The sequence below is a fragment of the Ostrinia nubilalis genome, chromosome 30 (assembly GCF_963855985.1).
Source record: "Ostrinia nubilalis chromosome 30, ilOstNubi1.1, whole genome shotgun sequence".
Classification (NCBI taxonomy): domain Eukaryota; kingdom Metazoa; phylum Arthropoda; class Insecta; order Lepidoptera; family Crambidae; genus Ostrinia; species Ostrinia nubilalis.
Window position 1 is genome coordinate 4,830,916 of NC_087117.1, and position 144,179 is coordinate 4,975,094.

The 144,179-nt window shown below is 39.7% G+C and overlaps 5 protein-coding genes, 2 long non-coding RNA genes and 1 other non-coding gene across 8 annotated transcripts in view; 5 read left to right on the plus strand and 3 right to left on the minus strand.

The window, feature by feature from the left end:
- Positions 1–3,139: 3,139 nt before the first annotated feature.
- On the plus strand, positions 3,140–9,646 carry LOC135086071 (uncharacterized). Its single transcript, XR_010260287.1, has 3 exons — positions 3,140–3,230; positions 8,777–8,893; positions 9,576–9,646. It is a non-coding gene; the product is annotated as an uncharacterized LOC135086071 (long non-coding RNA).
- Positions 9,647–10,240: 594 nt separating this feature from the next.
- Trnae-cuc (transfer RNA glutamic acid (anticodon CUC)) lies at positions 10,241–10,312 on the minus strand. Its single transcript has one exon. It is a non-coding gene; the product is annotated as a tRNA-Glu (tRNA).
- An 11,313-nt stretch (positions 10,313–21,625) lies between these two features.
- Positions 21,626–23,010, plus strand: LOC135085870 (uncharacterized). Its single transcript, XM_063980655.1, has 4 exons — positions 21,626–21,798; positions 22,380–22,483; positions 22,781–22,911; positions 22,996–23,010. Exons 1-4 carry the CDS (start codon positions 21,626–21,628, stop codon positions 23,008–23,010), a joined length of 423 nt encoding a protein of 140 aa, XP_063836725.1.
- Positions 23,011–40,123: 17,113 nt separating this feature from the next.
- On the minus strand, positions 40,124–43,848 carry LOC135086153 (tetratricopeptide repeat protein 1-like). Its single transcript, XM_063980958.1, has 4 exons — positions 43,539–43,848; positions 42,563–42,817; positions 41,256–41,412; positions 40,124–40,444 (listed from the first exon to the last, which is right to left on the minus strand). Exons 1-4 carry the CDS (start codon positions 43,714–43,716, stop codon positions 40,165–40,167), a joined length of 870 nt encoding a protein of 289 aa, XP_063837028.1. The 5' UTR covers positions 43,717–43,848; the 3' UTR covers positions 40,124–40,164.
- A 351-nt stretch (positions 43,849–44,199) lies between these two features.
- LOC135086050 (adrenodoxin) lies at positions 44,200–69,528 on the plus strand. The gene is made up of 3 exons (XM_063980817.1): positions 44,200–44,497; positions 61,192–61,371; positions 68,893–69,528. The coding sequence occupies exons 1-3, from the start codon at positions 44,358–44,360 to the stop codon at positions 69,047–69,049; spliced, it is 477 nt and encodes a 158-aa protein (XP_063836887.1). The 5' UTR covers positions 44,200–44,357; the 3' UTR covers positions 69,050–69,528.
- A 3,131-nt stretch (positions 69,529–72,659) lies between these two features.
- Positions 72,660–73,467, plus strand: LOC135086056 (uncharacterized). Its single transcript, XR_010260277.1, has 2 exons — positions 72,660–72,738; positions 72,917–73,467. It is a non-coding gene; the product is annotated as an uncharacterized LOC135086056 (long non-coding RNA).
- A 5,958-nt stretch (positions 73,468–79,425) lies between these two features.
- On the minus strand, positions 79,426–112,662 carry LOC135085931 (pantothenate kinase 3). Its single transcript, XM_063980714.1, has 11 exons — positions 112,386–112,662; positions 106,398–106,477; positions 103,874–103,995; positions 102,772–102,950; positions 98,515–98,688; positions 97,194–97,337; positions 92,932–93,083; positions 89,677–89,853; positions 80,830–80,965; positions 80,176–80,291; positions 79,426–79,537 (listed from the first exon to the last, which is right to left on the minus strand). Exons 1-11 carry the CDS (start codon positions 112,419–112,421, stop codon positions 79,426–79,428), a joined length of 1,428 nt encoding a protein of 475 aa, XP_063836784.1. The 5' UTR covers positions 112,422–112,662.
- Positions 112,663–137,006: 24,344 nt separating this feature from the next.
- LOC135085871 (charged multivesicular body protein 7) overlaps positions 137,007–144,179 on the plus strand; it is a 14,240-nt gene continuing 7,067 nt past the window's right edge. The window contains exons 1-5 of the mRNA XM_063980656.1: positions 137,007–137,363; positions 139,190–139,409; positions 140,521–140,695; positions 141,494–141,660; positions 142,379–142,515. Coding sequence (XP_063836726.1) covers positions 137,098–137,363; positions 139,190–139,409; positions 140,521–140,695; positions 141,494–141,660; positions 142,379–142,515 — 965 coding nt within the window. The 5' untranslated portion in view covers positions 137,007–137,097. The remainder of the gene's footprint in view (positions 137,364–139,189; positions 139,410–140,520; positions 140,696–141,493; positions 141,661–142,378; positions 142,516–144,179) is intronic.

A 144,179-nucleotide genomic window follows, 5' to 3' on the forward strand; every position in this document is an offset into this window, starting at 1 on the left:
CATCACAGAAGCTGGCGCCTGCTACGCCACCAACTCTATTGCAGTCAATGACGTGGCGACTATGTAAGACGATTGATACATCATCATCAGCTCCCCTAGACAAGTGGCTTAAAGTGACAGTTGTAACGTCCAAAGATGGCCGAAAGACTTTTTTTGTACGGAGTTCCAACGGATTCGATTTTCGATTCGTCATTCTACACTGCAGGAGCACCACCACCACCTTGTCTAGTTCCAGAGGCAAATAGAGGATTTGCCTACACGCCCCAAGCTGACTAGACGGGTAGGGGAGGCAAGTTACTTAATCTATATCTTAAAATCTTAATCGCCTTTACTTGAGAAGGGTGAGTGATCTTATCCTACTTTGCGGTAACCACACGGTGATTTGACACAAAGCTTTTATAATTCCTAGGTAATTTGGTAGTTAATTAAAACACATGCTCAGTTGTAGGCTAGGTACTAACTAGGTACCACTGGTACCACGAAATAAAAGATTTAATTAATGTAAACTTGTGTCGCTTAACTTCAAACTCGGATAAATCCACTCTACCCTGTTCGGAGATATTTAATAAAAAGTGTTTATAGTCTTATTTTCATGAATTAAAAGGCAGTTTTTTTTTATTATGGCACTGCTATTGAAGAAAATGGTCCTGTTTATTCATTTCAGTATTTAAATCACGCATTCTCCCAAAAATTTAATATTTAGTTTGGATTTACCTTCATTTGATATAATGGAATGCAATTTATCCAACTTTGAAAAAACGCAATGAGGATTTATCTAATTTTGATTTAATAGATTCGGATTTATCTAGTTCTGAAAAAACACGATTAGAGCTAGGGATGTGGTAGCACATGAGGTAGTGACGAAATCACGGTATACCATCGTCAGTCAAATTAATTAATTAGTAGCAGCAAACTGAATAGAATAATAAAACAAAATAAGAAAATCTAGTTTTTATTTTATAAAAATAGGAAGTACCCAATTTAATAATTTTAAACAAAATTCAATATTTCTTCAGTCATCTTCTTCAATTTCTTCTTCGTGAATTGGTCGCTGAATCACATTTTCAATATTAAGCATTTTTTATAATATTTCAATTCCACCAACAATGCCCATTATGCCCATAAGGCTAAAGTGCGTTTCCAGCCCCTAACTTAAAGGAAAAAAAAATTTTAGTTTATAATAAATCATTTAAATAGATCAATATTTTATTTCACATAATTAAACTTACAAATTTATTATATTTAGCAAAAAACTGCAAAACATATCCAGACGACCCAACTCCACAAAGCACGTCTTATATTCTAAAACTTACATGATCATACCTACACAAATTTGATCGGAGAAAGAAATGTACTCAATTTTAGGTATATCATAAACATACTTATGTCCAAAATATTCTGTAACAATAGAAGGACAAAATAATAATCGAAAACGGTTAACACAACACTAGTGCTAACTCTAAATTCCAAACGACGCACAGGGATAGGTATTTCAAATTTACCGAGTTTTCGCTCTTTCCTCTTTCTTATGGCGAACTTTTATATTAAGCCGCTTGCGGGCTTTAGTTGGTGACACAATTTTAATATAATTATCCATGGGAACTGACTGAATATCGCAAAGAAACGATAAATAGCGGGAGCGCATGGTGCTAACTGGTCGCTGAGTTTTCGTCAACTGGCGGCCATGTTGAAGAAACGCAATTACCTGATTGGCTCTCATGGACTTAGCTACGTTTGAAAAAAAATGTCTCATGGATCTATCTGTATTAGATAAAATATTACGACTTTAACGGCTTATTTCTCAAGAACCACGCTGATTTATACACGACTGATAAAAATGTTTAAAACATTTTTTTTTCTCTTTGATTTGACACCAAAATCTCAAAAAATCTTAGAATTGGATTTATCCGAGTTTGAAGTTAAGCGACTCACTTATTTTATCTACCTTTTAACTTTTGCTCAAGGAGGCTGGGTGACTTACTTCACCCGCGTGATTTTCTATACCTACTTTAGTTCAGTTCTTAAGCTATGTTTTCCCGTAGGCTATAAATCTCATCAAAATCTATTCAATAAAATTGAGAGTTACAAAAATCCATCCATCCAAACTTTCACATTTTTAGCTATAGTACGAGAGCCCACGACCAAAACCATGTGTCATAGCAATACGGCAAAAACCCTATAAAATCGTTAGATTGTATGATTCTGAACCCGACTAGGTGTGTAGTAACGGTCGAAAGTGTAGCAACTGAGTGGGAGGCCATTTCTGCTGTGTCAAAAAAAAAAGACAGTCGGTATTATAGCAATACGTCTGATAGTGAAAATGTACATAGATTTTATAATTGTATTACGAAAAAGTTTGTTTTCAGACATTTTGCGCGTAGCATATAGCCTGTGCGCATTTTTGAAAATGTCAACAAATTTAGCCGACCTGTATCATAGCAATACGGATAATTATTTTTTTTACCTTTTCGTATTGCTGCCATGATTACCAAAAACCTGTTTTCAGACACTTTAAGTGTATCAAAAAGTTGTATGATAGAGAAGGTGCTACACTTAATTTGTCTGATATAAATTTTTTGCACATGTGGACAACTTATTTTATCATGTCCAACAATTTTCAGACATATTGCTATGATACCGATTGGTAAAATTTGTTAACATTTTCAAAACGGTCTCAAAATTTAATGCGTTCACATTTCCGTCTGAAAATTGTTTTGTTCGCATCAAATAACCAAAATTTACTAATAAAAAAGATTTTAAGACGTATTGCTATGAGACATCTTTTTTGTCTCATTTTTAATTTTTTTAAGTGATTTTACGGGTTTGCGCTACACCACTAACGTCTGAAAATAATGTTTCCGGTATCTCAGAACTATCATTCAACTACAGTCTGCAAATCAGACATATTGCTATGATGCAGTTCGGTAAAATTCTTTGACAATTTTGAAAATTCGGTCAGATCAAACGCTACGCGGAAAATGTCTGATATTGGTATTTTCGAGTTCAGGATAATCGTATCTATCGATTTGATGCGGTTTTGGCCGTATTGCTATGAGACAAAAATTTTGGTCGTGGGCTCTCGTACTACTAGTGATAGGAAGAAGAATTTAAATAAATTACATTATTGTTTCAGAAAACTGAATGCAAACGATACGAGGAATTTCCCGATCACCTGCAAGTACTCTTCATTCAGCTGCTTCGTCATCATGGAGCTGGATAAGGAAGCTGATGTAAGTAATACCTCTATCTTTCAGTACCCCGAGCAGGAATAAATGTCGTTCTCGTTTGAGTAAGAAAACCTAAACAACGTATTAAGGTCGTACGAGAGTTATTAGTCTAGAACCCCCCGTGATACGAACGGCCGTCTAGCGTACAAGCATAGCTTTCCATCAGGTTAGCATCTGACCTGATGGAAAGTGATGATCAGGCCAAAAGTGGAAGGAGGCAAACCGGGGCACCTGCCCTGGGTGGCTGTCTAAGAGGGGCGTTAAAAAAAGCGCAGAAACGCGCGAGCGCTACTGTATACATTTTTTTTTGCCCCGGAAAAAATGTAAGTAGCGTAGTGGCACCAATGATCGACACTTTAAGGAGATATTGGGCTTCTTATTAAGATTAAAGGTCATTTAGTCATCTTTAAACCAAAAGTAACGATTGAGCATGATAAGATATATTCTTGAGATAAGAATAGGATGTATTATTTTTATTAACTATACACGGACTAGAAAAAAATCCCAAAAAATTAAAAAGCATATAAATCTCCAATCATCGACACCGAATCTCCAGTAGTAAACACCCAGTCATCGACAGCTGCCACTTACCGACACCCAGTTATCGACGATCTCCTTTTTTGGCAAGTACTCGACCAGGTTTAGGACGGAAGCTCTGCCAGTCCTGGCTGGTGTACTGCCGGTCGACTTAGAGGTACAGAAGCGTGCGGCTATGTACTTCGCATCAAGGGAAAATATATCTAACCTCCGATTTCTTAAATAGCCGCGATTGTTCTAAAATAAGCCGATTATTTGATTCCCGAGAAGTCGTTGAAGAGGAATTACTTAATGAATGGCAAAAAAGATGGAATACGTCAGTCAAAGGGCGTCACTTATATAATTTCTTCCCGAATGTACGCGAACGTCTAACTAGGCGATGGTTAGAAATCGACCATTGCTCGTCGCAGTTCTTCACGGGGCATGGCAACTTTAAACATAAACTTCACTAATTCAAACTACACTCGCGAGCAAAACTATGGAATCACTTACATGAAGTTGTTTCCACGCGAACTTGTGTACTAACGAATTTGTTAGTAACTAAAAAAGTGGCACCATTTTAAAGATTAAACTTTTATCTTTAAATTGATACCAAATTCATTTAAATCACACCAGCATTTAAAAAGATATCCCGGCTGATGTGAAGAAGTAACGAAAAAGACATGTATGAACTGTTTGATACGTTGCGAGTTGCGGCCTATTTACCCCCTATAAAAACACGCGTTTTTAGATTTTTGCTTTCACACGTTGATTCATACACATCTCCGCTTCTTTTGACACTTTACCTGGGATTCTACACCTTCAGAAGCAGCACAAATCGTTGCACTATTGCAAGAAAGGCTCAGCCAGCGGGCTGTTGCACGTCAGCGCCACATAAGCCAGTCCTGGGTTTCGAAAGTTTCAAGACGCTTTCGGGAGACTAGTGGCTTTATCCCGAGACCAAGTTCTGAACAGCGCCGGTGCACATCGCAGAGGGAAGACCGTTTTTTCATGTCAACCTCTCTATGAAATCGTCATTTGACTGGAATCGATGTCCATCAAGAGCTCAGAAATGTTCGTAAGATAGCTGTTAGCGAGTGGACAGTTCGTCTAAGATATAAGCAATAGAATTTGACTCCAAAAAGGCCTGCCACAGGCTCGAAACTGACGGCAGGTCACCGATAAGCACCCTTTCAATTTGCTCATACACATCTCGCTGGGAAGGCGAGTAATGGAGGCGAGTTCTGTTCTCCGATGAATGCAAACTGTGTTTGCAGGGCAGCAGTCGAAGAGGTCGGGTTTATAGGCAGCCTGAGGAGCGATTTGTGCAGTGCTGGTTCGCTGAAACAGTGGCTTATGGGGGTGGCTTGCTCGACTTAACATCGAGATGTGTACGAGCAAATTGAAAGCGTGCTTATCGGTGACCTGCTGTCAGTTTCGAGCCTGTGGCAGACCTTTTTGGAGTTAAATTCTATTGCTTATGTCTTAGACAAACTGTCTACTCGCTAACAGCTATCCTACGAACATTTCTGAGCTCTTACTGGACGTCGATTCCAGTCAAATGACGATTTCATAGAGAGGTTGACATGAAAAAACGGTCTTCCCTCTGCGATGTGCGCCGGCGCTGTTCAGAACTTGGTCTCGGGATAAAGCCACCAGTCTCCCGAAAGCGTCTTAAAACTTTCGAAACCCAGGACTGGCGTATGTGGCGCTGACGTGCGACAGCCCGCTGGCTGAGCCCTTCTTGCAATAGTGCAACGATTTGTGCTGCTTCTGAAGGTGTAGAATCCCAGGTAAAGTGTCAAAAGAAGCGGAGATGTGTATGAATCAACGTGTGAAAGCAAAAACCCGAAAACGCGTGCTTTTATAGGGGGTAAATAGGCCGCAACTTGCGACGTTTCAAACAGTTCATACATGTCTTTTTCGTTACTTCTTCACATCAGCCGGGATATCTTTTTAAATACTGGTGTGATTTAAATGAATTTGGTATCAATTTAAAGATAAAAGTTTAATCTTTAAAATGGTGCCACTTTTTTTGTTACTAACAAATTCGTTAGTACACAAGATCGCGTGGAAACAACTTTATGTAAGTGATTCCATACTTTTGCTCGCGAGTGTAGTTCCGTCTCCTTTTTGCGAGTGTTCCACTAATGATGTCAGTCATGAGCAGTCTGTCCATCATATTATCTTGTGGGAGTGTGATCTTTGGAAACATGAACGTAATTTAATGCTTAATTCAATACAACCTTAGATTAATAAAACCTAGATAGATAGTCAGTGCACGAAAGGTGAGGCAGATTTTAGTAAGCCAGAATGGCTTACTCGTAAACGTCACATGAACTGTCAAAGTGAAAAATTGGTAAACACGTCCGACGACTTTTAATTAATTAAGACGGTTTGTGCTGTGAAAGGGTGTCTAAATACATCAGAAAAACTAAAGAAAGTGACCAGTGTTACATTTCATAAGTAAGTACTACGATTCGACGCGTATTTTGCTTGAATTTGGCTTTCAAAAATTAAATACGGGAATGATACCAGTAACAAGAAAATTTATTTCCCAATTGTTCGCCGTACAAATACACTTCCTTTTTTATGAAATCGAGACTTTTCAGTCGATTTATCTTATTGTAATTAGGTAGGTACTTTGAATTCAATAAATAAGTAAGTACATGATGCGTTTTGTTTTTGTTAGTTATAAAATAATTAAAAACGTATTAAAAATTTCCCTACTTACGGGAAAATCGCCTTCACTGTCTACACTCCCCAACAAAATTGACACTAATGACATAAGATTTTTGCCTCACTCTTGACGAAGCGTTTGTATGAAGACTATCCATCTAGGTTTTATTAATCTAAGAATACAACATACCTACATCTGTTTCCGCAATTTATTACACCGATCTTGTCGCGACAAGGAAAAATTTCCGTGCTTTTAAGCGATTTTGTGAAAATTATTATTGGCAGGTAGTTGCTAATTGCTCATAAGATAAGCCCCCTTAATTGATATTTATTGTCCGTGGTGCATAATCTTTTCTTAAAGGGTTTAAACCTTTGTTTGTCACCTGTCATCCGCTTTGAAATGGAGGGAAAGTCGAACCTTAATTTCGAACTCCTATGTTCTTCTGAATAATTTCGTTGCGGGTCCAATGACAGTTTAACTTTCCCCCGGGACAAACTTGACCTTCATTGGTTGGGTTTTTGTGGCGGTCAAGCCGTAGATCCTGGCTACACAGGAGTTGCAGTGGTGGGAACGAGAGGTGGGAATAGTCCCGATTTTAGTTAAAACTGTGCTCGGCCCCATTATACAGGGTGGAAACGAAAAGTGATCTCACTCGATTATTTCTAAACTATCTATACAAGATATCGAAAAACTGGTTATTGATTGATCCTGAAAGTGCTTCACGAGCTCTTTCAAACGGTATCAGTAATAGGTTACAGAATTAACTGGATCTATCCGAAAATTCAATGTTTTCAGGCTTCATACTAAATGTATGCAAGCCACACAATATTAGAAGTGTTAATTTTTTTTTATTCAATAATAAACACTTAAATTGAACTCCAAATTGCATTCTTATTTAGAAAACATTGGTTTTAGGCTTTACTTACTATAATATTATCAAGACATGAGTGCCATGACTGTGGCAGTACTAAATGTATGGAAGCTGGTAACATTGAATTTTCGGATAGATCAAGTTTATTTTGTAACCTATTATTGGTACCGTTGGATAGAGCTCGTGAAGCACTTTCAGGATCAGTAACCAGTTTTTAGATATCTTGAATAGTTTTTAAGATTATGTGGTTTTACTAAATGTATGGAAGCCGGAAACATTGAATTTTCGGATAGATCCAGTTTATTTGGTAACCTATTATTGGTACCGTTGGATAGAGCTCGTAAAGCACTTTCAGGATCAGTAATCAGTTTTTGGATATCTTGTATAGTTAAGAAACAATGGAATGAGATCACTTATCGTTTCCACCCTGTATAATATAGTGTAACCCATTGTTGTTTTTCCCGAAATTTTATCATGGAGCGTAATCCTACCTAGGTACTCCGAAACGTTTAGCAGCAACTGCAATCTTTTCGCAATTTTAACAGCTTCTACAGCTTTTTCTAACTGCTCGGGAGAATAATTTTTTCTCGAACCAATCATCGACATATATTATTCCCCAATAATCGACACTTGTCGATTACTGGTAGCTCGACTATGAATAGTTTACTTCAAATATCTACTAAATGCGCAAAGTCATAAGAACTATATTCGGTTGTCAAATGAAAAATGTTCCAAAAAATTACTATCGACACGTGTCGATTATTGGCAAAAGTCAATTTGTGAAAACCAGTGATCGACACCAACATTTTACTAATATCAAAATAACATTTTAAATTCGTTATAACAAAAATGGATTCTATAGTTCTTAAAGTAACCCGTGAAAAAGATAAAATTCAATTAAGTTACAATACAGTAGTGTAATTAACAAAAAATGTACTCACTTCCTTAAGGATTTTACTAAGAAATGTTGTTATTTTCACCGGTACTCCAGCCGCAATCAGTTGTTATACTGCCATTTTCAAAATAAATTGGCGGATTTTGCTTAAATGTCAATGGGAGGCAGTCAAAAGTGTGCTTTCTATGGTACAGTGTTGACATATTAAGAAATCGATTTTATACTCTTATTTTATTGAATCAAAAAATAAAGTGTCGGTCATTGGTTCTTGTCGGTCATTGGTGCCACTACGTTAGATCGTTGAAACGAAAATAGGCTTAAGTTCATTAGATTTAAAAATGAGCACGTTCAAGCTATCTCAATGCAGAAACAGGGGGTAATTCAATTTCGACATCAACCTGACCAGACTTGGGTGGTTAAGTTATTAATATCAATCAATTTTTTTCTTTCTTTCTTTCATTCTGCACACAAGCCGCTACCAACCGACCGGGCAACATGGAAAGCATTGGGGGAGGAGGCCTATGTTCAGCAGTGGACGTCCTATGGCTGAAATGATGATGATGAATAATTTAATTCCTTATTTCCAGTTCTACGTGCACTCTCCGTACGACGTGTCCGACATCACCCAGATGAAGGCTACCATGTTCGCGTCCCTAAACCGGCAGAGTGAACTCAGTGTGATGGAGACGCACTGTGGACAAGGGGTAAAAGGATTTTTTTAATTTAAAAAACAATGCATGCTGATGCTGACATAACGGTAGCGGTAGGTAAAGCGGTCACTACCTCCTCGCCGCAGAAATAGCCGTTCAGTTTGTAGGTAGGTAAGACAGGACAAGCAAACACAAGAAACAATTAACGCATGCACACATTCACACAAACCCACACACACAATATCTCATACTCACACAACTTTTGGTACTAATTTTGGTGTTAAGTAAAAAATCATGTAGTTAAGTAGTTATTTATTTTTTAATTTTCTTATTATGTAAAACTGATCGAAAGAGCGGGCGTCTCTTAATACAGGTTTTTTAAACTTATAAAGGAGACTCCCAACCCCTGTAAATGTGTCTTATATGAAAATAAAGAAATTTTGATTTTTTTTTGACATAAATAGTCCAAAATCCACAAATGTTATTATACATGGCCCAGCTACATCTATCTGGTGTCAGTGAGGTGCTAATTTTGGAACAGCCCGTTTTTAAATCGAATATTATCGATTTAACCACAGAATACATAATATTTAACCCAATTACTGAAAAAATATTCGAATACTCACTCCCATTGCAATGGGCGTCGGTATTGCGACAAGATGGCACTGCTCAGTACACTTTTTTGTTCTTTCTTAATGTCTTTCTTTCAAAATGATCAAATATTTGTAATCCCTAGGTCCGCCCGTTGAAGCCGGCCCGGCGAGGTTGCAGATTCACTGACGAACCCCCTAACCAACGAGACCAGGTTTGGTTGGATAGTATTTCAATCTACATTCATCCATCATCTATCTGGACCAATTTCGTATTCCTATGTTCTTCTTCTTTTGGTTAATTTAGTTGCAGAGTCCAATGACTGTTTAACTTTCCCTCGAGACAAACTTGACCTTCACTGGTTGGGTTTTATTGGTAGGTAAGCTGTAGATCCTGGCTACACAGGAGTTGTAGCGGTGGGACTGATAGGTGGGAATAGTCCCGTAGAAAATTACGCTAAAGATTGGAGAATTTAAGAAAACGCGTAGAAGTCGCGGGCGCAGCTAATTAAAGTAAACAAAAAATAATTTTAAGTGCCTAGGTCAATATATTATGGAGAGTAGTTATAATAATTTAATAACATACTTGGAACTTATACTTAGGTAGATTTTATATTTTAAAATAAAATAAACGACAGTTAACCATAGAACCACCGAATAATAATAAGTACTATAGAATCTCCTTTTTTGAAGTCGGTAAAAAAAATGGTTGCAAAATTGTTGGCATTTTATAAATAAATAAAAAATATAATAATATCAAATTGACTGTAATTGTAAATGTTCTTCAAAAATAAAAAAAGCAAAAAGTTGCTTCCGATACCGGGAATCGAACCCGAGCCTCCTGGGTGAGAGCCAGGTATCCTAGCCACTAGACCATATCGGATGTTGAGATGACTGACGAAATTATGAGCCAGTTACAACAGAATTTAAGAAGACTGACGTGAAAGTTATTTTTAACAGACTTTTAAAATAACAGTAATTAGTGTGTACCGATGGTATTATTAGCTGATTCTCCGTAGACTTACATAATTTGATAACAATTAAAAATATGGTAAAAGAGATTCTGAGAGAAAAAATCCACAACAGTTTTCTGTAGTTAACTCGTATTACTGAATATTTGAATTTTATATTAATCACGCTATAAAATAATTTTAATTCGTTTAAAAATAGTTTTTATGTTTTGTGTTAATTTTAACTTCATTAGGTATCGCTTATTTTTATTTCATCGCGCAGTTTCATTCTTCTTTTATATTAAAACCGTGTAAAACATTAGGTACTCACACAACCTTCAGTTTTTTTAGATATACTAAAACATTCCCCTCATTTTTGGGTAGTCGGGTAAAAGGTAGCCTTTATGTTATTCAGCGGGGTGTCAAGGTCTATAAAATTTCGTCAAAATCTAACCCAGCCGTCCTTGAGTTTTTTAACATGTAACTAACCCGACTTTGTTTTATTTAAATAGGTATTTAGAGAGGTTCATTGTCTTTACTGCAGGAGCACGACTCTCTAATTCACCAGAGGCAAATGGAGGAGTTGGCCTACACTCCCCACGCTGGGCAGACGGTTAGAAATGATGATAAATGAAAAAAAAGTAAAAGTATTTTATTTGAAAAAAAAAAGAGTTTACAGTGTTTATCTAGCGCAGTCTTTCCCAAAGTGGGCGATAACGCCCCCTTGTGGGCGCTGCAGGCTTAAAGGGGGGCGGTAAGAGACCCAGAAAAAAAAATCGGGACGTTGTGTAGAGGCTTGGGAGGCGTCATTTACTAGGAGGACTCTTAGACACCGACTGAGCACTCGACACTCGACTACAAATGGGGGCGCTAAAAAGAATTTATTCTCAAAGTGGGCAGTAGACAAAATAAGTTAGGGAACCGCTGATCTAGCGGCTGCTGCACTAAGCTGTGCTTGAGTCGCGGCAGCCTTAAGTAACAAAAGTTAACAAGTGAGAATACACGGTAAATGGCAATTAACGGTTATTAAACTCTTATGATAACTAGAATATTTTACTAGACTAAACAAAACTAAACTAAACTAAATTAAGACAGGGTCGTGCTCCTGCAGTGGAGTGAACTGATGATGTTTCCAGGTGTACAGCACCAACACCTGCCGCCTGGCCTGCAGGAGCCGTCTGGCTATCAAGCTGTGTGGCTGCAAGCCTTTTTACTACATTCATCAAGGTAACCTCGATATCTAGGTACCTAGGTACTATTCCAAACCGACCTTTAGTTTTAGGAAACGTTAAACGTATCACAATATTTCCGTCACTAACTCCAAAAATATACAATTAGAGTGGGAGGTGCTCCTACAGTGATAATAATAACTCAAAATTCAATTCTATTTAAGCTAAGATTGAGGCTTCAATCGATGATTTTCAATGTCTACCAATCATCAACAGGAAATCTACGACTGATATTGAATCGAATTGTTATTGTTCTGATGATGATGATGATGATCACATCATCAAATATTTATTTACATAGAAGTCTAAATGTAAGAATACGTATTTCAACACGTCAATGATGCATCATCGCCTATTGTAATTTTCAGTTTTGTCCAAAGGTTGACTGGTAGAGAATGCCATATGGCATTAACTTCGCCTTTTGCAGCTTGTTATTGTGTGCAATAAGGTTTTAAACAAATAAATCAAATTAGTACTTAGCTGACTGTACAAAATACAGTCAGCGTAATGTAGTTCGTTACACCCAGTAGTCAAATAAATTCGCAGCACGTCTTTGTTATTGGAATAAGGTAATGATTTCAGCTTTTTGGCCACTTTGGGTATCACGAACTATTTGATGCTATACTACAGACCCACAATATCCCTGGTGGTAACGTGGGTCTCTTTAAGTGACTGTACGACTCCCCTAACAGAAGGCCCGACCTGCACCCCTGCTGGCATGCACTGCCTGTCGTCCCACGCCCAGCAGCTGAATGTGAATGGCGGTCAGAAGTGCAGCTGCAGTCCGCAGTGCCTCGACGCGACCTTCCGGGAGATCGCGAGCAACGAGGAGATATGGTTAGTAGTCATTTAGGTCCCGATCACACCCCCAAGCAGACTCTGAATTGGAATTGGAACCTCCAAGGAAAACGCAAACGCGGTTGCCCCAAGCAAACTGGCGAAGAAAATTGGCAAGACCTGGAGCGAGATTAAACGCGAAGCTCTGTTAAAAAAGAAGCACCAAGTACCTAACGTTATACGCGAATACATGGCTAAACCATTCGGGTTATCGCGATGTATATGTTACGGCTAAAGGTAGGTGTGAACATAAACTTAAGATTAGCCGGCTAAACTTAAGTTTATCTTCGACGAGGTGTTAATGTTAGTTTCTTCTATCTTTAGCCGGCTAAACTTAAGAGCCATTTCACAAAAATATTCCGCGCGAATTTAGCTACAAACTGTCAACGCAACGACAAAAGAGTAAAAAGAACGCCGAAATGGACAAAAAAATCTTGAGCCGTGACCGTATTAAGACTTGATATAAGTTATTAATTTTAAGGTAGAATAAGGTATAAACATGATAAATTAATTTAAAATTTTAATAGAGTTTATTTAGTCTTTTAAAGATTTTTATACTTAACTATTTCGATTAATAATGAAACACGAATAGGTATAATATGTAAAATATATTATATTAAGTACAAAATAAAGACAGTCACATAGTGAAAAAAAATCTGCCCCCTTGCAGCTCCATCATCGGACCCTGGATATCATTTACCTAGACGAAGTATTCGTCAAGGCGAATTGGGTGAATATCCCAAGCACGTTTTTTACGCGGCGGAGCTGAGAATCGATGGGAGAAATGTAACTAGAGCGATGATTTTTTTTTCTGTATATAGTTTAAACAGCGTTTTACACGATAGGAAAGTCTTCAGGACAATAGGTAGTTATTTTATGTACTAAAAAATTTTTCAAAGACCCAAAATCTAATAGCGGTGGCGTGTCCTAACTCTATTTCTACTCATAAATTGTGTTATTCCTTCTTTCTCGGGGATCCTAGTAATTTAAGAATAGTATAGCCATAAAATACATTAAATAAGACTTCCAAATGATATGAAAGACATGTGATATTTCATAATTTAAGTGTTTTAAATAGCCTTTCAAAACTGTCCCACGAAAAAAAGCAATTACAGTGGCTCAATTTCGACACTCTCTTACATCTCCAAAGAAGCTTTGAGAGACGTAGAGTTCTTCTTCCCTGCATCACACAGCTTTGTCCTCCTGATCGGGCTATAAAGACTTGCGACTTGTGGTATTGTTTTTCCAGCAGACTCGTAAATATTTGTATCAGCGGCACAGGAATACAAAATTTTTCAATTTCGCTGACAAGTGTATGAGTGAAAGCTACTTACTTAGATGCTAAACGATTCTTTAACATGATTAAAGTTTGGTGTTTTGTTGTATCTGCATACAGAAATTATTGATCAGAATTATGGTTTTCTTTATAATTTGAATTTTGTTACAGTTTTTTAATTTCGGTGGCGCAATTCCGGTGGCTCCGGTGGCGAATCTATTGCCAGGATTGGTCTTATTGGCTCTGGAGCATTGTACCTAGGTCTACTAAGGTCTCAGTCATAACTACAATATCGTCAGTTAATCGAAGTTGTGTGATGTACTCGCCGTATCTTGATACTGAGATCGGTCTAGCTCAGAAGCTTGAAAACCTCTAAGTGGGAGGTAGTGAAGACTTTAAGAGATTATGGTGTCTCCAACTCTGAACCCTCGCAGCAATCAGATAAGTTTCGAGTTGTGATCTTGGGGGAGGGCTGATATGATGAAGTTTTCATACAAATACTTCAGAAGTTGCATGTTCGTTCGTTCGTTTCAGCCAAATGACGTCCACTGCTGGACAAAGGCCTCCCCCAAGGTTTTCCATAATGAACGATCCTGCGCTGCCCGCATCCAGGCTCTTCCCGCGACCTTTACCAGATCGTCGGCCCACCTAGTAGGAGGCCTGCCCACGCTACGTCTTCCAGCCCGTGGACGCCACTCGAGAACTTTCCTGCCCTAACGGCCATCGTCTCTACGAGCTATGTATCCCGCCCACTGGCCCTTGATTTTAGCAATTCTGCGAGCTATGTCGGTTACTTTGGTTCTCCTGCGGATCTCCTCATTTCTGATTCGATCACGCAGGGAAACTCCGAGCATAACCCGCTCCATCGCCCTTTGGGTGACCGTGAGCCTTCTTATGAGGCCCATAGTAAGCGACCACTGATTTCATAAGCTCAGTTGTGATTTCATTATCTCCTGGTTCATACCTTGTTGTTTTTAATAGGGCATTCTAATCTCGCTCAAGCTTAAGTCTAGGATATCTTCGCTAAAGTGTCGGGATAATCTCGATCTTCGGCCTAATTACTAGTAGTGCTTCTTAATCTCTCCTAGCAGCTTAGGCATTTACCAAAATGGTTCTGCTATCCTCATTATTCATGTTGGTATATTCAATTTGGTCCTCGCAAATACATACTTTCGATTTATTACAAAAAATCGTCTCTATAATACACTTTGTATCAGCGTGAGGACTTGGATAGCTATTTATACATCGATACTAAGCAGAATCTTAAAAACAGATGAGAATAGTTCTGCAACAGCTAAAATTTTCCTAGTCTCGTAGGTAGCAATCTATCCTGCCACTCGAGCTGAAAATTCGTGGGATTTTGGAGCTGAATTGGCACTGGTCGTGGCTTAGACTTCATCAATCTTTTGAGCATCTTTTATTCGGCATTCTTCTATTTCGGTGATCACTTCTTCTTCTTCCTCGGTCCCTCACTGATGAGGATCGCGACCGCAGATAGTGTTCCTCCATAGACTGCGGTCATAAACTGTGTGGTGATCGGAGAATGCACATGTGATTAAATTGCCTGTTCGTCTAAAAATGATTACTACATTTTGATTTTCGCAGTACTATTAGGGTGCAGCTCAGTACGCTTTTACAGTTCTGGCATGTTTTGCTAGGCCTTCTCTCTCCATGAGACTGGCTGGATTTAGTCCTCCGTTTCTTAATTGTACTACTTTCATTTAACTCACAAATATGTAATGTGTTAGTTCAATAGCTGATATAGATCTAGAAATATCTTCATACTTAATCTCCAGTTCGCATGGTCTTTAGCGAATAATTAGTTGCGTAATTCTGAGTGTAGGATAGGTATGATACCATCATGAAAACTTGGCTAGCCTGGACCAACATTTTTACTTATGGAAGATAAACCTAACACTAACCTGGGGCAGTTGGTCGCCCTCCCGGGACTAGAGTTGGTTTCTGGGTTTGAGGGTCATGTATGATGTCTTTGTGATGAGTCTAGAATAACGGGGCTGTTGGCGGCTAGAGCCAGAAAGTTTTGGATTTGTTCTCTATGGAGGGATTTTGCCGTTATCACCATGCTTAGCAGGCTGGTTGGTAGTGCCAGTATGGTAGTATAATACCTGGAAAGATGCTGCAGCCCACCCTCCAGTATTTAGATTGCTTAGTCGGCTCTTACGACTCACATGGGAAGATCTGATGCTTTTTTAGGGTCACTACACAGGCCTGAATATTGTTTTTAATTATAAACATCTTTACTGGATAATAATACTTACTTGATTACAAATAAATAAGTAATTTGAAACAATCATCCATAACATTCCGAATTCCGCTGTATAAATAAATTTCGGTGGATTGGTTCTTAATTCCGGTGGCTCAAATACAATTTCGGTGGCTCTTGAGAATTTCAAATTAACATATCTCGAGAAGTATTAATAATATTTTGATCTCTACCATATCATTGAATAATACAAGTTATTTACTATTATTTCTGCCACAAAATAGTTTTGGAAAGTGGAAATTAAAATTCGCCACCGGAATTAGGCAAAAATCGAGTTTGTTGATATTCACCCAATTACACAAGCCCAAACTCCATAGGGTTCTATTGTTTTGTTATGGAGTTGCAATGGAGGTGGCCATTGCAACTCCTCCAGATCCATTATCAGACAGAGCTAAGAAATAAATAAATATTATTATTATTTAACAAATAACTAAAATAAATTCATCTTACTATCTTTCTTCTTACAAGTCTTACTAATATTATAAATACGAAAGTTTGTATGGATGTTTCGATGTTTGTTACTCTTTCACGCAAAAACTACTGAACAAATTTTGATGAAGCTTTACAGTACAGTACAGCAGTACTAGGCAGTTTGTGTTCAACTATCACTCGAGTCGGACGTTCCTATCGCAAGACCGTTGGTTCACTCAGTTCCGATACGACTCTAGTGCTGTGTGTAATTATTCTCGTGAATACACTAAGTTTATTAATTTCTATGAGTGGATTTCATTTTGCCTGAGAACTACGTCATGAACCCTTAACCAGAAGACCCTGTCGCCAGCGACAGCGATGCTCATCCATCCCTGGCGTCGACCAGAATAACAATATTTATGACGATCTGTAGCAAACTAAATTTCACGCGAGTAAAGCCGCGGGCAATACTACATATTCCATACTAGCTTTTTGCCCGCGACTTTTTCCGCGAAGAAGTGGAAACTGGTTCTAATAAAACTAAATTATTCTAAGAAATTATTAATTTTGTTATATGATAATATTTTTTAATATAAAACCTACAAATTATTAGGTATGTTTAAATATCTGAATACTTACAAAATTATGATATCTTTCTACAACAAAATTGAAACATTTCCTTCGGGTGCTAAAATCACCAGGCTATTGTGTGCACACTCTGGAGCATACAACTTACAACTGGCCGTCGGAGAAGCATAGATTTCCCTTAAGTCTACTCCCGCTACCACATGGAACTCCGCTAAAACTCGTGAGCCAACACTTGTTTTTGTATCGAAAATTAGTATGAGCAGCGCACGCGGTTGCCCGTTGCAGGCTCTATGCAACCACGCTATTTTAAACCGTGGCCCTAAGCATGAGATGGGAAACTGCACTCTCTAGAATTCTCTTGAATTTGATGGTGTTAGGGGAATCCTAGGAATGAATACAGACTTTCCAATGGAATCTCCTCATCAATATTGAAACATTGCAACTTGCAATGCAATGTTTCGTTTTCATTTGTTGTATTATTGACTATTTCTTGATTTTTCAAACACGTGTCAAAATAAAAAAAATAATTTAAATCAAAAGCACTAAGGAATATTTAATTGATATCAACTTCGAAGCAAGCACAGATCACAGAAACTAAAGGGAAATGTGATAAGGGGGCGGAGCCGGTGTCGCAACAATATGCCCAAAAACAGAACATATTGCTTGTGATAGCAATGATGACAGCAGCGACGTTATAATGTAAACAGTTTACATTGCTTGCATACTACTAAAGATTATTCGAACGTTGAATACTGATACCGCAGTGGATAATGAGCACATATTTTGATTTCTTTGACACTGAGTTTCGAACTCAGCGCATTACTTAGCATCTTTCTATATCTCTATGGAAGCAAGTTATCTTCAAAATAACATTCTACACCTTTTTAACCAAATACGAAGCACGTCATCTATCAATAGGGAATATATTTTAGAAGTTAATAAATTATGCATAAAATAACACTTTAGTTAAATCATAGAATTTCTAAAAACTAGTACTGAAATCGTACTGGAAACAACAAAAAAATATTAATATGTTATCTAATTTATTTATTAAACGACCAATTATCGAAGATTTTGGAGTAAAGTTTTTGAAAATATTTTATAGCCAACATAGGAAACATTTAGTGAAAGAATTTCTTTTCGGAGCCTATTGCCTTCAAACAAACAAATAATCAAATCTTTCCTCTTTTATTACTATTGATTTAACAACAAAACTTCCCTCTCGAAACAAAACGGTTCTTTTTCTTCTTCACGAAACAAAACTCAAAGCGGATAAATAAATAAACAAATCTTTGGACAATTTCACAATGTCATCTAGTCCCAAAATAAGCAACTAATATGCTTGTGTTAAGGGTGCTAGCTTAATAGATATGTTACGGTTAATGTGATAAATTGAAAATTATTAATAATAACCGGTTATTATGAATAATTACCGACAGTCGCGGTAAAAGTGATAAATTAATCACATTTAACAGTGATTATTTGATAATTCAACCTTAGTACTAACAAAATTCATGAAAGAGAACAACATCTTGTGTAGGTACGTGCTCGTGTACAGCCAAACTTTTGGCGTTTTGATATCATATATTAATATAATTTGGCATAATGAGTTTGGAATGTTTCTTGCATAATATTACTTTTCCATGATTCCTATAACATAATGTTTTGATTTAAAGTGAAAAATAGGTTAAGGTGCGGCGGGGGTGGCCCTTGGGCCACCCCTAAGACGCCTATTTAGTTTTATACACACATAAATGAACTCATATTAATCACATTTACCAAATCATGCGGTAATTATTCATAATAACCGGCGATTATTCATAATTTTCACATTTATCACTTTGACCGTAACAGATATACTATGTACTTACAAACTTTTATAATTTATTTATTAAATTAAATTCATACATAAATGCATAGTTACTCCCAGTCCCGTCAAAGAAATTAAATTTCATCATTTCAATTTCTGCTCGGCCGGGAATCGAACCCGGGACCTCTCGGCATATTAGTCCGTTTCGAACCACCAAACGGCCGACTCAAAACGGACCTCCCGGCATAGTATCAAAAGTATTTGGTCGCCGTATAAATCTCCGCTTCATGACACGAACACACGTAAACGTCATGGCGGGAAAAATGACACAGGTCCTGCCTTGACGGGCGCTCGCGCCGTACTAATCAATGTCGGCTTCCGCATTGTAATTTATACTGATATTCACATCAATATTTTGACAAAGTAGTTACTAATATTTAAACAATAACTGTGGAAATCAATTCTCCAATGAATATTCTTTATTTTGGGATACTTTTATTGCTGTTATTGCTGTGTATTAAAACCAAAAATCACGATCAAAATGTGACGTAAATCTTAAAAATTTGCCAAAATATTTTTAGATTTTACTCAATAATGGTAATGAAATTCAAGAATCCGTTTGATTATTGGACTACAAGAATATATGTCCGATGATTTCTATATATTTTTAAGCTTATTATACGAGCATAAATAATAGATACAGGACTTTGAAATTGAGTCTGCGGCAATTTTTCCGTAAAATGGTTGTGGGAGATGGGGCACTGAGAATTAATCAAAAGAGTTTTAGTAAATCCGTTACATTATTGGTCAACAACAAGGATTGAACTATCTTTCGCAGTAATTAAATAATCTCTGGGTGTTGCTTAAGATAGTAATTCATGCTTCCAAAATCTTAGAAATTTGCACGAAAATGTAAAATGGCTCTTAAGTGTAACCGCAGGCCCTTGGCTAAAAATGTAGAAGGAAATGGAAAAGGAAACAATGTAAGGTGGGTGGACCATGGAAGGCCACTCTAACGAGTAAACGCTTTTTATTCCTTTATTAACTGGATAAATGAAAAAAACAAATTATCAAATAATAGTTTGTTTTATTGTGTACCATATGAATAACTTTTTTTTAACCTAGCTTTAATCAGTGTTCATTAAACTTAAGTTTTGTTAAGCTCTTCCAAATGGCCTTGCAAGCAACACGGCTCCAAACAAGGCCAATATTATACATCAGTCGTTCAACTTAAAAATAGAGTTGTAACAATTAATATATTCGCTTTTACTAAAACTACATAATAAGCTCTTTCATTTAAGCAAAACATTAAATGCTCAATATATTTTTATCATTTATAAAAAACTCAAAGAACATTACTTGAACACCATCGTATAACTAAGAATATATTAATGGAAATTATTTAAAAACAGTAGTAATGAGTATTATATTGACATCAAATAACTTGCCAACGCGTATTATAATGAAATTAAAAACTTTTTTTTTTTACCTCAAATGGCCTTCTTATGGGTCCGTTCTTTGTAAGGCCAAAATGAGTTAATATGAGTTAAAAATTTTAATAACCCTTATAAATAAAAATATTATAAATATAAAACATTGTTTTAACTGTAACGGTACGTATTTATAACTAAAGAGTAACTGTTCATATGTTCATGGTTTGTACATGTTTTTTGTAAGGCCCATGTACCCTAGCAAGGCCAACTGTCAAATTTTTGATGGGCCTTATAAGGAACCATTGGCTTTCCTGGGAACACTGCCAATATTTTAACTTAAATCGAGGCAAAACTATTTTTTTTTCTTTAGTACCATAAACATATCCTTATACGACAATTCACAGTAAAAAAATATGAAATAATAATAGGTTATCTAACTAAAAACGTACGTTTTGCTGTGCGCGCGAATAACAATTGTAACGTCGATGACCCAAGTCTACGAATCGTGAGATCGCACTGCCACAATAGCGGCGCGAGCGACTCGCCGCCGCATCTGTGGCCTTGAGTTTGATGGATCTTAGTGTATAGCTGAAGGAATATGTGTTTACATGTCAATAACTACGACTTTTTGATAGTTGGCCTTCAAAGGAGCGTGGCCTTCCATGGTCCACCCACCTTAATAATGTTTACTATTTTGACACGAAAACTTTATTAAAAAATAATCACTTTCATTTCACATACATTTATGTACCTATAGGTATTCAAAATTACAATTATTAATAACAAAATATTAATTACTTAAAACAATATCTACCTAATCATTAAAATAATATAATAAGGAACCATTTGGTCATTACAGAATCTTTTGTAGGTATTTAAAATTACAAAATAAAACTTCTTCAGTGTTAATTACTTAAAACAATATCTAGTCACAATTGTTAAATAATATGGAGCTATTTGTTGGAACATGATGAACTAGAATGGTATTTCGAATTACAAAGAACATTATTTATTCGGCAGCGGCATTTGCGTGTACCACATTTTGTCTTGCAATGACATCTTTGAAAGCCTTGTCCACCTGATGTTGACTTTTCATTAGCATTAATTCGAATACATTTTTAGCCGTTTCGTTTTGGCTAATGTGCACATTAGCCGGCTAAAGATGGAATATCACGACGCAAACTAACATGTTATCGAACTTTAGCTGCTTCTCGAAGATAAACTTAAGTTTAGCCGGCTAATCTTCGCACCTATCTTTAGCCGTAACATATAGATGTCAGCCTTACGCCACTTACGCCCTTATTACGATGCTTGAGAGCTCTGTGATTGGTTCGTGTGTCACCCTGTGCGTCCACGTGCACTGTGAGACCTCATAGTAATGTGTGTGAATACGGGCGTTAGGGGTAAAGGCCCGACCTGCACCCCTGCTGGCATGCACTGCCTGTCGTCCCACGCCCAGCAGCTGAATGTGAATGGCGGTCAGAAGTGCAGCTGCAGTCCACAGTGCCTCGACGCGACCTTCCGGGAGATCGCGAGCAACGAGGAGATATGGTTGGTGCCAGGAATACAAGCATGGGAGTGCCTTAACTGCCTCTGTGGTCTACAGGAATATTCCCACCTCTCGTTCCCACCACTGCAACTCCTGTGTAGTCAGGATCTACAGCTTGACCGCCAATAAAAACCCAACCAGTGAAGATCAAGTTTATCCCGGGGGAAAGTTAAGCTGCTTCAGACCCAGAGGTCCCGGGTTCGATTCCCAGTGGAGGCAGATTTTTCTGTTCAGTTTGGTTGGTGGTAGGGCCTGTCTAGCTACACCACCTTATCTAAGTCGCCATATCAACAAGGGCACAGCGTTGTTGTGTACCGACAGTTGGAGGTAAGATAGCCAGTTCCTCTGTGGTTGAGGATTCCGGGTGAAGCTCGCTTCTACCTTTACCCTGATCATTATTTTCCATCAGAAGACGCAGGCCAAGAGCTTGCTCGTTGTGGAGATAAAAAAACTAACATTTTCGCGTAATTTAATGTCCATTCTTCCAATTGCCTCTGAGAGATTAGAAAGGATCATGCTCCTGCAGTGGAGACTAAAATAATACCCTGATGATGATATTGATGATGAAACCTCCCTTTTCCAGGGGTAAAGGCCCGTTCTCGACCCGGGGCACTGTCCGCTTCACCATCCAGCCACCGCGCACCCGGTACACCAGGGAGATCGTCTTCTACTTCCAGGATCTTGTGGGTAAGTCTTGAAGCTCATCTTCGTCATTTCAGCTAACATCATTGGCCTTCTTTTGAACTACAGGGGAGTCGAGTCTTTACTTCGAACAATTCGTTCTTCGTCTTCTGGTTTTTCGTAGCGAGTCCAATGACAGTTAAGCTTTCCCCGGAATACAGTTGACCTTCACTGGTTGGGTTATGGCGGTCAAGCTGTAGATCCTGGCTGCACAGGAATGGCAACTTGCTTGAGAACGAGAGGTCCCACCTCGACAGTCAGTCCCGTAACAGTAGAACTTAGTTCGTTTTTTTCGTTTTCCAGTGTCATTCGGAGGAGCAGCAGGCCTGTTCCTGGGGGCCAGTTTCATCAGCTTCGTGGAGATGTTCTACTTTGTGATGGAGAGGGTCTTCGGGCTGTTCGGAAGGAGACCACGGAAGCATGAGCATGTTAAGGCAAGTTTGCCTACTTTCAGACAGAAAACTTCACCTTTAAATGCATGCTGATGCACATCTGTCTACTTTTAAAATCCCCATCAGGGGGACGAGGACTAGCAGCTGTACCGATTTCGCTTTACTGTAGGCTTAGGATGTGTGCCCCAATAAGCATTATCGTGACATTTAATCGATTTAATTCGATAACGTATGATACGATACTTTTGTCGTCCAAAATCTTTGATGAGATTTTATCACGCGCAACTTAGCCCGGCTTTCTGCTGGTATCGATATAAAATTTCAAAATGACACAATCGATTAGTTTCAACAACACACTAAAGTGATAAATTGATGGTTTTCATTTCTTTCAGAATGTGGAAACCAAAACAAATCATGGAGTTGACCACCATTTTGGAGAACGAGAGGAAATATGAACAGCTGTTAGATGCCCAGAAAATATATGGAAAAAGCTACATGTAAATTTATTTAAAATGCCTGAAAAATAGGCGTAGGTTAACCAATACTTTGTGCGCCATTTTTAGAAGTGTTTTTTTTGCATTTTAAAATATGAATTAAAATAAATATTTTAAGTCTGGGTTGTCTGGAAGAGATCGCTTCCTAGCGATAAGACCGCCTAATTGTGTGGTGTGTAATAAAGAACATTCTATCTATAAATAATACCAGTCATATTTGTTTGTATGTTTACTGATTGATAATTTTACAAATAATTTATCACACATTTCGTCTGTCCGCACCTGAAATAAAAAATAATAATTGTAAGACCATTTTTTCTGTGATTTTATTCTCGGGAAGGAATTCGATTTTATCCGATTTATCTAATTTGAAATCGCCTGAAGATTTTCTACCAAAAAAGTAAGCAAAACTATTATTTATTTATATTTATGTGGCAGTGGGCGGGGCACATAGCTCGTAGAGCTAATGGCTGCTGGGGCAGAAAAGTTCTCGAATGGCGACCACGAGCCAGAAAACGTAGTATATGGAAGGTCAAGGGAAGTAGGATGCGGGTAGCGCAGGACCGCTCGTTGTGGGAACCCTTGGAGGAGGCCTTTGTCCAGCAGTGGACGTCATTTGGCTGAAACGTACACTCACCGGTCAAGACCGTGACCTGGACCGGCGGCGGCGTATCTTGTACCGGCGGTCGCAGCGGCGGCAGCGTTTGAACGAGCCCGATCTGGACCGGCAGCGCCACATGTAGCTGCGGGGAAAAGGAGCAACGTTAATTTACGAGACCGACTACGTGACCTACTCCAGAGCCCCGATTACGGTAACTTTTATAACGTCTACAATCCAGACGCGTTTCTGATTCTGCGATACGATTGGTCAAAACAGCTGACGTACGCTGTTGAACGACCAATCGTATCGCAGAATCGAGAAGCGTGTCTGGATTGTTGACGTTAAAAGTTACCGTAATCGGGGCTCTGCTTGCAGTAAACACTCTAGGAACATTCTAGTTTATAGGACACTCTTTTACCACCCACACTGCTTACGATAGTTATGGTGCTGTAATGGTTAGCGTTACCGCTGACCGTTATCTTAGATCTAAATTCTAATTTAATTACTACTATTTACCTAATTAAATATACTTAAATAATAAATATCTAAATCTACGTAAACTACCTAACTAAATAACTTAATTAAATAATTAATATTGTTCTACACTAATAAAATAAATAAAATAATAAATCTACAAGCAAACCCGCGCGAAACAAGTTGTTCAATATTTCTTTTGTTCTCTGTCGAGCGGGCGGACTGTTTTTTATGTATGCGCAAGCGACGCGCCTACGGCCGCGATGCTCCCGCCGCACAGTAGTTTGATTTTAAAAATAGGTGGACATACGATCGAAAGTCATAATTTCACCGAAACAAAAATTGTTTTGGATAGCATTTTGAATGCTGATCAACATTTGTCATTATACATTTTTCGATAAAACGAGCCTTTCATGCTTAAAAAAAATATGACAAGAAAATTTGTATGGAGAAAAATCATTTTAATTTTTTTTCTGGCTACTGTTGCAAACTGTAGCGGTCAAACCTTATGTAGTCGTAAGTACCTATGGTGCCAAATATTACTACATAAATACTTTTTGCGGGCACGCGCGGCGAAGCGAGTAATGGACATGCAAAATTTTAAATATTTTTATTTATGGATTATTGATTTTAATGCACTTAAAGTAATTATTAATAGAAAAATATACATAATCTAACTTACTACAACCCCCTATTACCTCATTTCACGCCAAAACCTTTCAAACTAGAACCTACGTTTGTAGGTACTAGGTAGCCTAAGTCGATCATTGACAATAAAATATTCACTAACTGGTCTACTGGGTATGGTGTAAGGTAGATTAGGTCGATATCTACCCTTTACCTAGCTATGTACCTACTTCTTGGCACTTATAATACCGACAGACATGATTAAATAAGTCTTCAAGCAAGAACCCTTGACTTCAATGGTTATGAAAGATTTTTTTACTCTCTAGAGTAGTCCTGAATAGATCCTTAAATCATTTTGACTGACATAATCGATTACAGTAGGTAGTGGGTTCAGTAAGAGTTTCAACCCATATAGTAAACAATACATTTTTATGGCTCTTTATTCAAGTTAGTCGAATAATTTTATCATAAATGGGAATATCCGTAACCCTCCTCCACACATTATTCATCATCCATCATCATTTCAACCTTAGGACGTCCACTGCTGAACATATGCCTCCCCCAATGATTTCCACAATGGCCGCTTGATGGTGGCCTGCATCTAGGGCCTTCCTGCTACTTTTATGAGGTCGTGGGTCCACCTTTTGGGTGGACGTCCTACGCTGCGCTTTCCGGTACGTGGCCTCCAGAACCTTGTTGCCCCATCGGCCATTACTTCTGCGTATTATGCCACTTTAGCTTGCTAATCCGTCGGGCTATGTCAGCGACTTTAGTTCGTTTATGGATCTCCTCCTCATTTCTGATTCGATCTCGTAAATAAACATTGAACAACCTCTCCATAGCACGTTGTGCAATTTTGAGATTATTTATAAGGCCTATATTGAGAGGTCACGTTTCCGAGCCGTATTGCAGATCCATTATGTTCACATCTACCTATAGTTTTATATGCCAACTAACGTACACAAAAACTGCTGATACATGATGCAGATAATGTGATAACATTTTGGTGTACTGCATAACTGCCTATTGAATTCTTTCGGAAAAAGTAAGTATGTGAGTGACTTTGATTATTTTGAACACTGTTCAAGATAAGTGAATTAGGCTAAAATATCTTTTTTGATTGTTTTTCGAACGAAGATAATAATTGAAGACATGAATGGAAGAAGGTGATTAATATCGGATTTCAGATTTTTCTCAGTTTGATGATTGGATAAAGGTGTTATATTTCAAACCTTATGTTTGAAAAGAAGGTGACCTACTTGATGAAGGTGTTATGTACGTTATCTTTTTAAAAAGATAAAGGGAAAGGAACTCACACCTCCTTAAAGAAGCCAAAAAAAGAATACTTTTTCGAAAGTACAAGACTATTCAACAGAAGAACTGGAAATTATTACAGTTCTATCAAAATTGAAACTATCTCGCTACCTACTGTAATCGATTAAGTATGACAGTCAAAATGATTTAAGGATCTATTCAGGACTACTCTAGAGAGTAAAAAAATCTTTCATAACCATTGAAGTCAAGGGTTCTTGCTTGAAGACTTATTTAATCATGTCTGTCGGTATTATAAGTGCCAAGAAGTAGGTACATAGCTAGGTAAAGGGTAGATATCGACCTAATCTACCTTACACCATAACCAGTAGACCAGTAGTGAATATTTTATTGTCAATGATCGACTTAGGCTACCTACCTAGTACCTACAAACGTAGGTTCTAGTTTGAAAGGTTTTGGCGTGAAATGAGGTAAAAGGGGGCTGTAGTAAGTTAGATTATGTATATTTTTCTATTAATAATTACTTTAAGTGCATTAAAATCAATAATCCATAAATAAAAATATTTCAAATTTTGCATGTCCATTACTCGCTTCGCCGCGCGTGCCCGCAAAAAGTATTTATGTAGTAATATTTGGCACCATAGGTACTTACGACTACATAAGGTTTGACCGCTACAGTTTGCAACAGTAGCCAGAAAAAAAATTAAAATGATTTTTCTCCATACAAATTTTCTTGTCATATTTTTTTTAAGCATGAAAGGCTCGTTTTATCGAAAAATGTATAATGACAAATGTTGATCAGCATTCAAAATGCTATCCAAAACAATTTTTGTTTCGGTGAAATTATGACTTTCGATCGTATGTCCACCTATTTTTAAAATCAAACTACTGTGCGCCGCGTCTCCTAGTCCGAGCCAGAGCGTTAGTGAGCACGGACGTATCGCTGTCCGTCACCGCCAGACCCGCGATTTACGTAATGTTCTAAAAACTAAATATGTAATCGCGTATTGGTGAACCCCGCTACCGGGTGAGTGTTGCAAAAGTATTTTTACTGCCTAGATTTTGTACTTGTCCTAAATGTAAGTACCTAGCCGCCATTTTGTTCTTGAAATGTGCAATCCATGTGCTCAGTGTATCTGGACGATGTCATTTCGTAATTTTAACTGTTGCTACAATTGTTACTCGTAATATTTTACATCTTATTACATAATAAAATATTAAATGAATCGATTTTACGAAATGACATCGACACGTCATGACCTTGGTCGTACTGTAACGACATTTTCTAAAATCTATTTAATTTACTAAATTGAACTATTCTAATCTTATTCTACTGTTCTAATTATTCTAAATTATTGCCTACCTATATTGTTCTATAAATTAATTGCCTATATAGATGATATTCTAAATAATTATCTACCTACATAATTTAATATTTTTGCCTACTTCACTGCAATCACTTTCACTGCACCTATTGTAATTCTGTTTGACTGCCACATCATTACATCACCATTTATTACCAAAAATCATTCCATCTGCTTCGCTAGTATTTTGATGTCGCAGTCAAACGGACAAAAGCTAGCAACTGCTTTAGTGTCCGCTTTGATTTGCAGGGTTCATCTTCACCTTCATCTTCTACGCCTACCTACTACACCATGCATGGTCACCACTGCCGAAACTACCACCTGGGTCTTCAACCCGGCAGAGCTGTCTGCCGTGTCGGACGGCCCGTGCGCACACTCTAAGTGGCCCTACACCACAGTGCGTACGGCCCTAACCGTCTGGCGCGTCGGCGACTCTGCGGGATTACCACCAGCGAAGAACCAACCCACATCACCATCAATGCTAGCGAGGACAGTGGTTTGAATATACTACCACCGGTGACGAATCTCGTGCGATACGATAGTTTGCTCGACAACCCACACCCTTAAGGTCTCTTTCTCTTAAATTGAAATAAATGACTTGTTAACTTAAATCTATCTTTTATTTCTCTAAACTAAATCTAAATTCTATTATGTCACTTGGCTCTAAAGCCAATAACCGTGACATTGGCGCCCATACCGGTCTATTCTATCGCACTTGAGACGTTACCAGTGAGTTTTACTTGTAATAAATGGTTATTTTTGGTGTTGGCATTCAAATAACTTAGTTCTAAGATTGTAACTAATTTGTAATCTCTGTGTGGTAGTACTAAGCTTGTAATGTTTGTGGAGAATAGCTACACTATTCTACCTACTATAATTTTCTAAAATATAAAATGTATCTACCTACATTTTATAATATTAACTAAATTCTACCTACCTTTGGTAATATTATTTAACTTTTAATCACTACCTACCACACATAGATTTTGTTAAACTAAATTGTAATGCTTACTGTTGTATTGTGTAAATTGCAACACACACCCGCGTGCCTACCTAGTATTTTTTTTTTATATTACGTACTCGGTAATTCTAATCTAAAATATAAATTAAAATTGTAACATAAAACGTTACTTCTAATTAATATATTAAATTAAAAAATAAATTGTAAATACTACTAAAAATAAACAATTTATTATACCTACTCGTATCTTACCTACTGATATCTCTTAAACCTATCTTTGGAAATCTACCTTAATTATAAAGTCTAAAACTATTTTTAACTGTCTTGTCTGACGCACCATCTAAAATGGATTGCAAGGTACACTCTACTAAGTACCTCTTTGCATTGCTTAGGACTTAAGATAGGAAGTTGTTGGGTGCAGCAGTTGCTAAACAACTGCGCATACTTGTAATTAGCTGTAGTCTACCCTACAGATAATATTCCGACCTCTTCATTTAATTAATAGTTATCTTATGACTTTCTCTAAATCTTAACTTAATAAATCTTGTGAGTATTATGAGATCTACTAAAAATCATATACTCTGTACGTCAGGTTGCAAGTAAACAGACCTAAAATGTTTATTTTGTTAGTCAGACTCAAGATTAGCTAGTACAGTTGAGATAGCGGATTTTCCTTAGGTAAAATCCTACCGTAAAAAGGGGGATATGTAACGGTTAGCGTTACCGCTGACCGTTATCTTAGATCTAAATTCTAATTTAATTACTACTATTTACCTAATTAAATATACTTAAATAATAAATATCTAAATCTACGTAAACTACCTAACTAAATAACTTAATTAAATAATTAATATTGTTCTACACTAATAAAATAAATAAAATAATAAATCTACAAGCAAACCCGCGCGAAACAAGTTGTTCAATATTTCTTTTGTTCTCTGTCGAGCGGGCGGACTGTTTTTTATGTATGCGCAAGCGACGCGCCTACGGCCGCGATGCTCCCGCCGCGTCTCCTAGTCCGAGCCAGAGCGTTAGTGAGCACGGACGTATCGCTGTCCGTCACCGCCAGACCCGCGATTTACGTAATGTTCTAAAAACTAAATAATATGTAATCGCGTATTGGTGAACCCCGCTACCGGGTGAGTGTTGCAAAAGTATTTTTACTGCCTAGATTTTGTACTTGTCCTAAATGTAAGTACCTAGCCGCCATTTTGTTCTTGAAATGTGCAATCCATGTGCTCAGTGTATCTGGACGATGTCATTTCGTAATTTTAACTGTTGCTACAATTGTTACTCGTAATATTTTACATCTTATTACATAATAAAATATTAAATGAATCGATTTTACGAAATGACATCGACACGTCATGACCTTGGTCGTACTGTAACGACATTTTCTAAAATCTATTTAATTTACTAAATTGAACTATTCTAATCTTATTCTACTGTTCTAATTATTCTAAATTATTGCCTACCTATATTGTTCTATAAATTAATTGCCTATATAGATGATATTCTAAATAATTATCTACCTACATAATTTAATATTTTTGCCTACTTCACTGCAATCACTTTCACTGCACCTATTGTAATTCTGTTTGACTGCCACATCATTACATCACCATTTATTACCAAAAATCATTCCATCTGCTTCGCTAGTATTTTGATGTCGCAGTCAAACGGACAAAAGCTAGCAACTGCTTTAGTGTCCGCTTTGATTTGCAGGGTTCATCTTCACCTTCATCTTCTACGCCTACCTACTACACCATGCATGGTCACCACTGCCGAAACTACCACCTGGGTCTTCAACCCGGCAGAGCTGTCTGCCGTGTCGGACGGCCCGTGCGCACACTCTAAGTGGCCCTACACCACAGTGCGTACGGCCCTAACCGTCTGGCGCGTCGGCGACTCTGCGGGATTACCACCAGCGAAGAACCAACCCACATCACCATCAATGCTAGCGAGGACAGTGGTTTGAATATACTACCACCGGTGACGAATCTCGTGCGATACGATAGTTTGCTCGACAACCCACACCCTTAAGGTCTCTTTCTCTTAAATTGAAATAAATGACTTGTTAACTTAAATCTATCTTTTATTTCTCTAAACTAAATCTAAATTCTATTATGTCACTTGGCTCTAAAGCCAATAACCGTGACAGTGCGTCCACAGTGGGCGAACGCGGGCTCGCGCGGCAAACTCGACATCCTGCTCACTCATGAACAGGGTGAGCAGGATGACTGTTCATTGTGGAAATCCTTCGGGAGTCTTATGAGGATTTGACTATGAGTTGTCGTATTCTGACTGAAAACTAAGGATCTTCTAGCACTGCAGCTGTGGACATCTTCTGAAGGAATAGGGCTCACTCACCGTCCGCGTCGCCTTCGGCAGCCGGAGCGGCGCCTCTTGCGGCGGCCGCAGCTGCGCCGCGCGCGACAGCAGCGCTGCCGCACCGGGTAGCGCCGGTTGCCCGAGCGGCAGCGCTTGAACCAACTCCAGCTGGCAGGAGACACTCTAGGAGCAGTCTAGAGGGACCCTCATACGCGTGACAGCATCACCAAACGACATGGTTGCGGGGGAAGCTCCTGGATGAATCAGTGTCAGACTGATCGTTGTGGAAAGGCTTTGGGGGGCCATTGTCCAGATCTGGACGTCATCTTTAAAGGAAACCTTTGTCCAGGAGTGAAAATCTTCTGAGGAGGAAGGATAGTCCAAAGAGCTCACTTACCGACCTCTTAGCCAGCGATATTGTGCAAATCCTTAAGGAATCGTTTGGGGCATCCAGGAGTGGGCGTTTAGGATATTCTGGTGCTGTGGACATCTTCTGAAGGAACTCACCGACCGCGTCGTCTTCGACAGCCGGAGCAGCTTTGCCTAGCTGAGGACATCATCCTTGTAGGAGACCTTGTCTAGCTGTGGACGTCTGGCTAAGAAGGTTACTCACCGTCCGCGTCGCCTGCGACAGCCGGAGCGGCGCCTCTCAAAGACTTAAGTTTTGTCTAGCTGTGGATGTCATTTGGCTATGAAAACTAGTCCAGATAGTTCCAGCTTAGAGTCTAGGGCTCACTCACCGTCCGCGTCGTCTTCGGCAGCCGGAGCGGCGCCTCTTGCGGCGGCCGCAGCTGCGCCGCGCGCGACAGCAGCGCTGCCGCACCGGGTAGCGCCGGTCGCCCGAGCGGCAGCGCTTGAACACTTACCAGGAACATTCTAGAAACAGTCTAGAGGGCGTTCTCTTAACACCCACGCCGCCTGTGACTGTCAGTCTCTTGTAGCTTCCTACACCACCATCAGCAGGAAAAGTCAAACCTACGTTTTCTCCTAACACCAAAAGCTGAGTACTTCGGTCGTTCTGAAGTTCGGTCGGTCGGCACTGCTTAAGCCAGATCTTGCTGCAGCAGCAATCACTATACTTACCAAGAAGTAATCGGAGTGAAATCAGACTTCTCACTAGGTGGAGCGATGTTTTGTTGAAGATCAAAGGAAGCGACTAGATTTGGGAAGCGTTGGACTGTTCATTGTGGAATTCCTTCGGGAGTCTTATGAGGATTTGACTATGAGTGGTCGTATTCTGACTGAAAACTAAGGATCTTCTAGCACTGCAGCTGTGGACATCTTCTGAAGGAATAGGGCTCACTTACCGTCCGCGTCGTCTTCGGCAGCCGGAGCGGCGCCTCTTGCGGCGGCCGCAGCTGCGCCGCGCGCGACAGCAGCGCTGCCGCACCGGGTAGCGCCGGTCGCCCGAGCGGCAGCGCTTGAACACTTACCAGGAACATTCTAGAAACAGTCTAGAGGGCGTTCTCTTAACACCCACGCCGCCTGTGACTGTCAGAGTCTCTTGTAGCTTCCTACACCACCATCAGCAGGAAAAGTCAAACCTACGTTTTCTCCTAACACCTAAAGCTGAATACTTCGGTCGTTCTGAGGTTCGATTGGTCGGCACTGCTTAAGCTAGATCTTGCTGCAGCAGCAATCACTATACTTACCAAGAAATAATCGGAGTGAAATCAGACTTCTCACTAGGTGGAGCAATGTTTTGTTGAAGATCAAAGGAAGCGACTAGATTTGGGAAGCGTTGGACTGTTCATTGTGGAAATCCTTCGGGAGTCTTATGAGGATTTGACTATGAGTGGTCGTATTCTGACTGAAAACTAAGGATCTTCTAGCACTGAAGCTGTGGACATCTTCTGAAGGAATAGGGCTCACTCACCGTCCGCGTCGTCTTCGGCAGCCGGAGCGGCGCCTCTTGCGGCGGCCGCAGCTGCGCCGCGCGCGACAGCAGCGCTGCCGCACCGGGTAGCGCCGGTCGCCCGAGCGGCAGCGCTTGAACTAACTCCTGCTAGCAGTAGACACTCTAGGAACAGTCTAGAGGGCACTGTCTTATTTCCCGGGCCGCCTGTGACTATCAGAATCTCTTGAACTTACTTCGGTCGTTGAGACAGCAGCACTGCTTGAGCTTGATCCTGCTGCGGCAGCAAATTCTACACTACCAGGTCATAATCCGAGTATAAACAGGTTTCTCACAAGGTGGAGCGATGTTTTGTTGAAGATCACGGGAAGCGTCTAGATTTGGGCAGCGTTGGACTGTTTATTGTGCAAATCCTTGAGGAATCTTATGGCGCTATGGAATGGACAGTGGACATTCTGACTGAGGACTAAGGATCTTCTGGCGCTGCATCTGTGGTGGACATCTGAAGGAATAGGGCTCACTCACCGTCCGCGTCGCCTCCGACAGCCGGAGCGGCGCCTCTTGCGGCGGCCGCAGCTGCGCCGCGCGCGACAGCAGCGCTGCCGCACCGGGTAGCGCCGGTCGCCCGAGCGGCAGCGCTTGAACCTACCGCTCCTGCTGCGGCAGCGGCTGCAGGAAAACAAATTAGTAAAGTTGCAAGTTCGTAGCCTACTGCACGCAGCAGCAGCAGACGACTTGTCGCCGCGTCACGTCACTTTCTATATATTTCTATGAAATACATCCAGGCGATGTGTCGCTTACTACGAATGGTATTTCATAGAAATACATAGAAACCAGTAGTGTCGCTGCGACACGTCGTCTGCTGCTGCCTCATGTCGTCCGCTAAAGGTACAAGTCCAAGATGGACTGCAAACCGCAAATTGCAAGTCACCACGTTTTCTTTTTCAGTGCTGTCAAGCAGCCTCTACTTAGGTACAGTGTCGCCTGCGGTTGCAGTTGCAGTCTGCAGCCCATCTACGCTCGCACCAGCGTTGGTCGGTTAATTTCGTGAGACTTTCATACGTTGACGTTTACATACATAGGCCGAACTTACACATTGGGCCCAACAATAATCCCAATCCCATTGGTCCGTGTGGATCTAGAAAATAGTACTAGCCCCAACCACAATGTTGGGGCAAGCGATGGCCCAAGAAATATAGTTACAATAGTGACGGTTGTTATTCCGAAATTGCTTCGTTTTCGGGTTTGAAAACTTAACTCTCAAACTTTGAATATTGTATTTTTAACTCACCTTTACATTATATTGATATTACTAATTTAATAACTTGGTCACGACTTACGTTTTGCACATTCTGGAAAGAAAAGATGATTATTAAACAGAGTAGGTAAGAAGTACTAGGGTAGGTATAACTTTTCTGTTGTGTTTACAAGTCAAAATTAGAGATAATTATTATTTACAATTCTCAAAAACTTACTTTCGTCTTCGACGACATTTTGCCATTTTCTGACTGAAAAAAGAATTTTAAGTTAGCATGCGATTAAAAATCAGCTTCAAGCAGGCCCAACAGTGGGGAACTTAGAACTTCATCTGAAAATAGCTGCGCTTCAGTGGCGCTACTACTATTATATTTCGGAGTCGCGCCACTATTGTATCCTTTCTTTGACAGAATCTATCGTAAGTCCTAAGAGGAATGCCACCAAAAACAGTTGCTCTACTACAGTGCTTGGTTTCTTCGTCAAAATCTATCGCGTTATGTAGTTCCAAGAGGAATGTCACAAAATAGATGCGCTACAGTCGCGCTACTACAGTGCTTCGTCACGCTACTACTGTGCTTCAGTCGCGCTACGCGCTACTAATGGCATCTGTATTGAGGGAACTTTTGTGTAGTCTCGTAAGATAGTATCTCAAATATCACTTACCTTTGAATAAAACACTATAATTTCATCGAGCTAATGCTGTAAATATTGAGTCTCATGATAATAAAAGTTACGAAAAAAATATTACAAAAAAATCTAGCGTCACATTAAAATTATTTCACCAAACGTCTATTGAAATTCTAATTTTGAAAGAAATTTCTTCTTCTGTGTCTGTCAGACGTGTGAAAGAAAGAGTTTTTAGTAAATAACGAAGTAGGTATTTTATTATTGTCTATAGTTTTATTTTTAGACTAGCTTCTGCCCGTGACATAGCCCGCGTATTTCGATTTATCGAAAAACTTTTTTTGGAGTCTGTTTCAATTTATAAATTTTTAAATAACGTTGTTTAGGACTTTTTTAAACTAAGGTCTACAGTCAACATTGTGTGTCTCTAAAAATCGAAACCTGTAGGTCCAGGATTCTTGACCTACAGGTTTCGATTGGAAAATGGCGCGATAAGCATATGGTGGCACCATATGCTTATCGCGCCATTTTATCGAGCGCATCCTACCTAGTTAGCCCTCTACTTCAGGGATGTTATGGATATTCGTAACCGTAACCGAAACTATCGGATATCCGAAATATAAAAAACATCCGTAACCGTAACCGATAAAAAAAATTCGGATAGTTTCGGATAAAGGCGGAGTCTAAATCTTAATATATTTTAATATTTGTTACTTGTATGGGCCTCATAAGAAGGCTCAAGGTCACCCAAAAGGCGATGGAGCGGGCTATGCTCGGAGTTTCCCTGCGTGATCGAATCAGAAATGAGGAGATCCGCAGGAGAACCAAAGTAACCGACATAGCTCGCAGAATTGCTAAAATCAAGTGGCAGTGGGCGGGGCACATAGCTCGTAGAGACGATGGCCGTTGGGGCAGGAAAGTTCTCGAGTGGCGACCACGGGCTGGAAGACGTAGCATGGGCAGGCCTCCTACTAGGTGGACCGACGATCTGGTAAAGGTCGCGGGAAGAGCCTGGATGCGGGCAGCGCAGGACCGTTCATTGTGGAAAACCTTGGGGGAGGCCTTTGTCCAGTAGTGGACGTCATTTGGCTGAAAAAAGAAAAAAAAAGTTACTTGTCTGGCATTCGCTGGCACCATCTAATATCCCCGCCTGTTTTACCTTTATCATACTGCCGCACAATTTATAAACGCAGTAAGTACCACTTACTGCATTTATGATTGTTTTGAATATTCTGAATCCTGACATCGCGATCTATAAGAATCAAAGACCCGTTTTTTTCTATCTATCTTAGAACGGAAGATACATGTTTTCATAAACGCAGTAAAGAGCAGATTGTAGGTTTCTTCACATACTATGTTAGCAGTAAGAGCACATAATAACTTAATATTACGTGAATACTCGCGCTTACTTAATTTGCTACACAGTAATAGTGCAGTATGTGCCAATTACATCATTCTTATTATGTTTCTACAATTGTTAAGTTCACCTTGCACATAGTATATGTGCAGTAATTCCACTTAAACACACACTGATATTATGTTTCCATAGGAAAAACAGATGACTTGTACTTAATATTAATGCAGTAATTACAATTATACTGCGTACATACTAAGGATTGTCAGAGTGCTGCCTAGGTGTTAACATGTTATGAACGCAGTGGCTGACTCTTAGGTTTTTGGAAAAAGTTGAAAACCTGTCCAAATGACAAATCTAGCCGAAGACCCAAGAGCTAGATTGACCCGACACTATACCGAAGATATCCCGGACGTGTCTGTACGAGATTAGAATGGCTCTTAAACAGCTGAAAAACAACAAGGCACCGGGCGATGATGGAATCACGGCTGAGCTTCTGAAATCAGGCGGAACGCCGGTACTAAAGGCTCTTTAAAAGCTATTCGATTCCGTCATCCTTGAGGAAAAACGCCTACGGCATGGCACTGAAGTGTGGTGATACTCTTCTTCAAAAAAGGCAACAAAACCTTGTTGAAGAATTTATTTTATACCCATCTCACTTCTGATTCTGTTTTTGAGAGTCATCATGAATGGTTTCAAGCGACATCTAGCCTCCCGAACAAATCGGTTTCCGATAAGGCTTTAGTACGATAGACCACATACTTATCTATGGCAGAAAACTGAGGAGAATAATCAGCAACTTTGTCTGGCATTTGTGGTCTATGAGAAAGACTTCTCTCTTCAAGCTACAGTCTCTCCAACGGTGCCAAATTTACTATAGATATAATCGTTGAAGGGCTTGTACGAATAGGCCACAATGTCAGTCCGTCTCCGGGATCAGGACTTCAGTTGCAGCGAGGGGTCAGACAGGGAGATGTCATATTTCTAAAACTGTTCACTACCACTCTGGAAGATGTTTTCAAGCTTCTGGACTGGAGCGGATTGGGCATAAATATCATCAGCGAGTACATCACCCATCTTTGATTCGAGGACGATATCGTAGTCATGGCTGAGAACGTGGAGGATCTAAGCTCAATCCTCGATTGCCTCAATAGAGCCTCTCAACAAATGGGTCTTTAATGGACAAGACAACAATCATGTCAATGCCGTGCTGTACCCACTCCTCTAAAGGTTGGAGACACTATAAGTTGTCTGATGGCCGCTGGGGCAGAAAAGTTCTTGAGTGGCGACCATGAGCTGGAAGACGCAGCTTGGGCAAGCCTCACACTAGGTGGACCGATGATCTGGTGAAGGTCGCGTCAGGTGCCTGTATGCGAGCGGCACAGGACCTGTCTTTGTGGAAATCCTTGGGGGAGGCCGTTGTCCAGCAGTGGACGTCTTTCGGCTGAAACGAACGACCGAGTCTTTATTTTATTAGATTGGTATATTTAAGATCTAAAAGTGGGTGCCATATCTTAATTTTTGATTGAATAACAAGCGATCTCAGCAATTATTTTGTAATACTTGTTTCATTTACCCCTTGGTCATTTGGGAAAGTTCAACATGAAAGCGTTATTGGCTTATGATAAGCGCAGTATAATTGTATTATTACTGCACATTTAAAGTTTTGATAAATTATTTTGATTCACACTCCCACTCATAAATGCAGTAAGTTGTAAAGATACGGCGCATATATTACGTTGTAAGAACTAAAATTTAAATCAATCATTTAACACATGTACCGTAAGTAACGAAAACTACTGATAAACGCAGTAAGGAACAATCATACTGCATTCATGGGTAGTAAGTATCGAACGAAAACTTAGTTAATCCATAACATAAACAGTTTTTTAATAATTTTAAATACAAAATATTAATTAAAATACAAAAACCTGATATCAAAATAAACTTCGAGTTTAGCTCTATAAGCCCATATATTTTTTTTTACAAATATTTGCGTAACTAATTGTACACACTCCAAAACAAAATTTCAACTTTGATCGCGTTTTTCTCGAAACTGTTCACGTGTTACTTACTGCGTTTATAAATTGTGCGGCAGCATAGGTGTCGTCATAGTACATAAAGTGGCTATGTGGGTCGCGCAGCATCTTGCTATTTGGAAAAGTCTAATATCCGTAACCGAAATTATCCGACTTTCGGATAATCCGAAATGATTTCATATCCGTAACCGTAACCGAAACCGGTATAAAATTATTCTAATATCTGTAATCGTATCCATAACCGAAACTTCATATCCATAACATCCCTGCTCTACTTTACCTTTGTTAATTACTACAATGAGGATCATTTCGATTTTTAGCTGTGAATGCAGATTTATAGGGCTAAGAAATCCTTAATACACAGTCCAAAAATTTTTGTTCTACGACAAAAATTGACGAAGTTATGGCCAAATTACTAAAAAAGTTCACTGACCGCCCGGCGCGGGGACCATGACGTCATTATATCCGATCCGAACGCTGCCGGCGTACTGCGTGGATAGAAAATATTTTTTTCTAGCCAAACTATCAGTTTTAGAGAAAAACTTGTAATGACATTTATTCATCAGAATAAAGTAAGCTATCGATAGGTAATTTTAAGAAATAGAAATTGTGAAAAATACCGCAAAAAATCCATACGCTCATACGATTCAATGGAACGCAGAGACGCGATTGGGGTCTCCGCGCGGTGGTATATTTGGCGATTTATTCAAATAAAGTGTTCATAAGTGTTGTTAGAGTCATAATATCTTCTTCCAAGTAAAATATAAAAATGTATAAGTATTAATTTATTTACTTCTAACAATAAGGTATAGCTGAGGCAGATACACTCTGCCTAGGCTACAAGACATTGCTATGAAGATCATTTCGATGTAGGTACACGCAATACCTACCTGTTATTTAGTTTTTCTGAGTTAAACCTACGTACCTACCTATCTATTCGCCGTTCCCATGGGCGGGCCAGCTGCTGCAGGAAAGGACAGCTGCTCCCTCCTGGAAATCTATTTAATCTTAGCCTAGAAGCTGGGTATGACTCCCTCGCCCCCCTCCTCTCCCCAGGTCATAAGCTGGGCATGACTTCCCCCTCGGCCAGAAGTTGGGTATGATTTACCCCTCTCCAGGCCCGAAACTGGGTATGACTTGACCCCTCCCCCTCCCCCCAGGCCAGAAGCTGGGTAAGGCTTGCACCTCCCCCCAGGCCATAAGCATAAGCTGGATATGACTCCCCTTCGGCCAGAAGCTGGGTATGACCCCCCCCCCCCATGCCAGAAACTGGGTATGACCCCCCCCCCCCATGCCAGAAATGCCAGAAACTGGGTATGACTTGACCCCCCCCCCCCCCCCCAGGCCAGAAACTGGGTATGACTTGACCCCCCCCCTCCCCCCTAGGCCAGAAACTGGGTATGACTTGCCTCTCCCCCCCTCCCACCAAGGCCAGAAGCTGGGTAAGGCTTGCCCCTCCCCCCAGGCTATAAGCTGGGTATGAGTTATCCCCCCCCCCAGGCCAGAAACTGGGTATTAGCATCATATTATGTATTATTATGTTCAATACAAACAATCATTAAGTTACACTCACCCCCAACCGCGTCTCCGCATTGCATCGAATCCTATGAAAATGTGGTTTTTGGACATAGCGATACTTATTTTTCACAATTTTTATTTTTAAAAATTACTGGTCGATAGGTTACTTTATTTTGATGAATAAATGTTATTAAAAGTTTTTTTCTAAAACTGATAGTTTAGCAGGAAAAACATATTTTCCATCCCAATAGTACGCCGGCTGCGCTCGATTCGGATATAATGACGTCACGCGGCCCTGCGTACGTTGACTTTTAGCGGCAAAAACGGCCTATGTTTATTACTTAATATCTTCGTAAGTAATGGTCCGATTTGGATAATTCAAAAAGATATATCTTTCTTGTGTCTTAAAGATTAACGTAGATACTAGTTTTATTGAATTTTCTACAACAGTACTGATCCTCATTACAAATCAAACACCCAAAATACATATCCATACACATTTAATATCACATAATATACACTATTTACTGCTTAAAATTAATTTTATATCCTTTAGACTCTGGGTCTTGCTCGAGTTGGAAGTTCTCAGTTGACAGACCGAACGGCTTTAGAATCATATTGCCTAAATCTTTCAGCTTTCCGAGCATTTCTGCTTTGAGTTTTTCATTTTTCTCCTCTATCAACGGTGGGAGACGAATGGTGGCTCGGTGTGCCTCGCTATGGGAAGGATCTAGTTCGAGGATCTTTTTGTAGTCTGCTAGACTTTCGTCCAGCTTTTCTGTGTGTTCATATGATTGTGCCCGTCTGGAAATAAATATGATAATATAGTAAGTGATTAAAGGCTTTCCTGTAACACTAAAGAACCCTCACCAAAAACTAACAGAACGTCATAAATCATTGCTGTTTTCGCGCCTCGCAACGAAGTAGGCGATCGAACTGCCTAATTCAAGTTGTTTATAATTTAGTTTGAGATTTGAGATGCAATTCTTAACGCTTTAAAATTATAATAACCGTTTCATCCACGAAGACGCGCCCCACCATTCTTCCGATAATTCCGTGTCATCGGTACACGCGCACACTACAATAATGCCGATCGGATTGCTCGGATCAAACTGCCCGCACCCCGCGCGACCGAGACCAAAAATTGGTGGGGCGCGTCTTCGTGGATAAACGATCTATAGGTTTACCAAAAAATAGGTCAAAATAGTAGTGCATTTTTTTTAAATTAAGGTGTTAATTTTAATCCTCCGTCAATAATTCTGCAGTGGAACATCAGTAAAAAAATTTATCATTTTTATTCAGTAGTTTTTAATCATTTTTGTAGGTAGCAAAATATGTGCACCTACAACAGACACACTAAATGGCCGTTTGTAGACATCGGTTTTTTCACTGGACGACGGACCATCAAAAAACGGATATTCTTTGTTGGCTGTCAATTTTCTCGCCGGACCTATGTCCGATGCATGTGCACACGTTCATTATAAATCGTACATCCGTTTGCGACACAATTGAGCGAAAAAATCGGGCCGTAATCCAGTTAAAAAAACGGATGTTTACAAGCGGCCTATCGTTGATCATAAATAAGAGCCAGCCTGTGTTAAATTAGTCGACTAACCTGATGTACGCCTTAACATATTTATCATCCAGCTCGATCGCCTTGCTGCAGTCTTTGATCGCCTGCCTGTACTTCTCAAGCTTCATTTTGGCAGCGCTCCGGTTGCAGTACAGGATGGCTCTTTGCTGTGGGTACTGCAGCGGACAGGTCTTTAGGCCTGGAATGGTTAAAAAAGCAATTTTTTTTTTATCCATAACGAGGAAGCTCTTGGCCATTATCTCACGATGGTAAGTGACGATCAGGCCGAAGGTGGAATCGAGCTTCACCCGGAATCCTCAACCACGGAGGAACTGGCTATCTTACCTCTAACTGCCGGAACACAACAATGTTCTTAACATTGTTGTTATGGCGACAGACTTAGGTAAGATGGTGGTAGCTAGCCAGGCGGACTTAGAACAAGCCCTACCACGAACCAAACCGAACAGAAAAATCCGCCCCCACTGGGAATCGAACCCGGGACCTTTGCGTCTGAAGCAGGTGGTCTTACCACTAGACCACAGAGGCGGTTGAAGCATTAAATATGAAGCATTATTATATGACGGATTAGCAAGCTGAAGTGGCAATGGGCAGGGCACATAGTACGCAGAACTGAAGGCCGATGGGGCAGCAAGGTTCTGGAATGGAGGCCGCGTACCGGAAAACGCAGCGTGGGACGTCCACCTACAAGGTGGACCGACGACCTGATAAAGGTAGCAGGAAGGCGCTGGATGCAGGCCGCTACCAACCGTGCGATGTGGAAGTCATTAGGGGAGGCCTATGTTCAGCAGTGGACGTCCTGTGGCTGAAATGATGATGAAGCATTTTATTGCAGTTTTATCGCCAGGGTGCAACTATAGGTAAACGCTTAACTGAGTGCCTGAAGTATGATATGGTAGGTGTTTTTGTGACGTCAAGACATCAACGAAACTTCAGATGTCGTTCTCATAACTCATTCACACTCAGTCATGTGCTAAAAATTTTTAGTCTTGGTTACCAAATAAACATCTTTCTTTCTTTCAGTGTACTGTACAGCATTAGCAGAGTTTTGGCCATTTTCATAAAATGTGAATAAAATTAATTAGGTACTAATAAAACTTACACACTCATTGAACAGTGTTTTAAAGTGACGTTTAGTAATTGGAAATGTCATTTTAAAACAGTGTTCAACAACTGTGTAACTTTTTATTAGTAAGGGGGTTAGTGTTTAATTAGGCAAGAGTTAATAATTTGGATTTATGTAGCAATACTTTGAACAATTAATTTAGTATTTTAAAGAAAATGATTTTTTGGAAAATATACATTTTCAAACCAAAAATCAACTATAATACCTTCTGTGTATTTCTCTATACTCCTCTCAAACTCGCCGTCTTTGAACGCATTATTGCCCGCAACCTTCAATTCTTCGGCAATAATCTTTCTTTCCTCCTTCTGGTCATCCGTTAAGTCTAGTTCTGTGTCTTTCAATTCTTCTTCGTCTATTGAGTCTGTGTCGCTCTCTTTGTCTCCGTCACCGTCTTTTTCAACGTCTATGTCTTCCATCTTGTCATCGTCTAGTGGAATGTGATCGCTGTATGGTGTGAAGTCTGAAAATATATTGAAACATTGTTCATTAAGGCCAGTTTGAAAATTTCAAACTGGTCGCGTCATGTGTGGTCTCTCAACAGACGCTATGGCAGAAACTTAGATGCAACTCAAAAGTAACTAGCAGTTTCGTTGCAGTTGCGTTTCACCGTCTGTTTTGGGCCTAAAACACCATCTATGCCATTGAGGTGACTTTGACAGTTTTCTTAAGCTGTACATTCTGATGAATCAAATAAACTATTTTTCTTTCTTTCTTTTGTATTTCAATGATTAGATCATGCTCCCAGCTATTGGGAACCATGCTTAGGTCTGCAGAATTGCTGATATATTTTTTATCATTCAATTCAGTTTTTGTAAATTGTAAAAACAAATTATACAATAATTATGTAGTAAATGATAATTATGCCTAGAAATTTTAGTTTTTTTTTATATTTCTAGGTAACAATATTAATTTTTCGAGACAGAATGGGCGTAGTCAGAGAAAAAATAATAACAATACCATTTACTACTAACATTTTTGATTCTTAATTTGTAGAACAAGTTTCTAATTGTTATCTTACAAGCAAGGGCCAGAATCGTTCTCAATATTTGAACATTGAACTTCCGAAGGTTGCTTAAACAATGGGTTCTTAAATTGGTGTTAATTGTCTGAAGAAAATGCAAGATTTTGGGAGAAGTTAACAAAAATGTTTAGACGTCTATTAATTTCAAATTATTAACTACCTGATTTGTGAGGCTCTCCCAAATGAACTGGTGAGTCATTTGAACTCGAATTAGTAGGGCTAATAACGAATTCATCAAGATTTTCACGAGTATTTAGCGACTCTTTTAGATCCTTCGTGAGGTCCTCAATTACATCCTCATTTGACACGTTTTCCGTACTTTTTAACCGCTCCGACATTATGGTCACTTGTAGAAGCAATAAGGCTACTTGATTAGAGGGATTAATAAATAAAATTAATTAATTAAGCCGATAAAACTAGCAAAATGTGAAATTCCATGAAACATCGCAGACAAAATTTTGAAATGTCATTCAAAGTATTCAAACGTCAGAACTTGACAAAGGAAACGTTCCGGCACACAAAGAATATTTTTACATACCTTGTCCTTGGCTGAATTGTAGTAACCACTTCTTTCTTTGTTTACACTAGACAGACACATTTGAAAATTTTTCGGCCATTTTAGAGAAAAAATTATTTAAAATGATAAAATCTTTGCAACAAAAACACGTTTTGGTTTATTTTTTGCATGATCCAAAAATATTTGTGTGGAATGAAACGTTTCATAGAGATGTGCTTTTCGCTCGGATTAGTCGAAAATTCGACTTACGTGTCCATTTGACACTTTCTCATTTCTCTCAATACCCACCCAACACTAGTGTTAACCTAAAAAAATTTACAATTCAGGGTCAAGTTTTAGAATAGATAAAATTGATATAATTATCATAAAAAATTGTGATTTAGCCATTGTTTCCGTGAAATAAACACATAAGCTCAGTCCTTGAGCGGTGTTGTCGCAGATAAGTTGTTATAAGCCACAAAAATGTTGTTCAGAAGTATATTCAGAACACTATCTAGTCCGCGTAGTTATTTAGTGAATTATAACCATTTAGGCACTAGTTTGAACAATTTTCGACACATCGCTCCGCTGTCGACCACCAGGCTGGCGTTAAAAGACGAGAAGTGAGTAGAACTTTGGCTATTTCATCATTTCGTAAGGTAGGTAGGTTATGTGGCAGAAGAACTCTCAAGGTATTTTGTACATAACATTTTATCAACTTTCTAAGTAATTTCTTCATAAAATTGCTATTTAAAAGGTGTCTCTGAAGCTGCAATATTTTTTATTTTAATTAATTAACAGTTCTTTCAAAAAGTTCATTAAACGGTCAGTGTATAGGAAACGGGGCGCTATGGGGCACGAGACTTAGAAAAATTTTTATGAAAAAAATTTTTTTTTTGAATTTTTGGCTTTTTTTGCCGGGAATGTTTAGAATAGATAAAAATAAGACTAATCTTCAGATAACTTTTTTTTCTAGGACCAACCGTTAACTTTCTAGAGCCAATTAAAAGTGCGCTATCAACACTTAGAATAATTTCGACGAGTTTTTTTTTTCTTCAATTATTTCTTGTTTTCTTGCAAGAATCGCATAGAAGACGTAAAAAAAAGCACAAAAGCTTATATGGTCTACCTCTCTAAAACAAACGCTTTCAGATTTAGAGCCAATTAAAGGTGGCTTCCGACACTTAGAATAATTTCAATCAAAATTTTTTTTCCCGAAAGTGGCGATTCTTTTGATGCCATCATGTAGGGGACCTCAAACCAAGAAAAAAAGGTCATGTACTTCATCCCCGTAGGACCAACCCCCGACCCTCTAGAAGCGATTCAAGTTTTACGGTTTTTCCAAAAAGTTCTAATTTTCGCAAATCTATGCTGTCATCGCTTAGAGGATGTCGAACCAAGGAGAAAAGGTCATGTAGCCCACCCCCGTAGGACCAACCCCCTCCCGTGTAGAGACGACTGAAGTTCTAAAGCGTGCTTGTATAGGAACCGGGGCGCGACACTTAGAATAATTTCGATCAAAAAATTTTTTCCCGAAAGTGGCAATTCTTTTGATGCCATCATATAGGGGACCTCAAACCAAGAAAAAAAGGTCATGTACTTCATCCCCGTAGGACCAACCCCCGACCCTCTAGAAGCGATTCAAGTTTTACGGTTTTTCCAAAAAGTTCTAATTTTCGCAAATCTATGCTGTCATCGCTTAGAGGATGTCGAACCAAGGAGAAAAGGTCATGTAGCCCACCCCCGTAGGACCAACCCCCTCCCGTGTAGAGACGACTGAAGTTCTAAAGCGTGCTTGTATAGGAACCGGGGCGCGACACTTAGAATAATTTCGATCAAAAAATTTTTTCCCGAAAGTGGCAATTCTTTTGATGCCATCATGTAGGGGACCTCAAACCAAGAAAAAAAGGTCATGTACTTCATCCCCGTAGGACCAACCCCCGACCCTCTAGAAGCGATTCAAGTTTTACGGTTTTTCCAAAAAGTTCTAATTTTCGCAAATCTATGCTGTCATCGCTTAGAGGATGTCGAACCAAGGAGAAAAGGTCATGTAGCCCACCCCCGTAGGACCAACCCCCTCCCGTGTAGAGACGACTGAAGTTCTAAAGCGTGCTTGTATAGGAACCGGGGCGCGACACTTAGAATAATTTCGATCAAAAAATTTTTTCCCGAAAGTGGCAATTCTTTTGATGCCATCATGTAGGGGACCTCAAACCAAGAAAAAAAGGTCATGTACTTCATCCCCGTAGGACCAACCCCCGACCCTCTAGAAGCGATTCAAGTTTTACGGTTTTTCCAAAAAGTTCTAATTTTCGCAAATCTATGCTGTCATCGCTTAGAGGATGTCGAACCAAGGAGAAAAGGTCATGTAGCCCACCCCCGTAGGACCAACCCCCTCCCGTGTAGAGACGACTGAAGTTCTAAAGCGTGCTTGTATAGGAACCGGGGCGCGACACTTAGAATAATTTCGATCAAAAAATTTTTTCCCGAAAGTGGCAATTCTTTTGATGCCATCATGTAGGGGACCTCAAACCAAGAAAAAAAGGTCATGTACTTCATCCCCGTAGGACCAACCCCCGACCCTCTAGAAGCGATTCAAGTTTTACGGTTTTTCCAAAAAGTTCTAATTTTCGCAAATCTATGCTGTCATCGCTTAGAGGATGTCGAACCAAGGAGAAAAGGTCATGTAGCCCACCCCCGTAGGACCAACCCCCTCCCGTGTAGAGACGACTGAAGTTCTAAAGCGTGCTTGTATAGGAACCGGGGCGCGACACTTAGAATAATTTCGATCAAAAAATTTTTTCCCGAAAGTGGCAATTCTTTTGATGCCATCATGTAGGGGACCTCAAACCAAGAAAAAAAGGTCATGTACTTCATCCCCGTAGGACCAACCCCCGACCCTCTAGAAGCGATTCAAGTTTTACGGTTTTTCCAAAAAGTTCTAATTTTCGCAAATCTATGCTGTCATCGCTTAGAGGATGTCGAACCAAGGAGAAAAGGTCATGTAGCCCACCCCCGTAGGACCAACCCCCTCCCGTGTAGAGACGACTGAAGTTCTAAAGCGTGCTTGTATAGGAACCGGGGCGCGACACTTAGAATAATTTCGATCAAAAAATTTTTTCCCGAAAGTGGCAATTCTTTTGATGCCATCATGTAGGGGACCTCAAACCAAGAAAAAAAGGTCATGTACTTCATCCCCGTAGGACCAACCCCCGACCCTCTAGAAGCGATTCAAGTTTTACGGTTTTTCCAAAAAGTTCTAATTTTCGCAAATCTATGCTGTCATCGTCTAGAGGATGTCGAACCAAGGAGAAAAGGTCATGTAGCCCACCCCCGTAGGACCAACCCCCTCCCGTGTAGAGACGACTGAAGTTCTAAAGCGTGCTTGTATAGGAACCGGGGCGCGACACTTAGAATAATTTCGATCAAAAAATTTTTTCCCGAAAGTGGCAATTCTTTTGATGCCATCATGTAGGGGACCTCAAACCAAGAAAAAAAGGTCATGTACTTCATCCCCGTAGGACCAACCCCCGACCCTCTAGAAGCGATTCAAGTTTTACGGTTTTTCCAAAAAGTTCTAATTTTCGCAAATCTATGCTGTCATCGCTTAGAGGATGTCGAACCAAGGAGAAAAGGTCATGTAGCCCACCCCCGTAGGACCAACCCCCTCCCGTGTAGAGACGACTGAAGTTCTAAAGCGTGCTTGTATAGGAACCGGGGCGCGACACTTAGAATAATTTCGATCAAAAAATTTTTTCCCGAAAGTGGCAATTCTTTTGATGCCATCATGTAGGGGACCTCAAACCAAGAAAAAAAGGTCATGTACTTCATCCCCGTAGGACCAACCCCCGACCCTCTAGAAGCGATTCAAGTTTTACGGTTTTTCCAAAAAGTTCTAATTTTCGCAAATCTATGCTGTCATCGCTTAGAGGATGTCGAACCAAGGAGAAAAGGTCATGTAGCCCACCCCCGTAGGACCAACCCCCTCCCGTGTAGAGACGACTGAAGTTCTAAAGCGTGCTTGTATAGGAACCGGGGCGCGACACTTAGAATAATTTCGATCAAAAAATTTTTTCCCGAAAGTGGCAATTCTTTTGATGCCATCATGTAGGGGACCTCAAACCAAGAAAAAAAGGTCATGTACTTCATCCCCGTAGGACCAACCCCCGACCCTCTAGAAGCGATTCAAGTTTTACGGTTTTTCCAAAAAGTTCTAATTTTCGCAAATCTATGCTGTCATCGCTTAGAGGATGTCGAACCAAGGAGAAAAGGTCATGTAGCCCACCCCCGTAGGACCAACCCCCTCCCGTGTAGAGACGACTGAAGTTCTAAAGCGTGCTTGTATAGGAACCGGGGCGCGACACTTAGAATAATTTCGATCAAAAAATTTTTTCCCGAAAGTGGCAATTCTTTTGATGCCATCATGTAGGGGACCTCAAACCAAGAAAAAAAGGTCATGTACTTCATCCCCGTAGGACCAACCCCCGACCCTCTAGAAGCGATTCAAGTTTTACGGTTTTTCCAAAAAGTTCTAATTTTCGCAAATCTATGCTGTCATCGTCTAGAGGATGTCGAACCAAGGAGAAAAGGTCATGTAGCCCACCCCCGTAGGACCAACCCCCTCCCGTGTAGAGACGACTGAAGTTCTAAAGCGTGCTTGTATAGGAACCGGGGCGCGACACTTAGAATAATTTCGATCAAAAAATTTTTTCCCGAAAGTGGCAATTCTTTTGATGCCATCATGTAGGGGACCTCAAACCAAGAAAAAAAGGTCATGTACTTCATCCCCGTAGGACCAACCCCCGACCCTCTAGAAGCGATTCAAGTTTTACGGTTTTTCCAAAAAGTTCTAATTTTCGCAAATCTATGCTGTCATCGCTTAGAGGATGTCGAACCAAGGAGAAAAGGTCATGTAGCCCACCCCCGTAGGACCAACCCCCTCCCGTGTAGAGACGACTGAAGTTCTAAAGCGTGCTTGTATAGGAACCGGGGCGCGACACTTAGAATAATTTCGATCAAAAAATTTTTTCCCGAAAGTGGCAATTCTTTTGATGCCATCATGTAGGGGACCTCAAACCAAGAAAAAAAGGTCATGTACTTCATCCCCGTAGGACCAACCCCCGACCCTCTAGAAGCGATTCAAGTTTTACGGTTTTTCCAAAAAGTTCTAATTTTCGCAAATCTATGCTGTCATCGCTTAGAGGATGTCGAACCAAGGAGAAAAGGTCATGTAGCCCACCCCCGTAGGACCAACCCCCTCCCGTGTAGAGACGACTGAAGTTCTAAAGCGTGCTTGTATAGGAACCGGGGCGCGACACTTAGAATAATTTCGATCAAAAAATTTTTTCCCGAAAGTGGCAATTCTTTTGATGCCATCATGTAGGGGACCTCAAACCAAGAAAAAAAGGTCATGTACTTCATCCCCGTAGGACCAACCCCCGACCCTCTAGAAGCGATTCAAGTTTTACGGTTTTTCCAAAAAGTTCTAATTTTCGCAAATCTATGCTGTCATCGTCTAGAGGATGTCGAACCAAGGAGAAAAGGTCATGTAGCCCACCCCCGTAGGACCAACCCCCTCCCGTGTAGAGACGACTGAAGTTCTAAAGCGTGCTTGTATAGGAACCGGGGCGCGACACTTAGAATAATTTCGATCAAAAAATTTTTTCCCGAAAGTGGCAATTCTTTTGATGCCATCATGTAGGGGACCTCAAACCAAGAAAAAAAGGTCATGTACTTCATCCCCGTAGGACCAACCCCCGACCCTCTAGAAGCGATTCAAGTTTTACGGTTTTTCCAAAAAGTTCTAATTTTCGCAAATCTATGCTGTCATCGCTTAGAGGATGTCGAACCAAGGAGAAAAGGTCATGTAGCCCACCCCCGTAGGACCAACCCCCTCCCGTGTAGAGACGACTGAAGTTCTAAAGCGTGCTTGTATAGGAACCGGGGCGCGACACTTAGAATAATTTCGATCAAAAAATTTTTTCCCGAAAGTGGCAATTCTTTTGATGCCATCATGTAGGGGACCTCAAACCAAGAAAAAAAGGTCATGTACTTCATCCCCGTAGGACCAACCCCCGACCCTCTAGAAGCGATTCAAGTTTTACGGTTTTTCCAAAAAGTTCTAATTTTCGCAAATCTATGCTGTCATCGTCTAGAGGATGTCGAACCAAGGAGAAAAGGTCATGTAGCCCACCCCCGTAGGACCAACCCCCTCCCGTTTAGAGACGATATTATTACCACCTAGCTAGGTAGGTAGGTAGGGTCATTGCGCTGGTTTTCCGTCCAGCTCCTGTTTTCGTCCATTTGACCGAGTTGCCACAAACAAGTACGTAAAATTTGAATACAAAGCTACCTTTCCGTGCAAGTTTGAACTTGTTGCAATCTATAATATCTAAGCAACAGTTCTACCTACATACAAATGTAATTTGACAAGTAGTGACTCCAAAAAACCCTACAAAAGTTGTTGCTGGATACAGGTACTGAAAACGTCATCGGGTTATAAAAAATGTGCCGGCGGTGAACTTTCACGGTGAGTAGGTATATTATAGTTTATTTACTGTTTTAGCTACTTTATGTAATGTTTTTGGCATATGTCTAATTAATAGCATAATAAACACTATTTTAAAGGTTTATTAAAGTTTTTGTACAAAAATCTTAGATAAATGAAGTTGACTAATAATAGGAAACCCTAACACCTAGTAATATTTTGTAAAGATATTTTTTTTTTCTTCCAATATGATCTTCATTGCTATTACTTTAAAAAGTTTAGTTTACGTCCACTTTTTCACAGTGTTATACGTTATACTTACCCACTATTAAAAGGATGTGGACGGAAACTAAAAACACTAAAAACCAGATTGTGACAGTGACGAGAACCGGCGCAATGACCCTACCTACCACGTGTTGCGATAAAATTATTAGGATTAGGTACCTAAGAAGCGAAGCCGCGGCCGCGGTCCGATAGAAGCTACACTTGGCGTCAAACTTAGATTAATTAAGCGCGTCAAATAAATCGCACCTCCCGCGACAAACACTTTCAAACGGCAAACTTATGTACCTATCCCCACATCCCACCAATATATTGGTATCATTCTAAAGCCTAGATCTAATTAAACTTCATTTCATTATAGGAAAGGTTTTTACCCCAAAAATGTGTCTTTAGAAGGATCCAGTGTCTCTTTTTAAAGCGACAGGTAGTTACGCTTGAGCCAACTTTTATGGTTATAAATATAAAACTGTTAAATTGGGATTTATCGCTATTCGCTATCCATCTGTTAAAGAAGACGTCGAGTGTAGTTGGCCAACAGCGAGCGGGTCAATATTCTATCTAACCTATCACAATAATAGAATGCTACATCACTGCCTACGTTCTACAAAAATCTTCCATTCCTATCTAGCTAGCTAGGTAATGCAGGCTAAGTAGCCTACCGTTTTCGTTAATTTTATTCAATCATCAAAAATGCATATAAAAATTATCTTCATACAAAATCATTAAACCACAAAACAACTTATTGTCCCTGTAGGATAAGCATCAGGGTCAGGTTTCTTTACTATTATAAAGTTTTTATTTATTTTTGGTAGGATAGACTAGGAGCTGACTAAATTTTTTAATCACCTATGTCATGTTAATATTTATTTGAAAAAATATGATTAAGTAAAATATGGGATTGAGTCATGTGCCTACCTATTTATTCAAATTAAATAATAATCGTGTGATTGTATTTTTTATACTAGTAAGTATTACTTTTTTATTTCTCTACTTATCAAAATTATAATCCTGGCGCAGACGGGTAAAAATGATGAAACAGACAAGGAAGGATATTTTTCTGTTTAATAGGTTACACCTCAAATATGGTTTATAGTTTTGTGTACAAACAAATACGTGCGGGCCGCGGTATTACGTTCAGCGCCGCGGCCATAGTAGAATCCGCGGCATAGCCACGTGAGTCCTTCTTAGCAACGATATTGTCGGTGTGTGCGTGGGACGACGCATACGTACGGGCGCGCTCACAAACAAAAACAGTGCTTAGATTGTCACCCTTAAATCTCGTTGGGTACCGCTACGCGTAAAAATGTACTCAATCATTTCGTCTATAGAGTCTAGACTTGGGTAGTTCCTGAATGAATGATACAACTGAAGTAAGAAGAGTAAAACGTAGGTACAAAGAGCGAGACAGATGCACGGCCCGGATCGCGTGACCCCGGTCAGAGTTCAAGCTAGTTTCGCGCCTAATCCAATCCAACTTTAATATTTGAGACAGTGCAAGCGGAAATATTCTTTATTGACTAGGAATTAAGACTTATTTTTTTATGGTTTCAGTATATCTCGGAGGTGATTTTTAAGTAAAGTTTGTTTATTTTTGTAATTTTTGCTAGTTGAATACAACTTGTTTTAATATTATTATTGTGACCGACCGAATTTATTGATTTTTAATTACGCCAACCTAAATTTTTGACTGCCGATAATCTCCAGCTCCAGCTCCTAAATGTTTGATTTGTAGTCATTACAACAATAGATAATACATAAGCAATGCAATTTAACTGAATATGAAGTAGTAGTGAATAGGTAGATACCTACTACATCTGCTGAACTTGTTTGTTGTCAAAACTAGGTAGGTACATGAAGTTTGTTCAATGCCGATAAATTTTGACATGGCCGATGATATTTTGAAGGTGTATCTACTTGACGTAGTAAAAGAGTTCGCAACTGCGCTAAATAGGTAGCTCTTAAACTCATAATAAGAGTAGATAGGTACCTAAAACTTTATTTAATCTTACTTAGTCTAAAATATATAACTCAAAGGTGACTCACTGACTAACATTGTGATCTATTAACGCACAGCCCAAACCACTGGACGGATCGGGGATCGGGCTGAAAATATTTGGCATGCAGGTAGATGTTATTATGACGTAGGCAAGTAGGCATCCGCTAAGAAATGATTTGACGAAACTAACCTTATGGGGTAAGGGGTACTATTACCACTAAGTATTACTTATTTTGTGTCCACGCTTACGAAGTCGCGGGCGGCCGCTAATCCTACTAATATTATAAATGCGAAAGTTTGGATGTCTGGATGGATGTATGTTTGTTACTCTTCCACGCAAAAACTACTGAAAGGATTTTGATAAAACTTTACAGCAGTCGTTTTTATAACCCAGAATAACATATCTGATGAATTTAAATAAAAATAGTTTAAATTTAGCAGACGCAGTTTTATTGCAGAGAGATTACCACAGACAACAAGATGGCGACATAGAGCGATTTGTCTATTAACTAGAGACGTAACTACATACTAGTGTAGACCTGCTGAATCGGTAAATAGGGTTCAATATTAATAAATACAACACTCTCACCTAATTTGAACCCTTGTTCTTAAAACATAACTACCTTAAAATCAATACAAATAACATTTTGCATCTAAAGTAAACTTAAAGACATATTAATAACTCTCACCAAAAATTAACAGTTTTAGTAACGTGCAAGTTTCTTAATACCAATTTTATTTCTAAGATACTGAAACTTGTCTCTAGGTAAAGCTTTAGTGAATACATCAGCAAATTGCTCCTTAGTACAAACATAATTGAGATCAATTTGTTTCTCTACATATTTCTCCTTTATAAAATTATATTTGACATCGATGTGTTTACAACGCTTATGGTAATCAATATTTTTGATTAAACAAATTGCACTTTGGTTATCTATATTCAAACAAATTGAATCCTGATTGAATTTACCAATATCTAATAACAGTCTCTTCAACCACAAAGCTTCTTTTGTCGCAGAACAGGCGGCCATAAATTCCGCTTCAGTGGTGGAAAGTGCAACGCTTTGCTGACGTTGTGTTGCCCATGTTATTGCTGCGCCGTTTTTGATAAACACATATCCCGTCAACGACTTTCTTGTAGACGTGTCTTTAGCAAAATCTGCATCACAGTATGCCTCTACTTGGTTCTGCTGTGATGTTTTATAACACAAACCATAGTCTTTGGTTTCTTTCAAGTATTTCATTATTTTCTTGACAACATTCCAATGTGTATGATCAAAACAATTGAGATATCTACTCACCAGACTGACTCCATACATAATATCTGGTCTGCTTACCACTGCCAGATGCATAAGTAAGATATTGCTTCATTGTATGTTTGTGGGACTTGTTCTGCTGATACCTTGTTATCTGTACATATATATGTATTACCTTGCATTTTGTTCATTCTCGCTTTAGATCTTGTAATTACTCCTGACATAATTTCTGTTTTATCTATATTTTCTTGAGAACATTCATCTGAACAGAAATCATTATTTGAATCATCTTTTGTAGTATCAAAACTTTCAGTTGTGTCATAATCAGAAATGACAGTGTCATTCATGACAGTTTCTTCACTTTTTCTTCTTGAAGCCGAATCCGATAAAGGTAATATTACATAGTCTTGTTTAACTGAGTTTTCTAAAAAGACCACATCTCTGCTTATTAATACCTTTTTCGTTTTGGGATCCAGAAGCCTGTATCCTTTAGTCTGTTCACTGTATCCAACAAATATCATTTTCTCTGTCTTTGTATCCCATTTCTTTGATTTTTCTTTTGGAACATGAACCAATGCTTCGCAACCAAATACTTTCATGTGAGTTAGAATTGGCTTTTTACTGCTCCACATTTCTTCCGGTGTTGCAAAAGACAAAACTCTTGTAGGACATCTATTTGTAATGTAGGATGCAGTAGATATTGCTTCTGCCCAATACTGTTTTTGAAGTTTTGCATTTAACAGCATACATCTAGCTCTTTCCAGCAATGTACGGTTCATTCTCTCTGCTAAGCCGTTTTGTTGAGGCGTGTACGGAGCTGAGGTTTGATGCAAAATTCCAGATTTCTTCAAAAAGTTTTGAAACTCATTGCTTAGATACTCTGTACCATTATCTGAGCGTAAGATCTTTATAGTCGAATCAAGTTGATTTTCAGCAAACGCTTTAAATTCTTGAAATTTTTGAAATACTTCTGATTTCTTCTTTATTAAGTATACAAAAACTTTCCTGGTATAATCATCAATGAAGGTTACGAAGTAGCGAGCACCTCCAAGAGATGGTACCTCCATTGGACCACAGACATCGGAGTGAATAAGTTCTAGCTTCCTTTTTGCTCTTGAACCTTCTGAAGGGAATGGAAATCTTGTCTGTTTCCCTTCCATGCATGATACACATGTCACTTTATCTGCGTTTTCTAATTTTATTCCAGTACTTTCTGACATTTTCTTCAAGTCTTCAAAGTTCAAATGTGCCATTCTCTGATGCCATAGATAACAATCATTTTCGATAGTAGCAGATATGTATGCCAAAGCTCTAGGTGTATTTAGCCTGTACATATTGTTTACTTTGGTAGCCGCCGCAACTTGTTTCTTTGTCTTGTTTAGTACTTTACAACCTTGCGTGTCAAACTCTACCTTACAGCCACTATTAATGATTTGACCAACTGAGAGTAGGTTGGTAGCCAGCTCTGGAATATACAGCACATTCTGTACTTGGATAGTTTCTATTTTACCTTGCGTATTGACCACATTCAGATTCACCTTACCACAGGCCTTTACGGAGAGCTTCATGTCATTGGCCACTCTTATTGTGGAAATCGGAGGTAGAATTTCATCATACAGTAGGTCACGGTGCTTGGTCATATGCATTGACGCTCCAGAATCAATGTACCAGTTACTGTCGTTGTTTGTGGATGCAGACAACACTGCGACATAACCAGAATCGGAGTTCTCACTTGATTTTGCGTCTTTCTTCTGCTTGTTTCTACAGTTTTTGCTTATGTGCCCGTATTTATTACACACAAAGCACCTTGGGCCTTTACCACTTTTATTCTTATCGAAAGTTTGACCTTGTTTGACATACTGCGCCTGATTCCCTTTGTTTTTCACAAACAGTGCGCTAGACTCAGAGTTTCTGACATCTTGCAGAAGCTTAGTCTTCACGGAATCGGCTGTTATTCTTACACCAGAGCTCTCGAGTGCCATAATCATCGGCTGATACACTTCGGGCAGGCCAGCGAGTAATAGAGTGCCAAGCCACTCGTCATTCACTTCAAACCCGATGTTTCTTAGCTTGTGTGCGGAGGTCATTATTTTGTTCACATAGTCTTCTATGTTCAGACAACTTTCAAGAGTGGTTGTGATCAGATCTCTTAGCAATCCAACACGGCGTGTCAAACCGTTATCATCGAACGCTTTGGCGAGGTTATTCCATACTTCTCTTGCAGTTTTGGCCTCTTGAATATGTACGTAGTTGATAGGATGTACAAGTAAAATTATTTTCGATTTGGCCTTCGTGTCAAGTTTGGAATCAACAGGCTCCTTCGCCGTTATACAGCACCAAAGTTCCTCATGTTCGAGATATGTTTGGACTGCGAATTTCCAAGTGGGATAATTATCTCGTCCTGTCAGCTTTTCGATTAACGCCATTGTATTATTTGACGACATTTTTGCTGATTTTTAAAGATGGAACCACGTGAAAATTTTTGCAATATTTTTGCGTATTTCTCAATTTACTAACTGTTAAACTATTTGTTTTATTCCACTGTTCACTTTTATGCAAAAATCAGGTGGCCTGGGCCCATAACCTGATGAATTTAAATAAAAATAGTTTAAATTTAGCAGACGCAGTTTTATTGCAGAGAGATTACCACAGACAACAAGATGGCGACATAGAGCGATTTGTCTATTAACTAGAGACGTAACTACATACTAGTGTAGACCTGCTGAATCGGTAAATAGGGTTCAATATTAATAAATACAACAATATCCTACGAATATTATAAATGAGAAAGTTTGGATGATTGGATGTATGGATGTCTGGATGTTTTTTACTCTTTCACGCAAAAACTACTGAACGGATTTTGATGAAACTTTACAGTATTATCCTACCTAATATTAAAAATGAGAAAGTTTGGATGTATGGATATCTGGATGTGTTTTACTCTTTTACGCAAAAACTACTGAACGGATTTTCATTGAAACTTTACAGTAATCCTACTGAATATTATAAATGCTAAATTGGATGTATGGATGTCAGGTCTGGATGTTTGTTACTCTTTCACGCAAAAACTACTGAACGGATTTTGATGAAACTTTACAGTAATTATCCTACCTAATATTATAAATGAGAAAGTTTGGTTGTATGGATGTCTGGATGTGTTTTACTCTTTTACGCAAAAACTACTGAACGGATTTTGATGAAACTTTACAGTAATCCTACTGAATATTATAAATGCTAAATTGGATGTATGGATGTCAGGTCTGGATGTTTGTTACTCTTTCACGCAAAAACTACTGAACGGATTTTGATGAAACTTTACAGTATTATCCTACCTAATATTATAAATGAGAAAGTTTGGATGTATGGATGTCTGGATGTTTCTTACTCTTTCACGCAAAAACTACTGAACGGATTTTGATGAAACTTTACAGTAATTATCCTACCTAATATTATAAATGAGAAAGTTTGGTTGTATGGATGTCTGGATGTGTTTTACTCTTTTACGCAAAAACTACTGAACGGATTTTGATGAAACTTTACAGTAATCCTACTGAATATTATAAATGCTAAATTGGATGTATGGATGTCAGGTCTGGATGTTTGTTACTCTTTCACGCAAAAACTACTGAACGGATTTTGATGAAACTTTACAGTATTATCCTACCTAATATTATAAATGAGAAAGTTTGGATGTATGGATGTCTGGATGTTTTTTACTCTTTCACGCAAAAACTACTGAACGGATTTTGATGAAACTTTACAGTAATATTATTGTTTATAATCCAGAATAACATAGGCTGTAATTTATGACGATCTGTGACAAATGAATTTTCACGCGGAAATTAGAACTTTTTGGAAAAATCGTAAAACTTGAATCGCTTCTAGAGGGTCGGGGGTTGGTCCTACGGGAATGAAGTACATGACCTTTTTTTCTTGGTTTGAGGTCCCCTACATGATGGCATCAAAAGCACCGCCACTTTCGGGAAAAAATTTTTTGATCGAAATTATTCTAAGTGTCGCGCCCCGGTTCCTATACAAGCACGCTTTAGAACTTCAGTCGTCTCTACACGGGAGGGGGTTGGTCCTACGGGGGTGGGCTACATGACCTTTTCTCCTTGGTTCGACATCCTCTAAGCGATGACAGCATAGATTTGCGAAAATTAGAACTTTTTGGAAAAACCGTAAAACTTGAATCGCTTCTAGAGGGTCGGGGGTTGGTCCTACGGGGATGAAGTACATGACCTTTTTTTCTTGGTTTGAGGTCCCCTACATGATGGCATCAAAAGAACCGCCACTTTCGGGAAAAAATTTTTTGATCGAAATTATTCTAAGTGTCGCGCCCCGGTTCCTATACAAGCACGCTTTAGAACTTCAGTCGTCTCTACACGGGAGGGGGTTGGTCCTACGGGGGTGGGCTACATGACCTTTTCTCCTTGGTTCGACATCCTCTAAGCGATGACAGCATAGATTTGCGAAAATTAGAACTTTTTGGAAAAACCGTAAAACTTGAATCGCTTCTAGAGGGTCGGGGGTTGGTCCTACGGGGATGAAGTACATGACCTTTTTTTCTTGGTTTGAGGTCCCCTATATGATGGCATCAAAAGAATTGCCACTTTCGGGAAAAAATTTTTTGATCGAAATTATTCTAAGTGTCGCGCCCCGGTTCCTATACAAGCACGCTTTAGAACTTCAGTCGTCTCTACACGGGAGGGGGTTGGTCCTACGGGGGTGGGCTACATGACCTTTTCTCCTTGGTTCGACATCCTCTAAGCGATGACAGCATAGATTTGCGAAAATTAGAACTTTTTGGAAAAACCGTAAAACTTGAATCGCTTCTAGAGGGTCGGGGGTTGGTCCTACGGGGATGAAGTACATGACCTTTTTTTCTTGGTTTGAGGTCCCCTATATGATGGCATCAAAAGAATTGCCACTTTCGGGAAAAAATTTTTTGATCGAAATTATTCTGTGTCGCGCCCCGGTTCCTATACAAGCACGCTTTAGAACTTCAGTCGTCTCTACACGGGAGGGGGTTGGTCCTACGGGGGTGGGCTACATGACCTTTTCTCCTTGGTTCGACATCCTCTAAGCGATGACAGCATAGATTTGCGAAAATTAGAACTTTTTGGAAAAACCGTAAAACTTGAATCGCTTCTAGAGGGTCGGGGGTTGGTCCTACGGGGATGAAGTACATGACCTTTTTTTCTTGGTTTGAGGTCCCCTACATGATGGCATCAAAAGAATTGCCACTTTCGGGAAAAAATTTTTTGATCGAAATTATTCTAAGTGTCGCGCCCCGGTTCCTATACAAGCACGCTTTAGAACTTCAGTCGTCTCTACACGGGAGGGGGTTGGTCCTACGGGGGTGGGCTACATGACCTTTTGTCCTTGGTTCGACATCCTCTAAGCGATGACAGCATAGATTTGCGAAAATTAGAACTTTTTGGAAAAACCGTAAAACTTGAATCGCTTCTAGAGGGTCGGGGGTTGGTCCTACGGGGATGAAGTACATGACCTTTTTTTCTTGGTTTGAGGTCCCCTACATGATGGCATCAAAAGAATTGCCACTTTCGGGAAAAAATTTTTTGATCGAAATTATTCTAAGTGTCGCGCCCCGGTTCCTATACAAGCACGCTTTAGAACTTCAGTCGTCTCTACACGGGAGGGGGTTGGTCCTACGGGGGTGGGCTACATGACCTTTTCTCCTTGGTTCGACATCCTCTAAGCGATGACAGCATAGATTTGCGAAAATTAGAACTTTTTGGAAAAACCGTAAAACTTGAATCGCTTCTAGAGGGTCGGGGGTTGGTCCTACGGGGATGAAGTACATGACCTTTTTTTCTTGGTTTGAGGTCCCCTACATGATGGCATCAAAAGAATTGCCACTTTCGGGAAAAAATTTTTTGATCGAAATTATTCTAAGTGTCGCGCCCCGGTTCCTATACAAGCACGCTTTAGAACTTCAGTCGTCTCTACACGGGAGGGGGTTGGTCCTACGGGGGTGGGCTACATGACCTTTTCTCCTTGGTTCGACATCCTCTAAGCGATGACAGCATAGATTTGCGAAAATTAGAACTTTTTGGAAAAACCGTAAAACTTGAATCGCTTCTAGAGGGTCGGGGGTTGGTCCTACGGGGATGAAGTACATGACCTTTTTTTCTTGGTTTGAGGTCCCCTACATGATGGCATCAAAAGAATCGCCACTTTCGGGAAAAAAAATTTTGATTGAAATTATTCTAAGTGTCGGAAGCCACCTTTAATTGGCTCTAAATCTGAAAGCGTTTGTTTTAGAGAGGTAGACCATATAAGCTTTTGTGCTTTTTTTTACGTCTTCTATGCGATTCTTGCAAGAAAACAAGAAATAATTGAAGAAAAAAAAAACTCGTCGAAATTATTCTAAGTGTTGATAGCGCACTTTTAATTGGCTCTAGAAAGTTAACGGTTGGTCCTAGAAAAAAAAGTTATCTGAAGATTAGTCTTATTTTTATCTATTCTAAACATTCCCGGCAAAAAAAGCCAAAAATTCAAAAAAAAAATTTTTTTCATAAAAATTTTTCTAAGTCTCGTGCCCCATAGCGCCCCGTTTCCTATACTCCAACCCATTAAACCTTATCAGCTCCTATCTAAAAGTTGTTGGTTTTGCACTTGATTGAATATAATTTAATTATTTTGGTACTTATTGCGGTGATCTTGTTGTAAGCAGTAATTGTATGATTTTAACCAACTTCAGTCTTAAATAAAACTTTAAAAGTAATTTATTCTCTCTTCAGTAACATTTTTCATTGACTGACTGAAATCGTTGGCATCCTTTTAAAATAGGATTGTACTCATGATACATACCCCAAATATGAGACAAATCAAATACAATGTGTATCATTCTATTTTTAGTACCAAATAAATATTTTTTCTTTCTTTCAAATCCAGTGATAGAACTTATTCATCATAATTATCAGGACATATTTAAATTTTCACTAAAGGAGGCCTCTAAACCAGACATAAAGCAAATCAAGGAAGATTTAGACTCCCTACTTCTTTCTAAGCTAACACAGCCACCCAAAGTTGGCATCTAACAATAACGTCCAAATTTACAAACATTACTATGAGATCTCACAGAACCCTATTCAACACTGTGTGTTCGATTTACTTCTTCATTTAAAGCATCTTTGTGAATATGGTTGTAAGTCCCATTTCGATCTGTGCTCTGTAATCTTTTACCATTTATCGTAGAAATTGCACAGGTCCTCATTTACTTCACCATCCCAGTAGTAACTTCTTTCTAAAATAAATATTTTCTTACAGGGTCAAAGTGTCATTCACCCTGCACGATGGCAAACGGATAGACACAGAAGGGAAAGTCGGAGACACACTACTTGACGTGGTTGTAAACAACGACCTGAACATCGAAGGCTTTGGTGCTTGTGAAGGCACGTTGACGTGCTCGACGTGTCACGTTATATTAAAACAGAAGGACTATGACAGGTAAATTAATTTTGTGTCATCATCAGTAGGGCTAAGATGCGCGCAGCGATAAGCTAATGATTTTACATGATATGCCCATACATTTAGAGGTCTAAAATAGTGATGCAACGAATACTACTTTTACGAATATTAAATCTACTATTCGGCGAATACGATTATCTCTACATTATCATGAAATACTCATAAAGGACATCATCCATTTTGGTCCAAAATCAAAAGTACCGGCCAAAAAATAAAAGTGCTGTATTCTGATAGAATACGTCCGCCTTAGCATTTATTACTATGGCACCAAAGCTGTAGCACCACTGTGCATCGTAGTATTTGAGTTCTAAAAATATATGAAACGACTGACTTTGATCTCAAATACTACGACGCACAGTGGTGCTACAGCTTTGGTGTTATAGTAACAAATGCTAAGGCGGACGTATTCTGTCAGAATACAGCACTTTTTTTATTTATTGGCCGACATTTTTGATTTTGAACAAAAAATGTATGAATCGTCGATGAATTTTAGATCTCAAATACTCGACGCACAGTGGTGCTACAGCTTTGGTGCCATAGTAACAAATGCTAAGGCGGACGTATTCTGTCAGAAGACAGCAATTTTTTTTATTGGCCGACACTTTTGATTTTGAACAAAAAATGTATGAATCGTCGATGAATTTCAGATCTCAAATACTCGACGCATAGTGGTGCTACAGCTTTGGTGCCATAGTAACAAATGCTAAGGCGGACGTATTCTGTCAGAATACAGCACTTTTTTTTTTATTGGCCGACACTTTTGATTTTGAACAAAAAATGTATGAATAGTCGATGACTTTTAGATCTCAAATACTCGACGCACAGTGGAGCTACGGCTTTGGTGCCATAGTAACAAATGCTAAGGCAGACGTATTCTGTCAGAATACAGCACTTTTTTTTGTTGGCCGGCACTTTTGATTTTGGACCAAAAATATATGAAACGTGGATGATGTCCTTTAACTCTTTTATTGTGGTTAATGTTTTAGTAATTAACATTTACAAATGGCATTTTTTTGTTATTATATCGTTGTTCTTTGTAACTAATCACAAAACAAAATAATACTTACACAATCGACCTGCTATTGACTGACAAATTCCGGAATAGTGTTCGGCGACACACACATGTGGGACAAATTTAAAGAAAGTATGTATTTGTTATTATTATTTCACCGAATACGAATATTCGGTAAATATCTACTATTCGGCGTATACGAATATTCGTATTCGTTGCATCACTAGTCTAAAATCATTGGTAAGATTTTAATACGGCGCGCATCCTAGCCCGGCAAGTCATTTAGTCTCCACTGCTGGAGCACGACCCTCTCTTATTTACCAGAGGCGAATGGAGTATTTGGTCTACACTTCCCACTGACTAAGGCGATTATCACACTACACCGCGCTCCGCCGGTACGCGGGATGACAGATTTAATCATTATATGCAAGTAACTCAGTTTGTATAGAAAACACGCGCGGCACAACACACTGACAACGCGTTTGCGCGCGGGATTCGTTATATGTACGCGCGCGGACCGCGGCGGAGCGCGGTGCAGTGTGATAATCACCTAAAGGGAGGCTAAAAACTACGAATTAGTTGCTGTCATCATTTCATCATTTTAGGCAAAGGACGTTCGCTGCTGAATATAAGCCTCCCCCAATGATTTCCATATTGACCGGTTGGTAGCAGGCAGCCTGCATCCAGTGCCTTCCTGCTAATATTACTTTATTACATGCTAAATTGTATAATGGTTGTGCCAACTCAACTTTGGAAATGTTTCCAGATAATAAATAGATTTATTTGTTCCGGAGCTACAGATGTATGCATTTCCATTATTTCCTAACAATCCATTATTCATATACTGACGTACTAAAACGGTATTCTTTCTTTTGAATCATAAATAACTTATCAAATATTTATGACCCGTTAGCTGAATTATTAAAGTCAAAAGTATCCTTATTCTCTTCCAAATAAAGGGTAATTTGTAAATACTGCATTATTCAGTTTTCAAAGTTTTGACAATTTAGATTTTCGTAATTTTGGATGACGTTTGTGGACATGCAGTTACGAAACTCAAAGAAGAAATTAAAATAAAAAATGGATGAATGTTTGTTACTCTTTCACGCAAAAACTTACTAGAAATTAATTAAACTTTACAGAACTATTTTATTTCTATTAACTTATCGTTGGTACAACCAAATGACGTCCACTGCTGGACAAAGGCCTCCCCCAAGGATTTCCATAACGACCGGTCCTGCGCTGCCCGCATCCAGAATCTTCACCAGATCGTCGGTCCACCTATTGGGAGGCCTGCCCACGCTACGTCTTTCGGCCTGCGGCCGCCACTCGAGAACTTTGCCCCAACAGCCATCAGCTTAACGAGCTATGTGCCCCGCCCACTGCCACTTGATTTTAGCAATTCTGCAGGCTATATCGGTCACTTTGGTTCTCCTTCCGTATTGTTGTTATGGGGTTTAATTAATAAAGCGCCATGATTATTTATTTCAACTTGCTTGTTTATTGCAATCTTACACATGCAAAATATAAATTACAACGGAGCACATCAAAACAAAACTTTTCAGTCGGCCATTTTTCTACAGAGAGTGACCATAGACTTTGAGCTAGCTTTTTAAACTCTAAACCATAAATAAATGTTTAGTGTTGTCATTACTCAACACTCTTCCTCAACATAAACATTTATTTACATATTCATACAGTCCCAAACCTTCAATTAAACTATAGAATACATTTTTACTTAAAGGCTTAGTTAAGATATCAGCTAACTGATTTTTAGAATTAACATAAACAATATTTATCAAATTTTCTTCAACCTTTTGTTTAACAAAATTAAATTTTACATCAATATGCTTTAATCGCTTTATATCACAACCTTTCAACGATTTAATTGTACTCTGGTTGTCTTCAAAAATAGTTACAGTTGGAACATCTACATTTAGGTCATTTAGTAATTTAATCATGAAACAAGCTTCCATTACAGATTCACACAAACTAACATACTCAGCTTCAGTTGTACTAAGTGCAACACTACTTTGCTTTTTAGATTTCCATACAACAGTATTGTTATAAACTTTAAATAAATATCCAGATGTTGACTTTCGATCATTATCTCTAGCAAAATCAGCATCTGCATATCCAACAAGTGGTTCACTTAAGTCATTTTTAGTATAAAGTAATACAAAGTTAATTGTCTTTTTAACATATCTCAATAATCTCTTTAAAGCACGCCAAAGTTCGGCATTAGGTTTTGATTGAAATCTACTTAAATAATAGACAGATGTAGCTAAATCTGGTCTTGATCCTACAGTTGCATACATGAGAGAACCTATGAGAGATCTACATTGTTTTTCATAAGACAAGTCAATTTCCAAGTTTTCATCAAATTTAAAGTTATGATCCATAGGTGTGTTACAGCCTTTACAATCTGACATATTAAACAGTTTTAAAATTCTTTTAAGATACTTTGACTGATCAATAAAAATTCCTTCAGAACTCTTTCTTATAGAAATACCCAAGTAAGTTAAATTATTATCCCCTAAATCTTTCATTTTAAATTGAGCTTTCAAAAAGTCTTTTACTGAATTGATATCTTTAATATTTTGTCCAAGAATTAATAGATCGTCTACGTATAAAAGTAAGTATGTTTCCCCTTTAATATATAAACAATAGTCATTATCCGAGCGTTTAAAACCATAAGAAGTAATAGTCTCATTGAATTTTTCATACCAATATTTAGGTGATTTCTTCAGTCCATATAACGATCTCTTGAGTTTGAGTACACAATTTTCTTTAACATTCATTCCTTTTGGTGGTTTTAGGTATACATCTTCGTCAATCCTCCCATACAAAAAGGCTCCTTTCACGTCCATTTGGTGTATAGTATAATCCCTCTTAGCAGCTACTGATAACAATGTCCTTAACGTTTGTAGTTTCAATACCGGTGAATAGATGTCTTCAAATTTCTCTTCCTGTTGGAAACCTCTAATGACTAATCTAGCTTTACATAATTTACCTCTTTCTGTCTCTTTCTTTGTAAATACCCATTTTCCATCTAATATCTTCTTATCTTTCGGTTCTGGTACGATTTCAAATGTCTCCGTTTCTTCTAAAACTATAAGTTCCTCTTTTACAGCTGTTAACCAATCATTTTTGTCCTCTCTCTCTTCAATGTCCTCATATCTTACCGGTGTATCTTCATGTTGACTGCTTAATAATGCAAATAGAGCTTCATCACTTTCTTCGTCAAAATCCGCAACATAGTCCTTCTGCCATAATGGTTTCTGTCTTTTCCTTTTTTGTCTTTCTTGTTCTTCCTTTTCCAGTTCTTCACTTTCTTGCTCATTTTCATTGTTTTCAGAAGTTTGGTTCTTTTCTTCTTCATTCTCTATACTAGTTTCTCCTCCTGTTCTGTCTGGTTTCTGTTCTTCATTTTCACACTCTGTATAGTCAGGGATAAAAATTGTCTTTTCCGGTTTCTTTAGGTTTTCATCAAATATCACATTTCTTGCCGTCACTGCCATGTTATTTTCTTCATCAAATAATTTGTATCCTCCTACATTATATCCAATCATTATCATTTTCTTGCCTTTGTCATCCAATTTCTTCCTCAATTCTTTAGGAACGTGATTGTAAGCAATGGATCCAAATACTCTCAAATTCGAAACATCAGGTTTTCTTCCTTCCCATAATTCACTAGGTGTAGTATCTCTTCCTGCAACTGGACTCCTGTTTGTAACGTACGTAGAATATAATACTGCTTCTCCCCAAAATTCTTTTTTCATTCCTGCATCTATCAATATTGTTCTCGCTTTATCCATGAGGGTTCTGTTCATTCTCTCCGCCACACCATTCATCTCCGGATTATAAGGTACTGTATGCTGCATGACTATTCCATTTCTGTTACAAAAATCCCTAAACTCATTAGACAAGTATTCGCGCCCATTATCCATTCTCAATTTTAAAATGTTACTATTAAAATGTTTAGTTACCATGTTATAATAATATAAAAACTTTTTGAAAACTTCAGATTTATGTTTTATCAAAAATACCATAGTGAAATGTGTAAAGTCATCAATAAAAGTGACAAAATAATTTTTGTCATCCCAAGTGGTTGGTGAAATTGGACCACATACATCAGTATGAACTAATTCTAAAGGTTTCTTGGCTCTATAGCCTTTATGATTGAATGGCTGTCTAGTACTTTTACCCAATAAACAAGATTCACATAAATCACTCTGTGTCGTTTTATTTTTTAAGTCCGATAAACCTTTTACCATGCAATTTTTCGCCAATAAATTTAAATTACTTGAACCCAAATGACCAAAACGTCGGTGCCACAATTCATAAAGATTTACATCAGGTTTATTAATTAAATGGCAAGATTTTACTGAAGTTACTAAAACATTCACTGTGTACAAAGTTTCAGAATTATTACCAATCATTAGTATGTAATCTTTTTCAAAAACTCTTACTTTACCTTGAGAAAAACTGACAGTCAAACCAGCATTTTCCATTTTTGATACAGACAATAAATTTTTTCTTAAGTCAGGGACATAGTAAACATTTTTAATTATGCATTTATATTGCCTGTTGCCTACCTTACTAATTACCTCTATGTTGCCAATTCCTATTGCTTGTAAATTAATACCATTTTTGGCAGCAGCAATGAGACGTGGTTTTGTTAATTGTATATAGTCCACAAAATGTTCTCTTGTGTTAACTAAATGATCTGAACACCCTGAGTCCACACAAAATTGTAGTTCGCAATACTTTTCTGCACACTTATATTTTTGCACACTTTCTTCACACTGATTATTTTCACTCACAAATGCACTAGGATTATTTTCCGTATAATTACTCTCCTCTCTCCGTTCTTGACTCTGGTAGTTTCTCCCTCGGCCATGGCTCCATTCTTGTCCTCGTCCTGTATTGTTGTATCCTTGTCCTCGTCCTGTATTGTATCCTTGTCCAGTATAGTATCCTCGTCCTGTATTGTAGAATCCTCTTCCTGAATTGTTATTTCCTCCTCTATATGTTTGTCCCGATCCAGTAGTATAATTTCGCCCTGTAGAATAATTGTTTCCTTGTCCTCGACCTCTGCACTGGTATTTCTTATGGCCTGGCTTCCCACAGTTGTAACAATTGAAGGCACTCGAGCTCGTCTCTTTGTTGTTTTCATTAAACTTTTTCTTCTTTTCTTCCTCTGCGAGAAGTCTTTCCATGACTGTGCTCAGTTTCAGGTCTCCCATTGTCTCTAATGCGGTGACTACGCCCTCGTAGCTTTTTGGCATAGATAAAAGTATGTAGTTAATTTTTTTCTCGTCTGACAAAACTGATTCTGCCTCCTCCAACTGAGTGCAGATTTCTTGAATTTTGGTAAAATGTTCTTTCAGTGGTTTGCTCTCTAGATACTTTATTTCGTTCAGCTGTCTTCTCAAAAACAATTTTCCTCTTGTACTTTTTTCTTTGAAGTTTTCCTCTAAGTTTTTGTACATTTTAAATGCACTTTCTTGGCGTACATATTGAAGATGACTATCAGCCACTGCGCTAATTATTAGAGCCTGTGCCCTTGCTTCGAGGCTCTTATTTTCGGCTTTCTTGGAGAAATTTTCGTCAATCACAGCGCCCAGGCAATTTTCCTCATTTAGCATACTTTTCATTCTAAAAGCCCAATTCGAAAATCCTTCCCCATTGAATTGTGCAATGTTATATCTGTTGTCTTTCGAACACGACATGATGACGATGATATTCGTAGATGTAATTTTCGGTACCATAAACCTTTCCAACAATGTCCTCCACTCGTGGATGCGATTGAACTTAATTTCTTGTGACAAATTCTTCTGGGCCCATAACTATTGTTGTTATGGGGTTTAATTAATAAAGCGCCATGATTATTTATTTCAACTTGCTTGTTTATTGCAATCTTACACATGCAAAATATAAATTACAACGGAGCACATCAAAACAAAACTTTTCAGTCGGCCATTTTTCTACAGAGAGTGACCATAGACTTTGAGCTAGCTTTTTAAACTCTAAACCATAAATAAATGTTTAGTGTTGTCATTACTCAACATTCCGATCTCCTCATTTCTGATTCGATCACGCAGGGAAACTCCGAGCATAGCCCGCTCCATCGCCCTTTGGGTGACCTTGAGCCAACTAATGCGCTGAGTTCGAAACTCAGTGTCGCATTAGAAATTCACACACACAAAGTAATCAAAAATATATATGCTCATTACCCACTGTGGTATCAGTACTCAACGTTCGAATAATCTTTAATATTACGCAAGCAATGTAAACTGTTTACATTATGACGTCGCTGCTGTCATCATTGCTGTCACGAGCATTGTGTTCTGTTTTTGGGCATATTGCTGCGACACCAGCCCCGCCCCCTTGTCACATCTCCCTTTAGTTTCTGTGATGTGTGCCTTGAGCCTTCACTTATCATACATGCTATAATGTTTAACGATATTATAAATACTTTCCAGTTTACCAGAAGAAGTTACCGACGAAGAAAGGGATATGCTGGATCTAGCTTACGGTCTCACAGACACCTCTCGCCTCGGCTGCCAGATTGAGCTGACCAAAGACTTGGACGGATTGGAGGTGAAGGTGCCAGAGACAATCAACGACGCCAGGAGTTGATGACCGACCATAGATATACAGGCCTGTAATTTTAAATCATCTAATGGTATTGGTAAAGTCTGGTCTGTGAGCACGTAGAATTTTGTCCAATGACCCCAAGCTATCCATCCTTATCGCTCGCGCGTAATTATGTTGCTGTCGCGCTCGCACACTCACTGCGGGCGCCCGTCGCACAGTCGCGACAGCAATATAATTACGCGCGAGCGATAAGGATGGGTAGCTTGGGGTCATTGGACAAAATTCTATGTGCTCACGGACCAGGCTTTAGACGTATAGTTAGTACTAGTTAATTGACATACTTTGATTCCGCAAAAAATGATGTTGCCTTTGGAAAGAGCCCCAATAGTAGTCCATATTGTATGAGAATGCTTAATTTCGTAAAATTACGTAGTTACAAATTGAAAAAATATAATTCGTAATGATAAAAAGTTTTATAGGCCTAAAATGTTATAATTTGACCGACATTTAGTTTAATATGACCAAAAAGAGACGGTTCAAAATAGTTTTAAACTAATTGGCATAAAAAATATTTATTGTGACGTAAAAATGCCTTTTGAATTGTCCCTTTTCAAGTTAGTAGGTTTTATTTAGACGTTATAAGAGTTTTTATTTCATAGTTAGTATCAAGACTCGATTCTAGCAAAGAATTCGTTTCACAATAGATCAATTTTATAAATAGTAGTTTAAAATTATTAATTTAATGGGTGTGAAGTTGCCTTATTTATATCACCGTAAGAATGTAAAAACCGTTAGATTACAATGTAACTCGCGACTCGCGAGTTTGTAAACTGTCCAAATATTGTGAACAGAACATACTGCTTACAATTTTTACTTTTTTTCTAACTTAACCCGATCCCGTGAAACAATTCATTAAAACCACCCATGTCCCAAAATTTTGTGATCCCGAAACTGCCAGTGTTGCCAGGTGATCGAGATAAAAATAGTCAAATGTCATTAATTTGACTTATCTGCACACATTCCTTAGGCCAGTAGAATTAAACACAAAAATGAATGGGCAACCAATGAAACCATTAAAGCAATAAAATGTTTTGTAGGAATTATTTCCGATTTAAAATCTAATTCTACTGGCCTACCTGTAAAAACAATTTACCGGTAGTCATTATTTCCATTTTTTTCATTTTGGACCAAATCTCCCAAAGTATGGCAGCACTGGAAATTTTTGTACTTCCAAACAATACTCCTTGAAAAACTACATAATCGCGCCATACAACCCGACTTTCCCAAATGTTGCCAACTACTCGAAAAATGCATTTGAAAAATCGAAAAACTTACAATTTATAACACATTTCCAGTGTTGGTGACATAAATCCGTCTCAAAAAAGTCGATCCCTTGACCTACTTATGTTTTTAAATAGTAAAAAATAAATTAGTACCTACCTACATGATAGTTCATGCATTTCCAAACATAGTTTAGTAATAATCAATGAGGGCTATCGTTTTAGCGCTCACCAGTTAGCGCCACTGTAGAGTAAGGTCCTGTCACTTGCTAGTAGCGAAGACAGTGGCACCAACTGGTGAGCGCTAAAGTGGTAGGAGGACTATCGCATTTGCACTCATCAAGATGGCGCCACTGTAGGGTAAGGTCCTGTCAATCGCCAGGGGTGCCAACTGTTAAGTATAAAAACGATAGCCCTCATTGTAATAATAGCTCAATATTATATTTAGGGGCAGCTATAGCAAAAGGGCTTCCAATTTCTCCCTATCCAATATTTTTTACATTTATGTTAAGTTGTAGAAATAAAAAAATATGTAATTTTATTTATCGGCAAAAATTTAATTTTCGCAGTTGTTTTGTTAAAATTCTAATCTATAAAATGTCCTGTCGATGGATTTAATTTTATAAAATTGTTACGTTATCTTTGACATTAAAAAGTTTATTTTATAAAAAATAGTATATTCGGTGCTACATAATTTAAATTCATTAGTTGTTTAGACACACCCAGTGACTTTGTATTATTATTGATTTTGTGTTTATAATGACGAAATATCCAAAGTAGACTAAATGACATTCGTTTTAATTCGATTCGATAAAGTTTTCTACCGATTCGAGGACGCGTGAAGCGACTTCAATATGGGATATAGATGTTACATTGTTTGTATACAGTTTTCACATAGAAATTAAATGAATGTATGTATAATACATATTTGTATTGTAATTTGTATATTAGATTGACCACATAAATACCTATAATACCGAACAAAGAAATGGTTTAAAATTCGTTAAAGAATTTTAATACGTTATTATAGTTTTAGTGTAATTAACTATGTAGATAGAATGAGCATCAAAATAAAATTATGTATTTCTTTATTTACGACTTTTATTTTATCTTTGGGGAATACCGGCAAGTGCAGCGAAGGACGTCCACTCACAAGGTGTACAGACGACCTCATAAAGGTAGCAGGCAGGCGCTGGATGCAGGCCGCTGCCAACCGGCCAATCTAAAAATCATTGAGGGAGGCCTATGTCAGCAGTGGACATCCTGTGGCTGAAATGATGATGATGAAATTAAGAAAGAAAGAAGAACATTTATTATAAACTAGCTGACCCGGCGAACTTCGTACCGCCTTAGCGTAGAGATTTTCTTTATATTTTTTTCCGTAAAAACCTTGTACAGAGTATTAGAAAACTACAAAAAAAAAATCAGCCAAATCGGTCAAGCCGTTTTCATGTTATGTCGTGACAACGGAAAACGGGTTTCATTTTTATATATATAGATTATACTAATTGAATTGAAACTTTTATTTCGTCTTTTTTTGTGACTAGTACTAGCGGCCGCCCGTGACTTTGTACACATGGGTCCCGTTTTACCCCCTTATGGGTGGTTTCGTAAAATCCGTTCTTAGTGAGCATCTACGTTCTAAAAGGAACCCCCATGTAAAATTTGAGACTCCTAGCACTTGTAGTTCCTGAGATTTCGTGATGAGTGAGTGAGTTAGTCAGTCAATCAGTGACCTTTCGCTTATATAAATATAGATTTAAGTAAAGCAACATCAAACCACTGGAACGTCATTGCTCGCTGTTACGTATTGCCTAGTGAGTACATTACTTACGTCATAGTATAACACGTGAGTGTATAGTACTCGTAATAATCCTTATCTTGGAGCATTCGATTACATTAACTAAGATTTGATTAATTAATTTTCAAGATTCTGCAATGAAATTCTGAAACCTTAAAAAATAAGCAATTCCAAACCTTTTAATAAAAAGTCGTGACATTTTTTAAACCACAACGGATAAGTCGATGGAAAGTGACGATGAAACTGAAGGTTGAAGAGAGTTTCTCCAGCAATCCTCAAAAACAAAGAAATGTAGGTCTAGAGTCTAGACTACTAGTAAGCTGTCCTAAAATGTATCAATCAGTTCTTACAACTCACGAAGGAGAGTGAGCTTTACTTTTATGTGTGTACGTGTACATGCACATAACGATAGTGTAATGTCTATCAAAACTTTTGAAAAACGAGCAGTAGCGAGCCACCACACGTGTAAAGCTCACTCGCCTAAATAAGTAGCCCTACAAATATTAATTCAAAAATAATTTTATTTTTATTACCTACGGAACCATTTCAAGTAAGTAACCATTAACTGAAGTTATGACCTTTTGAGCTTTTGATTTGATGCATCGACGACATGGCTTACGTTCGGATTGTGTTTTCAATTTTAATTTCCGGTAAGAAAAACTTAAAATATTATAAAAGAATTATGTATTTTCCTAGTGCTAAAACATCCTGTAATAATTCATGATTTTTCTATTTTTTATTTATGAAATCATCTCGTTTTCATCTTTTAAGTTACTTTTACGAGATATTTAATTAAATCCTTTTCTAATAAGCATGTGGTCTTTTTAGCACTGGTAACCCAGTCTCAACAAGGCGTGTTGCCACATGCAAAAGCACATCGCGGGCACAGCATCGTACGTGTAAACGAACAACCGCTCCAAATGCATAACCACGAACACGATGTAAATCAAATGGACGAAAACATGATGCTTCGAAAAACCTACCAAATACTGCTGAAAAACAACCGCCAGAACAAAATACCAGTGTTGCCATACTCAAAATACGACGACGACGGTCGGATTTATCTAAGCCAACCAAAAAACGATGATGATAGAAAAATAAATAAGTTGATGAATAAAATCGTAACGTACAATACTGAGGATGCAAGAAATGACGTTTTGAGGACGCGACTCAATGATCTATTTTCTTCTGAAGAAATTGACATGCTTATGAATATTGTAGAAAGCATAGGTGGGAAAAATAGGCCGCCTAAATCAAACCACAGATTAAAGAATATGTATAAAGAATCAGATGAGGAAGAAGATAATACACCGAATGTTGTTTTTCGTTTCTCAGATTTAGTTATGTAGTCTTTATGAAAGTAAAATTATATTTGTATTTGAGTTTCTTCTTCTAACGTGGTGAAAACTGTGGTCCTTCGTTCTATTATGAGAAATTAAGTTATATTTACTTATCATCACAAAATATCAGATACTGCAACTGCTAAGAGTCTCAAATTTTGCATGGGAGTTCCTTTTAGAACGCAGGTGCTCAGTAAGACGGGATGTTGCAAAATTCAACCCCTAAGAGGGTAAAACGGGATCCACTTAACACTAATTCTTTCCTGCTTGTATGTCTTTCTTTCAAATAAAAACTATTCTATTCTAATCTAATCAAATTAATTATTTTTGGACCATAAGACAAGCGAATAAGGTTTAAATTCGATGGGAACTATTTTCCCATTGCCTTATAAAAGGTTAAGGCGTGCCGCTTTTATGCCTCAGGCACTGACTGAGTTAGACCTATAGAATGTTGAAGTAGAGCAGCGGTTCCCAAACTTATTTTGTCTACTGCCCACTTTGAGAATAAATTCTTTTGAGCGCCCCCATTAACTTTTCAAGAGTCAAATGCTCAGTCGGTGTCTAAGAGACCTCCTAAGTAGATGAAATTACAAATGGCCTACCAAGCCTCTACACAATGCCCCGATTTTTTTCCGGGGTCTCTTACCGCCCCCCTTTAAGCCTGCAGCGCCCACAAGGGGGCGTTATCGCCCACTTTGGGAAAGACTGAAGTAGAGGGTTACAAAATAAAAGAAAACACACAACTATAATAGATTACTTTTATTTCTAATGATATAAAATATTTATAATATCAGCCCACTTATATCCGCTACATTCTCCATACAAACAAGCGATGGCCCAAACGAAACAACGTACACGTTAAATATGTCCAGAGTATACAATATAACATTTCTACAACACGAGCTAACTGCGCACCCCGCTGGAATGCGACTCTCCCTCGCCAGACCAGAGCGTGATGTGACGTCACGGCCGCCCGGTGCGCAGTTAATGAGGGTTTTCGAGTATGAAAGATCCGCTAGATGGCGGGACGTGGATGTGGGGTCTGACTGCTGCGTGATTGGTGGATTTTGACATATCTGTCAATGTCATGTCAAAAATAACCAATTTGGACTGCAGCAGCATTTAGACTTCGCGTCTACGTATTGCCATCTGGCGGATTTTCCATTCGCGAAAACTCATTCGACCGGGTTGTTTATACAAATCAAAATTAAATATACCTAGATTCTATTGTAATATAACATTTCTAAATTGGATTATTGTTCACAAAAAACGGTTTTTATTATCTGTAAAAATCAGTTTCTCCATAGACAATAATAGAGCGATGTAACGTCCCTGTTTACTTTCATCATAATTTTCATAATATAAATAAACAAATTTATTTTGTATCATACATAATAAAGTTAGGGTTTTGGAACTATTAACATGCAAAAGTAAATAAAACCCAGTTTATTACAAAATAATTTTAAAACGTGATTTAGAAACATTCTAGTTCTTTCTGATAGTTTTTAACCGACTTCATAAAAGGAGGAGGTTATATATTTCAAAATCGGAGATAAATAAAATTGTAAAACTTTTATATAAGTATGCTCATGGTAAATAAATAAATAAATAATCACTCATACATTTTTATCGCAAAATCGCTCTGAAAACGAATTTCAAAAGATGCTACAGTATTTATTTTGGTGTGCTCTTTCTCTCTAATTTTATAGACAACTGACTGCTGTACACACGGCCACAGTGTTAACTATCCATTTCTGTTTTTGCTCTCGCTCTCATAAATGGTGATTCTTTGCGATAGAACGAGACGCCATGACCGGCAATGGGCAGTTAACACTGTTGCCGATAGTATAGTCAGCGTCAAATAGTTTGCGACACCCAAAGAAAAAATCGGCAAGACTTGGAGCGAGATCAAACGCGAAGCTCAAGACCGAACGCGAAGGAGGACTGTTGTGGACGCCCTCTGCCCCATCTAAGGGACATACGACCTTAAGTCAAGTCAAAGTAGCCAAAAAGTTCGCAACACGTCTTTGTTACAATGAGGGTTTTCGCGAATGAAAAATCCGCTAGATGGCGGGACGTGGGTGGATGTGGGGTCTGACTGCTGCGTGATTGGTGGATTTTGACATATCTGTCAATGTCATATCAAAAATAACCAATCATGCAGCATTTGGACCTCGCGTCTACGTATTGCCATCTGGCGGATTTTTCATTCGCGAAAACCCTCATTGGAATAATTATTAATTAATTATTTTGCCTAATGGCTTCAATGGTGCGTAATTGAAGCACACTGGTTTTGCCAATGTCGAGTGTTTGGAGAGATACGGTGGACAGTGGAATTTGAAGATTGCTCGGTGTTAATTGAATTAATTCATTCTTCAATGAGTTTTTTACTACTTAAAACAATTATAGTTTTATTTTATATGTTGATATGTATTTAAAAATATATTTTATGACAGGAGAGGTTATAAGGGTTAATAAAGAATTAAAATTTAAAGGGCGGGGAATTTTATAGGAGAGGATATCTTAAAGGGAAAGAGGAAACTTTTGAAGATATGATCCAGAGTGCCTTCATCTAGGCCACACTCGCACAAAGAACTGTCTTTGATGTGCAGTTTATGAAGAAATACAGGGGTACAAGCGTGACCAAGACGTAACCGGCTAATAAATAAGATTGTAAAGCCTAGTCTGTGAGCACGTAGAATTTTGTCCAATGACCCCAAGCTACCCATCCTTATCGTTCGCGCGGAATTATGTTGCTGTCGCGCTCGCACACTCACTGCGGGCGCGCGTCGCACAGCCGCGACAGCAGTATAATTACGCGCGAGCGATAAGGATGGGTAGCTTGGGGTCATTGGACAAAATTCTACGTGCTCACGGACCAGGCTTTAGTCAACTTTTTTGCCGCTGGGTGTCACGAACTATTCAACACTGACTGTACCTTATAGACCTTATTCAGTTGAGAGAAGCGCTATTTTACAACAGAAATGTATGGCTTGATAAGACTGCAGCAAATATACAACCACCGTATAATGTTACACTAAAATTATATTCAACAAAAATACACCCAACCCAGTATAAAAAATTCAGCTCTATTTCGATTACAATGCCCTCTACATAGATTTAGATCGTTTCATCCACAAAGACGCGCCCCACCATTCTTCCGCTAATGTTTGAGTGTTATCGGCACACGCTAAATTATCCATGAGTGCACACGCACACTGCAATAATGACGCTCGGATTGCTCGAATCAAAATCGCCCGTCTTCGTGGATGGAACGATCTATAGTGCCATTTTACCGGTTACTGATAAAGTTCCTGATAGTTATCTGGCACTTTTTTTATCCACAACGAGGAAGCTCTTAGCCTGTATCTCACCTGATGGAAAGAAATAATCAGGCCGAAGGTAGAAGCGAGCTTCACCCGGAATCCTCAACCACAGAACTGGCTATCTTACCTCTAACTGCCGGAACACAACAATGCTGTTAACATTGTTGTTATGGCGACAGACTTAGGTAAGATGGTGGTAGCTAGCCAGGCACGATAACTGACCCCGATGGGTTATTAACGCGTTTATCTTTCAGATATCTCTATCTGAGACCTGTGTAACTGAAATTTGTAGTTTATCTGTCAGATAACTTATTAAACTACCAGATATTTTATCACCAACTGACAGTTAGCATTGGCAATGTAGAAAAATCGAAACAAAAAATACACGATCAGATTTTTTTCTAAAAAACAACGCGTTTGACGCACACAACAGTGTATGTAAAGAAAAATATATAATATACCTAAAACTAAAACATAGAAATACTACAAAAAAAGTTTGTGCAAACGGTAATAATAAAATACGTTCAGTACATTCTAAGTGTGGAAAAGAGACGGGGGTATATACATATTTTAACTAAAGTCCGGTCGCCGAGGAGATAGAATTTCGTCCAATGACTCAAGCTCGCACACTCACTGCGGCCGCCCGTCGCACAGTCGCGACAGCAATATAATTACACGCGAGCGACAAGGATGCGTAGGTTTGAGGTCATTGGACGAAATTCTATCTGCTCGGCGACCGGACTTAAGCCACCGTTCGCGACTTCGTACGCGTGGACCCTGTTTTAACCCCTTGTGGGTGGAGTTTCATAAAATCCGTTTTTAGCGGATGTCTACACACTATAAGGAACTTACCTGTCAAATTTCAAGTTTGTAGGTGTTTTATTTCCTGAGATTTCGTGATTAATCAGTGAGTGGTATTTCGCTTTTACAAGAAATACACCCCCGTCTCTTTTCAAACTATACAAAACATCAGTATAAATTAGGAATGATTCTACCACACTAAAATGCGAAATAATTTATACAATTACGTTTATTATGCGAGTTCAACGACAATTGAATCGCTGACGAGTAACGACTAACTGTGGAACAAAGTTGGAAAATTAATATAATAAAAAAATCTTCTTTAAAAACAAGCTTTTATTCTGAAATGCAGTTGTACTAAAACGAAAAGAAATATTGTATGCAAGGTTCAAATAATTTCGAAAACTTGTATCGCACATAGAATTTATTCCCCTTTTTTTCTGTTTGATAGTTAGTCGGTCTGTCGTCAACGGTATGACATCTGCTAAAGCCCAGTCTGTGAGCACGTAGAATTTTGTCCAATGACCCCAAGCTACCCATCCTTATCGCTCGCGCGTAATTATGTTGCTGTCGCGACTGTGCGACGACAAAATTCTACGTGCTCGGCGACCAGACTATAGAAACGTTTGTAAAAAATGCAACTGTGTCAACAGGACTATCACACTGTTTGATAGATAGCTTTATTGCATATTAAATAAGGTCCATTTTTGTAGTCTCATTAGATTTAAAGTTTAAACAATTTCTCAACAGATGGCGCTATGTTTAATAACAGCTTCAACAAAATTGCGTTCTAGGAATAGTAACTAAACTTCAACAATGTATTTTTCTATTAAAATAGCAATAATATTGTGACAGCGTCAATTTTAAATCAATAATTAAATTACTTATTAATTTGAATGTATTTTTAATACAAAACAAATAGTCCGTTTTTTATAAAACTAGTCAAAATTATTTTATTTTAGTCGAATCATTGAAAACTGTCATTGTTTTCATCAGAATAAGGTATAAAATATAGTGACAACTATATTGCCTTGCAAAAACGGCTTTGACTTACCCTTCTTAAAACTAAAGGGGCAACAAAACAATTTAAAAACATATCTCTCATTAATTATGTTTTTAATTCGATTTTTTTTTAACTGGTGGCAAATGCTTAAAATTTTATCTTTTTATTATGCCAGGGCCTCATCTGTCAAACGTCACTGTCACAATGACAGCTGTCAAACGAGCAGCCACAGATTATGTGCTCCGATCGGTATCATTCAACATTTCAACTATAACAATACCATACTATTTGCAAGCGAAGCGTCTTGTAGGCACAATTTAATTTGTATTTATTTAAATTTTCTATTAAAAATGTCAACAGATCCTTTGACACTTTAATCAGGGTTCGAAATTATCAAGATAATTACGCTTCATGACAATTATCGGATAATTATCAACAGTATAAGATCAATTTGTCATATTGTTTCATAAGAAATTATGATTGCGAATGTTGCTTTATGTTTTTGGTTGCTGATTGTTGTCAAGTTATCCATCGCTAGTCGCATAAAGCTTGGAAAATAGATAAATATTTTGACGCTAGATAACTAGTGATCATTGTGGAGCTAAATAGATAGGTTTTATAACTATCTATGTTGATTAACGCCCACCACTAGACGTAAGTTCGAAGACTTCGAATACAGTTCATTTTCACGAGCGCATTTTTTTTATATTATCAACCGATAATTATCCATCTGTTATTATCACGATAATTATCCTTTCGAACCCTGCACCTCACATTTATTTGTTCAATTCAAGTTTAAAAACGGCAAATCAACGATTGTCTAGTCACGCAACAGTCAGCCTTATGTCTACGGGCGTAGGGCCCAATTCACCTGTCCGCTTGACTCGGTTCCGTGGTAGGGGGCGTGGCGTGGCGTGACGCACTTTGCTGTTTCTGCTTCAAGTCTAAATGGAGGAGGCAGCCGACTGCGCCGAAGTAGCTGGAAATAAACATCGAAATTAGCACCTATTTGCTTTGAGTATAAGGTCGCTTTTTGACTGCACTAAATAAGTGTTTAGATTAGGTTTAGAGATCTAAATGGAGTCAGCTTAGTGCGCCGAAGTAGCTGGAAATAAATATCGAAATTAGCACGTATTTGCTTTGAGTATACGGTCGCTTTTTGAGTGCACTAAATGAGACTGTTTTGATTAGGTTTAGAGATCAAAATGGCGTCAGCAGCCCACTGTGCTGAAGTAGCTGGAAATAAACATTGAAATTAGAACGTAACCGACTAGAGTATACGGTCGCTTTTTGAAGACAGGATTACTGTTCAGGAAAGAGCAGCAGGCAGCAAATTCAAATTTCCATATAAAAATCTACTGTTTTTAAAAATAATGATTACCAACATGATATGGTAAAGAACTATGACTATCGTTTGGAAGTGAACAGGCGACATGACTGACTATAACATCATCATCATCATTATATGCCTATACTAGTAGATTGCTATAAGCTTATAATGATATTGAAGGTGAAGATAGATTAGCCTCTTTTTAAAGGTTTACAGTCTTTAAAATATACCTAGTTATAAATATTTCTGCAAACTAGGCAGTTAAACATCCCAACTTCTGTACTCACCCTTCGTGTTCCAAGAAGAGTGCCTTCAATGCGCCTCGCGACCAGTACGACATGGCGTAGGATAGAAGCTTCATTGACAACGGATTCACTCGCAGAAAGTTCCCACAGAACACCACCTGCAGAATTAAATACATAGTTTTATTATCACTCAAAATAAAAAAAATGAATATTTATTAGACATGGGGCGGGTAGTGGTTTTGCCGGGTACCCTGCACAATTTTTGCCGGGTACCCGGTAGCGCTTACAGGTCGTGTGACGTGCGTCTCGCTTGCCCGCTCGGGCGCAACTAAAAGGAAAAAAAACGAAGCCGCTTAAATGCTTAAACTCACGCCCGTATTCACAAACGATGCTTGCTTAAGTCAGCAAATCGAACGCACAGCGTTGAATAGAGCTCTGTGATTGGTTCGTGTGTCACCTTGTACGTCCACGCGTACTCGTGAGACCTCATAGTAATGTTTGTAAATACGGGCGTCAGTCACCTTTGATTACCTCTCTAGCAGGTCCATTTAATATCCGATAGAGTAACATATACCTTATTCCTTCGACATAAGGTACAAAATCTCTTACCCTCTCATATGAAACAGATTTTAGCAATGGCGCCGAAGATTTTGCTAAACTATTATCAACCTTACTCCCCAGACATACAGCACTTACCCTCTCAATATTCTCGTTAGAAGCGCACAGCCTGGCAATGGAGCCGATGTTGTTGGTGATGGTGACGAGAGTGGCCCTAGCGAGGTCCTCCCGAGACACTTTGGCGCGGCGATCAGCCGACGCCATCTGGCCGAAGCTGGGGACATTAAATACAAATTAATAATAATTAATTAGGCCTATAGTCTGGTCGCGCCGAGCACGTAGAATTTTGTCCAATGACCCCAAGCTACCTATCCTTATCGCTCGCGCGTAATTATATTGCTGTCGCGACTGTGCGACGGGCGCCCGCAGTGAGTGTGCGAGCGCGACAGCAACATAATTACGCGCAAGCGATAAGGATGAGTAGCTTGGGGTCATTGGACAAAATTCTACGTGCTCGGAGACCGGGGTTTAGAGATCTTGCGTTCTCAGAGGGGGTAAATATTACCACCCGTTTTAGATGTGAGGTAAAGCGAGGTTTAGGTTAGCGATAACATTTGCAGAAATTGACTTGTCATAGCTATTTACGCAGTGGTAAACAGCTTGCGGAATTCAACTTCTGGAAGTTTTATTGCTAGTCTAAACTTCACTTAATATTAGCATGAACAGGAACACCCTCATCACATTCAAATACAAATATCGAATACACTGGCTACCACCCCTCTTGGTAAAAACGAATGTGTGCAAGCGAGACAGAAAGCGCTTGTCAGTAAGACTACGCAAGCCCTCAGCGCGGCGACCGTACTTCTGTTGATCGCTTCAACTCTCGCTTCGTGACCTATACCGGGTAATAATGAAGAAATGTCATTACTACTGACAGTGTTGTGGTTGGAATGGAGTGATGACGGCTGTAGTGTGGCAAGGCTAGAGAAGATGGAATGACACGGCACTATCTGACTGAATGACCTCTCTTTCCCACCGCTGCAACTCCTGTGTAGCCAGGATCTACAGCATGACTGCCAAAAACCCAGCCAGTGAAGGTCAAGTTTGTGGTCAACCCAACCAAGGAATGACAGTAATTGATGCCATTGCTACTGATGGTGTTTGGAGGACTAGAGTTGAATCATCTCGATCGGGGGGTCCATGGTCCGGAACTTCGGATGACGATATGACGGGTGAATGTCAGAAGTGTCAGAACGCAATGTCAAATTACCTGCATACAATCTGGCTTTCACGACTTCCACTTGTCATTAAAAAGAATCCGGAAAGGACATTGTCAGAAATCGCCTAAAAACCGCCCAAAAACATTAACCCATCATAATTATTTTCTAATTTTTTTAATACATTAAGCACCCTTTCATTCTAATGGACACTTAAGCATTGAAAAGTTAAATAAATAAGTCTTTTAACGTTTATTCTATAATACTATTACAACTTCCGGACGTTTTGGTGCGTGGCATGGTCTAAAACCTATCAAGTTCCATAATTTTTGCCGATAAAATCTGTACGAGGCATTACCGTACTTTATTGCTGGGAGTCCATGTATAGTGATGTTCCTGCGGCCATCATAGACAATAAAATATCGATTTTGAAAATAAAATAAATCGATCAAACTGCTTTGAAGACTAGATTTGCGTTAAAAGCTAAAAAGATATTGACACTATTACAAGAAGCTATTTAAAGTGTCCAACTGGTCGAAGGTCGTAAATAAAATAAAAATAATTAGGACCATAAACTGATATTCATGGTATCATAACTGTAAAAGTGTCAGAATCCGATGTTGAATCCAATGCTAGTTGAAGTGAGAGAAACATATATCAACCTAGTATAGTTGCCAGTCTCTCATAATCTATGCCAATGAGGGTTTTCGCGATTGAAAAATCCGCCAGATGGCAATACGTAGACGTGAGGTCCAAATGCGGCATGATTGGTTATTTTTGACATGACATTGACAGATATGTCAAAATCCACCAATCATGCAGCATTTGGACCTCGCGTCTACGTATTGCCATCTCGCGGATTTTCCAATCGCGAAAACCCTCATTCATAGCACATGTATAATAATAGACCAAATGAACTTTTATAGATTGTGAAAGAGAAGATAAAGATTTTATTATTTTATTAAAATCTTGCCCCGAGGTAGTTTTTCAGTAGAAACCAGGATTGGATAATCGCTACAGGCAAGTATCAGAACGTTTTATAAATATTTTTAATCGGTTATATCCTTATGAATCGTTTTAATAAATTGTCATTTTACTTTTTCAATTAAAACTTTTTCAATCCCTAGTCTTGTCAAACTGTCATAATGTCAACAAATTATAAATGTCACGTCAGTTGACTCAATTTCAGTCTTCTGTGCGTTTTTATTTCAATGAAATAGTGCTAAAGGGTTAGTACTAAAAAAAAGTAACTAAGTAAAAGTGAAAGCCTTTTTTCAGAAAGAAAACCAATGTGGTGCCCTTATTATAGATGACCCACGCTGAACTGTCCCACCAAACTCAATGACAGGGGGGCGCTACCATCGTTCAACTATATGGTTTCCAACATGGCAAAAATCTGAACCAGCGATCCGGTATTGACGATGGCGCCCCACTGTCAATGTCATCGACAGGACAGTCCAGTATTTTGGAACTATATTCATACTGTTTGAAAGTTACAAGTCAGTGATGCAGAGTTGCCGCCCATTATAACTCCTTGGTGATACCATACCAAAGAAGAAGTTTTCCTAAACACTTGTGTTATTTTTATATGTGATCAAATAAAAAGGATTAATTCTACTGCTCAAATGGAATAACTTATCCCAAGAGACCGAATATAAAAAAAAACCTCTCCATAGAAATTATCACCATCACGAGGATGTGAATTTTTTTGAGAATTTGATATTGGTCCTGTAAGAAAAGTAGTTATATTTCAGTAGTAGAATCAACCCTTCTTGTTTCATCAGCAAGAGTAACTATAAAAACGCCCTGTAGGTAGGTATTATTAAGCTGAAGAGTTTGTTTAGTGTCAAAGACTGTCACACAGTGTAACTTAAATTGGCATATTATGATAATGAACATAAAAACTTAAATAAATATTTATGTTAATATTTTTTCTATTTATTTATTTTCCCAAAGCTTCACAGTGACAGCTGAAACAGCAATACTGTTGTAAAACTAAACTTAGAACAAATATTTTACAAATTAAAATAAAACCGCATGTTGCTTTACTTTCTCGTATAGGTAATAAATGTAATTAATGGCTAGATTATTAATGTTACTTTGTTACCCTCAATAGTGAGGAGATCTTACAAAATGGTAACCCTGATTTTCATTGTCATTCAAGTGCTCTTTCTTCGCATAGGCTTCTGTGATTTGGCCAAGGGCCACACACATTGCGATAACATTATGCGACATTGATTTGACAGCAGCGGAGTGAAGTCTTGCGACTATGCAAAATTATACCCTGTAATCGTAGCGCATATAGACATAGACGGGGCGGGGCACATAGCTCGTAGAGCTGATGGCCGCTGGGGCAGGAAAGTTCTTGAGTGGCAACCACGAGCCGAAAGACGTAGCGTGGGCAGGCCTCCCACTAGGTGGACCGACGATCTGGTGAAGGTCGCGGGAGGTGCCTGTATGCGAGCGGTGCAGGATCGGTCTTCGTGGAAATCCTTGGGGGAGGCCTTTGTCCAGCAGTGGACGTCTTTTCGGCTGAAACGAACGAACGAACGATACGTATTACCAGTATTTACCAGACATTACTATTTATTGTATACTCGCCGGATTATACGTAGGAGCACGCGCGTTACAGCTTCGGCCTTGCATTATTATAAGATCTTGTTCCGCCATTTTTCGAACTTCCTCCGTGAGGATATCCCCGCCGAATTCTATGATAAACCTATCAAAAGTCATATTCTGCAATGTCAAAATTAATTTGCCGAAATTCGCCGAGCCAGCTATGTCAAATAATATTATTAGGTGTCAAACAGGATACGTTCAGAAATTAATATTACGATTTTAAAGATAAGACAAGACAACTTTTTATCGACGAAGTTGCTGGGACAGCTAGAAACTATTTTTTTTCCGGCACTTTAAGAAAATAATAAATGAATGAAAACGCAGCGTGGGACGTCCACCCACAAGGTGGACCGACGACCTGATAAAGGTAGCGGGAAGGCGCTGGATGCAGGCCGCTACCAACCGTGCGATGTGGAAGTCATTGGGGGAGGCCTATGTTTAGCAGTGGACGTCCTGTGGCTGAAATGATGATGATGATGATGAAATGAATGAAAATGACAAATCTTCGAACGTGTATAATACCGTGCCAAAGTAATCATATAATTTTGGCACCTTAATAACTATTGCCGTTTTTGTTGTAAAGATCATGCAGCGCTACTTGCGGATATTATTGGAAAGAAAACTATGTAGGCTCTAGATCTGAAGCCGCTTTAACGAACACGAAGTGCTCATACAATGCGGCGTATTTTCTTCCAGTCTTTAGTCAGGACTTTAGTCGAATTAAAACCCCGGTTGAACGTGATATAGCCGCACTAGAATACGGTGCTTTTTTGCATAATCGCAAGACTTCGTTCCGGTGTCGACCGAATGTTATCACGATGTATGTGGCCCAGGGGTTACTGTAGCCGCTAAGGTTTGAAACTTCTTGCTTAAAATATTGTAGTCTTTGGCATAGACTACGACGGTAGTCATGGAGATAGGAGTTTGTTATCTCGTGTCAGATGTAAATGGTGAAAAGAAAACCCATGATTCGTGTTATTTTTATGCAATATGTAGGTATTTTATAAAAGTGGAATCCCGAGTGATCTCCAAAACCCATTCTATTATTATATACGATTCGGCTTCGATATCTATAATACTACATATAACAATAGGAGTTTATTTCATGTGTCAGATGACAAGGGTGGAAACAACCTACGATTCATGTTGTTTATTTACGTGCAATATGTGGGCATATTATAAAAGTGGAATGCCGAGTTGTATTTCTAAAACTTGTTCTATTATTTTATACTATTTGGCTGCGACTCGGCGTGACGACAATACAAAACATTTTTCGCGAATCGGTGTTCATACATTCACACAATACATTAGACGCCATGTTGTCATAAACGACATATTATAAAATCGCTGTGATTTAATATTCTTAATCATTAATTTTATGGCAAGTGTCCATCAGGAATCATTGTTCTTACACATAGAATCGTATTATTTCGCTTTCGGGTAGTAATATGTCAAAATTGTTGGTTCTTAGGCGAACAATGTATGGAGAACGAACATTGTCCTTTGATGACAATGGGACAGGTGAATGTCAGAAGTGTCAGAACGGACGTCAGAGTAAGATCAATGTCAAATGAGTGGGGTTCCGTTGCAGTGGGCATTTTGTTGGTGAATGGGTGGCACTGCTCAGTTTACTCTTGTTTTTATTTTTTCTTCTTTTATTATTATGTGCCACTGTCATGTCTATGTAATTGCCTGTATTTGTGTGATGTCCATTGTAATAAATGTATCTTTCTTTCTTTCTTTAAATGGCATGAAATCTGGCTATCACAATTTCTATTTGACATTGGCACAAATAAACCTGTTAGATGTTTAAATGTTGTCTATAGACTATAATAATAGCTAGAAGAAGAATCCATGGTTCGGATGATGATATGACAGATGAATGTCAGAAGTGTCAGAACGATGTCCGTGTCAATGTCAAATTACCTGCATGCAATCAGGTCCCCGAGCAACGCTAGCATTGGCATGCTGGCTCTCCTGGACCGAGCCGCTATCCTGCACTCAAACAGTGTGAGACTCACCACCGGTACCAGAGCCCACCGGGGAATATGCATGGGTATTCGCAATAGGGAATATTATTATTTTTTATCTTTGAAAGTGTAAAATTATGCAATGTCAAATTACCTGCATGCAATCTGGTTCTCACGATTTTCATTTGACATTAAGAATATGATGATCCGAAATTTTAGACAGGTGAATATCAGAAGTGTCAGAACGGATGTCAGAGTTAATACAATGTCAAATGGCATGAAATATGGCTATCACAATATCCACTTGACATTGGCACAAATAAACCTCATAAAGAGATTACCACTAAACAAAAGATCATGGTTCGGAATTTCGGATGACGATGACAGGTGAATGTCAGAAGTGTCAGAACGGATGTCAATGTCAGATTGTCAAATTACTTGATTGCCCATAAACAAAAGAAGATGGGTCCATGGTACGGATTATGATATGGCAGGTGAATGTCAGAAGTGTCAGAACGATGTCAGTGTCAATGTCAAATTACCTGCATGCAATCAGGTCCCCGAGCAACGCTAGCATTGGCATGCTGGCTCTCCTGGAGCGAGCCGCTATCCTGCACTCAAACAGTGTGAGACTCACCACCGGTACCAGAGCCCACCGGGGAATATGCATGGGTATTGCAATAGGGAATACTCATATTTTTTAGCTGTGACATAGCACAAGTTTTCTTTAGTTTTTGACTAACTGGCACTGTGTAAATATCCAATAACATTTATTATTGTCAAATCATCTATTTTTTATCGAAAGATGTTATTTATTTATTTATTTTATTTATTTATTTAATAACAATCAATCAAACAATCTTAGCTCTAACATTACAGGTTACCCCAATGCGATAGAGTAGATTAATTAGTACATATTTAACAATTAAGATTGCCGCTATGGCTATAACATAAAATAAACAATGTAACCTTTGTGAATTTAGTCAAAGAACAGCTGAATATGTCAACGGTTCTAGCTACTACATTAAGTGTACGCAACTTATATTGTGTTATACTTTCGTGACGTCCCTTGACTCGTTAAAAGCATACGCAGCATCCTTTTTATAACGCACGTATTTTTTTTTATTTCCAGACCGATTTCGATATTTTCTTTACAGGTCTTGTAGGACTAACTTAACTGTGTATTTATAAAATAAAATTATCATATTTTGAAATCTATGAATATTCCCCATTGCGTCGATTTCAAAATGAAATATTACTTAGTTACCCATGTATATCAGATAGAGACCATGTAACCAGATTTCACCAGAAGAGAAGAATCGATCTGAATGAAGCCTTGCACCAACTTCTTTTCCTTATGCCCGTTACCTGCTCACGTAGGTAGGTTTGACCAAAGTTCCAAATATGCCATCCCTCTCACGCATAGTAAGATGCCTGCATGAGGGACAGTGATAGGTAGACCAGAAATTACTTCCAGGAGTAGCCACGAAAGAGAAGACGCAAAAGAATCCAATGGACCAAAGAGAACAATGACAATAGACCCCACCAGGAATAGAATGCTAGACCGCAACCAACATGACACCGAAACCAACCTTAAACCACCGAGATCAGACCGTTCTGTTGTCAAAATACTCGATTTTTTACCTTTACCAACCATTTTGAGGCCTTTTAGCCGTTTAAAGGCCTTTACAAACCGTTTTGGGACAATTCTGCCGTTTTAAGGCCTTTATAAACCGTCTTTGGGCCTTTTTGCCACTTTTAGGCATATACCATGAGGCCTGCTGTTCCTTTAAGGCCTTTGTAGCATCTAAGTACGAACTAACGCAACACAATTTAAACTTATATTGTAGCCAACAGATCAACTTTTTGTTCTGGATTATCAAAAACTGAGTTTAAATTATTGCTTTTAAGGTTCAATTTAGGATAATATTTATATTAATTAAGTTGATCTGCTCGCAACTGAACATTATAAAAGTAATAAACAGTCAGTGAGAATATAATTATAAATCATCATATTTTGAAACAAATAACCCTAAGAAAAAATGCATTACTACAGTCCGTTTAAATGTCTTTTAAAAACAAAATATTAAACTATGATTGATCAATCAATATGATAATAATATAATGTAAGATAGCCAGTTCCTCTGTGGTTGAGGATTCTATAGTTTTTTGTAACCACGAGCTTTTTACTTGTCTCCCCCACCCTCCTTTTTAGCTACTTTCCCTGCCTCCTACTAAATAGTCTACCCTCTCCCCTTAAACCCCTTACACAAGGGGTGAGAATAGTCCCTCTCCCCTCTTTATAGTCCCACCTACCCCTTAACTCCTCAAATGTACTCCCTGTCTCCCCTAAATAGTCCCCCATCCCCCTAAACCTTAAAAATCTCACCTGCTAGCCACCAAATCTCCCGGCAGTCCGAACCTAGCGTAGTCCCCTCCATAGATGTCCCGCACCAGTTTATCCACAGTGGTGTTGTCTCCAGCCGCCGCGAGTGATATGGATGGATATTGTCTCTCAAACAAATTTTTGCTGCTTCCCAATATTTTATAGGTTTTGGAAGTTGCAAAACTGGATTCTATCCTCACTAATCTATACAACACACTAAATACCTAAATGTGTAGTTAAAAAAAATTCACCCGGAGTCATCAACCACAGATGAACTGGCTATTTTACTGGCATTTCTCAGAGCCTTTATTTGTCACTCCCTAAAGAGAGGTGGGAATAGTCCCATGCCTCTCCACCTCTCTAGTTACATGGGGGTTGCAACCGTGGGAACGAGAGGTGAGAATAGTCCGTCGCCCTCTAAATAGTTCCACCTACCTCTTTACTCCACAAATTACTCCCTTTCTCCCCTTAAATAGTTCCACCTACCTATTAACTCCTCTAAATTACTCCCTGTATCCTCCTAATAGTCCCACCTACCCCTTAACTCCTCTAAATTACTCCCTGTACCCCCTAAATATTCCCCCTCCCACCAACCTCTCAAATACCCCTTGCCTCTCACCTGCTAGCGACTAAATCTCCCTAACTCCTCAAATTACTCCCTGTATCCCCCTAAATAGTTCTCCGTTTCCCTAAACCCCTCAAATTAATCCTTGTATCCCCCTAAGTAGTCCTCCCTTCCCCCAAACCCCTCAAATTACTCCCTGTCTCCCCCTCAAAACCCCTAGTCTCTCACCTGCTCGCGACCAAATCTCCCGGCAGTCCGAACCTAGCGTAGTCCCCTCCATAGATGTCCCGCACCAGTTTATCCACAGTAGTGTTGTCTCCAGCCGCCGCGAGCGATATAGCCTCTTCGAAACTGCTGCAGCCGGTTAGAAGGCAGCAGAGGCCAAGGAAAGTCCCACCTCCTAAGCTGGAATTGGAGATAATTAAATTAATAAAAGTTCTAGAGTGGCGACCCCGAACCGACACATTCTAGCAAGAAAAACTTTTGACTTCGAATCGCCATCAAAAGATTTATTATGAAAACTTAGTTAGCGTCCCGTGTAAACGTGACGTAAAGTACTAAGTTGTAGTATGAGAAATGGTAGCACGAAACTAATTTTAACCATCGAGATCGTCCCGTTATAGTTGAATTCGAAGGCTGGGTATCGAATTTTGTCATCCTTGGGGGATGCCTTTGTCCAGCAGTGGACGTCATTTGGCTGAAACGACGACGGCGACTATATTTTTTATGGCTCTATCGGGAACCGAACTGCTCACCTAGTGCCGCTGACGCGGTAATAGTCGTCCGGAGCGTTGACCACCAGCACAGACACGCCGCTCCCGATGTTGACCAGTAGGAACGGGTACTAATAATCCCTAAATTATATGTGAAAGTAACTCGTCTGTCTGTCACTCTTTCACGCCTAAACCACTGAACCGATTTTGATGGAATTAGGGATAGAAATAATTTGAGTCCCGGGAAAGGACATAGGATAGATTTTAGCCCGTGTTTTGAAACAGGGACGCGCGCGATAAAGTTAATTTATAAATACTATAAAAAATGATGACTCCACTGGGAACCAAACTGCTCACCTAGTGCCGCTAACGCGGTAACTGGACTTAACTGAGTCAGCCGTTATAAGATAAGATAAGCCGCCTAAATATAATATCGAGCATCTTTGTAATATTCACCTAGTGCCGCTGACGCGGTAATAGTCATCTGGAGCGTTGACCACCAGCACAGACACGCCGCTTCCGATGTTGACCAGTAGGAACGGCTGACTCAGTTAAGCGCTAAAGTCCGGTCGCCGAGCACGTAGAATTTCGTCCGATGATCCCAAGTTACCCATCCCTATTTATATTGCTGTCGCGACTGTGCGACAGGCGGCCGCAGTGAGTGTGCGAGCGCGACAGCAATATAATTACGCGAGAGCGATAAGGATGGGTAGCTTGGGTTCATTGGGCGAAATTCTACGTGCTCGACGACCGGACTTTAGACCTATAATATCGAGCATCTTTGTAATATTCACCTAGTGCCGCTGACGCAGTAATAGTCGTCGGGTGCGTTGACCACCAGCACAGACACGTCGCTTCCGATGTTGACCAGTAGGAACGGGTACTTATAAATAATTTGAAGTCTATAATTTCTTTATGGCTCTACCGGATATCGAACAGACGCGGGCGCGTTGATCACTATAGTCTGGTCCGTGAGCATGTAGAATTTCGGCCAATGACCCCAAGCTACCTATCCTTATCGCTCGCGTGTAATTATATTGCTGTCGCGACTGTGCGACAGGCGGCAGCAGTGAATGTACGAGCGACCAGACTTTAGTACAGACACGCCACTCCCAATATTGGCCAGTAGGAACATGCACTGTAAGCAATGAGGGCTATCGTTTTAGCGCTCACCAGTTAGCGCCACTGTAGAGTAAGGTCCTGTCACTTGCTAGTAGCGAAGACAGTGGCACCAACTGGTGAGCGCGAAAGTGGTAGGAGGACTATCGCATTTGCACTCATCAAGATGGCGCCACTGTAGAGGTCCTGTCAATCGCCAACTGTTAAGTATAAAAACGATAGCCCTCATTGAATAAGACTATATTTTTTATGGCTCTATCGGGAACCGAACTGCTCACCTAGTGCCGCTGACGCGGTAATAGTCGTCCGGAGCGTTGACCACCAGCACAGACACGCCGCTTCCGATGTTGACCAGTAGGAACAGCTGACTCAGTTAAGCGCTAAAAGTCCGGTCGCCGAGCACGTAGAATTTCGCCAATGATCCCAAGCTACCCATCTTTATCCCTCGCGCCTATTTATATTGTTGTCGCGACTGTGCGACGGGCGGCCGCAGTGAGTGTACGACAGTAATATAATTACGCGAGAGCGATAAGGATGGGTAGCTTGGGGTCATTGGGCGATATTCTACGTGCTCGGCGACCGGACTTTAGACCTATAATATCGAGTATCTTTGTAATATTCACCTAGTGCCGCTGACGCGGTAATAGTCATCCGGAGCGTTGACCACCATCACAGACACGCCGCTCCCGATGTTGACCAGTAGGAACGGGTACTAATAATCCCTAAAAACTAACTCGTCTGTCTGTCACGCTTTCACGCCTAAACCACTGAACCGATTTTGATGGACTTAGGGATAGAAATAATTTGAGTCCCGGGAAAGGACATAGGATAGATTTTAGCCCGTGTTTTGAAACAGGGACGCGCGCGATTAAGTTTTTCTGTGACAGACAAAATTTCACGCGGGCGAAAGCTAGTAATTTATGAATGCTATAAAAAATTATGACTCCACTGGGAACCGAACTGCTTACCTAGTGCCGCTGACGCGGTAATAGTCGTCCGGAGCGTTGACCACCAGCACAGACACGCCGCTTCCGATGTTGACCAGTAGGAACGGCTGACTCAGTTAAGCGCTAAAGTCCGGTCGCCGAGCACGTAGAATTTCGTCCGATGATCCCAAGTTACCCATCCCTATTTATATTGCTGTCGCGACTGTGCGACGGGCGGCCGCAGTGAGTGTGCGAGGGCGACAGCAATATAATTACGCGAGAGCGATAAGGATGGGTAGCTTGGGGTCATTGGGCGAAATTCTACGTGCTCGGCGACCGGAATTCAGACCTATAATATCGAGCATCTTTGTAATATTCACCTAGTGCCGCTGACGCGGTAATAGTCGTCCGGAGCGTTGACCACCAGCACGCCGCTCCCTATGTTGACCAGTAGGAACGGCTGACTCAGTTAAGCGCTAAAGTCCGGTCGCCGAGCACGTAGAATTTCGTCCGATGCTCCCAAGCTACCCATCCTTATCCCTCGCGCCTATTTATATTGTTGTCGCGACTGTGCGACGGGCGGCCGCAGTGAGTGTGCGAGCTCGACAGCAATATAATTACGCGAGAGCGATAAGGATGGGTAGCTTGGGGTCATTGGGCGAAATTCTACGTGCTCGACGACCGGACTTTAGACCTATAATATCGAGCATCTTTGTGATATTCACCTAGTGCCGCTGACGCGGTAATAGTCATCGGGAGCGTTGACCACCAGCACAGACACGCCGCTTCCGATGTTGACCAGTAGGAACGGGTACGGGCTTGAGAAGTCAAACGGTTTGCGCACGTAGAGACTTAGAGCCGCCTCGGAGTATGGTGGCTGGAACAAATACAAAATAATTACACATTGTTTTTTATAATTATAATAAGGATTTCTTAAGGAACACTAAAAAAATTAGAACAAAATATTGCACTAAAACATACCAAAATTGAATTGAGAAACGCCTATTGTTGAAGTCGGTCAAAAAGGGATTCCTCACGCTGGCTTTGGCTTTTTTTTCCTACTAATATTATAAATGCGAAAGTTTGTGTGGATGTTTGTTACTCTTTCACGCAAAAACTACTGAACGGATTTTGATGAAACTTTACAGTATTATTGTTTATAACCCAGAATAACATATAGGCTATAATTTATGACGATCTGTGACAAACTAAATTTCACGCGGGTGAACGCGGGCCAAAAGTTAGTATTTTTATACTTTTTTACCGTTTTCAAAAAAGATTCCAATTCATCTGTATTTTTTAGGGTGTCCGCCAAATCCTCCATTTGCCTCTATCTGGTAAATTATTAAAGGTCGTGCGTACGGTCGTGCCTCTGCAGGGATGACAAAATGACCTGTTGTTGATGAAAACAATGATAACGATGATAATGAAGGTAATGATGATGTTAATAACGATTATGACAAAAATGATGAAGACTCACCGAATCGCCAGGCTGCCTGTGGGCAGGTTACTCATCTATCTGAGCCCTACTAGTAGTACAGAAGACCAAGAAGAAATAAGAAGAAGACTCACCGAATCCCCAGGCTGTCTATGGACGGGTTGCTTATCAGGCGGCGCCCAGTAGTAGCACTCCTGAGCGTTCATAGCGTCCACGAAGAGAACGCCCGCGATTAATGCTTCCAACTCGTCTATCCAGAAGACTTACCGACTCGCCAGGCTGACGACAGAGTTGTCCCGAAGAAAAATACGAAGAATCAACAAGACAGTGATCTTCCCGTGACGCCTAGTAGGAGCCCAGAAGGATCAAGGCATTAGTGGGTTAGTCATCCAACAGCTTCCAGTAATAGCCCATAAGAAGACCAAAAAGAGAATCCAAAAGAAGACACCCAATCTGTGGGTTTCTCTTCTGTCAGTCTGCATCCTAGTAGTAACACGGAAGAACAAGAAGAAAGAACACACCGGGTCACCGTGTCACTTATCAGGCGAAGTCCAGTAGTAATAGTAGCCCAGAAAAACAAGAAGACTCGCTGAATCATTGGGTTTCTCTTCTGCCAGTCTGCATCCTAGTTATAGCTCAGAAGAAGAATAAGAAAAATACTTACCAAGTCTTTTTGTGTAGCCTAGTAGGAGCCAAGAAGAAGACTCGCTGAATCTATGGGTTTCTCTTCTGCCAGTCTGCATCCTAGTTATAGCTCAGAAGAAGAATAAGAAAAATAATTACCAAGTCATCTGGCGTAGCCTAGTAGGAGCCAAGAAGAAGACTCACCAAATCTGCAGACTTCTCTTCTATGTATCTGTCTGCATCCTAACAGCAGCACAGAAGAAATAAGAAGAAGACTCACCGAATCCCCAGGCTGTCTATGGACGGGTTGCTCATCAGGCGGCGCCCAGTAGTAGCACTCCTGAGCGTTCATAGCGTCCACAACTAAAACGCCTGCGGTCAATGCATCCAGCTCGTCTATCCAGAAGACTTACCCAGTCGCCAGGCTGACGACAGAGTAGACCCAGAGAAGAAAAGACGAAGAAGAATCAACAAGACAGTGATCTTCCCGTGACGCCTAGTAGGAGCCCAGAAGAACCAAGGCATTAGCGAGTCATCCAACAGCGTCCAGTAGTAGCCCATATGAAGACGAAAAAGAAAAACCAGAAGAAGACATCCAATCTATGGGTTTCTCTTCTGTCAGCCTGCACCCTAGTAGTAACACGGAAGAACAAGAAGAAAGAACACACCGTGTCACTTATCCGGCGACGTCCAGTAGTAATAGTAGCCCAGAAAAACAAGAAGACTCGCTGAATCTATGGGTTTATCTTCTGTCAGTCTGCATCCTAGTTATAGCTCAGAAAAAGAATAAGAAAAATACTTACCAAGTCATCTGGCGTAGCCTAGTAGGAGCCAAGAAGAAGACTCACCGAATCTGCGGGTTTCTCTTCTATGTATCTGTCTGCACCCTAACAGCAGTATAGAAGAAATAGAAGAAGATTGACCTCTGTGAGTCTTCTTCCACTGGCGACTCTTCGCCAGGCTGCCTGTGGGCAGGTTACTCATCTATCTGAACCCTACTAGTAGTACAGAAGATCAAGAAGAAAGAAGAAGAAGACTCACCGAGTCTCCAGGCTGCCTATGGACGGGTTGCTCATCAGGCGGCGCCCAGTAGTAGCACTCCTGAGCGTTCATAGCGTCCACAAATAAAACGCCCGCGAGCAATGCATCCAGCTCGTCTATCCAGAAGACTTACCAAGTCGCCAGGCCGACGACAGAGTAGTCCCAAAGAAAAAGACGAAGAAGAATCAACAAGACTGGTCTTCCCGTGACGCTTAGTAGCAGTCCAGAAGAATGAAGGCATTAGTGAGTCATCCAACAGCGTTCAGTAGTAGACGAAAAAGAGAAATCAAAAGAAGACACCCAATCCGTGGGTTTATCTTCTGTCAGTCTGTCTAGTTGTAGCTCAGAAGAAGAATAAGAAAAATACTTACCAAGTCATCTGGCGTAGCCTAGTAGGAGCCAAGAAGATGACTCACCAAATCTGCAGATTTCTCTGCTATGTATCTGTCTGCATCCTAACAGCAGCACAGAAGAAATAGAAGAAGACTGACCTCTGTGAGTCTACTTCCACTGGCGACTCTTCGCCAGGCTGCCTGTGGGCAGGTTACTCATCTATTTGAGCCCTAGTAGTAGTACAGAAGAACAAGAAGAAAGAAGAAGAAATAAGAAGAAGACTCACCGAATCCCCAGGCTGTCTATGGACGGGTTGCTCATCAGGCGGCGCCCAGTAGTAGCACTCCTGAGCGTTCATGGCATCCACAAATAAAACGCCTGCGATCAATGCATCCAGCTCGTCTATCCAGAAGACATACCGAGTCACCAGGCTGACGACAGAGTAGTCCCGAAGAAGAAAAAGACGTAGAAGAATCAACAAGACAGCGGTCTTCCCGTGACGCCGAGTAGGAGCCCAGAAGAACCAAGGCATTAGCGAGTCATCCAACAGCGTCCAGTAGTAGCCCATAAGAAGACGAAGAAGAAAAATAAGAAGACTCACCAAATCTATGGGTTTCTCTTCTGTCAGTCTGCATACTAGTAGTAATACGGAAGAACAAGAAAGAAGAACACACCGGGTCACCGTGTCACTCATCCGGCGACGTCCAGTAGTAATAGTAGCCCAGAAAAACAAGAAGACTCGCCGAATCTATGGGTTTATCTTCTGTCAGTCTGCATCGTAGTTGTAGCTCAGAAGAAGAATAAGAAATAGACTTACCAAGTCATCTGGCGTAGCCTAGTAGGAGCCAAGAAGAAGACTCACCGAATCTGCGGGTTTCTCTGTCTGCATCCTAACAGCAGCACAGAAGAAATAGAAGAAGACTGACCTCTGTGAGTCTTCTTCCACTGGCGACTCTTCGCCAGGCTGCCTGTGGTCAGGTTACTCATCTATCTGAGCCCTAGTAGTAGTACAGAAGAACAAGAAGAAAGAAGAAGAAATTAGAAAAAGACTCACCGAATCGCCAGGCTGCCTATGGACGGGTTGCTCATCAGGCGGCGCCCAGTAGTAGCACTCCTGAGCGTTCATAGCGTCCACGAATAAAATGCCCGCGATTAATGCATCCAGCTCGTCTATCCAGAAGACTTACCGAGTCGCCAGGCTGACGACAGAGTAGTCCCGTCACCGTGTCACTCATCCGGCGACGTCCAGGTAATAGTAGCCCAGAAAAACAAGAAGACTCGCTGAATCTATGGGTTTCTCTTCTGTCAGTCTGCATCCTAGTTGTAGCTCAGAAGAAGAATAAGAAAAATACTTACCAAGTCATCTGGCGTAGCCTAGTAGGAGGAGCCAAGAAGAAAACTCACCAAATCTGCAGACTTCTCTTCTATGTATCTGTCTGCATCCTAACAGCAGCACAGAAGAAATATTTGCCAGGCTGCCTGTGGGTTACTTATCTATCTGAGCCCTACTAGTAGTACAGAAGAAGAAGAAGAAATAAGAAGAAGACTCACCGAGTCGCCAGGCTGTCTATGGACGGGTTGCTCATCAGGCGGCGCCCAGTAGTAGCACTCCTGAGCGTTCATAGCGTCCACGAATAAAACGCCTGCGATCAATGCGTCCAGCTCGTCGAGCTTCGATAGACTCATGTTCACTTCCTGGTGGGGACAAAATGATTATTGGTTAGTTGGCGTCATTAGCAAATAATTCCATGACACATGTCTAAGGCTGTGCACCAACTTACTCTAACCGTAACTTTAACAATAACCGGTGTTTTTTGTATGGAGTTTGACAGATTTTTGATAAAACAGCAGGAAAACCCAATTTTCTACTAAAGCCTGGTCCGTGAGCACGTAGAATTTTGTCCAATGATCCCAAGCTACCCATCCTTATCGCTCGCCCGTAATTCTGTTGCTGTCGCGCTCGCACACTCACTGCGTGCGCCCGTCGCACAGTCGCGATAGCAATATAATTACGCGCGAGCGATAAGGATGGGCAGCTAGGGGTCATTGGACCAAATTCTACGTGCTCACGGACCAGGCTTTAGAAAGAGTAATCTAAATTAGGAATAGTACTGGACCGAACATAGTACCTTGATGAAGTCCTAAAAATGCTTTAGTGGCCCGAGTTTCTTGCGCTGTTTTATCTTAGGAAAAGTCCAAACCACATTACTGTGAGACGTGTAAAAATGCTCTTTAAAATCCAGTTTATATTTTTATGAGGAATGATGCTGGTTGCTTCCAACCGAGGAATTCCTTCAGCAGTGGACGTCATATGTCTGTAATGATGGTGATGATGAATTACCTTGATGAAGTCCTCCTCAAATTTGTAAGCGCCGCCGCCGGTCGCGTATATAGTGTTGACCAGGTCGGCCATGCCTTTGGACCGGGCCAGCTGCAGGAAGGCACCCACTTCGGACGTAGGGAACCGTATGAAGTGGAGGGTGGGAAAATAAATATCTACATTCTATCTACACTAGGAACAGTACTGGTCCGAACATAGTACCTTGATGAAGTCCTCAAACTTTAAAACACCGCAACCTATCACCTATAACGCATTGTCTACAGTGTTACTAGATGCAGAAGATTCATAACGTGTTGCCAAAACTAGCCTAAAACTGCAGGAAAAACCAATTTTCTGCTATGAATAGTAATTTACACTAGGAATAGTACTGGTCAAAAGATAGTACCTTGATGAAGTCCTGCTAAAACTCAGGCAGCTTCATAATACAATAGATACCTACCATTGTGGGCTGTTAACTAGCTTCACTGTGGGTAAAATAATCTACAAGAAAAGTTATTTACACTAGGAATAGTACTGGTCTGAACATAGTACCTTGATGAAGTCCTCCTCAAACTTGTAAGCGCCGCCGCCGGTCGCGTATATAGTATTGACCAGGTCGGCCATGCCTTTGGACCGGGCCAGCTGGAGGAAGGCACCCACTTCGGACGTAGGGAACCGTATGAAGTGGAGGGTGCCGCGACGACCGCGGATTTGGACGTTGTCCATCTGTGGGTAAAAAAATAAATAACTTTATTGACACACACAACAAAAAAGTTAAGAAACGCAATAACAATAGGAAATGTGAATCGAGAGGACTGACGCTTCGTTTTAGACATCATGATCTGACACTGATCTGTGTTTGCCTCACGCAGGACCTCTTCTTAAGTTATACAGGGTGTTGATTTCAATCCTCGCCATATTTATTTAGGTGATCTATTATGACTTACATAAACGCATTCGTTCGTTCGTTTCAGTCAAATGACGTCCACTGCTGGACAAAGGCCTCCCCCAAGGTTTTCCACATAAACGCATTATCCACCAAAAAAAATTTACAAACGAAAGTGGAATTTTTAGCGAATATTTTCCGTGCGACCAACTGTATTGTGGCTCGCAATACTGTAATAATAATGTTTACACTGCGGCACCATCGAGCTACGCGGATTGCTCGCTTATCATGTCGGATAGCCTACTGAAGGAAGCCAAGTAAAGTAGGTAGTGTAAATAGGTATTTTTCTTTGACTGACTAAAGTTAAAGATCGTTTTAATTTTTTTTCTAAGCCAATTTTTTACTGATTCGTGATCAGATTATGCTACTTAATCAATTCCCTAGATATGGCGAGGATTGAAAGCAACACCCTGTATAGGGATTATTTAATTACTTTTAGCAACAAAGCACACCGGTTTTATAGGCGTCAAAAATATAATCAAAGATACAACAAAACACAAAAGAGTAAATTAATAGCTAAAAGGATGTGCGTTTTGCACAGCCAGTATGGTGAGTTTTCCATCGTAATCACTATCTACGTAATCATAGTTAGCTTGAGAATGAAGAATAGTAGTGGAAATAACGAGTCAGGGAACATTACAACGCCATCTATTGACACATGTATTGAACATCGATTCTTTAATAAACTCCACCGCGATTCAGAGTACACACAGCGCCATCTCTTACTATATTAAGGAATAACTTTTCAAGTACGGTACTAATAATTCCTACCTGCAGATGCACGTCTCGCCGGCCAGTGTTTCCATAAGCCGCGTTCCTGGTGAGGTACCGGCGGATGTTCTTGAGCACCTCCGTTTCCTTGTCGATCTCCTTGCGGTACATCTCTAAAGTCCGGTCACCGAGCAGATAGAATTTCGTCCAATAACCCCAAGCTACCCATCCTTATCGCTCGCGCGTAATTATACTGCTGTCGCGACTGTGCGACGGGCGGCCGCAGTGAGTGTGCGATAAGGATGGGTAGCTTGGGGTCATTGGACGAAATTCTATCAGCTCGGCGACCGGACTTAATTCGATGGTTTCGACTGTCGATAGTGAGACTATATGTACCTGTAGATGCACGTCCCGCCGGCCAGTGTTCCCATAAGCCGCGTTCCTGGTGAGGTACTGGCGGATGTTCTTCAGCACCTCGGTTTCCTTGTCGATCTCCTTGCGGTTCGTCTCTAGTCGATGGTCCCGACTATCGATAGTGAGACTAATGATTCCAAACTATTGATAATAAAGACGATAATGTAACTATTGCTGGTTCCGATTATCGACAGTGAGACTATCAATGGTTCGGGCTATCAATAGTGACACTATCGACATTTACGACTATCAATAGTCAAATTATCGACATTTCCGACTATCGAAAGAGAGATTAACGATGTCGATGGCAATAACTATCAATAGTGAGACCATCGACTTTTCCGACTATCAAAAGAGAGACTATCGACTTTTCCGACTATCAAAAGAGAGACTATCGACATTTCCGACTATCAATAGTGAGACTATCGATAATAACTATCGATGGGTCCGACTATCAATAGTGAAGTGAAACTATCGACATTTCTGAATATCGATAGACAGTTTTACTATCAATAGTGAAGTGAAACTATCGACATTTCTGAATATCTATAGACAGTTTTAACTTTAAATAATCGTGATAAATACCTGTAGATGCACGTCCCGCCGGCCAGTGTTGCCATAAGCCGCGTTCCTAGTGAGGTACCGTCGGATGTTCTTGAGCACCTCCGTTTCCTTGTCGATCTCCTTGCGGTTCGTCTCTAGTCGGTTTAGATACAACCATCGACAGTGAGACTATCGACATTTGTGACCATCGATGTTAGTAACTATCAACAGTGAGACCATCGATGGAATATCGAAAGTGAGACTTGATAGTTCCGACTATGGATATAGTCTGGTCCGTGAGCACGTAGAATTTTGTCCAATGACCCCAAGCTACCCATCCTTATCGCTCGCGCGTAATTATGTTGCTATCGCGCTCGAACACTCACTGCGGGCACCAGTCGCACAGTCGCGACAGCAATATAATTACGCGCGAGCGATAAGGATGGGTAGCTAGGGGTCTTTGGACAAAATTCTACGTGCTCACGGACCGGGCTTTAGTGAGACTATATTATTATGAACCTGCAAATGCACGTCCCGCCGGCCAGTGTTGCCATAAGCCGCGTTCCTGGTGAGGTACCGGCGGATGTTCTTCAGCACCTCCGTTTCCTTGTCGATCTCTTTGTATTTCGTCTCTAGTCGATGGTCCCAACTATCGATAGTGAGACTCTAATGATTCCGACTATCGATAATGTAACTATTGCTGGTTCCGATTATCGACAGTGAGACTATCAATGGTAGTAACTATCAATAGTGAGACCAGCATCGACTTTTCCGACTATCAATTGTCAAATTATCGACATTTCTGACTATCGAAAGTGAGACTATCGATGGTAGTAACTACCGATAGTGTGACTATCGACATTTCTAACTATAGACAGTGAGACTATCAATGGTTCGGGCTATCCATAGTGACACTATCGACTTTTCCGACTATCAATAGTCAAATTATCGACTTTTCGGACAATCGAAAGTGAGACTACCATTTCTGACTATAGACAGTGAGACTATCGATGGTAGTAACTACCGATAGTGAGACTATCGACATTTCTGACTATCAAAAGAGAGACTATCGACTATCGATAGTGAGACTATCGATGGGTCCAACTATCAATAGTGAAGTGAAACTATCGACATTTCTGAATATCGATAGACAGTTTTAACTATAAATACCTGCAGATGCACGTCCCGCCGGCCAGTGTTCCCATAAGCCGCGTTCCTGGTGAGGTACCGGCGGATGTTCTTCAGCACCTCCGTTTCCTTGTCGATCTCTTTCTATTTCGTCTCTAGTCGATGGTCCCGACTATCGATAGTGAGACTCTAATGATTCCGACTATCGATAATGTAACTATTGCTGGTTCCGATTATCGACAGTGAGACTATCAATGGTTCGGGCTATCAATAGTGACACTATCGACATTTCCGGCTATCAATAGTCAAATTATCGACATTTCCGACTATCGAAAGAGAGACTATAGATGGTAGTAACTATCGATAGTGAGACTATCGACATTTCTAACTATAGACAGTGAGACTATCAATGGTTCGGGCTATCAATAGTGACACTATCGACATTTCCGACTATCAATAGTCAAATTATCGACTATCGATGGTAGTAACTATCAATAGTGAGACCATCGACTTTTCCAACTATCAATAGAGACTATCGACATTTCCGACTATCGATAGTGAGACTATCGATGGTTTCGACTATCAATAGTGAAGTGAAACTATCGACATTTCTGAATATCGATAGACAGTTTTAACTTTAAATAATCGTGATAAGTACCTGTAGATGCACGTCTCGCTTGCCAGTGTTCCTATAAGCCGCGTTCCTAGTAAGGTACCGGCGGATGTTCTTGAGCACCTCCGTTTCCTTGTCGATCTCCTTGCGGTTCGTCTCTAGTCGATTTAGATACAACCATCGACAGTGAGACTATCGACATTTGTGACCATCGATGTTAGTAACTATCAACAGTGAGACCATCGATGGAATATCGAAAGTGAGACTTGATAGTTCCGACTATGGATATAGTCTGGTCCGTGTCCGCGTCTGTGCGACGGGCGCCCGCAGTGAGTGTTCGAGCGCGATAGCAACATAATTACGCGCGAGCGATAAGGATGGGTAGCTAGGGGTCATTGGACAAAATTCTACGTGCTCACGGACCGGGCTTTAGTGAGACTATATTATTATGAACCTGCAAATGCACGTCCCGCCGGCCAGTGTTCCCATAAGCCGCGTTCCTGGTGAGGTACCGGCGGATGTTCTTCAGAACCTCAGTTTCCTTGTCAATCTCCTTGCGGTTGGTTTCGCGTGGTTCGAAGTATACCAGCTTGGTTAATGTGCCGCCGATGTCCATGCCGAACCAGGGCATTGCTGGAAGGAATTGTAAATATTGGATTAACTGGAACTGATTTTAATGGGTCTATTTGAACTAGAGGAAGGTTGAAGGCACAGGTGTGGATTGATCAGTGTGCTTAGTGCAAGTTTACATTCAAATCACAAACCACAGCTCTGCAATAAGGGCTATCGTTTTTATACTTAACAGTTGGCACCCCTGGCGATTGACAGGACCTTACTCTACAGTGGCGCCATCTTGATGAGTGCAAATGCGATAGTCCTCCTACCACTTTAGCGCTCACCAGTTGGCGCCACTGTCTTCGCTACTAGCAAGTGACAGGACCTTACTCTACAGTGGCGCCAACTGGTGAGCGCTAAAACGATAGCCCTCATTGGATTACCTAGCTACTTACTAACGAAAAACATAATGATTAGATTGAACATCATTGCTAGCGACTGCGTAAAAATAATATGAAATGTATGACAGATTGTACAGTAGTAGATACTTTCAAGTACTAAAATCTTTTAGATTTTTTTGCGGCACTCGCTAGCTATGTTAGATGATTTTAGTTCTTGGAAGTAACCTATAGGTTTTTGTCATTTTTTTACGCAGTCCTTAGCGATGACGTTTGGTGTGAACTCGCACTTAGCCCACGGATAGTAAGCACACTGGTCAAAACCGAACCCAATGGTCCATTCTACGAAACTACAAGAAAGGTTGCAATACGGGAGGAATGGCGATATAATTGTACTTCATCATCATTTCAGCCACAGGACGTCCACTGCTGAACACAGGCCTCCCGCAATGATTTCCACAATGAGCGGTTGGTAGCGGCCTGCATCCAGCGCCTTCCTGCTACCTTTATGAGGTTGTCTGTCAGGTCTACCTTGTGAGTTGACGTTTTACGCTGCGCTTTCCGGTACGTGGCCTCACTCCAGACTCTATACAATATACTTACGAGGTGCATTATTGTCTGGAGGCGTTGGAGGCGCGGGCTCCGCCATCTTGGCAGCGCTATTGTCTTTGCTCATCTTCGGGGGCGAGTAGGGGGAGCGTCTCGCACGTTTTAGAAGTTTACTCCTGAAATATAATACAATAAATTAAGAATTAATGAATAAGTAAATCTTCAAATGGGTCTGACGCAGAATGTGCACTTCGGAAAATACGCATTATACAAATGTTAGGCTCAGTTTCCAAAGAGGCGGAGTAGTGCGGAGATGTGCGGCGAAGCTGGCAGGCTATTTCCACCAAAGCCGAGCGGAGAAGAGTGAAGCGTTGCGGAGACGAGATGTGTGAACTGTGCGTAGCTGTCAGCTGTCAGTCTATTGCTATCTATGAAACACCGCACGGATCCGCACATCTCCGCACTGCTCCGCTCTTCTTCAACCCTTCTCCGCATCCAGCCGCGCCGAAGCCGCTTTATGCCAAATAAACCACTATGGTATTTTTACGCAAACATCACAATTACTCAATACAGTTTCCTTGATTAAATAACGATTCAAGATCTGGTGAGATATAAATAGCACGTAACGGATAATTCATTTCCCTGTAGACTAGTGTTGTCCATAGCACAGTATCGATAGTCGAAGAAAAACTAGGAGACGTAAAACGTCTTGGTATCGATAGTCAAAACGAAAGTAGGAGATGCAAAATAAGAGATTTCAAACTTTGACATCTTGCTAGATATCTACTATCGGCATTTTCGAGGTCTTGCTTGGGTATACTGTTTAAACAAAAGTAATACGTAAATCGTCCGCATAATTCAACCTGTGTAGTGAAAAGCGACAGGGGTCATCCATAAAGTACTGTTGTGACATAATTTATGTGTTTCGTGATTTATTTAACGTTCTCCAGTCCTTGTCATTTTCATTTTCTTGTCAGTGTGACGTAACATATTTTACAATTTGACATCCAGAAATTATTGAATTAAAACAGCAGTTCCAAAATAGTATCTTATATCACTAACAGCTGTCTATATTAAGAATTTATTTTGAGTTAAAGCACATCTTTTCATCGTGACATTTTCGTACTATAATCGATGAATGGTTTATAACATTTTCAGCGACATATCTATCGATACTCAAACTATCGATAACAGCCACATCACTACTGACAATGGGGCTGTGATGCAAGTCATTTTATAGGCCGCACGATGTCATAACGCATCGTTGATAAGAAATAAACCATAAAAAGTAGATATCGAATCATGTAAGTATTTTTTATTGTAAGTTCGTGAAGTTTGCTCATTATACTCTATTTTATTTTGGTAATTTATCTACACTAATATTAATATTTTATTGAACACGTCTAAAAACGCTACAGACAGTCGCTTTGAAAGAGCTTATTGGACTTTCATATTTCATAAAATAATATGACTTTTGATGAAATATGAAAGTCCAAAATTATTGTGACAGGGGGTGGATATGATGTCAATTGTTTAATTTCCTCACGGATATTGAACCTCATTATCCCTAAGATAATGGTATAAAATAAATAAGGGAAATTCAACTTCATACCTTAAACGTTAAAGTTTAATATTAATTTGGTTCTCTATTGTGGCAGGTTCATTTATGATGTCAATTGTTTTAGAATTAATTTCCTCAATGGATTTTGAATTTCATATCCTCAAGATAAAAATGGTAAAATTTTTAAATAATAGATTTTATTTAACAATTAACAAAACATTCAAGTCCAAAATCTACTTGGCATTTATGTACTGCAGATTGGTAATGCCAAGTAGATTTTGATTTTTGAAACAATTGACAATTCAATTGTATCAAGACACAATCACAAATGCATTTTGAACTCTATACCCTTGACATATAGTTCGATTGCGCAAATTTTGACAACATGCGTTCATTTAATGTCTTCCAGACTGCAGAAAAGAGGGTAAGGTTGTACAAACCTGGTCAAAGTGGGTAAATCTCACTTATTTGTTGAGATGCAGTCAATTGTTTTCCAAATGAAATTTGAACTCCATGCCTTTGACATAAATAAGTATTCCCGACTGCAGTAAATGAGGGTAATGTTGTACATACCTGGTCAAAGTTATAAAATTATAAATGCGAAAGTAACTCTGTCTGTCTTGCTTTCACGCCTAAACCACTAAACCGATTTTATTGAAATTTGGCATAGACATAGTTTGAATCCCGGTAAAGGACATAGGATAGTTTTTATCCCGGTTTTTGAAACAGCGCGACAAAGTTTTTCTGTGACAGACAAAATTCCACGCGGGCGAAGCTGCGGGCGGAAAGCTTGTAAACTATAGTCTAGTCCGTGAGCACGTAGAATTTTGTCCAATGACCCCAAGCTACCCATCCTTACTGCTCGCGCGTAATTATGTTGCTATCGCGCTCGCACACTCACTGCGGGTGCCAGTCGCACAGTCGCGGGGTCATTGGACAAAATTCTACGTGCTCACGGACCGGGCTTTATAAGTATTAAATTCCCGACTGCAGTAAAGAGGGTAATGTTGTACAAACCTGGTCAAAGTGGGCAGCGGCGCCGCGGGTGCACGTCGCCCGCACGCCGCGAGACACCCCTCACAACGGTGCAAACGCATCTGTGGACAAAACAGTCATCATCATCATCATCGTTGTGAAGAAGTATAAGTTGACGCCCGTTTGATGTAGTCAGCAGACCCCTCTTTCCCAATGGACACTTCGGGCACGTGCCCAGGGCATCGCGACCGAGCCTCCCCTTGATCCTTAAGTGTCCAGGGCCCCCAAGTAGGTTAAAGACGGCCCTGGATGTAGTCGGTTGCCAGGTCCAAAAACACAAAAGCCGGACTCGGTGCTTAATATTTGGCCGGTAATTTTACCCTAAAGCCGGTATAAATACTCTTTTTTCCTTGAAGTCAGAAATTTGATATCATCATTTAATTTTTTTTAATTTTCATACAAAATAAATTTAATAAAATCCGATTTGTATGAAAATGAATATAATTAAAATGAAGATATCAATTTTCTGACTTCACCATACCATTTATATGCCCATGTTAACATGGGCTAGTGTCGGCTCATATACCCATTTACCTAACACCCTGTAGATTTTGTGGTAGCAATTTTTTTTGTCTTTTTGGTGCCCCCAAACACTGCCCTAATTTTTTTATTAATTTGCAAGTTAGGTTATTGACACTGAAAACCTATTTTTTTCTATTTCTATTTATAGAGCCGGAACAACCAATGAAAATGGAGTCATGAGTGACGTTTAGTCTTCAATTTCACGATAACTGTCACTATACCGACTGACACACCAAACTTATCGTGTGCAATTTTTGATAAGATAATTTCTGCCACAAATACGGACACGATTATCTAAATCATATCCTCATAGGGGATCGCCGTTAGTCAATGAGGATTATGGTATACTTAACACTTAGGCGCACGGTGAAATGCAACTGCAACGTCTAGTTACTTTTGAGTTGCATCTAAGTTTCTACCATAGCGTCCGTTGAGAGACTGCAGTTTCGTTGCAGTGGCGTTTTACCGTGTATTCTGGGCCTAACACTTGGCAGGTTATGCGCTGGACCGACCAAGTGAAATCGGCAGTGGGAGACGACTGTGACTGCACCAGACAGTCTGCCAACAGAGAGACGGCGGGAGATCGTGCGGAGAGTTGTATCCGCCTCTACGACCGACGTGAACAACGCCTCAACGTGACTACGACCGCTCTGCTAAGAGTGAAACGAATAAGAAGAACAGTTGGCACCTGGCACTGACGTGTGACAGTACCTCACTCTACAGTTGCGCCATCCTGATGAGTGCAGATGCGATGGTCCTCTTATTGCTTCAGCTCTCACCAGTTGGCGTTACTCTCTTACGGGACTATTCCCACCTCTCGTTCCCACCGCTGCAACTCCTGTGTAGCCAGGATCTATAGCTTTCCCGCCAATAAAAACCCGACCAGCGAAGGTCAAGTTTGTCCCAGGGGAAAGTTAAACTTGTCATTGGTCCCGCGAACGGAGTTCGAAGTTAAGGTTCGACTTCCCTCCATTGCAAAGCGGTTGACAAGTGACAAATAAAGGTTTAGTAACTTTTAAGCCTGTCTGGCGCCACTGTCTTAGCCACTAGCGAGTGACAGGACCTTTCTCTACAGTGACGCCTACTGATAAGGAAAAATACGATAGATAGCCCTTAATGGGATTCATTTTATGAGGTATCAAAACGCTGTTTCTCTATAACGTATGGAAATAAATTACAAAGTTTGACGCAACTTGTAGGTTCTGTTGTTTAAAGGCACCCACTGAAAACCAGTGTCTTGGCACTTAGCAGTAAAATGTCAACTGTCAAGATGATACTGAGTGGGTGACCTCTTTGGCAACATTTTTTTTTCGCCTCATTGTTTTTGTGCTTTTTAGTTGTCAAATAAATAATTTTTCTTTCTTTCTTTCTTTCTTAAAGTCCACTAAATTATCACCATCAGGTAAGATAGGGTCGTGCTCATGCAGTGGATACTAAATGACCTGCTGATGATAATAAAAAGTACGCCAGCTGACTGGCAGTGACAACTGCCCAATTAAGCAGTTAAAGATAATACATCGTGAACTTATAAACAAACGAACACGAGGTCAAATCGTCGGTTAATTAAAAATCACGGTAAGCAACGGTGGCCTAGAAGGTAATAATGAATGATAACGGTAAAATCAAATTATTAACACGTTTGTAAACAATTATTTTTATTTGGATGATTTGTTGCTGGCCAGTTTCTGCAAGTACGGTTAGTCTATCCCTCTTTTTGATAAAAAAAGGCTACACCCATGTTGATCAAGAATTTAAAACGTCATATCCATAGTTTAAACTGATTTCTAACCTGTGTGACTTATATTAAAGAGGAGCAAGCACAAAATCTTTCCTCTTTACAATATTAGTGTAGATGTAAAATAGCGTGTTACGTTACAATTGATGGTATCGAATTCGGTCAATGGGTGTTATGAGCGACCCGCCAAACTGGTTCGAGCAGTTAAATCGCGAACTTTAAGTGGCCCACCAACCGGTTACACTAACTGTTCGTACGAACGAACCACTTTTACTAAAGGAGCTACGTATTTAATAAAGAGGACCTTTATCCATTGCTGGACTAAGGACTTCCTTCCTCAGACTCGTTACTGCGGTGCCAAAATTCAGGCGTTTTCCACAACCTTCAACAGATCGTCGTTCCAACAAATGTTTAAATAAGATGTAGGTACTAAGGACAATCTGTTCAGGTGGGGATTCACTAATGGTTCAAACTTGGAGTGCAAATGTGGTTATGTTCCCCAGTCAATGAAACACATGATATCGTGCCCTGCGTGCCCAAATAACAGCACGCAGGAAGACTTAATGAAGGCTACTGACAACGCCCCTCTTGTAACAGAGTTTTGGGCTGACAGTGTAAGAAAATAAAGATGTCCACTGCTGTACTAAGGATTTCCTCAGACTCGTCCGTGCAGTGCCAAAATTCAGGCGTTTCCCACAACCTTCAACAGATCGTCGGTCCACCGAAAGGGTCTACATTACTTCTTCGTCAACATTAATTATCATTTCAATGTGAAGCTCTAGGCTAAGTGCTAACCCAGAGGTATCTTAACCCAGCGATGGTAATGTCAAAATTGATAGATTACAAAGAAGTTATCCTGTGTTGCATAAGAAAATCAGTGTATAAATCAGAGATGTCAACCGCATTATTGTTGTGTTGAGGAAAGAAGATATAGTTCCTCTGCGGTTGAGGATTCTCTTTAGCAACAGAATTTGTCTACTAAACAAACTTTGACATTCACTGGTTGGATTTTTATTGGCAGTCAACGTCAAGCTGTAGATCCTGGCTACACAGGAGTTGCAGCGGTGGGAACAAGAGGTGGGAATAGTCCCGTACCTACTGTACTTTATTTAGCGTTCATCAACTTTCACTCCCTTAAATAGTGGTCATACTTCAAGTGATGCTTGTTGAATACAAATACTAGCTTCTTTAACTTCGCATACTAATTATTAATTAACGCGGATTCACCTGCATACATTTTGGTTCGCTTCAGAAAACTTTCATCACGCAAGTAAGTGGTTTCAAGATCCGGTATTATCCAAAAATATTATTTATTTCTTAAAAATTTTCAGTGCGCGAAGACGCGCTGAAAAGAGTAACAAATCATAAACCCTTACAAACTTTCGCATTTATAGTATTAGTAGGAAATACAGGAATTTATAGTACATAATTAACTGTCAGTATAACGCGGGAAGGTCCTCTGACCTTGTCACCTATAAGACCTGCGCAGTCCACTAGAAACGTTTATAAGTATAAACAATATGCAAATCTTCCGCCTTGAGGCCGCCACACTCGTACGGAACCTTGGCAACGAAATTATGTAATTAACCTGTTATTACTCAAGTTGTTTTAATGTAGATCCCTTTTATTATAATGCTCTAGATTTTTTAGTAGGTCATAATAAGGGAAGAAATAAATGGTGGACGCACAGGGTGACAAATAAACCAATTACAGAGTTCTATTCATTCGCTGTGCGTTCGATTTGTTGCTTCACTTAAGCAAGAATCGTTTGTGAATACGGGTGTCATTATTGAGTATGTATTTTTAAACAAGCGCCTTTACCTTGTCCTATTTGTCAATATTTACGCCTGTGGTCTTAACAACAAAAATATCGTTCAGCCAAATGACGTCCACTGCTGGACAAAGGCCTCCTCCAAATCTTTCCACAACAACCGGTACTGCGCTGCCCGCTTCCGGGTGCTTCTCGCGACCTTTACCAGATCGTCGGTCCACCTAGTGGGAAGCCTACACACACTACGTCTTAAGGTGGCTTTTCAGCTCCAGCGGCCATCAGCTCTAAGAGAGATAAGCCCGGCCTGATGCCACATAAAAAAATATCATATAGAAGAAATAATGTCCATATTTTCCCAATTTAAAAAAAACCGACACTTCCAGTTTTTTTTTCATGCAAATCAATTTGTAAATCAAAAATCTTGCCTTAGAGACTCATTGACAGCATACATATTAATTAAACCCAATTCTTTGAAAGGAAGAGGTTAATCGACAGTTCATTGAATAATAACTACGTAATATTGAATGGGCAATTTGAATACAGTTGACAACGCGTCAAACGACCACAAAATGACATACTTCGAACCTTAGAACAAAGATTTTAAGCTTCAATATCCATTGGGGAAAATAAATGTTGGTTTTATTTGCTGTTGACTGTACGCAGACACATTAAATTTTAAGTATAGTTCGCGTCAATAGTCTGTGTCCATACAGCAAACCATTTAAGGACATAGCAGACTTATCAACTCGGAAATGGATCAACGTATCGCCTTTCGGGAGCTGTCATCGCCTATCGCACGCTGTCAATCGCGAGGCGAGGCGTTTACGGTGCGGATAAGTGTGCGTTTCAGTATAGAGTATCATCAAAGAATACCTACTGACCGCCTTACCGATCCCTTTCCGGGTTGATAAGTGTGCTACGTCCTTTAAATTTTAAGTATAGTTCGCAATAGTCTGTGTCAATATAGCAAACCATTTGGTTTGACAACCATTGACATAGCATTGTGGTTCCGGCATAGTCGAAACGTAGGTATAGTCCCACGATTCTGAAACGTCAAGTGGCAAAAATCGAAACTAACCCAGCAATGATAGTAGCGCCCTCCTATTAAATCTTACTAATATTATAAATGCCTAAGTTTGTATGGATGTCTGGATGTTAACATGTTTGTTACTCTTTCACGCAAAAACTACTGAACGGATTTTGATGAAACTTTACAGTATTATTGGTTATAACCCAGAATAACATATAGACTATCAATTATGACGATCTGTGACAAACTAAATTTCACGCGGGTGAAGCCGCGGGCAAAAGCTAGTACCAATTATATTATTGACATCATGATATCAATTTAACATTGTATGTGCTTTATGTGTTTTATATCATTTTTGTCCTATCTCTGTTGGGCAATTTGGCATAGCAACGTATATCCTTAAATAAATAAAATAAAATAAATAAAATAAAAAAATATTTCTTTTTATTTACATTTATCAGTCGAAATTGTTTAGATTACATACAAAGAGACTCTACATATTTAATTTATTTTTTGGGTTCCATGAGAATAAGAACTAAATGACTTAATTTTAAAGGAGCTGATTGATTAATTTTCATGATTTCAAAGTAATAGCAGCAATGGGTTTGCGGGTTTTTGAGATATTTTTTTTAAGTTGTGTAACTGAAATTATCTCTATCACTACATAGGATAAAACAAAGTCGCTTCGCTGTCTGTCTCTATGTATGCTTGTATGCTTAGATCTTTAAAACTACTCAACGGATTTTGATGCGGTTTTTTTAATAGATAGAGTGATTCAATGGGAAGGTTTATAATATAAAAACATATTATGAATAAAACATGCATATTATAGAAGAGAAAAGCCCAGAAATTTCACCGTGCAAAGCTGGGGCGAGCCGCTATTGTAAACAATATAAATCGAAAAACACTTACTTGATGAATAGTAATTACTCCGGTCTGTTGGGTCATTTTGGTATAAAAAAATCACTAAACTAATATCACAGGTTGAATAAATATTTTGTCACCACAATATCACATTACTAATCTAAATCCAAGTCCCACAAACTCGCTAGGCGTTCCAGATAATATTCTATCACAGTGTCGATTATTTTGTAGAGAAACAAATTGTAGTAGAGTAATATACACGCGTATTCGATTAGTATTCTGAAATCGTATAACATTAAGCGCGACACGTCCGCTCGGTGACTCGGTCGGGCCGAGAGTGATGATTGAGTGTTCAAAACACGCGAATGGGTGCGCGTACGCATTTGATAAGCGCAATGGAGGGATAGGGAGTGGGCTTGCTTCGTATAAACGTGTGCTACTTCAAAATGAAAGATATGGAATCAAATATTTTTTATTCGAATAATTTTGGGGCAGAAACGTTTTCGAGGGGTGACCAAAGACGTAGCAGACCCCCGGTGAATCGACGATCTGGTGAAGGTCGCGGGAACAACCTAGATGCGGGCGGCGCAGGATCAGTCGTTATGGAAATTCTTGGGGGATGTCCAGCAGTGGATGTCATTTGACTGAAACGAACGAATTCAGTTTTGACTTTAGGCGCATTTGTGGACGTCCTTTAGCTAAAATGATGATGATCATAGTGTCATCACTATGAACCAAATAAACAAGGGTAGCTCTTAATGGGCTCTGTGATTTTTCCTTATCCATCGCTTCGAGAAAAAGGAAATGAAACGCTGGAACAATTTCAGTCACCACTGGTAGGGCAAGCTATATTTGGGACGTGTATAAGCGCTATGCAAAGGGCCTAAGTACTTAATAAAAGCTTTGAAGCTAGTTGACAGTTATATTTGAGAAAAGCAAGCAAATTAAGAGGTAGGTACATTCAAAATCTGCAGACAGATATGACCTTGCAGTTTCATTCTTGTCATCAAAAGATTTTGCGCCTTATCATGTTCTGAATATGGAAAAATATTGCTTGCATTAAAAAAGTCATGCCTGATTCACACAGCCAACACGCGAGCATGTATGGTCATATCGTGATTCAACACATGGATAAATTAGTGGAATATAGAGAGAGGAAGATTTTACTGTCACTGACAATAAAATCTTTTTAATGCACTCTTATATTAGTCATATTACTTTTGCAGATGCCTGAAAAGGTATTAAATCTAGTAATTAAGGGAAGGGTCTAAGATACTATTATAAACTCTCGAAAAAGAGGCTGTAAATAGTGACTGTGTTTCTAGCGCTGCTTCTTCTCAGCTCTGGCCTAACTTCTCAGCACTGGCCCACATTGTTGTCGCGAAGCTGTTAAAAATCTTATACTGGGACGTGCAATCTTTAAAAGCAGACTTATTTATCATCATCATTAGGTCATTTAGTCTCCACTGCAGGAGCACAACCCTCTAATTCACCAGAGGCAAATGGAGGTTACGCTAGCCAGACTGCTTGGGGAGGCCTGATGTTCGCATATTTCTCCCTGATCCGCCTATACTCCCTACGCTAGGCAGACTGGTCGGGAATTTCTCCTAGTCACATATTTCTCCCTAAATCGACTCGAATGGGGGGTAGTCACATTCTACCATGCAAGAACCACCCAGCTAAGCAGCTATGCAAAAGCAGGCTTCATTCGTTTCAGCCAAATGACGTCCACTGCTGAACAAAGGCCTCCCCAAAGATTTCAACAATGACCGGTCCTGCGCTGCCCGCATGCATAAACTTCCCGCGACCTTCACCAGATCATCGGTCCACGTAGCGGTTCAAACTTGCTGATAATAAATTGACTTTATTCTTTATCAAGATCACGCTCGAGCATACTGCGTCTCTATCAACTATGTGATGATAATAGAGATAGCAAGCGACCGGAGGGTCAACCGGCGAGAAATTGCAATTAGCCTGAACTCTGGTTTCCTCGTGATACGATAATGACCGCAGTGATTTATCTGTAGTAGGTTTATAGGTCTGGATGTAGACTTGAGTCCAAGACTGATGGACTTATACCTAGCTTTTGACCGCGATTTCGCCTGCAGGAATTTCGGTACAGAAAATTTATTAAGATATTCTTCAAAGCTTCTTTGTCGTTATGGGTTTTTTTTCTTCATTTTCTTTGAGGCGCACCTAATGAAGCGCACTTAAACTATTCCTCGAAGCGCACCTATCTTTACTAAGGTGAATAAAATGCACCAGGGAAACATAAAATAGGTGCGCTTCGAGGAATACCTAGTTTATCGAGAGCGTGTCCCCTTTCCAACCCCCTCTCTTCCCGTCCCTATCAGCATTATTTTGATGTTTTATGTCCTCTTCTTGAGAAATGATTTGTTTCCCCAAACAAACTTGCACACGGGGAGTGTGGATCCCTCAGGGCATAATTTTTGGTCCATAACAAATTTCATCCAAATCAGTTCACCGGTTATTTATGCTCCATACTTTCATCCCCTTAAAGGATAAAATCTGGGATAAAATCTTTCATCGATCATTGATGCCCCATACAAACTTTCAACAACTTAAATGATGATTTCTGGGATAAAAAATATCCTATGTAATTGTCTGGGACTCGAAACTTTTGTTGGTCTCTCTCTACATAAGAAATATCAGATTGTTTTTCTTATTAAGTTCTTACAACAAAAGAACTAACTTTACCCTTTGGCTTTATAATATTACTTAATATGATGACCTCCGACGTATGAAATCTGACACCTAAGTATGACGTCAAACTAAACATTTACTGTGAATTATGGTTGTTTTAAGCCATCAGTAAGTAAATAAAAACCATTAAAATAACGTCTAGAACAAAAAAACGGAAAAACACTGGACTATGTTTCTAAATGTTTAAAATAAACTTTAAATACATTAAAAAAACTAGTGACGTCATAAGCTTGTCTTTTCCTTAAGCCTAGGCATATACCACCGATTTTTTGTCGGCCGATAGTTTAGTCGGGCAGTTAATCAGTATGGGCATGTATGGAAGTGCGCACATTACACAGTTTGATTCTTCATACAAATTAGAATCGGGGCCAACAATCGGCCGACCAAAAATCGGTGGTCTGTTTTCAAAGAATTACTTTCAAAATGGCGTATGTATTCTAAGAAATTGATCTTAGACTAGGACCAATGTGTTAATCAGTGTGTTTTCTAAAATCTATTATTGATCTTTAAATTCGTAAACATTTAATCCATAGTTGACAAGCATGTGTTAATTTCGTTAGCAACAGGTGTGGTGTTGTTATGGAGACGTATAATCATCATCATCATTTCAGCCATTGGAATAGGACATCTACTGATGGGCTTTGTTTTGTCTCCTGTCATCCGCTTTGCACGGGAAGAAAATCGAACCGGAACTTCGAACTGTCAATGTTCTTCTGATTAATTTCGTTGCGGGTCCAAAGACAGTTTTGACAGCAGACCCCAGATCAACGAATGTTAAGTTTTTTTTAAAGAAATGTTAAAATTTTCTCTTATTCAAAATAAATCATTTTAACATTATTCTAATTCCAGCCTTAGGGCCTCGTTGACGTCATAAAATAAATAAATTACAACGCATTATAAACAAAACACTTGCATATGCAAATATTGATGCAATAGCGTCAGAGCTTATTTATTTTATTACTAACTATATCTTGGTCGCTTTGGCAGAATAATCATATTTATATCCTACTATCCTACTAATATCATAAAGGCGAAAGTTTGGATGTCTGGATGTCATGATGTGTCTGGATGTTTGTTACTCTTTCACGCAAAAACTACTGAACCGATTTTGTTGAAACTTTACAGTATTATTGTTTATAACCCAGATTAACATATAGGCTATAATTTATGACGATATGTGACAAATAAATTTCTTACAATAAATAAACTAGCTGACCCGGCGAACTTCGTACCGCCAATTAAAATTCTTGTTTTCTTGTCGCTTGAGTTTAAACATCGCACTTTCTAGTTTTATCATAATAGTAAACAATTTATTTCAACCTTCAAACTATCTAATTATTTTAATTTGCGCAATAGAACTATCTTATCAGGTAGGTTATCTATCAGATATTTGATCCAAAATATACCTACCTCCATTTGTGTCAAGTGCACAGAAAAAATCGCTTAGGATTATGACAATTTCAATATTGACTTGGCCAAGGCATCTTCTTCTTGCAGTGTCGACAACAAACCTACACAGTGTCAGCCCAAAACTCCGCTACAAGAGTGGCGTTGTCAGTAGCATTCATTACATCTTCCTGCGTGCAGTTGTTTGGGCACTCAGGGCACGACATCATGTGCTTCATTCAGGTCATTTAGGTCAATTTGGCCAAAGCTTGGTCATCGTCAGGTCATTTAGTCTCCATTGCAAGACACGACCCTCTAATTTACTAGACGCAAATGGATTTGTTTGTTTCTTTACGAGATCGAATCAGAAATGAGGAGATCCGTACACGAATTAATCGCTGACATAGCCCGACGGATTAGCAAGCTGAAGCGGCAATACCAACCGGTCAACATGGAAATCATCGGCCCTATGTTCAGCAGTGGACATCCTAAGGCTGATGAAATGATGATGATGAAATGGATTTGGCCTACACTCCCCACGCTGGCCAGACGGGTTGGGGAGGCCTGATGTTCGCATGTTAATCCCTTAGGCCTAGAACAGACGGTGAAACGCAACTGCAACGAAACTGCAACTGCTAGTTACTTTTGAGTTTCATCTAAATTTCTGCCATAGCGTCCGTTGAGAGACCACACATGACGCGACCAGTTTGAAACTTTCAGTTTCATTCATCAGAATGATCAGAAAGTTGCAGTTTCGTTGCAGTTGCGTTTAACCGTCTGTTCTGGGCTTAGTCGCCTCTTACGACATCCATGGGAAAAGTGGGAGTGGTCATATTCTACTCTATTAAATTTATAGATAGCCTTTCTTTGGAATTATCATAAATAAATGATTTGACTAATGAAAGATATGAAATCACACACTTCCACACGTGATTTCAGGGTCAGAACTGATAATTCTGATAACCTTGATATATGCAATGAGAAAGCTGGTTGGCGAAGCCTGTGGTTCGCATGTTTGTCCCTTAAACCCGTATTCACAAACGATGTTTGCTTAAGTGAAGCAGCAAATCAAACGCACAGCGTTGAATGGAGCTCTGTAATTGGTTCGTATGTGACCCTGTGCGTCCTCATCTTCATAGTAATGTTTCTGAATATGGGCGTCAGTCGCCTTTTACGACTTCCTAGTGATGTGAAATGAACCTACACTCAACATCAAATAAACCGCACCTTCCGCGACGCGAACTTTAAAGATTTTCTTCTGACACAATCATGGTACCCCAACAATATTGGTGTTATTTGAAAGCCCAATAAATATCCTTAAGGAAAAACACATTTCATTTCTAAATAAATGATTAACATATACCATAAATGTGACTTGAAAATAGACCTCACTTTGGGCTCACCTCTGGGATCAATTAGACCAATTTTTATGGTTATAAATCCAAATAAAGATCTCACGTGTCCTCTTTAACAGATGGATAGCGATTAATCCCAACTTAACAGTTTTATAGTCATAAAAAATGGCTATAGCGTAACTACCTATTTTTTGAAGAAGTGATTCTGGATCCTTGTAAAGACACATTTTTGGGGTAAAAACCTTTCCTTTAATGAAATGAAGTTTAGAACTAGGCTTTCAAATGGTACCAATGTTGGTGGGAAGTGGGGATGCATACGTTTGATAAGTGCTTGTCGCGGGAGGTGCGATTTATTTGATGCCGAGTGTATTCTACATTTTTTTTTGGTTAAATTCATTAACGGGATCTAACGGGATTTTCAGGGATAAAATTATTGTTAGAATTTGTTGAAGTTTTGTTTCAATCAGAGCAAATTGGGTGGGTGTTTATTACTCTATCACGCATAACATATTGAACGGAGACTGAAATTCACGCGGGCGAAGCAGCGGGCAATAGTTCGTATACCGTAAAGTACCACAAAACTAGACATCTGATGGTGAGGTAAGCGCAAGTACAGGCAGACAGCTGTCAATGTCACAGTCAAAGTCGTTGATACGCGTGCCGAGATCAGGGCTGTATCTACCTTTATTAATATTGGTCTTTAGGGGAGGTCTTTGTCCAGCAGTGAACGTTTTTAGTCGTTTTCTTTCAGTGGCGTAGGTTGCCTTGGTCCTTATAAAGGAGAGAATTTTAAGTAGGGCCCTAAAGTTAAACGTTTGTGTTACGATTGGGTTCACCACAATAGTCAAGCGGCAGCGGGTCGTACCCGCGTTCCTTGGATCACGAGTCGGGACTACCCACTTCCCTGCAACTCCTATGTAGCCAGGATCTACATAAAAACCCAAACAGTGAAGGTCAAGTCTATCCCGGGGGAAAGTAAAACTGTCATTGGACCCGCAAAGAAATTAATCAGAAGAACATAGTAGTTCGAAGTTAAGGTTCGATGTCCCTCCATTGCAAAGCGGATGACAGGTGACAAAGGTTTAATAACCTCACGAGTCGGCCAGTCCGACACCTTCATTGTTCGGCTATCGCTTCAATTTGTCAGACTAAGTGACAGCCCTATCCTACCCTCAATTAACCGGTTCTCTCGGAGGAAGTGACCCTCCCGCGGTCACATTTGTTGACCCACATATGAGAGGATATTATTATAAATCGTTGATCTAAACTTTGATTGTATTGTTTTGATAATATTCCGATAGATTGTATAGGCTTATCGCGTAAAATAGATAAAATGGCGTGATAAACGCTTACCGCGGCGCGCATCCTAGGCCTACAGATAAATTAAACCCTCAGAGTTCGACAGGGAACTAGCATTGGACTGCTGATCACTCAATGTTAACGAGAAAAGGGTGCTGGAAATGGGATGATGAATTTCTATAAAATATCTACTTAATACAATAAATAATTATAAATCTACTCTCTCGAGAACAAGGCTTTTGATCGTTTGAAATATTTCAAAATACGTGTGCTAGTAATAGAACTACGAAAACTACTAAAACACAATTTCTTACAAGATTCAGGAATGCGCTTAGAAAAGTATACACAGGCTTGGTTCTCAGGATTTTGGGGGAGGGGACACCTGCAAGCAAGGATAGGGAACGATTAAAGTAACTGGGTTTCTGTATTTTCTGGTCTAACTGTCACCGTCGCACATGCTGCCAACTCGCTTTGTGTAAGAGGGATGGCAACATTCAAAACTTCGGATAACGTTTTTCCGAGTAGCCCCGCTTGTCTGTGCCTGAGGTATGAGGAGCAGCACGGGAGGGTGTTTTAACGTCAATCAAACGTCAGCGAGACTTCAGATGGACTTCAGACTTGTATGCTCTGTTACGTCATATGTCACCCGTGCCGCTCCAATACCTTAACTCGGTTATGCGGTAGACCTGTGGGTCTAGACAAAGTGCAAATTATAATCGCAATCCAGTCGAAAAGCCCTCGAAAAGTTGTATTGACGGATTCGATTTTCGATTCGATCAAAAAGTGCATTTTGTCTAGGGGGCTTGTAATGTAATATTCTATCATCATCAGGTGACGAGGCGAAGAAGATCGGCCAGACCTGGAGCGAAATCAAGCGAGAAGCTCAAGACCGAACGAGATGGAGGACTGTTGTGGACGCCCTCTGCCCCATCTAGGGGACATAGGACCATAAGTCAAGTAAGTCATCAGGTGATAAGGCCATTCAGTATCCACGTCAGCACGTTTTCTAATTTACTAAAGGCAAACGGAGGATTTGGCTTTCACTCTTCACGCTGGCCAGGCGGGATGGGAGGCTTGATGTTCGCATATTTCTCCCTTATCTAAATATATAAAAGGAGAAACTGACTGACTGACTGACTGACATATCAACGCACAGCCTAAACGGCTAAACGTAGGCACTTGAAATTTGGAAGGGACGTAGCTTAGGTACCGTAGAGGTGCACTAAGAAAGGAATTCCCGAAATGCCCACGGGAATGGGAATTAGCGGGAAAATCCTTTTGTATGAAAAATATAAACCGCTTAAGTTAGACGCTTGAAATTTGTCATGCAGGTACCTTAGTAAACTTAAAGCTTAGTTACAACAGGATATTGCAAAATTCCCACGGAAACGGGAGACAGCGGGAAAAAACATTTGTATGTAAAAATCTAAACCGCGTAAGATAGATGAACGGGATCCACGCGTACGAAGTCGCGGGCGGCCGCTAGTTAGCCTATATGCAGACCATTGACTTTTAGTTGGCCGATAGTTGGGCCCGATTATAATTTGTATGAAGAATCGGCCGATACCAAATCGGTGTAATGTGCGCACTTTCATCTCCATACTGATTAATCCCACTAAGCTATTGGTCAACGAAAAATCGATGGTCTGCGCCTAGGCTTAGTTTTTAATTCTTTTATTTACTTACTTGCTATCGCTGATTGATATTAAATGACAGATTTATACAGATATCAATTTATATCACTTGACTCATTGTGTAAAAATAATTTTACAGAGGCTACGCAACCATGACTGGCTGTGGCGCTCATATTTTTGGATCTGTCACTCATGCCAGTATCTTAATATGAGGGAAAAGGAAAGAATACGTGAATTTTAGTATACAAACCAGGGTTCGAAAGGATAATTATTATCTTGATAATAACAGATGGATAATTATCAGTTGATAATAACAAAAAATGCGCTCGTAAAAGTGAACTGTATTGGAAGTTTTCAAACTCGTATGGACTGTGTGGACGTTATTTAACATAGATAGTTCTGAAACCTATCTATTTAGCTCCATAATGATGACTCGTTAACTAGCGTCAAAATATTTATCTATTTTCCACAACGCTTTATGCGACTAGCGATGGATAACTTGACAACAATCAGTAACCAAAAACATAAAGCAACATTCTCATCGTAACATCAGAATTTCTTATGAAACAATGTGACAATTATGTATCTTACACTGTTGATAATTATCTGATAATTATCACGAAGCGTAATTATCTTGATAATTTCGAACCCTGATACAAACAGTACAGATTAAATTTTAAAAATCATCATGATTAAAAACAAGCGATCAGTTCTTTTACTTTGAATTGATAAGCACAGAAATCGATTTCTTTGGGACCTTACCCAACATTTGATAAAGAACACTTTTGTACCTATTTTAAGTCGGTCAATTTTCTTTCAATAGATCAGTTTGAAGAGAAGAATAAAATTGTTGTGAGTTGGGAACCGCTAAGTTGTAAACAAATAAAGATCACTATCCAGTGGTACAAGGTGCATATTAGTTCATCGACTCGTGCGCAATTCGTCTTGCAACTCGCAAACAAGGCAAATGGGGGTCCAAAATCCTTGAGTATAAGGTACATACTGCCGCACAATTTATAAACGCAGTAAGTAACACGTGAACAGTTTCGAGAAAAACGCGATCAAAGTTGAAATTTTATTTTGGGGTGTCTACAATTAGTTACGCAAATATTTGTAAAAAAAAATATATGGGCTTATAGAGCTAAACTCAAAGTTTATTTTGATATGAGGTTTTTGTATTTTAATTAATATTTTGTATTTAAAATTATTAAAAAACTGTTTATGTTATGGATTAACTAAGATTTCGTTCGATACTTACTACCCATGAATGCAGTATGATTGTTCCTTACTGCGTTTATCAGTAGTTTTCGTTACTTACGGTACATGTGTTAAATGATTAATTTAAATTTTAGTTCTTACAACGTAATATATGCGCCGTATCTTTACAACTTACTGCATTTATGAGTGGGAGTGTGAATCAAAATAATTTATCAAAACTTTAAATGCGCAGTAATAATACAATTATACTGCGCTTATCATAAGCCAATAACGCTTTCATGTTGAACTTTCCCATATGACCAAGGGGTAAATGAAACAAGTATTATAAAATAATTGCTGAGATCGCTTGTTATTCAATCAAAAATTAAGATATGGCAACCATTTTTAGATCTTAAATATACCAATCTAATAAAATAAAGACTCGGTCGTTCGTTTCAGCCGAAAGACGTCCACTGCTGGACAACGGCCTCCCCCAAGGATTTCCACAAAGACCGGTCCTGTGCCGCTCGCATACAGGCACCTGACGCGACCTTCACCAGATCATCGGTCCACCTAGTGTGAGGTTTGCCCAAGCTGCGTCTTCCAGCTCATGGTCGCCACTCAAGAACTTTCCTGCCCCAGCGGCTATCAGACAACTCATAGTGTCTCCAACCTTCAGAGGAGTGGGTACAGCACGGCATTTGACATGATTTTTGTCTTGTCCATTAAAGACCCATTTGTTGAGAGGCTCTATTGAGGCAATCGAGGATTGAGCTTAGATCCTCCACGTTCTCAGCCATGACTACGATATCGTCCGCGAATCAAAGATGGGTGATGTACTCGCTGATGATATTTATGCCCAATCCGCTCCAGTCCAGAAGCTTGAAAACATCTTCCAGAGTGGTAGTGAACAGTTTTAGAAATATGACATCTCCCTGTCTGACCCCTCGCTGCAACTGAAGTCCTGATCCCGGAGACGGACTGACATTGTGGCCTATTCGTACAAGCCTTTCAACGATTATATCTATAGTAAATTTGGCACCGTTGGAGAGACTGTAGCTTGAAGAGAGAAGTCTTTCTCATAGACCACAAATGCCAGACAAAGTTGCTGATTATTCTCCTCACTTTTCTGCCATAGATATCTTATCTTATCTTATTTTAGGGCCGCGCATGGGCGCAGTGCACGTCGACCCATTGGGATCTTTTGTACTTCCCTATACCTTTATCCCCCCTCATCCACAAAGATCCTATCCATATAGTGGATCAAGTGCTTGGGTGAGAAGGACCTATATTCTTCTGGCGTCGGATAAGCCGACCCCAGGAGACCCATTCTAGTTCTAGCTAGCGCGTCACATTCGCAGAGTAGGTGTTTCATGGACTCCGCATGTTCTCCACATGCTCGACAGCTGTCATCCGTAGTTAGGCCCATTTTGTGGAGCATGTGGTTTGTAGTGTAGTGTCCTGTTAGCGCACCCGTAATCACTCGGGCTTGCCTTCTGTTTCCATTGAGTATGAGCTTTTCCCATGATCTTGTGTTTCCAACTAGGAATAGTTTGGAGTGGCTCATGCCGTTGGAGCTTTCCCATTCAGCTCTGTGCTTCCTGGATGTATATTGCCTCATGGCCATGTGTACAGTGCTTATAGATAAGGGCACTATCGGCTCTGGCCCAATAGGTGCCGCCTCTGACCCTTGTCTCGCTAGACTGTCGGCTCTCTCATTGCCTTCGATTCCAGTATGTCCAGGTACCCACATGAGGGTCACCCTGTTGTGCCTTCCAAGTTTATTCAGTGCCAAGATTGCCTCCAAAACGAGTCTGGATCCAACCCTCACTGAGGCAATGGCTTTGAGTGCTGCCTGACTGTCACTTAATATGTAAATGTCACGCTTTTTATGCGCCTGTTCTATATTCCTTACTGCGCACATGATTATAGCATAGGTTTCAGCTTGAAACACTGTTGCAAACCTCCCTTAGCTTTCACTGTGCTCAGATTGTTTGGAGTAGACGCCCGCTCCTGTTCCTGAGTTCATCTTGGAGCCATCAGTATACCAGATCAGGCTGTCTTGTTGACGTTTTGGTCCTCTTTTCCAGTCTTCCCTTGTTGGTATAGACACTTTAAAATCCTTGCTAAACATGTACCTAGGCTGCATTGTATCACAACCCATGTCCATTATTGCATCTAATTGAGGATCACTCCCCATCCTTGTGTGCTTGGTGCAAGGTTTGGATGTACTCCAAAGTCCCGCCCCCTTCAGTCTGTGCAGCGCCTTCCTTGCATCTACTTCTAGCGCCAAGTGCAGTGGGGGCAATCCCAGAATAATTTCCAATGCTGCAGTTGGCGTAGTTCTAAACGCACTCGTTATTGCTAGGCATGCAGTTCTTTGCAATTTGCCCAGTGCCGTTCTGCACGTCTGTAACCTAATTCTAGGCCACCAGACAATGCTGCCATAAAGTATTATTGGTCTCACCATAGTTATATAGATCCACCTCATCACTCTGGGACTAAGTCCCCATGCCTTCCCGTATGCACCACGACACATTCCCAGCACTCTCATAGCCTTAGCTATGACCGTATCTTGGTGTTTACGCCATGTAAGTTCCTTATCTAGGATTACCCCTAGATATTTCACTTCATTGGTCCAGGTTATTTGCTTACCATAAAGGTAGAGATGTCCTAGCCCTGTTGTATTTCTCATTTTTGTAAATGCAATAGCATTCGTTTTTCCCGGATTCACCGAGAGGTGGTTTTTGTCACACCACTCTTCCAGTGTGTTGAGGGCTCTTTGCATGATGTCTGTCACAATAGTTGGGAACTTGCCCCTTACCATAATTACCAAATCATCTGCATATCCAACCGTGTAGAGTGGTCCTTTGTTTAGTTTCACAAGTAGTGAGTCCACGACCAGGCTCCATAGCAAGGGTGAGAGTACCCCCCCTTGCGGGCAGCCCTTGACAGTCCTTACACTCATGCACTCTCCTTGCAGTTCTGATTGAATAATCCTGCCTTTAAGCATACAGTCTATCCACCGGCATAGAGGTAGTGGTACCCCGTGGTCAGAAGCAGCAGCTCCTATAGAGCAGAAGGTAGTGCGGTCAAATGCCCCATCTATGTCGACAAATGTCCCAACAGTAACCTCCCTACTCTCAAGAGCCGCCTCCGCCCTGCCGGTTACATAGTGTAGCGCAGTTTCTGTAGATTTCCCTGCCTGGTATGCACATTGAAGCTCATGTAGAGGAAATCTTTTTAGTGGTCCTTGTCTTATGTACTTATCTACAAGTTTTTCAAGCGATTTGAGAAGAAAAGATTGTAGACTTATTGGCCTATATGCCTTAGGGTCGTTGTAATCCGGTCTACCTGGTTTAGGTATAAAGATCACTTTGACTTCTCTCCATACCTTAGGTATGTATCCAAATGCTATGCAGGCCTTGTATAACCTGCATAGATGAGGAGTCAGAATGGAGATTCCTTGCTGCAAGAGAATTGGGTAGATCGAATCTGGGCCTGGTGCCTTGTATGGTTCAAAGCTCCCGATTGCCCATCTCACCTTAGTCTCATCCACTACTCTCTTAGCCGTAACCCAGTCGAGCTTGTTTGTTGTTCTATTTTGTTCCTCCACGCTGATTGGATCTTGATCATCGTTTAGGACCATGCCATAGATAAGTATGTGGTCTATCGTACTAAAGCCTTATCGGAAACCGATTTGTTCGGGAGGCTAGATGTCGCGTGAAACCATTCATGATGACTCTCAAAAACAGAATCAGAAGTGAGATGGGTATAAAATAAATTCTTCAACAAGGTTTTGTTGCCTTTTTTGAAGAAGAGTATCACCACACTTCTGTGCCATGCCGTAGGCATTTTTCCCTCAAGGATGACGGAATCGAATAGCTTCTAAAGAGCCTTTAGTACCGGCGTTCCGCCTGATTTCAGAAGCTCAGCCGTGATTCCATCATCGCCCGGTGCCTTGTTGTTTTTCAGCTGTTTGAGAGCCATTCTAATCTCGTACAGACACGTCCGGGATATCTTCGGTATAGTGTCGGGTCAATCTAGCTCTTGGGTCTTCGGCTACATTTGTCATTTGGACAGGTTTTCAACTTCTTCCAATAACGTAAGAGTCAGCCACTGCGTTCATAACATGTTAAAACCTAGGCAGCACTCTGACAATCCTTAGTATGTACGCAGTATAATTGTAATTACTGCATTAATATTAAGTACAAGTCATCTGTTTTTCCTATGGAAACATAATATCAGTGTGTGTTTAAGTAGAATTACTGCACATATACTATGTGCAAGGTGAACTTAACAATTGTAGAAACATAATAAGAATGATGTAGTTGGCACATACTGCACTATTACTGTGTAGCAAATTAAGTAAGCGCGAGTATTCACGTAATATTAAGTTATTATGTGCTCTTACTGCTAACATAGTATGTGAAGAAACCTACAATCTGCTCTTTACTGCGTTTATGATAATACTAGCTTTCCGCCCGCGGCTTCGCCCGCGTGGAATTTTGTCTGTCACAGAAAAACTTTATCGCGCGCGTCCCTGTTTCAAAAACCGGGATAAAAACTATCCTATGTTCTTTCCCGGGACTCAAACTATCTCTATGCCAAATTTCATCAAAATCGGTTGCGAGGTTTAAGCGGGAAAGCGTAACAGACAGACAGACAGACAGACAGACAGACAGACAGACAGACAGACAGACAGAGTTACTTTCGCATTTATAATATTAGTTGGGATGTATCTTCCGTTCTAAGATAGATAGAAAAAAACGGGTCTTTGATTCTGCCGCACAATTTATAAACGCAGTAAGTACCACTTACTGCATTTATGATTGTTTTGAATATTCTGAATGACATCGCGATCTATAAGAATCAAAGACCCGTTTTTTTCTATCTATCTTAGAACGGAAGATACATGTTCAGTAAAGAGCAGATTGTAGGTTTCTTCACATACTATGTTAGCAGTAAGAGCACATAATAACTTAATATTACGTGAATACTCGCGCTTACTTAATTTGCTACACAGTAATACTGCAGTATGTGCCAATTACATCATTCTTATTATGTTTCTACAATTGTTAAGTTCACCTTGCACATAGTATATGTGCAGTAATTCCACTTAAACACACACTGATATTATGTTTCCATAGGAAAAACAGATGACTTGTACTTAATATTAATGCAGTAATTACAATTATACTGCGTACATATTAAGGATTGTCAGAGTGCTGCCTAGGTGTTAACATGTTATGAACGCAGTGGCTGACTCTTACGTTATTGGAAGAAGTTGAAAACCTGTCCAAATGACAAATCTAGCCGAAGACCCAAGAGCTAGATTGACCCGACACTATACCGAAGATATCCCGGACGTGTCTGTACGAGATTAGAATGGCTCTCAAAGAGCTGAAAAACAACAAGGCACCGGGCGATGATGGAATCACGGCTGAGCTTCTGAAATCAGGCGGAACGCCGGTACTAAAGGCTCTTTAGAAGCTATTCGATTCCGTCATCCTTGAGGGAAAAACGCCTACGGCATGGCACAGAAGTGTGGTGATACTCTTCTTCAAAAAAGGCAACAAAACCTTGAATGGTTTCACACGACATCTAGCCTCCCGAACAAATCGGTTTCCGATAAGGCTTTAGTATGATAGACCACATACTTATGGCAGACACATCTATGGCAGAAAACTGAGGAGAATAATCAGCAACTTTCTCTGGCATTTGTGGTCTATGAGAAAGACTTCTCTCTTCAAGCTACAGTCTCTCCAACGGTGCCAAATTTACTATAGATATAATCGTTGAAGGGCTTGTACGAATAGGCCACAATGTCAGTCCGTCTCCGGGATCAGGACTTCAGTTGCAGCGAGGGGTCAGACAGGGAGATGTCATATTTCTAAAACTGTTCACTACCACTCTGGAAGATGTTTTCAAGCTTCTGGACTGGAGCGGATTGGGCATAAATATCATCAGCGAGTACATCACCCATCTTTGATTCGCGGACGATATCGTAGTCATGGCTGAGGATCTGAGCTCAATCCTCGATTGCCTCAATAGAGCCTCTCAACAAATGGGTCTTTAATGGACAAGACAAAAATCATGTCAAATGCCGTCCTCTGAAGGTTGGAGACACTATAAGTTGTCTGATGGCCGCTAGGGCAGGAAAGTTCTTGAGTGGCGACCATGAGCTGGAAGACGCAGCTTGGGCAAGCCTCACACTAGGTGGACCGATGATCTGGTGAAGGTCGCGTCAGGTGCCTGTATGCGAGCGGCACAGGACCGGTCTTTGTGGAAATCCTTGGGCGAGGCCGTTGTCCAGCAGTGGACGTCTTTCGGCTGAAACGAACGACCGAGTCTTTATTTTATTAGATTGGTATATTTAAGATCTAAAAGTGGGTGCCATATCTTAATTTTTGATTGAATAACAAGCGATCTCAGCAATTATTTTGTAATACTTGTTTCATTTACCCCTTGGTCATTTGGGAAAGTTCAACATGAAAGCGTTATTGGCTTATGATAAGCGCAGTATAATTGTATTATTACTGCGCATTTAAAGTTTTGATAAATTATTTTGATTCACACTCCCACTCATAAATGCGTAGTAAGTAAGTTGTAAAGATACGGCGCATATATTACGTTGTAAGAACTAAAATTTAAATCAATCATTTAACACATGTACCGTAAGTAACAAAAACTACTGATAAACGCAGTAAGGAACAATCATACTGCATTCATGGGTAGTAAGTATCGAACGAAAACTTAGTTAATCCATAACATAAACAGTTTTTTAATAATTTTAAATACAAAATATTAATTAAAATACAAAAACCTCATATCAAAATAAACTTTGAGTTTAGCTCTATAAGCCCATATATATTTTTTTACAAATATTTACGTAACTAATTGTAGACACCCCAAAATAAAATTTCAACTTTGATCGCGTTTTTCTCGAAACTGTTCACGTGTTACTTACTGCGTTTATAAATTGTGCGGCAGGATTCTTGTAGATCGCGATGTCAGGATTCAGAATATTCAAAACAATCATAAATGCAGTAAGTGGTACTTACTGCGTTTATAAATTGTGCGGCAGCATAGTTCATCGACGTATTATGTACTTCGTATTCGAACTGACTATAGATCGTTTCATACACGAAGACGCGCCCCACCATTCTTCCGCTGTTTGAGTGTTATCGGTACACGCAGGCCTCCGTCACTCGCCTATGCCGGCCGAGATAATTACCTACAGCGCGCGACAACTTCAAGTTGCAAATCAGTCAGGACCGCCACGCGCCGTGACGCGCCTGTGAGCACACGCGTATTTCTATACACGCTCGGTCGATCATCGTTGAAATCAAGGTTTATTGTTCCAACAGCACTGTTATTCTTCTTTAATGGAAAATCGTAATATTTAGAAATAATAATTAACTGTAGTGATTTAAATAATTTAAAAAACTACACTTTTTGAATAATTTTGAAATACTTATGACAAAAAACTGTAGCAAAAAAAATATTTTACCTAATAAAACCATTAACTTTTACTTTACCGTGTCTATTTTCCGACACTACACCTTTTAAAACTGTTTGTCCAATTTCGAATTATCGTAAAACTGAAGATTATTAATAGGTACTTTAGAGATGGTACGATTATACAAACACCACTAGATTAAAGTTTACCAATCGTAAATACAATAAATGCTTTTTAAAATTAAGTTTTTATTTATTTTACTTTGCTTATACAACCCTGACGCTTGAGCTGTGAGGTAGATCAATTCTGAACACAAAAAAATAGCGCTCTTGTGAGCGTAGTAGTAAGGTGCGATTTCGAATGCACCATGTGCGTTGGATATTTTGCATTATTATTATTACCGTTAAAATGCCGGCATCTGATCCTACACAAAGGAGTGCAATTTCTGTTGCTACTATTATGTATTCTGTGGTACACGCTAAATGATCCATGAGTGCACACGCACACTACAATAATGACGCTCGGATTGCTCGGATCAAACTCCCCGCAACCCGCGCTTCTCTCGACCAAAAATTGGTGGGGCGCGTCTTCGTGGATGAAACGATCTACAGGGTGTCCCAAAAAGTAGTGTCAAGCCAAAGCGGCAAAGAGGTAGAGCATCACTAGGGCTATCCAAATCACCCCCATGTATGTTCCGCGATTTTTGATAGTTTTCGAGTTATGATTGTTTTAATTTCTGTGCTTAGGCCCTTTTTTGGTCACAGTAGCTGTGGCGCGAATGCGAACGCGAACACCTTTTGTAAACATTATGGAAGCAATAAACTATTCAGTATTGAATAGTCAAGTTACATGCCTGATTTTTTTATTATTATTAATTAGATGAATACTAGACCTAGCTGATTCAGTAGTATTTACACGAATGTAAACTAAAAACGTTAAAAATGTATGTTATAAAAAAATCATAACTCGAAAACTATCAAAAGTCGCAGTGATTCGGGTAGCGCTAGTGATACTCCACCTCTGGGCTTCGGCTTGCCACTACTTTTTGGGACACCCTGTATATTGACTGAATTTTGAATTTGGAATCATCACCAGAATAAATACAAATGAGTAGGTCATCTTCATAGAAACACACCGAGCGCGGTTTGTATGTGAGCGCGCCAATACGTATGCGGTGCGCACGCACAGTACGCACACACTGACAAAATTCCTATGAAGATGACCTACTCATTTGTATTTAATCTGTCATCACTTACCCATCAGCATGTCCCAGCGCGGCGAGCGCAGACACTGGCTGGCGCGACCATGTCAACCGACAGAGGGCGTAGGTATAAACGTCACCGGGACGACGCCATTGTATCTGTGGACAAAGAATAAATACTTTTTATTTTTTTGCGAAGGTCACATTTTTATGGCCAAGGAATATTTTCTAATGGACTTAAATTATTTTTTTTTTATTAGTATGTAGGTGATTCGCATGGCACTTATACACGTCCCAACATAGCTTGCCCTGCCACCACTTCGGGACAACAATGGGCTGGTGCTGAGAAGTGGCGGAAGAAACTTTGAAAGGAGCAATAAGATCAAAGTAATAGTCATGAGACATGTAGACATACGCCCGTATTCACAAACGATGCTTGCTTAAGTGAAGCAGCAAATCGAACGCACAGCGTTGAATAGAGCTCTGTGATTGGTTCGTGTGTCACCCTGTGCGTCCACGCGCACTGTGAGACCTCATAGTAATGTTTGTGAATACGGGCGTTAGTCAATTAAACTTTTTCTGACCTGTCAACACCATTAATTTTCAGGGTGGTATGGTGGTAACACTATGACTTACTAAGCAGGCGAAGTTGCGGAAACTAGCTTTTTTATAAAACCAGAAGGAATAACGCAGTGGCCTTCACCTTAGTTACAGAATAATGTAAACTGTCACCTCCTTGACATCATAAACAATAGTAAAAATACTTATTTATATTATTTTACGCAAGTCTTTCCATTCATATTAAAATTACGTACGTTTACGACGAGTACAGACAAGATTTACGTCCGGGAACGAAGTACAATCAACATCAGACTGTACATTATTGTTTCAAAACAGTTAGGCAAACTGCAACTTTCTGATGATTCTTATGAATGAAACTGAAAGTTTCAAACTGGTCGCGTCATGTGTGGTCTCTCAACGGACGCTATGGCAGAAACTTAGATGCAACTCAAAAGTAACTAGCAGTTGCAGTTTCGTTGCAGTTGCGTTTCACCGTCTGTTCTGGGCCTTACAGTACCTATTATGTACTACAATACATATAACCCGATCGAGCTAAATGCGCACCTCGCTGAATGCGACTCTCCCTCCCACTTACCCGCGTAACTCATGAGAGAGGGTCGAGCTCCTGCAGTGGAGACTAAAATACACTCAACATCAAATAAACCGCACCTTCCGCGACGCGAACTTTATAGATTTTCTTCTGACACAATCATGGTGCCCCAACAATATTGGTGTTATTTGAAAGCCCAATAAATATCCTTAAAGACAAACACATTTAATTTCTAAATAAATGATTATCATATACCATAAATGTGACTTGAAAAGAGACCTCACTTTGGGCTCACCTCTGGGATCAATTAGACCAAATTTTATGGTTATAAAACCAAATAATGATCACACGTGTCCTCTTTAACAGATGGATACCGATTAATCCCAACTTAACAGTTTTATAGCCATAAAAGTTGGCTCAAGCGTAATAGCCTATTTTTTGAAGAAGTGACTCTGGATCCTTCTAAAGACACATTTTTGGGGTAAAAACCTTTCCTTTAATGAAATGAAGTTTAGAACTAGGCTTTTAAATGGTGCCAATGTTGGTGGGAAGTGGGGATGCATACGTTTGAAAGTGCTTGTTGCGGGAGGTGCGATTTATTTGATGTTGAGTGTATATTACCATGACTTGACGATGAAGAGCTGCTATTGCAGTGAATCTGTTAAGCTGTGTGCGTTCAAGGAGCTACCGGAAAACCGGAAAAATTCCCGTCTTTAAAAATACTCCTGGTAATGGCTCAACTCTAGTCCTGTTTGTCCTATGCAGTTTTTTTTAAACTTGGTGTTTTACGGCTCTGGGCTCAAGCCCTTTTATGCCAATCGTTCGTTATTAATAGATAAAATTATATCTATTTTTAAACAACAACATACCATAAAGATAATCTTGAAACGTTATGATATAATCATGAAGACACTTATCAAACAAACTAAATATACAACATTTGATTACGAAACATTCGTTTATTACACCCGTTACGTTTCTAAAACTCCGCGAAAACAATGTAATTAAATGAAGTGTAATCATAGTTATCACTTCCACACTCAGTTCAGTCTAGAATAATACTGATAATATAGTACGAACTGCGAGGAACAATAACTAAGTAAATATGTACTGATATCTTTGCATAAAAAACGTTCTATGATTACTATAGCTGTTTCCGCGACTTTTTACGCGTGAAAATAGTTTGAATAATATTTCCCGTTTTTTTTTTCTTTACTGCTCCACCCCTATTGGCTGGGCTGTAGAGCGATGTTATAGCCTAAAGCCTTCCTCGATAAATGGGCTATCCAACACAAAAAGAATTTTTCCAATCGGACCATTAGTTCCTGAGATTAGCACGTTCAAACAAACAAACTATTCAGCGTTATAATATTAGTAAAGTTAAAAAACGTTCAATGATTATGTATTCAGAAACATGTAACTTGTAGATAAGTAAAGTCGACAAACAATAGGAATTTAAAATGAAATTGTAAAGATGGCTCATTAAGCATCATCATCATTTCACTGAAAACCAGCGCCGCGTGGCCTTCGTCACCGTGGGCCACGGCACAGTAGCGGCGTAAGGGGAGGGCGGTGGGGGCGGTCCGCCCCGGGTGCCAAGCATCAGGGGGTGACAAGTCGCGCAGATTAGTACTCACTGGCGCATCTGCATGGCAAGTCTGCGGTCTACGTCATGATGAGGGGGGGGGGCGGGGGGTGCGATTGTCCTTCGAATCGTTAGGTAACCCCAAAAAATCCTGGGGGGTACCAGGGGGTGCCGTAGGACTTATGACGGGGGGGGGGGGGGTTTATCGCCCCGGGTGCCAACCCAAATATGCCATGGCATATGCTGAGTGGGGTCCCATTGCAATGGGCATCTTGTTGGTGAATGGGTGGCACTGCTCAGTTTACTCTAGTTTTTATTTATTTTTTCTTCTTCCATTATTATGTGCCACTGTCATGTCTATGTAATTGCCTGTATTTGTGTGATGTCCATTGTAATAAATGTATCTTTCTTTCTTTCAGCCACAGGACGTCCACTGCTGAACATAGGCGTCCACCAATGATTTTCAGACTGTGTACATAGGCGATAGGCCCTTAGGAAGAATGCCCAAGTAATAGCAGGTTATAGTGTATTTTTCAAGTGGATTAGGTGTTTTAACATTGCAATCTTTTTTCAATCTATTTGGTCCTTAATATTGATAGATTAATGTTAAAAAAGTCAAAAAAGTCGCCCGGCAAGCGAAAGGTTGTGGGTTAGATTCCCGCCTTAGGCAGTTCGTTTTTTTCAAGTTGTTTATTTATAATTTAATAATAATATATAATAATAATAAGCCTTTTATTTCCGAAACATTTTTACAATTTAGTCAGTAACATATTTATAATTTAGTCAAAGAAAAATTTAAACTACCAGTTGTTTGTTCTTTTTGGTGACGTCAAATTAGGACTCCCTATCTACATAACAATCAAAGATAATATATACTTATTGCACGGTAATACTATGATAATATTACCGTGACTTATGTCACGACACTGACGTAGGGACTGACAGAACTTATTTGAATAATAATAAAAATAAAAATGAATGCAACGTTGAATAGTCTTACGTCTAAGAAGGCAATGACTTCTGACTTTTACTTCTTACGTAATACGATTAACAATAAACAGTTGTCTTATCACAATTCTTTTCATCTTTTTTATTGAATAGAGAACTATTTTAAATACAAATACACTAATTTCTAGACTATTTGAGCAATCAGTTAATTTATTAATATATTTTAGATATTTTTAAGTTGTTTCAACTAGCATGAATAAGTTATTAAAATGGTAATAATTTCAGTGTGCATAAAACTATTATATTAACATGTTAATACTTTGAAAGTTTTACAGATTGAATGAAACCACTCACATTTTATTTCAAAGTAGGAAGCAGTTTTGCATTATTGATTTTTACAGACTAACTATAGTTACAGACATCAACCGTGTGTTGAATGTTGATATTTAAACTATAATTTTGAACCCTCAGATTAAGTTTTTTTTGTAGATTTTTTATACAATCAGTCGGCAGACTATAATCAAATGTTTTGAGTGTATTTTTATTATTAAAGAGCTGTTGTTTACTTAAATTACATGGTTTCTTTTAGAGTTGCCGCGAATAGTGGCTATAGCGAGTAGTCGAATACCGATTAATCGCCATTCACTTTGGCGAATAGTCGAATAACTCGACATTACTATTCGACATAAAAACATTAAAATTATTTCTAATTTCTTCTAAGGTTGTGAGAAAAGAAAACAATAAAGTTAAAGAAATCTGTTTCATGTTATACATAACTACATATATGTAGTAAATTTTGGGCATGTTTTGAAGAATCATCTATAGAGCAACCTACTGAAGAGCACCCCAAGAATGCCACTGCTGAAGAAATCGCCCACTACATCGCATTAACAAAGGCTGACAGAAAAATAAACCCATATGAATGGTGGACTTTGAGTATCAATAAGAATAGATTTCCTATATTAAGTAAGCTTGCTAAACGATACTTAATCACACCAGCAAGCTCTGTTTATTCAGAAAGACTATTTTCCAAGGCAGGCTTAATTTACGAGGAAAAACGAAACCGACTTGCTCCTGAACGTGCAGAAAAAAATGTTTTTTTGCACCACAATCTGCCTCTGTTGGATTTTAAATATTAATTAAAAAGCCTAACTAATTTAATTTCATGAATATGATAGGCACAGGTACATATTACTAATAATAATTGATATTGTGTATTGTTTTATTAGGGAAAATAATATAAATATGATTATTTTTAACTCATTAGTTTTTTTGTTCACTAAAAGTTTATTTTAGACGACTATTCGCCGAATGCCGAATAATACTAGCTATTATTCGGTATTAGACGAATATCAAAAAAATGTCGAGTAATGCCGAATACCGAATAATAGCGAGTATTCGCGGCAACTGTAGTTTCTTTTTAGCCTTATAACCATGTTTTAGACCTCAGATTAAGTTAAGTGATTTTTTATTTGAGCACTGCCATTTCTGACAATATTCTTTCTTATAAGATAGGCCACAATTTGATCAGGGCATTTCTTATTGGATTCATTTCTATTATTGATTTAAATTCAACATATTCGTAAATGTATCTACATGACAAACATGTTTCAAATATAGTTGAAATGATAAGTAGGTCACCAGATAAGATTGGTTTTATCTAAGAATGTATTGCCAACGCCTTAGTTTTTATAAACATTATGCTTTCTAAATTAGTTAAATAGTACAGTTACAAACATACTTATTTTGTATGTAATTTATTATACATACTGTAAGCATAAGTATTAAAAAGATTAACTATTTCGTATGAGTGTGTATGATGTTCTGAGTGTTATGTGAATATTTTAGGTATTCTTCTTAAACTTAGCAGTAGAAAGTTGGAACTACTTGGCAAAACAATCAAGACTTGGGTTTTTAAGAGTACAGTATTATAAGAGGTACATAGACATGTGCCAATGACTAAACATCAACTTTCCCTCGCAAAATTAGTGTTTATATAAGTTGTAAAGTAGTGTTAGATAAACATTAGCCCGTGTCTTTACATGCCCTAGTTAGATTTCACAAGTCATCTCCGCTAACAATTTGTCGGGCTTTACAGCGTACTTTAGCACTAGCGATCCAACGTAAGTGCTGATGATAACACAAAAAACACTGTCAAGCAAGGACAAGTGTCGAAAATCCGCATAAATTACAGTTTAGATAAAAATCTCATTGAAAACCGTACTGTGAACTAGAAGTATAGAACTATATCCTGCTAATACTGGATACGTAGGCTGGATGGGACAAAATAAGGAAGGCTTACTTACCGACACAGTATCCAAGAACGTTTTTGCTGGGTTTAACAATGTAATTTATAACTAATTCAATGAGAAAAAATATAAATTCACGACCAAACGAATCACGGAAGCTGCGAAAATGACAGATGGACAGATAAATCAAAACCAAAGTCAACTTTTCAGAATGCGTTTCGTTCTTAGATTAATAAAACCTTAAAAGGTTTTATTAATCTAAGGTTTCGTTCAAATCTTTGATTTTAATACAAAGAAGAAAACGAGATTTAAAGAAAATCGCTATATACTCGGTGTAAGTGCATTTAATTTGAACTTTAAAATTAAATAAATGAATCAGTACCTAGACCTACTATTGAAAATAACTCCAATACATTTCGATTTTAATTTTTAAAGTTACAATCTTAATCGAGATAAAATGTGAAAAACATTTTCAGCACTTCACTACGAAACGTCAATCTCGTAAAAAAATCTCGCGCGCCATTGCTCGCGCAAGACATTTTTTCGCGTCTTGAAAAATTATTGTCTTTTTTACCCAAACAACGTTAAATCTTTGAAAGTAAATCCAAAATGGGTTTACCTGGAATACCGGAGGATAAATTGCCTCCGTGCTGGTCCGACGATGTGCGTATGAATGCGTTATTTGCACCTTTTCGGATAAAGACAGCCAACCCCGAATCTTGGGACATGAAGATGAAATTCTGGAGTGATATGTTGAGACAGTGGTGTAAATGTAAAAAGGATCCGATAATATCTGCGGCGGACGCTAAATTCTCGTTTCAGCGCAAAGGTCGCACGCCAGCGTGCATCGATATTGTTGTTGAAGAATTGTGTCGGTAAGTCTATTATTTAATCTTTATTATCCCTCCAACAGTCCCTGATGCAATCGTGCAGTAATAAGGAAGTTGAAACAATCGTTAAACTTCATTTAATTGCCGAGTTTAACTATAAAATGACATAAGAAAGCAGTGCTGTAAGATAATATTCAATAATATGCAAATATCGGTTGAAGGTCGCAGATGATAGGCGAAAATCTGTGTACTGTCATAAATACACTCGTTTAAGCGTCGTGGCGAGGATTAGACAAAGGTATTGTGCCTTATTTTTAGTCAATTGAATGTAGAAAACATGTTTCTATAAACACAAATTAATTTAATTCTTTTTCCCATGCAATATCACACTAATTTATTGCAAATTTATATCCTACTACTTCAGCTACAAAATACTCCTACAGTTAATTGATTTCATATTTAGGTAATTAAATAATTTAGACTTAACTCCATAATACTGATTGCTATAGTAACAGTTTGTTCTATAATCTTACTTAGATTATTTCACAATCTTTAATTCTTATAAAAACAGATCCTAGATGCCATTCACATATTGCTAGAGAATATAGAAAATGTACCAAATGTAAAAATATACTTAAAAGGTAACAATTTCTGTGTGATCTGTATCTGGTGTGTGATGTCACATTCATGTCTGTTGTTATGGATGGAATGATTCATTAGAAACTATTGAGTTACAACAACAAGTACATCAAAAACAAAAACATTAGTTAGAGAAATTCTGGAAGTTACAGAATTAAAACAAGAGTGAACTTCGCACCTTGTCTAGTTCACTCCTGTTTTGAATGTACGTAAAGTCAGACGAAATTTCATTGTTTGTTTACATCATCTTTAAATATAAATGTGAAAATACTACTTACTGATTAGTCGCGAAATCTCTGAAACTATAACACCTACGTTCCTTATAGGGTGTAGACATCTGCTAAGAACGGATTTTACGAAACTCCACCCCTAAGGGGGTAAAATGGGGTCCACGCGTACCAAGTCGCTGTTTAAAAGTAGACATCAGATACCTTTGCTAAACTAGATAGGTCATCGTCATCAACATCATCATCATCATATCAGCCATAGGACATCCACTGCTAAACATAGGCCTCCCCCAATGATTTCCATGTTGATCAATTGGTAGCCTGCGTCCAGCGCCATCCTGCTACCTTTATGATGTCGTCGGTCCACCTTGTGGGACGTAAACTTGATAGGTACGATTCAATAACAACCAGTTTGAAAAATAAATTTTCCTTAAAAAACAAAGTTGAATAAAACCACACCTCTTATTTCCATCTAGCTATCATGGGGTGAGCAGGCCATATCCTCTGTTTGCCTCTGGTAAATTAGGGAGCGTCACGCTCCTGTAGTGGAGACCAAATGAACAGTCAATGATAAAGGCTTCCACAGACCAAATGCGGGTCAGAAGCAGTGCGGGTCAGTTGCAGCGCGGCTGAGGCACACTGAAAGCAGCGCAGTTTCAAAGTAGTTGCAACGCGGGCGGTTGTCAAAAATTTAAATATTCGAAAACCGCTTTCAACGCGCTGCTACCGCCCTGCGTCCAGTGTGTCATGCTAATATGGCCGCCATAGTAATACAACAGCGCGGGCCCGCGTTCGCGCCGCTTCTGTCCCGCACCCGCGCCGCCTCGTTTGTCGTTCGGCAGTTGCAGTGCGGCGCGGTTGGAGCGCGGGCCCGCGTTCATATTTGGTGTGACACACTTCAAAGAGTTTCTTGTATTACAACTTGCGCGGGCCCGCATTCAAACTGCGCTGCTACTGCCCCGCGTTTGGTCTGTGGAAGCCTTAGATGTACATTTAATTTTACAGGAGCGGAGACCTGTCCCCTCTCTCCAAATACCAGCAGATCCTCCACAACGGCCCAGAAGGTTGGGTCCGCTGGGGAGCCCGGCTGGCCTTCAAGCCAGCAGCGTTCGCTCTGACCGCTGTCTCATCGTTACTGCCTGGTCGACAGAGTTTGGATAATGATGGGCTGCCCAAAGCCAGTATCGATTCTACTCAACGATGGGTGGTGGAGAGCGCTGTGAAGGTAGAAATTGAATTTTACTATTTTAATATGCAAATTTAACTAAGGACACTCCCTCTCTTTCTATGAATATCATTAAAAAAGATAGTTATTGGTTAATTTGCTATTTGATAAATTGTTAAAATTGACAACCAGTTACAAGCAGGGCAGTTTTTGTAATCTTACGTAAGAACTATGAAGACAGCCTTATAAGAAAAAATAAGACACGGTCGACCCCCCTCCTCCCCTAAATCGTCTTACGTAATAAATGAATGGGCCGCCCAACGGCCGTTTTCACCATCAATCCCTATTTTTTAGGTACCCCTACCTATGGTAATAAATAGCAGGAATTTTGTTTTCATAGGGTCACTTAAAAATTAGGGATTGATGGTGAAAACAGGCATTAGTCTGGCTTTTTAGGTAACTTAAATTGTACTTTTCTTGTATAATCATCCATTCATTTATTGTGTTACAGATTTTTACTACCTGTCAATTTCTTAAAATGTAATTTGACCAATCATGTATCTTAACCATTATTGTATGCCCATGCGGCGGAACACAGCTGATCTATCATACAAATTTAATGACTTGACTTATGTACAGTCGCGGAATGAAAAGGTTCGTCACCTTGTGTCGGTTTTCGCTTGCACTAGGTACTGTAAGAGTCAAAGCTGCCAACATAACAGTGCAAGAAACAGTGCTGCTAACATTTAAATAAATATGACGTTTGCTAACGAATAAGGTTTTGCTTGTTTATTTTTCTATCCCATCAGTGCAATGCAATGATGACATTGACCAATTGACAATAGTTTTTTTTATTTAATAGAAATAATAATGGCAGGTTGAACCAACAAGAAGGTTTTAGTTTATCAATCATAATAATCTTCTTGACAAGATAAATCGTCAAACAACTTTGATCTGAATAATTTTGAACTTTACTGACGAACAGTTAAAGATTATTTTCTCTAACTCGAGATTATTCTGTAACATAGTTTCAAAAGGTAATAATAATATGTGCTCGCGATTCGTTGAAGGAATCAATTTGAAAACTGACGAACCTTTTCATTCCGTGACTGTACCTGTGATTTCACAATAAATAAACACAATTTGAATTCATTTGTCCTCCAATTTCCAGGAGCAAGCCACAGAGCTCCTCAACTCGTACCCTTCTCACGAGGAGCGCATCGGCACCATAGACGAGCTCATGAAGAACTGCGCCTGGCCGGGCAGCCGGGAGACGTTTGAAGTGCTGCTCGGGTATCTAGTGGCTCAAGGTGCGGCTGTGAAGAAGGATGAGATCGTTAAGATTGGTGAGTTCTAAACTATAGTCTGGTCGCCGAGCACGTAGAATTTTGTCCAATGACCCCAAGCTACCCATCCTTATCGCTCGCGCGTAATTATATTGCTGTCGCGACTGTGCGACGGGCGCCCGCAGTGAGTGTGTAACTGTGTAGCTTGGGGTCATTGGACAAAATTCTACGTGCTCGGCGACCGGGCTTTAGTTCAAAAAAGTGAGATTCAATACAATAGCGCCCGTATTCACAAAGATTACTATGAGGTCTCATAGTGCTCGTGGACGCACAGGGTGACACACGACCAATCACAGAGCTCTATTCAACGCGGTGCGTTCGATTTGTTGCTTCAATTAAGTTTGTGAATACGGGCGTAGGGATGTTTGCTGGGTAAACTTATCAAAAATTACTAGACACATATTTTTCACTTTTTCAAACTTATGAAAATTTAAAGAGATAAAGAACGCCAATGTTCAAATGAAGAGGGGTGTGACGTCAAGGAGAGCTTAAAAGTGTAGAACTTTGTGATGTCACACGGAACTACAACTCGGCATATCTTCGTTTTTTTTTTGTTTGATTCACAATTTACCAGAATGTGACCTGTGGCCTAATTCACGTATTTTGACGGTCAAGATCTCGCTAACGTTCAGAAGTCGTCCCATTGAAAAACAGTTCTAAATCCGTATTCACAAGGGTCATTTTGTTAGAACGATTATTCGATAGGATCGCAACTCAGTGTCTTGTTCTCGTTGAAGTTTTGTTACGTGAATAAGGCTACTGATGATGATGATGACAGTTTGTGTATTATTTTTCCAGCACAACCGGACAAGAAAGCAACACCAGTTACGGAGACAGACGAAGCGCTGGTCAAACTGATGACAGCTGAAAGCCGATTGGGGGCGGAGCTAACGCGGCTCGCGCGTGACGTCACTTCCGCCGAAAGCGACGCGCGCGCAGCGTTACAATTAGGCAATAAACTTGCTGTGAGTCAAATTTGCTATTTTAGATTGTGTATGACGTCATTGGTAGCCTATGTATTACAAAATCTATGAGAGAGACGCATTTTGACAGCTCATAAAAATAATTTTAACCAAACCAGTCACAGAACCTATACTCAACTCAATTTAAACTCGACAATTGTAAACTGTGGTTCCCAAACCCGAATCATTGCATAAAAAAGAAGACTATAGTCTGGTCTGCGAGCATGTAGAATTTTGTCCAATGACCCCAAGCTACGCGCTCGCACACTCACTGCGGGCGCCCGTCGCACAGTCGCGACAGCAATATAATTACGCGCGAGCGATAAGGATGGGTAGCTTGGGGTCATTGGACAAAATTCTACGTGCTCTCAGACCAGGCTTTAGTGGTGTCAATACCATTTTCGTTTTTATTTGGTCGTTCTATGACTTGTTAAAGAGACCTGGCTGTACGATATATGCCTTTGCCATTTCTAGTAAAAGGAAAGAACTAACCAAAAACATTAATAAATCTTTGAAAAATCGACTGCTTGGTGGAAATGGAATTCAAGATTCTAAAAACATTGTACTACCTTATTTACCCAAACATTGGTCTTTCCAGGCTTAGTTAGTTATTTAATTTTCAGCGTTAAGAGTCGCATCTCAATCGTGGGTTCAATTCCCGCCTTAGGCAGTTCGATTTTTTCAAGTTATTTATAATCTTCAAATTATCTGTTATTTTCAGGCCAAGAACCATCTCCGCAGGAAACTCAAGGCTCAACAACGCGCCACCCGCTGCGAATCAACCTTAGAGAATGTCCGCCATTTGCTACAGCAAACTAGAGAGGCGGATGTCAACGCTGCTATCGTCGACACCTACAAGTGAGTATCTTCGTCTAACCACAGAATAATAATAAGTACTACGTACAGAAGTTTTACTTCGCGAAGGTATTTAAAAAAATGTATGCTCAATGTCATTAACAATATGGTGTAATTTAGCCTGTCTCAAGAGTCAAGCACCATTTTGTTGACAAACGTCAGTGATCGGCACTGCGCCGAAGTTATAGGGCTGACTTCGGTAAAATGATGTGACGTGAGGTGCCAAACTGCGGAAAATGGCGGAGGAAATACATGATTTAGCATGAATTATCATGAATAATATTAACTACTTATTTACCTCTCAGTATCTTGAGGCAACTTAAAAAAGTACATGCTGTGTTTTTATTATTATTTAGGCAGTTAAATACTGCACAGTTAAATACACCATTTTCTTTATTTTCTTCCATCATACACAAGAATACGCGCGCGTGAGTCAATGTTCGCTCGTATGTGAGGCCTTGTCCAATAGTATCCTGTAGGTGGGCCATCGTGCGTGTTTTGTTTTCGATGTAAACTCGCGGAGATGAACAGACCTGGTCTAACCCAGTGGTTCCCAAAGTTGTCTGGGCTACGACTCGTCTAATACAAGTTTCCAAACTCGGGACCCACCTATAAGACATTTCGCCCGCTGCCCAGTGTTTGCATCGGTAGGGTGGTGTGTCGTTCTACAGGCAGGGCCCACTCAATGTTCGCTCGCGACCCATGGTTTGGGAAACCCTGTTCTAAACACCTCATCATGAAGCTGAAGGCCCCATGCAAACAGTAAGCGTCAGTTCGCGAGAGAGACCCTTTGTTTCTGACAAGAAACAGAGACAAGAAGAGATAAGAGAGAGAGAGAGAGAGACAATAGACAGACAAAAACAAGAAACAGAGACAAGCATCATCAAGGCATAAGCTTCATAAGAGGCAGAAACAAAAGACAGAGGCCTAAGTAACGACTGCGCTCTTCCATCTCGCTCGATTGTATAGCTATCTCTTGTCGCTACCTTTTGTTTGTCTCTGTCTAACGTGAAACGCTAAAAAAACGTCATAAAAATGGTCATTAAGGATCTAAAGGGCTCTTTACTTGTAAAAGAAGGCTCAGCAACGCGCCACCCGCTGCGAATCAACCCTAGAGAATGTCCGCCATCTACTACAGCAGACTAGAGAGGCGGATGTCAATGCTGCTATCGTCGACACCTACAAGTAAGTATCTTCGTCTAACCCAGTGGTTCCCAAAGTTGTCTGGGCTACGACTCGTCTAATACAAGTTTCCAAACTTGTATTAGAACCCACCTATAGGACATTTCGCCCGCTGCCCAGTGTTTGCATCGGTAGGGTGGTGTGTCGTTCTACAGGCAGGGCCCACTCAATGTTCGCTCGCGACCCATGGTTTGGGAAACCCTGTTCTAAACACCTCATCATGAAGCTGAAGGCCCCATGCAAACAGTAAGCGTCAGTTCGCGAGAGAGACCCTTTGTTTCTGACAAGAAACAGAGACAAGAAGAGATAAGAGAGAGAGAGAGAGAGACAATAGACAGAGACAAAAACAAGAAACAGAGACAAGCATCATCAAGGCATAAGCTTCATAAGAGGCAGAAACAAAAGACAGAGGCCTAAGTAACGATTGCGCTCTTCCATCTAGCTCGATTGTATCTATCTCTTGTCGCTACCTTTTGTTTGTCTCT

Coding starts and splice junctions, on each gene's coding strand:
- LOC135086050 (XM_063980817.1), top strand. CDS start 44,358: ATGTTGTTCAGAAGTATATTCAGAACACTATCTAGTCCGCGTAGTTAT. Junction 44,498..61,191: donor CTGGCGTTAAAAGACGAGAA/GTGAGTAGAACT, acceptor ATTTTCTTACAG/GGTCAAAGTGTCATTCACCC. Junction 61,372..68,892: donor AAACAGAAGGACTATGACAG/GTAAATTAATTT, acceptor AATACTTTCCAG/TTTACCAGAAGAAGTTACCG.
- LOC135085931 (XM_063980714.1), bottom strand. CDS start 112,421: ATGACCCAACAGACCGGAGTAATTACTATTCATCAA. Junction 106,478..112,385: donor GAGTAATTACTATTCATCAA/GTAAGTGTTTTT, acceptor TTTTGTCCACAG/ATGCGTTTGCACCGTTGTGA. Junction 98,689..102,771: donor GGCGGGACGTGCATTTGCAG/GTTCATAATAAT, acceptor TTTTACCCACAG/ATGGACAACGTCCAAATCCG.
- LOC135086153 (XM_063980958.1), bottom strand. CDS start 43,716: ATGTCGGAGCGGTTAAAAAGTACGGAAAACGTGTCAAATGAGGATGTA. Junction 42,818..43,538: donor GGGAGAGCCTCACAAATCAG/GTAGTTAATAAT, acceptor ATATATTTTCAG/ACTTCACACCATACAGCGAT. Junction 41,413..42,562: donor TATAGAGAAATACACAGAAG/GTATTATAGTTG, acceptor TAACCATTCCAG/GCCTAAAGACCTGTCCGCTG.
- LOC135085870 (XM_063980655.1), top strand. CDS start 21,626: ATGTGTGTGAATACGGGCGTTAGGGGTAAAGGCCCGACCTGCACCCCT. Junction 21,799..22,379: donor GCGAGCAACGAGGAGATATG/GTTGGTGCCAGG, acceptor TCCCTTTTCCAG/GGGTAAAGGCCCGTTCTCGA. Junction 22,484..22,780: donor CTACTTCCAGGATCTTGTGG/GTAAGTCTTGAA, acceptor TTCGTTTTCCAG/TGTCATTCGGAGGAGCAGCA.